At 47.3% G+C, this 144,179-nt stretch overlaps 2 protein-coding genes and 3 long non-coding RNA genes across 10 annotated transcripts in view; 4 read left to right on the plus strand and 1 right to left on the minus strand.

Moving 5' to 3' along the window:
* The first annotated feature begins 4,494 nt into the window (after positions 1-4,494).
* LOC141093946 (microtubule-associated serine/threonine-protein kinase 3-like) lies at positions 4,495-53,274 on the plus strand. The gene is made up of 6 exons (XM_073579625.1): positions 4,495-4,674; positions 42,974-43,125; positions 51,943-52,151; positions 52,548-52,686; positions 52,777-52,909; positions 53,101-53,274. Exons 1-6 carry the CDS (start codon positions 4,495-4,497, stop codon positions 53,272-53,274), a joined length of 987 nt encoding a protein of 328 aa, XP_073435726.1.
* Positions 53,275-54,985: 1,711 nt separating this feature from the next.
* Positions 54,986-56,807, plus strand: LOC141094399 (uncharacterized). Its single transcript, XR_012233063.1, has 5 exons — positions 54,986-55,087; positions 55,479-55,552; positions 55,706-55,805; positions 56,167-56,243; positions 56,727-56,807. It is a non-coding gene; the product is annotated as an uncharacterized lncRNA (long non-coding RNA).
* An 18,296-nt stretch (positions 56,808-75,103) lies between these two features.
* Positions 75,104-90,303, plus strand: LOC141094059 (uncharacterized). Its single transcript, XR_012233017.1, has 3 exons — positions 75,104-75,225; positions 84,043-84,127; positions 90,139-90,303. It is a non-coding gene; the product is annotated as an uncharacterized lncRNA (long non-coding RNA).
* Positions 90,304-120,058: 29,755 nt separating this feature from the next.
* The window catches only part of GAS7 (growth arrest specific 7), a 161,906-nt gene continuing 137,785 nt past the window's right edge, over positions 120,059-144,179 (minus strand). For all 6 annotated transcript variants that reach the window (XM_073579765.1, XM_073579764.1, XM_073579769.1 and 3 more), the window contains 8 exons: positions 136,473-136,588; positions 135,805-135,879; positions 130,822-130,900; positions 129,946-130,074; positions 129,013-129,136; positions 122,885-122,964; positions 122,603-122,701; positions 120,059-122,521 (listed from right to left, as the gene is read on the minus strand). In XM_073579765.1, the coding sequence (XP_073435866.1) occupies positions 122,408-122,521; positions 122,603-122,701; positions 122,885-122,964; positions 129,013-129,136; positions 129,946-130,074; positions 130,822-130,900; positions 135,805-135,879; positions 136,473-136,588 (816 nt within the window). In that variant the 3' untranslated portion in view covers positions 120,059-122,407. The remainder of the gene's footprint in view (positions 122,522-122,602; positions 122,702-122,884; positions 122,965-129,012; positions 129,137-129,945; positions 130,075-130,821; positions 130,901-135,804; positions 135,880-136,472; positions 136,589-144,179) is intronic.
* LOC141094060 (uncharacterized) overlaps positions 130,826-144,179 on the plus strand; it is a 21,833-nt gene continuing 8,479 nt past the window's right edge. The window contains exon 1 of the long non-coding RNA XR_012233018.1: positions 130,826-130,928. This is a non-coding gene — a long non-coding RNA (uncharacterized lncRNA). The remainder of the gene's footprint in view (positions 130,929-144,179) is intronic.

The raw sequence follows: 144,179 nt of genomic DNA on the forward strand, positions 1-144,179 counted from the left end.
TTGCACCAAATAAACTACAGCCTCACTACACCACATAGATGCAGCAGAGCTGAGTTTGCCCATGACGTCTCTGTGTGCTTGCAGCTCGATGAAAGCCTCAGCTACTTTCTGTTGTGCAGCATAACATTACCCCATCTCTGCTGTGTCGGCTTCCTCCTCTCCTCACTGTTCCGTATAAGCCCCCTGTGCTCCTCTCCCCTCTGTCCCCCCAGCAGTTTTATCACACTGGGTGCTATAATGTGCGGCCTCCACTCCGGTGTATTATACTCCTATTATCCCTCTTGGCTGTAATATCCGGCGTCTCCTGACTCCAGCACGCTGGGTGCTATAATGTGCGGCCTCCACTCTGGTGTATTATACTCCTATTATCCCTCCCGGCTGTAATATCCGGCGTCTCCTGACTCCAGCACGCTGGGTGCTATAATGTGCGGCCTCCACTCTGGTGTATTATACTCCTATTATCCCTCCTGGCTGTAATATCCAGCGTCTCCTGACTCCAGCACGCTGGGTGCTATAATGTGCGGCCTCCACTCTGGTGTATTATACTCCTATTATCCCTCCTGGCTGTAATATCCAGCGTCTCCTGACTCCAGCACGCTGGGTGCTATAATGTGCGGCCTCCACTCCGGTGTATTATACTCCTATTATCCCTCCTGGCTGTAATATCCGGCGTCTCCTGACTCCAGCACGCTGGGTGCTATAATGTGCGACCTCCACTCCGGTGTATTATACTCCTATTATCCCTCCTGGCTGTAATATCCAGCGTCTCCTGACTCCAGCACGCTGGGTGCTATAATGTGCGGCCTCCACTCTGGTGTATTATACTCCTATTATCCCTCCTGGCTGTAATATCCGGCTTCTCCTGACTCCAGCACTCTGGGTGCTATAATGTGCGGCCTCCACTCCGGTGTATTATACTCCTATTATCCCTCCTGGCTGTAATATCCGGCGTCTCCTGACTCCAGCACGCTGGGTGCTATAATGTGCGACCTCCACTCCGGTGTATTATACTCCTATTATCCCTCCTGGCTGTAATATCCAGCATCTCCTGACTCCAGCACGCTGGGTGCTATATTGTGCGGCCTCCACTCTGGTGTATTATACTCCTATTATCCCTCCTGGCTGTAATATCCGGCTTCTCCTGACTCCAGCACTCTGGGTGCTATAATGTGCGGCCTCCACTCCGGTGTATTATACTCCTATTATCCCTCCTGGCTGTAATATCCGGCGTCTCCTGACTCCAGCACGCTGGGTGCTATAATGTGCGACCTCCACTCCGGTGTATTATACTCCTATTATCCCTCCCGGCTGTAATATCCGGCGTCTCCTGACTCCAGCACTCTGGGTGCTATAATGTGCGGCCTCCACTCCGGTGTATTATACTCCTATTATCCCTCCTGGCTGTAATATCCGGCGTCTCCTGACTCCAGCACGCTGGGTGCTATAATGTGAGGCCTCCACTCCGGTGTATTATACTCCTATTATCCATCCCGGCTGTAATATCCGGCGTCTCCTGACTCCAGCTCGCTGGGTGCTATAATGTGCGGCCTCCACTCTGGTGTATTATACTCCTATTATCCCTCCTGGCTGTAATATCCAGCGTCTCCTGACTCCAGCACGCTGGGTGCTATAATGTGAGGCCTCCACTCTGGTGTATTATACTCCTATTATCCCTCCTGGCTGTAATATCCAGCATCTCCTGACTCCAGCACGCTGGGTGCTATAATGTGCGGCCTCCACTCTGGTGTATTATACTCCTATTATCCCTCCTGGCTGTAATATCCAGCGTCTCCTGACTCCAGCACGCTTGGTGCTATAATGTGCGGCCTCCACTCCGGTGTATTATACTCCTATTATCCCTCCTGGCTGTAATATCCAGCATCTCCTGACTCCAGCACGCTGGGTGCTATAATGTGCGGTCTCCACTCCGGGGTATTATACTCCTATTATCCCTCCTGGCTGTAATATCGGTGTCTCCTGACTCCAGCACGCTGGGTGCTATAATGTGCAACCTCCACTCCGGTGTATTATACTCCTATTATCCCTCCTGGCTGTAATATCCGGCGTCTCCTGACTCCTGCACGCTGGGTGCTATAATGTGCGGCCTCCTCTCCAGTGTATTATACTCCTATTATCCCTCCTGGCTGTAATATCCGGCGTCTCCTGACTCCAGCACGCTGGGTGCTATAATGTGCGGCCTCCACTCTGGTGTATTATACTCCTATTATCCCTCCCGGCTGTAATATCCGGCGTCTCCTGACTCCAGCTCGCTGGGTGCTATAATGTGCGGCCTCCACTCCGGTGTATTATACTCCTATTATCCCTCCTGGCTGTAATATCCAGCGTCTCCTGACTCCAGCACGCTGGGTGCTATAATGTGCGGCCTCCACTCTGGTGTATTATACTCCTATTATCCCTCCTGGCTGTAATATCCGGCTTCTCCTGACTCCTGCACGCTGGGTGCTATAATGTGCGGCCTCCTCTCCAGTGTATAATACTCCAATTATCCCTCCTGGCTGTAATATCCGGCGTCTCCTGACTCCAGCACGCTGGGTGCTATAATGTGAGGCCTCCACTCCGGTGTATTATACTCCTATTATCCCTCCCGGCTGTAATATCCGGCGTCTCCTGACTCCAGCTCGCTGGGTGCTATAATGTGCGGCCTCCACTCCGGTGTATTATACTCCTATTATCCCTCCTGGCTGTAATATCCAGCGTCTCCTGACTCCAGCACGCTGGGTGCTATAATGTGAGGCCTCCACTCTGGTGTATTATACTCCTATTATCCCTCCTGGCTGTAATATCCAGCGTCTCCTGACTCTAGCACGCTGGGTGCTATAATGTGCGACCTCCACTCTGGTGTATTATACTCCTATTATCCCTCCTGGCTGTAATATCCGGCGTCTCCTGACTCCAGCACGCTGGGTGCTATAATGTGCGGCCTCCACTTTGGTGTATTATACTCCTATTATCCCTCCTGGCTGTATTATCCGGCGTCTCCTGACTCCAGCACGCTGGGTGCTATAATGTGCGACCTCCACTCTGGTGTATTATACTCCTATTATCCCTCCTGGCTGTAATATCGGTGTCTCCTGACTCCAGCACGCTGGGTGCTATAATGTGCGGTTATAATGGTGCAGTCGTTCTCCAGTCTCCTCTGGACTTATTGTTTTTCCGCTTCTTTCAGTTTTGTGTTTTATTACAGGGAGCAGACTGGCACAATGGGCATCCTCTCCGACCCGGCAACCGCAGCTGGCACGTCTCATCACACGGCTCAACTCCCCACTCAGGTGAGTGCGCGAGCGAAACTCGGGAGGGGGGGGGGAGAGAGAACGAAACGCTGAGGGGGAGCGAGCGAAACGCTGGGAGAGAGGACGAGCAGAGCATTGTGCTTTTCCGCTCCTTCTATGATGGTCAGTCGGGCGTCTCCTTCTATGAAGGGTCCTCATTATATCAGGGGTCACTCATAATTCTGTGCTTCCCCCCATCATCATCAGCTCCCTGATCGGGGTCGGATGGTTCCTGGGTTTCCAGCCGTTCACGCTGCGCTCCTACATATCAGAGAACTCCATGGGCTCCACCATGGCGGACGAGAAGTTCGTGTACGGGGAGAAAGCACCGTAATAAGCCTGAGAATTCTCCGCACACGAGAAGTCAGCCGGGTGAGTGACCAGATCCTCTGCTGACAGCGCACAGGTCACCGCATCAGAGCTGCGCCCACAGCACACACCGACATCCTGCTGCGACTCGGGGATCAGAGTGTGGAACGGGGGGTGGGGGGATCAGTGTGTGGACTGGGGGTAGGGGGTGGACAGGGGGGAGAGGATCAGAGTGTGGAACGGGGGTGGGGGGATCAGTGTGTGGACTGGGGGTAGGGGGTGGACAGGGGGGAGAGGATCAGAGTGTGGAACGGGGGTGGGGGGATCAGTGTGTGGACTGGGGGTAGGGGGTGGACAGGGGGGAGAGGATCAGAGTGTAGGTGGGTGGGGGGGATTAGAGTGCGTGGGCCAGGGGTGGGATCAACTGACAGCACAGAGATCTTACCAGTGAGAGATGATGGCGCAGAACATTTATATGGGAGAAAGCTGCAGAACGTTTATCTCTTCTTATAAACCCGGAGCAGAGGCCGCCTCGCCCCGATCCCCGCTGATCCCGGGATGTGATGGGGGCGGGCGTCCCGATCCATTCCTATATTAGTTATTATGGACCCGCAGCAATCAGCCCATCATTCCCTGTGTATTGTTTCCTCTTATATCTGGCTGGCTGGGTCTGGTAGTGCTGCAGGTCCACATGTAAATGCTGAATTCCCCGTCATGTATGAGGAGCTGTCGTGTACCTGAGCCTCTCTCTAGAGCAGGGGCGCCTGTCTGACAGTGTGAATGCCCCTCTAGTGTGGGGTGGGCTCCCTGCAGTCTTCTGGCGTCTGCTGCCATCTAGTGGCTGTCCTGAGTATTGCACTGTGTTCTCTGCACCTTACAGACATAGCCATCGGTGATGATGGGACGAGCGGGAGCCATGCAGGCCGCCTTCTCCCTAGAGATCAGCAGCGACGTCAGCACCAGCTTTGATGTGGTCGTGGAAGGGCTGAACGGGCAGCTGCCCAGCCTGGATATGGTCAACCTGTTCCTAGCCTTCTGCCAGAAGAACCAGCTGCTGTGCACCACACAGGGCAAGGTGAGGCCCAGAGAGGCCGCTGCTGCCCCCGTCAGCGTTACAGTGTCAGATGTAGATGGAGCGCTACTTTCTAGGCATCACTAACACATACACCACAGCCCACCCCCTCCCGGCGTACGGGTAGAGTGCGGCCCACCCCCTCCCGGCGTACGGGTGGAGGGCGGCGCTCCTTACTTTTCCTCCTGCTGACACCGCTTCCGATGATCACCTGCAGCGCAGTGACTACAACGTCTTCGCCGGATACCCGCACACAATGCTGCTCATGGTCCTGAAGCTCCGGCCGACCTCAGGGAGACCACGGCCTCTTCCTCCGCTACCACTGCACATGGAGGGTCAGTAACATCTCTTGTGTGCAGTGCCAGAAGCGTGGTCAGTAACGTCACACATTTAGTACTGCACACGGGGGGTCAGTAACGTCACGCTTCTAGTACTGCACACGGGAGGGGTCAGTAACGTCACGCTTCTAGTACTGCACACGGGGCGGGTCACTAACGCCACGCTTCTAGTACTGCACACGGGGCGGGTCACTAACGTCACGCTTCTAGTACTGCACACGGGGGGGTCACTAACGTCACGCTTCTAGTACTGCACACGGGGTGGGTCACTAACATCATGCTTCTAGTACTGCACACGGGGCGGGTAAGTAACGTCACGCTTCTAGTACTGCACACGGGGGGGTCAGTAACGCCATGCTTCTAGTACTGCACACGGGGGGGTCAGTAACGCCACGCTTCTAGTACTGCACAGGGTGGGGTGGGGGGTCAGTAACGTCACGCTTCTAGTACTGCACAGGGTGGGGTGGGGGGTCGGTAACGTCACGCTTCTAGTACTGCACAGGGTGGGATGGGGGGTCAGTAACGTCACGCTTCTAGTACTGCACAGGGTGGGGGGGAGGGTCAGTAACGTTATGCTTCTAGTACAGCACAGGGTGGGGGGTCAGTAACGTGACGCTTCTAGTACTGCACACGGGGGGGTCAGTAACGCCACGCTTCTAGTACTGCACAGGGTGGGGTGGGGGGTCAGTAACGTCACGCTTCTAGTACTGCACATGGGGGGGTCAGTAACGCCACGCTTCTAGTACTGCACAGGGTGGGGTGGGGGGTCAGTAACGTCACGCTTCTTGTACTGCACACGGGGCGGTCACTAACGCCACGATTCTAGTACTGCACATGGGGCGGGTCACTAACGTCACGCTTCTAGTACTGCACACGGGGAGTCAGTAACGCCGCGCTTCTAGTACTGCACAGGATGGGGTGGGGGGGTCAGTAACGTCAAGCTTCTAGTACTGCACGGTGGGGTGGGGGGTCAGTAACGGGACGCTTCTAGTACTGCACACGAGGGGGTCAGTAACGCCACGCTTCTAGTACTGCACAGGGTGGGGTGGGGGGTCAGTAACGTCACGCTTCTAGTACTGCACACGGGGGGGGTTACTAATGCCACGATTCTAGTACTGCACACGGGGCGGGTCACTAACGTCACGCTTCTAGTACTGCACACGGGGAGTCAGTAACGCCGCGCTTCTAGTACTGCACAGGGTGGGGTGGGGGGTCAGTAACGTCACGCTTCTAGTACTGCACAGGGTGGGGTGGGGGGTCGGTAACGTCACGCTTCTAGTACTGCACAGGGTGGGATGGGGGGTCAGTAACGTCACGCTTCTAGTACTGCACAGGGTGGGGGGGAGGGTCAGTAACGTCATGCTTCTAGTACTGCACACGGGGGGTCAGTAACGCCACGCTTCTAGTACTGCACAGGGCGGGGTGGGGGGCCAGTAACGTCACGCTTTTAGTACTGCACACGGGGGGGTCACTAACGCCACGATTCTAGTACTGCACACGGGGCGGGTCACTAACGTCACGCTTCTAGTACTGCACATGGGGGGTCAGCAACGCCGCGCTTCTAGTACTGAACACGGTGGGGTGGGGGGTCAGTAACGCCGCTCTTCTAGTACTGCACAGGGTGGGGTGGGGGGTCAGTAACGCCACGCTTCTAGTACTGCACAGGGTGGGGTGGGGGGTCAGTAACGTCACGCTTCTAGTACTGCACACGGGGGGTCAGCAACGCCGCGCTTCTAGTACTGCACAGGGTGGGGTGGGGGGTCAGTAACGCCGCTCTTCTAGTACTGCACAGGGTGGGGTGGGGGTTCAGTAACGCCGCTCTTCTAGTACTGCACAGGGTGGGGTGGGGGGTCAGTAACGCCACGCTTCTAGTACTACACAGGGTGGGGTGGGGGGTCAGTAACGGGACGCTTCTAGTACTGCACACGGGGGGGTCAGTAACGCCACGCTTCTAGTACTGCACAGGGTGGGGTGGGGGGTCAGTAACGTCACGCTTCTAGTACTGCACACGGGGGGTCAGTAACGCCACGCTTCTAGTACTGCACAGGGCGGGGTGGGGGGCCAGTAACGTCACGCTTTTAGTACTGCACACGGGGGGGTCACTAACGCCACGATTCTAGTACTGCACACGGGGCTGGTCACTAACGTCACGCTTCTAGTACTGCACACGGGGAGTCAGTAACGCCGCGCTTCTAGTACTGCACAGGGTGGGGTGGGGGGTCAGTAACGTGACGCTTCTAGTACTGCACACGGGGGGGTCAGTAACGCCACGCTTCTAGTACTGCACAGGGTGGGGTGGGGGGTCAGTAACGTCACACTTCTAGTACTGCACATGGGGGGGGTCAGTAACGCCACGCTTCTAGTACTGCACAGGGTGGGGTGGGGGGTCGGTAACGTCACGCTTCTAGTACTGCACAGGGTGGGGTGGGGGGTCAGTAACGTCACGCTTCTAGTACTGCACAGGGTGGGGGAGAAGGTCAGTAACGTCACGCTTCTAGTACTGCACAGGGTGGGGTGGGGGGTCAGTAACGTGACGCTTCTAGTACTGCACACGGGGGGGTCAGTAACGCCACGCTTCTAGTACTGCACAGGGTGGGGTGGGGGGTCAGTAACGTCACGCTTCTAGTGCTGCACATGGGGGGGTCAGTAACGCCACGCTTCTAGTACTGCACAGGGTGGGGTGGGGGGTCAGTAACGTCACGCTTCTAGTACTGCACATGGGGGGGTCACTAATGCCACGCTTCTAGTACGGCACACGGGGCGGGTCACTAACGTCACGCTTCTAGTACTGCACAGGGTGGGGTGGGGGGTCAGTAACGCCGCTCTTCTAGTACTGCACAGGGTGGGGTGGGGGGTCAGTAACTCCACGCTTCTAGTACTGCACAGGGTGGGGTGGGGGGTCAGTAACGTGACGCTTCTAGTACTGCAGCAGTGACAGTGCACTCCATCAAGTGTCCACTAGGGGGAGCCGAACAATCGTGGACCTGAACTGTTTCCTTTTTATTCCCAGGACTATGGAAGGGATGTTCCGCAAACTGAACAACCTGTCGGAGCGGCTGCACCAGTCCCACTTCTACCTGCTTCCTTCCCTCTCCGGATCCTACATATGATGCATGAGACATTTTACTGACTACTGGACTTTTTTTTCCCCGTATGGGAATAAGTTTCAAACTTTCTACTTTCAGGAACATGGCTCCCAAGTGACGTGGTGCAATGATGACAACGCTGCGGATGGATAACAGTTCTTCAGGAGCAGCAGGTTTTACCACAAGAGTGAAACTCGGACAACTCCTAATAAATGTGACATCATAATAAAAAGATTAAAAAAACTCTTTACTTTTATTCAAGAGTTGTAATGTTATGTACAAAGACTGTTAACTACTCGCTTCACTAATCATACAAAACCTACAAAAGATAAAATGAAAAAAACCCTGCTGGAATTAAAGAAGTAAAAAGCAAAAGTGCGTGTAAATGCTGCAGAGTTCTTAGTAATACTGTATTTGATCTAACACGGCATAAAAGCCTAGTTCGCCCCAGTCCAAGAGGTGGGGATTTTCTATAACAGATGTCTAGAATTGAATCCAGAAGGATTTTTCCTCTGGACAGTATGGCCCCCAAAGGCCTAAACTATGAAATTGAACTTTATGCCTTTGACACTATTCTCTATTAGATATTTCTAATTAAGGTCAATTTTAATCTGGTGAAAATGGTAGAATTGGAGCAGGGAATGCATAGGGGTCCTCTATTTACCCTACTATTAGTCACTACCTAATAAAATCCCCATTTTTAAAGAGAGCTTCTCCAATATTGCCTTTTATTCAGTGTTGTATCTCCTAACAAACACCTATTTTATTGCTTACTAGGTGGTTCATTTTATACTTACATTTATACTCAATTTTTTAATTATTTCCCTTTGAACACAATTGTAATAAAGTATACATATAGTTTTAGATTAATTTTTATTTTCATATCCGCTCAGTCTTCCCAATATGTGGTATGCACACGATATTCAATCCTATTTTTCTCCATGACATTCATGTTGTAGCCTTGAGGTCCTGTAATTGCCTCCATAGAGTAGGCGTGTCATTACTTGAATGGTGTGGGCGGATCCAAACCGGGAGGCAGGGGGTTATAAGGACGGATTAGGGCCAATGCCTGTCACCTTGAAGAAGAGGGACCGCGTTGCTCGAAACGCGTCGTTCAGCACTGACCCGTGCCACTATCCATCCAGCATAGCAGCCAGCTACGTCACGCCCCCAGCTTCCTGCAGTTTGCTAGCGGCGGTGCTTCGGCCGGAGCCTGCCGCAAACTTCTGCTTTTCTACGCCCTTGCACCTTACTCCCCGCATACTAAACTGCCGTCAGCAATCACCGGTATGGGGGAGCGCACTCCTTGGTGTTATATGTTGGACCATTGTCCGGTAACTGAACGCGGTATCGTCCAACCCTCGACAAGGTGACTCTGTGCAAGCTGGGGTGTGGCCTCCCTCTCCTGAGCTGGAAATTGTATTTAAAGGCTTCCCCTGACTGGTGTCCACTGGTTGGCACCCGGTCCTTGTCTGCCCTTATTCACACAGACGTCAACTTTGACACATGATAAGGTTAATATTAGTCATTGTAGGACCGCCCTGACCACAGAGTCACCTTGTCGATGGTGGGACGGCTTTCATGCTGTGTTAGTGATGGTTGTTGGAAATGGGCCTCTATACATCTATGAAGATATTGTATTACATACCAGACATGTGCAGCTAGAATAGTCATTTACCACATTATCAATGTATAGAGAGTAGAGTTGAGCGAAACGGGTCGAAAAAATTCAAAAGTCGCCGACTTTTGGCAAAGTCGGGTTTCATGAAACGAAACCCGACCCTAGGATGAGGTCGGCCACGAGGTCGGCGACTTACGCGCCAAAGTCGCGTTTCAAAAGTTTGTTTTGCGCTCTTTTTCAGCCAATCAGGATCCACGGACACTGTGGGCAACGTGATGACATAGGCACGGGTCACCACCATCTTTCAGAAGGGCATGCAAGTGATTGGCTTGCTTTGGTGGGCGTCACAGGGGGTATAAAAGGGCGTGCACGCCGACCGCCATCTTACTTCTGCCGATCTTAGTATAGGGAGAGGTTGCTGCTGATTCTGTAGGGAGAGCGTTAGGCAGGGAAGAAGACAAAAAAACTGCTTCTGCTGCTAGCGATTGTGCCTGTACAACACACCAGTCACTGTGTGTGCAGTGCAAGGGGAGGCTATATTGTGGTGTATCAGTGGTGTTGGTTGTTGGGCTGCCTTTTAAGGCTTCCTGACACGCTGGCATTGCTGTTTACCCACTGCTCCGCAAACTGCTTTTTTAAAAGCAATTCAATCTCCCTTATCCTCTCGTCACTTTGGTCACAGGCAGCTGTGCCATCGAGCGTGTCACATAGTGCTCAGATATCAGTGGGCCGCACACAATCCACAAGTGTCCAAAAGTGTACGCAGAGATTCAAAATCTCCATTATCCTCTCGTCACTTTGGTCACAGGCAGCTGTGCCATCGAGCGTGTCACATAGCGCTCAGATATCAGTGGGCCGCACACAATCCACAAGTGTCCACTGTCCAAAAGTGTACGCAGAGATTCAAAATCTCCATTATCCTCTCATCACTTTGGTCACAGGCAGCTGTGCCATCGAGCGTGTCACATAGCGCTCAGATATCAGTGGGCCGCACACAATCCACAAGTGTCCAGTGTCCAAAAGTGTACGCAGAGATTCAAAATCTCCATTATCCTCTCGTCACTTTGGTCACAGGCAGCTGTGCCATCGAGCGTGTCACATAGCGCTCAGATATCAGTGGGCCACACACAATCCACAAGTGTCCAAAAGTGTACGCAGAGATTCAAAATCTCCATTATCCTCTCGTCACTTTGGTCACAGGCAGCTGTGCCATCGAGCGTGTCACATAGCGCTCAGATATCAGTGGGCCGCACACAATCCACAAGTGTCCACTGTCCAAAAGTGTACGCAGAGATTCAAAATCTCCATTATCCTCTCGTCACTTTGGTCACAGGCAGCTGTGCCATCGAGCGTGTCACATAGCGCTCAGATATCAGTGGGCCGCACACAATCCACAAGTGTCCAGTGTCCAAAAGTGTACGCAGAGATTCAAAATCTCCATTATCCTTTCGTCACTTTGGTCACAGGCAGCTGTGCTATCGAGCGTGTCACTTAGCGCTCAGATATCAGTGGGCCGCACACAATCCACAAGTGTCCAGTGTCCACAAGTGTACGCAGAGATTCAAAATCTCCATTATCCTCTCGTCACTTTGGCCACAGGCAGCTGTGCCATCGAGCGTGTCACATAGCGCTCAGATATCAGTGGGCCGCACACAATCCACAAGTGTCCACTGTCCAAAAGTGTACGCAGAGATTCAAAATCTCCATTATCCTCTCGTCACTTTGGTCACAGGCAGCTGTGCCATCGAGCGTGTCACATAGCGCTCAGATATCAGTGGGCCGCACACAATCCACAAGTGTCCAGTGTCCAAAAGTGTACGCAGAGATTCAAAATCTACATTATCCTCTCGTCACTTTGGTCACAGGCAGCTGTGCCATCAAGCGTGTCACATAGCGCTCAGATATCAGTGGGCAGCACACAATCCACAAGTGTCCACTGTCCAAAAGTGTACGCAGAGATTCAAAATCTCCATTATCCTCTCGTCACTTTGGTCACAGGCAGCTGTGCCATCGAGCGTGTCACATAGCGCTCAGATATCAGTGGGCCGCACACAATCCACAAGTGTCCACTGTCCAAAAGTGTACGCAGAGATTCAAAATCTCCATTATCCTCTCGTCACTTTGGTCACAGGCAGCTGTGCCATCGAGCGTGTCACATAGCGCTCAGATATCAGTGGGCCGCACACAATCCACAAGTGTCCACTGTCCAAAAGTGTACGCAGAGATTCAAAATCTCCATTATCCTCTCGTCACTTTGGTCACAGGCAGCTGTGCCATCGAGCGTGTCACATAGCGCTCAGATATCAGTGGGCCGCACCCAATCCACAAGTGTCCAGTGTCCAAAAGTGTACGCAGAGATTCAAAATCTCCATTATCCTCTCGTCACTTTGGTCACAGGCAGCTGTGCCATCGAGCGTGTCACATAGCGCTCAGATATCAGTGGGCCGCACACAATCCACAAGTGTCCAGTGTCCACAAGTGTACGCAGAGATTCAAAATCTCCATTATCCTCTCGTCACTTTGGCCACAGGCAGCTGTGCCATCGAGCGTGTCACATAGCGCTCAGATATCAGTGGGCCGCACACAATCCACAAGTGTCCACTGTCCAAAAGTGTACGCAGAGATTCAAAATCTCCATTATCCTCTCGTCACTTTGGTCACAGGCAGCTGTGCCATCGAGCGTGTCACATAGCGCTCAGATATCAGTGGGCTGCACACAATCCACAAGTGTCCAGTGTCCACAAATGTACGCAGAGATTCAAAATCTCCATTATCCTCTCGTCACTTTGGCCACAGGCAGCTGTGCCATCGAGCGTGTCACATAGCGCTCAGATATCAGTGGGCCGCACACAATCCACAAGTGTCCACTGTCCAAAAGTGTACGCAGAGATTCAAAATCTCCATTATCCTCTCGTCACTTTGGTCACAGGCAGCTGTGCCATCGAGCGTGTCACATAGCGCTCAGATATCAGTGGGCCTCACACAATCCACAAGTGTCCACTGTCCACAAGTGTACGCAGAGATTCAAAATCTCCATTATCCTCTCGTCAATTTGGTCACAGGCAGCTGTGCCATCGAGCGTGTCACATAGCGCTCAGATATCAGTGGGCCGCACACAATCCACAAGTGTCCACTGTCCACAAGTGTACGCAGAGATTCAAAATCTCCATTATCCTCTCGTCACTTTGGTCACAGGCAGCTGTGCCATCGAGCGTGTCACATAGCGCTCAGATATCAGTGGGCCGCACACAATCCACAAGTGTCCACTGTCCAAAAGTGTACGCAGAGATTCAAAATCTCCATTATCCTCTCGTCACTTTGGTCACAGGCAGCTGTGCCATCGAGCGTGTCACATAGCGCTCAGATATCAGTGGGCCGCACACAATCCACAAGTATCCACTGTCCAAAAGTGTACGCAGAGATTCAAAATCTCCATTATCCTCTCGTCACTTTGGTCACAGGCAGCTGTGCCATCGAGCGTGTCACATAGCGCTCAGATATCAGTGGGCCTCACACAATCCACAAGTGTCCACTGTCCACAAGTGTACGCAGAGATTCAAAATCTCTATTATCCTCTCGTCACTTTGGTCACAGGCAGCTGTGCCATCGAGCGTGTCACATAGCGCTCAGATATCAGTGGGCCGCACACAATCCACAAGTGTCCACTGTCCAAAAGTGTACGCAGAGATTCAAAATCTCCATTATCCTCTCGTCACTTTGGTCACAGGCAGCTGTGCCATCGAGCGTGTCACATAGCGGACAGATATCAGTGGGCCGCACACAATCCACAAGTGTCCAGTGTCCAAAAGTGTACGCAGAGATTCAAAATCTCCATTATCCTCTCGTCACTTTGGTCACAGGCAGCTGTGCCATTGAGCGTGTCACATAGCGCTCAGATATCAGTGGGCCGCACACAATCCACAAGTGTCCACTGTCCAAAAGTGTACGCAGAGATTCAAAATCTCCATTATCCTCTCGTCACTTTGGTCACAGGCAGCTGTGCCATCGAGCGTGTCACATAGCGCTCAGATATCAGTGGGCCGCACACAATCCACAAGTGTCCACTGTCCAAAAGTGTACGCAGAGATTCAAAATCTCCATTATCCTCTCGTCACTTTGGTCACAGGCAGCTGTGCCATCGAGCGTGTCACATAGCGCTCAGATATCAGTGGGCCGCACACAATCCACAAGTGTCCACTGTCCAAAAGTGTACGCAGAGATTCAAAATCTCCATTATCCTCTCGTCACTTTGGTCACAGGCAGCTGTGCCATCGAGCGTGTCACATAGCGCTCAGATATCAGTGGGCCGCACACAATCCACAAGTGTCCAGTGTCCACAAGTGTACGCAGAGATTCAAAATCTCCATTATCCTCTCGTCACTTTGGTCACAGGCAGCTGTGCCATCGAGCGTGTCACATAGTGCTCAGATATCAGTGGGCCGCACACAATCCACAAGTGTCCACTGTCCAAAAGTGTACGCAGAGATTCAAAATCTCCATTATCCTCTCGTCACTTTGGTCACAGGCAGCTGTGCCATTGAGCGTGTCATATAGCGCTCAGATATCAGTGGGCCCCACACAATCCACAAGTGTCCACTGTCCAAAAGTGTACGCAGAGATTCAAAATCTCCATTATCCTCTCGTCACTTTGGTCACAGGCAGCTGTGCCATCGAGCGTGTCACATAGCGCTCAGATATCAGTGGGCCTCACACAATCCATAAGTGTCCAGTGTCCACTAGTGTGTGCAGAAATTCTAAAACTCCCCTGTCCTATAGACACCTTGTACCTTGTTTTACATTACTATATATTTTGTTGGATTTTGTCTACATTTCTACCAAAAATGAGGAAGGCTGGTGGAAGAGGCCGTGGAATTGGGCGGGGGTTGGCAGCTGGTAATGATGGTGTTGGTGGTGGATCTGATGATAGTGGCAAGAGCAAAATAGGACCGAATGCAGGAGGTGCTGACCCTGCGTCATCGTCTGGCTACATAAGGCCTCGAACGCTTAGTTTTCTAGGAGTTGGCAAACCGCTTTTAAAGGCAGAGCATCAGGAAAAAGTTTTGTCTTACATTGCTGACTCAGCCTCCAGCTCTATCGCTTCCTCTTCTTCAGTTGTAAAAAGTAAAAGCACTGAGTCGTCATTGGAGGCTCATGTTCATGAACCACACCTTTCCTTGTGTCCTTCACCCCAACCAAGATTGAAGGATGACGCAGGCCATACTACTGATTACTCCATGGAGCTGTTTTCACATACCATGCCTGGATTATCAAGTGAAATGGTGAATTACCCAGGCCAAGATGAATCTGACATGGAGTGCACTGATGCACAGCCGCTGATGGATGATTCTGCTGGTACATTCACTCAGAGCACTACATTGTCCTCGCAGTGTACAGAGCCAGATTTTGACCCTGATGAGACTCAGGTGCCCCTTCCCGGACACTATACCACCATACACGGTGACACAGAGAAAGGTGCACATGACATAGAGGAGGAGGTGATGGATGACCCAGTTGTTGACCCAGATTGGCATCCATTGGGGGAAGAGGGTGCTGCTTCCAATAGCTCAGATGAGGAGCATCCACAGCAGACATCGACATCGCAACAGCTGTTATCTGGCAGGCCCGGAGCACTCCAAAGACAGGTTCCAAACATCAAAAGAGTTGCTGGACAGCTTGTCCAGAGGGTCAAAAGATCACAGCGTGCTAGGCCGCAAAATGTCTGCCAAAGTAGGAAGAGTGCAGTGTGGCAGTTTTTGGAACAAAATCCTCATGTTCAGGCCAAGGTTATCTGTAAGAAGTGCGCAAAGACCTTTAGCCGAGGGAAAAATCTGAAAAATTTGAATACCAGTTGCATGCTTAGACATTTAACCAGCATGCACTTGCAAGCGTGGACACAACACCAAACCTCAAGTGCCACATGTGCAACTGATCACAACGAAGGTAGTCAGCAACGCTACATTGTTTCCCCCACTGTAAGCCCACCGGTTAGCACAGCAGCAAATGTTGAGGTGTCGTTGCAAGACCACAGCAGTCAGGGAATCCCACTGTTATATCAACGAAAGACTGATTCTAGGCCATCAGAAAGAACACCAACTCCATCACCATCATCAACCCTCTCTCAGTCCGCCCTGTCCACCGCTACTTCCACCATATACAGCTCTCAAGTCCAGCTCACCCTCCCAGACACTATGAGTAGGTCAAGAAAGTACTCAGTCTCTCATCCGCGTACACTGGGTTTGAACGCCCACATTGCCTAACTAATCTCGTTTGAGATGATGCCCTTTCGGTTGGTGGAAAGCACAGCTTTCCGCGAACTCATGGCCTATGCAGTACCACGCTATGACCTACCCAGTCGCCACTTCTTCTCTCGCAAAGCCATCCCAGCCCTCCACCATCATGTGAAAGACCGCATTGTCCATGCACTCAAGCAGTCAGTGAGCGGAAAGGTGCACCTCACAACTGATGCATGGTCCAGTCGGCATGGCCAGGGCCGTTACGTGTCCATCACTGCGCACTGGGTTAATGTGGTGGATGCAGGGTCCACAGGGGACAGCGGTGGTGGGACATTGCTGCCTAGCCCACGGTATAGGAAACAGTTGGCTGTAGGCGTTCGACCCTCCTCCTCCTCCTCCTCCTCCAGAAGCGACAGCTCGTCCACAGAGCGCAGTTGTACGAGCACTCCATCTGCAGCTGCCACTGTTGCACACGATGTGTCCCCCTATCGAGCAGCTAGTGGAAAGCGTCAGCAGGCTGTGTTGCAGATGATGTGTTTGGGCGACAGACACACCGCCGAGGTGCTGGCCGAGTACTTGAAGCGACAAACTGAGTCATGGCTGGGCAGTGTACATCTTGAGGCAGGCAAGGTAGTTAGTGATAACGGCCGTAATTTTGTGGCAGCCATAGCCCTTTCAAAACTCAGCCACATACCTTGCTTGGCTCACACCTTGAACCTTGTGGTGCAGTGCTTCCTCAAAAATTATCCGGAGTTAACAGCCCTGCTCCAGAAGGTGCGAAGACTGTGCGCGCACATCCGCCGGTCGCCTGTACACTCCGTTCGTATGCAGAAGCTGCAGCGATTGCTCCACCTTCCCAACCACCGCCTCATTATCGACATTGCAACAAGGTGGAACTCCACCCTGCACATGGTGGAGCGGCTGTGCGAGCAGAGGCAGGCCATAATGCATTTGTGGGAGGATACACGGCCAGGCACTTTGAGAGCAGACATGGAGTTGACAGGCGTGCAGTGGTCGAAGCTGAAAGACCTTTGTAAAGTCCTTCAGTGTTTTGAGGAATGCACACGGCTGGTAAGCGCAGACGACGCCATCCTAAGCATGAGCATCCCACTTATGCGTCTGCTCATGCAAACTTTGACGCACCACCTTAAGGAGCAGGCGTCTGCAGCCAATGTTGATGAGGAGGAAGAGGAGGAGGGAATCCTTGATGACATTCAGCCATTGTCTGCTCAGGGACCTCTCCTGGACGAGGTGGAGGAAGAAGAGGAGGAGGAGGAGGATGATGGGGATGATTACTTAGGGGAGGAGGATGCATCTCGTGGGGCAAGTGAAAATGTTGGCGTGGCAAGGTCTGGTACAGGGTTTGTGCGTGACTGGAGGGATGTGGATTTGCCAGAAAGTGCTCCTCCACCCAGCACTCGCAGTGCATCATTGACACCGGGAACATTGGCCCACATGTCAGATTATGCCTTGCGGATCCTAAAAAGGGACCCCCGCATTGCCAAAATGATGAACGATGACGACTACTGGTTGGCCAGCATCCTGGATCCACGCTATAAAGGCAAATTACAAAACATCATGCCACAGGAGAACCTTGACCTAATATTGGCTAATAAACAAGCAACTCTGGTAAATCGGTTGCTTGAGGCATTCCCAGCACACAGCAGCGGTGATGGTTCTCACACGAGCCGTACGGGCCGGGGGCAGCTTGGCAGAGGTGTTCGTGGTGCACACAGCAGAAGTGGCGTTGGAGACAGGGGTTTCATGACAATGTTGTGGACTGATTTTTCAAATACCGCTCACACAACTGGTAATACTGCATCGATGGAAAGTGACAGGAGACAGCAGTTGTCAACTATGGTTACAAACTACTTTTCCTCCCATATCGATGTTCTCCCACACAGGCCATTCCCCTTTGACTATTGGGCCGCTAAACTGGACACCTGGCCTGAATTGGCCCAATATGCCTTACAGGAGCTCGCTTGCCCAGCTGCAAGTGTGCTATCGGAAAGAGTCTTCAGTGCAGCTGGATCAATCCTGACAGAAAAAAGGACCCGTCTGTCAACCCAAAATGTGGATGATCTAACCTTCATTAAAATGAACCACGCATGGGTTTCCAAGGATTTTGTCCCACCTTACCCTGATGACACATAGGGTGACAGAAAAATGGCTTGCTTTGGTCCACCTCTTCCTGGTACTTCACCTATTTCGCCTTTTGCATCAGCTGAATGTCCAACATCAACATATGCCACTTTCTAAAACTCCCTAACTGTGCTGCCTCCCCCCCCATGGCCGGGGTCACCACCTACCGCACGACACCGTGCGAGTGCCGTTGCCCTGGACAGGTGGGTAGGCCGACTCATGGGCGCGGGCACTGGCACAGGGTCCCTCATAGTGCAATCAAGTGTCTCTGACGGTGGTGGTGCACACCCGCCGTCAGACACACCGCTGTACTATGAGGGGCCCAGTGCCAGTACCGACGCCCACGAGTGGGCCCCCCTTGCTTGAGCAGGGCCCCAGCATTTGCAATCTTTACCTCTCCCTGCTCCTCCGCTGTGTAATCTGGGCCGTCAAATCCATACTGTGCCTGACACCGTCTGAGCCTGCCTCCTGAGACATATATTTTGAATGTGTACGCTATCCATACATGTTATCCGGGGATACGGTACCCTTTCTAACCTTTGTGCAATCACGTGCAATCCATACTGGGCCTAACACCGTCTGAGCCTGCCTCCTGAGACATATATTTTGAATGTGTACGCTATCCATACATGTTATCTGGGGATACGGTACCCTTTCTAACCTTTGTGCAATCACGTGCAATCCATACTGTGCCTGACACCGTCTGAGCCTGCCTCCTGAGACATATATTTTGAATGTGTACGCTATCCATACATGTTATCCAGGGATACGGTACCCTTTCTAACCTTTGTGCAATCACGTGCAATCCATACTGGGCCTAACACCGTCTGAGCCTGCCTCCTGAGACATATATTTTGAATGTGTACGCTATCCATACATGTTATCCGGGGATACGGTACCCTTTCTAACCTTTGTGCAATCACGTGCAATCCATACTGGGCCTAACACTGTCTGAGCCTGCCTCATGCTGTATAGACATATATTTTGAATGTGTACGCTATCCATACATGTTATCCGGGGATACGGTACCCTTTCTAACCTTTGTGCAATGACGTGCAATCCATACTGGGCCTAACACCGTCTGAGCCTGCCTTATGCTGTATAGACATATATTTTGAATGTGTACGCTATCCATACATGTTATCCGGGGATACGGTACCCCTTCTAACCTTTGTGCAATGACGTGCAATCCATACTGGGCCTAACACCGTCTGAGCCTGCCTCATGCTGTATAGACATATATTTTGAATGTGTACGCTATCCATACATGTTATCCGGGGATACGGTACCCCTTCTAACCTTTGTGCAATGACGTGCAATCCATACTGGGCCTAACACCGTCTGAGCCTGCCTCATGCTGTATAGACATATATTTTGAATGTGTACGCTATCCATACATGTTATCCGGGGATACGGTACCCCTTCTAACCTTTGTGCAATGACGTGCAATCCATACTGGGCCTAACACCGTCTGAGCCTGCCTCATGCTGTATAGACATATATTTTGAATGTGTACGCTATCCATACATGTTATTTGGGGATACGGTACCCCTTCTAACCTTTGTGCAATGATGTGCAATCCATACTGGGCCTAACACCGTCTGAGCCTGCCTCATGCTGTATAGACATATATTTTGAATGTGTACGCTATCCATACATGTTATCCGGGGATACGGTACCCCTTCTAACCTTTGTGCAATGACGTGCAATCCATACTGGGCCTAACACCGTCTGAGCCTGCCTCATGCTGTATAGACATATATTTTGAATGTGTACGCTATCCATACATGTTATCCGGGGATACGGTACCCCATTCTAACCTTTGTGCAATGACGTGCAATCCATACTGGGCCTAACACCGTCTGAGCCTGCCTCATGCTGTATAGACATATATATTGAATGTGTACGCTATCCATACATGTTATCCGGGGATACGGTACCCTTTCTAACCTTTGTGCAATGACGTGCAATCCATACTGGGCCTAACACCGTCTGAGCCTTCCTCATGCTGTATAGACATATATTTTGAATGTGTACGCTATCCATACATGTTATCCGGGGATACGGTACCCTTTCTAACCTTTGTGCAATGACGTGCAATCCATACTGGGCCTAACACCGTCTGAGCCTGCCTCATGCTGTATAGACATATATTTTGAATGTGTACGCTATCCATACATGTTATCCGGGGATACAGTACCCCTTCTAACCTTTGTGCAATGACGTGCAATCCATACTGGGCCTAACACCGTCTGAGCCTGCCTCATGCTGTATAGACATATATTTTGAATGTGTACGCTATCCATACATGTTATCCGGGGATACGGTACCCTTTCTAACCTTTGTGCAATGACGTGCAATCCATACTGGGCCTAACACCGTCTGAGCCTGCCTCATGCTGTATAGACATATATTTTGAATGTGTACGCTATCCATACATGTTATCCGGGGATACGGTACCCTTTCTAACCTTTGTGCAATGACGTGCAATCCATACTGGGCCTAACACCGTCTGAGCCTGCCTCATGCTGTATAGACATATATTTTGAATGTGTACGCTATCCATACATGTTATCCGGGGATACGGTACCCCTTCTAACCTTTGTGCAATGACGTGCAATCCATACTGGGCCTAACACCGTCTGAGCCTGCCTCATGCTGTATAGACATATATTTTGAATGTGTACGCTATCCATACATGTTATCCGGGGATACAGTACCCCTTCTAACCTTTGTGCAATGACGTGCAATCCATACTGAGCCTAACACCGTCTGAGCCTGCCTCATGCTGTATAGACATATATTTTGAATGTGTACGCTATCCATACATGTTATCCGGGGATACGGTACCCCTTCTAACCTTTGTGCAATGACGTGCAATCCATACTGGGCCTAACACCGTCTGAGCCTGCCTCATGCTGTATAGACATATATTTTGAATGTGTACGCTATCCATACATGTTATCCAGGGATACGGTACCCTTTCTAACCTTTGTGCAATGACGTGCAATCCATACTGGGCCTAACACCGTCTGAGCCTGCCTCATGCTGTATAGACATATATTTTGAATGTGTACGCTATCCATACATGTTATCCGGGGATACGGTACCCTTTCTAACCTTTGTGCAATCACGTGCAATCCATACTGGGCCTAACACCGTCTGAGCCTGCCTCATGCTGTATAGACATATATTTTGAATGTGTACGCTATCCATACATGTTATCCGGGGATACGGTACCCTTTCTAACCTTTGTGCAATCACGTGCAATCCATACTGGGCCTAACACCGTCTGAGCCTGCCTCATGCTGTATAGACATATATTTTGAATGTGTACGCTATCCATACATGTTATCCGGGGATACGGTACCCCTTCTAACCTTTGTGCAATGACGTGCAATCCATACTGGGCCTAACACCGTCTGAGCCTGCCTCATGCTATATAGACATATATTTTGAATGTGTACGCTATCCATACATGTTATCCGGGGATACGGTACCCTTTCTAACCTTTGTGCAATCACGTGCAATCCATACTGGGCCTAACACCGTCTGAGCCTGCCTCATGCTGTATAGACATATATTTTGAATGTGTACGCTATCCATACATGTTATCCGGGGATACGGTACCCCTTCTAACCTTTGTGCAATGACGTGCAATCCATACTGGGCCTAACACCGTCTGAGCCTGCCTCATGCTGTATAGACATATATTTTGAATGTGTACGCTATCCATGCATGTTATCCGGGGATTCGGTACCCTTTCTAACCTTTGTGCAATCACGTGCAATCCATACTGGGCCTAACACCGTCTGAGCCTGCCTCATGCTGTATAGACATATATTTTGAATGTGTACGCTATCCATACATGTTATCCGGGGATACGGTACCCTTTCTAACCTTTGTGCAATGACGTGCAATCCATACTGGGCCTAACACCGTCTGAGCCTGCCTCATGCTGTATAGACATATATTTTGAATGTGTACGCTATCCATACATGTTATCCGGGGATACGGTACCCCTTCTAACCTTTGTGCAATGACGTGCAATCCATACTGGGTCTAACACCATCTGAGCCTGCCTCATGCTGTATAGACATATATTTTGAATGTGTACGCTATCCATACATGTTATCCGGGGATACGGTACCCCTTCTAACCTTTGTGCAATGACGTGCAATCCATACTGGGCCTAACACCGTCTGAGCCTGCCTCATGCTGTATAGACATATATTTTGAATGTGTACGCTATCCATACATGTTATCCGGGGATACGGTACCCTTTCTAACCTTTGTGCAATGACGTGCAATCCATACTGAGCCTAACACCGTCTGAGCCTGCCTCATGCTGTATAGACATATATTTTGAATGTGTACGCTATCCATACATGTTATCCGGGGATACGGTACCCCTTCTAACCTTTGTGCAATGACGTGCAATCCATACTGGGCCTAACACCGTCTGAGCCTGCCTCATGCTGTATAGACATATATTTTGAATGTGTACGCTATCCATACATGTTATCCAGGGATACGGTACCCTTTCTAACCTTTGTGCAATCACGTGCAATCCATACTGGGCGTGAGAACGGCTGGCGAGCTGTTAAGCAAGCTACAGCACCTGTCCAGACAAGTACAGGGATTCCCTAGCGAGGAGACTTATTTGATTGTTTTCTATGTTGGGACAGCAATTTTTGGGGAGCACTATACTCTGGAGAATGATAGATGGGGCCCACCATACACTGGAACATTCCAAAGGTGGACATCAGACACTGGAGCAGCATTTACAGGGCCCATTATACACTAGAGCATTAGAAATGGGGCCCATTATGTTTGGAGCATTATTTGGGCCCATAAGACAGTGGAGCTTCATCCATGGGGACCAACATATACTGTAGCATTATGTGGAGCTCATCATATGCTGTTTCAAACATTATATGGGACCAATGATTTTGTATGGAGAAATAGATGGGCCTCGTCATGAGATGTAAAAAGTGAGGTATTTTTCATTGTACTATACCGCTATTTCTCTGCCGTATCGGAGCATGATGAGTTGTGGTATGTGTTAAAGGGGCGCTCTTTCTCCCAGGGCACATGAAAACCTGCAGCCAGCCCTCCCCCCCCCACAAATTTAGCCAAATAACCCCCATTTTTCAGTGCGTAACTTGTATTATGAAGTTAATTAAGGTTGACAAGCTTAAGTAAGAAGAATTGATGCTTTTGGCATTCAAATGGGCACTGTAGGTGTGTTTCCTGTCCTCCTCTCACTGCCGACTTTTATTCCCCATTGACTTACATTGGGTTTCGTGTTTCGGGACGACCCCGACTTTTCCCTATAATCGGACGATCTTGCTCGACCCGACTTTTGGAAAAGTCGGGTTTCACGAAACGAAACGCGACCCTAAAAAACCAAAAGTCGCTCAACTCTAATAGAGAGTATTGGAAAAAAATGTGCTTTTCTATCAAAAATAAGGAAACTTCTAAGTCATACTAAATTTTTACGGGGTAGTGTATATACACCGCACAGTACCACTCCTCCTGTATATATACACTGCACAGTACCACTCCTGTCCTGTATATATACACTGCACAGCACCACTCCTCCTGTCCTGTATGTATGCACTGCACAGTACCACTCCTCCTGTCCTGTATATCTACACTGCACAGTACCACTCCTCCTGTATATATACACTGCACAGTACCACTCCTGTCCTGTATATATGCACTGCACAGTACCACTCCTCCTGTCCTGCATATATGCACTGCACAGTACCACTCCTGTCCTGCATATATACGCTGCACAGTGCCACTCCTCCTGTCCTGTATATATACACTGCACAGTACCACTCCTCCTGCACATATACACTGCACAGTACCACTCCTCCTGTCCTGTATATACACTGCACAGTACCACTCCTCCTTTACACGCTGCACAGCGCCACTCCTGTATGTATACACTGCACAGTACCTCTCCTCCTGTCCCGTATATATGCACCGCACAGTACCACTCCTCCTGTATATATACACTGCACAGTACCACTCCTCCTGTCCTGTATATATACACTGCATAGTAACACTCCTCCTGTCCTGTATATATTCACTGCACAGTACCACTCCTGTATATGTATATACTGCACAGTACCACTCCTCCTGTCCTGCATATATACGCTGCACAGTACCACTCCTCCTGTCCTGTATATATACACTGCACAGTACCACTCCTCCTGCACATATACACTGCACAGTACCACTCCTCCTGTCCTGTATATATACACTGCACAGTACCACTCCTCCTGTCCTGTATATATACACTGCACAGTACCACTCCTCCTGTATATATATACACTGCACAGCACCACTCCTCCTGTATATATACACTGCACAGTACCTTTCCTCCTGTCCCGTATATATGCACCGCACAGTACCACTCCTCCTGTATATATACACTGCACAGTACCACTCCTCCTGTCCTGTATATATACACTGCATAGTAACACTCCTCCTGTCCTGTATATATTCACTGCACAGTACCACTCCTGTATATGTATATACTGCACAGTACCACTCCTGTCCTGCATATATACGCTGCACAGTACCACTCCTCCTGTCCTGTATATATACACTGCACAGTACCACTCCTCCTGCACATATACACTGCACAGTACCACTCCTCCTGTCCTGTATATACACTGCACAGTACCTCTCCTCCTTTACACGCTGCACAGCGCCACTCCTGTATGTATACACTGCACAGTACCTCTCCTCCTGTCCCGTATATATGCACCGCACAGTACCACTCCTCCTGTATATATACACTGCACAGTACCACTCCTGTCCTGTATATATACACTGCACAGTCCCACTCCTCCTGTATATATACACTGCACAGTACCATTCCTCCTGTATATATACACTGCACAGTACCACTCCTCCTTTCCTGTATATATACACTGCACAGTACCACTCCTGTATATATACACTGCACAGTACCACTCCTCCTGTCCTGTATATATACACTGCACAGTACCACTCCTCCTGTATATATACTGCACAGTACCACTCCTCCTGTCCTGTATATATTCACTGCACAGTACCACTCCTGTATATGTATATACTGCACAGTACCACTCCTGTATATATACACTGCACAGTACCACTCCTCCTGTATACTGTATATACACTGCACAGTACCACTCCTCCTGTCCTGTATATATTCACTGCACAGTACCACTCCTGTATATGTATATACTGCACAGTACCACTCCTGTCCTGCATATATACGCTGCACAGTACCACTCCTCCTGTCCTGTATATATACACTGCACAGTACCACTCCTCCTGCACATATACACTGCACAGTACCACTCCTTCTGTCCTGTATATACACTGCACAGTACCTCTCCTCCTTTACACGCTGCACAGCGCCACTCCTGTATGTATACACTGCACAGTACCTCTCCTCCTGTCCCGTATATATGCACCGCACAGTACCACTCCTCCTGTATATATACACTGCACAGTACCACTCCTGTCCTGTATATATACACTGCACAGTCCCACTCCTCCTGTATATATACACTGCACAGTACCATTCCTCCTGTATATATACACTGCACAGTACCACTCCTCCTTTCCTGTATATATACACTGCACAGTACCACTCCTGTATATATACACTGCACAGTACCACTCCTCCTGTCCTGTATATATACACTGCACAGTACCACTCCTCCTGTATATATACACTGCACAGTACCACTCCTCCTGTCCTGTATATATTCACTGCACAGTACCACTCCTGTATATGTATATACTGCACAGTACCACTCCTGTATATATACACTGCACAGTACCACTCCTCCTGTATACTGTATATACACTGCACAGTACCACTCCTCCTGTCCTGTATATATTCACTGCACAGTACCACTCCTGTATATGTATATACTGCACAGTACCACTCATCCTGTATATATATACACTGCACAGTACCACTCCTGTATATGTATATACTGCACAGTACCTCTCCTCCTGTATGACTGTGCTGACATAGGGCTAAACAACCCCTTGGCGCATTTCCTCAGCCCCACTTAACCATACAAATCAAAACTCAGAGACCAAGTGATGGGGGAAGGTCGGTCACAGCTTTATTAAATGTTTTCTTACCAACCATTTGAAAAGGCACTTAGCTTTCTTAAAAATGCGCTCGCCGCCTAATGCCCTACTCCATATTCGCAGGCAAGTCAGCCAGCAAGCCGTAACTTATGTGCCATTACTTCTCCACCGCCACGGAGGATCCTGGTTCTCAAACAGGACTCCGACCCCCACCCATCAGTAGCAATGCCTGCTCTATGCCATCTTGGAGACCGGATAAGATATTGAGCCCGATATCGATCAAGTGCACCCCGTCAGGTCTCAATAAAGCAGCATTATCCCCTTCCAGTTGTCTGTGTCTAACAACCAAACCTCTCACGCACCATCTTAGAAATACAGGCGTGTATGGTCCTCCTAGTGTGCTCAACGGCAATACCATCCCTAGCTCCTTGCCACACCGCCCTCGGGACAATCTCAGACCAGACTAGCACCAATTCCTGAAAAAAAAACCATGGAAACGTTCCATATCAGCCCGCATCATTGTGAGAAGCTCTGCCACCTTGTACGATCATAGATCATTCCCCCCCGCGTGCAGAATCCAAAATTATAGGACCCCTGGCTCCTCTTGCAATCGATACCACTTCCGGTAGAACTTGCGGCCATTGCAAGCCCCTGATGCCTCTCCACATGAAGGCCACGTCACGGAAACCTAGATGCCTCCCCCCAGGGCGGCACTCAGCTCGCTGTGCTGCCCAAAATATGTAGGAGTGTCCTAGTAACCAGACAGTCGGTCTAACGGCATCATAGGCTTGCCACGTAGACGAAGTCACCGACGAACGAACCAGCGACATCAACTGCTCGCGACCATCTCCTACAGATGCACCCGCTGTAACAGCTGCTGCTGATCTACCATCTCTAGCCAGACCCTGGCGCTAGTATTATGTTACGGCGGCGGAACACGCTTAAAAAAATATAAATAAACGTGTTCGCCGCCCGGGGTCCACCGTGCGGCAGGTGATCTAACCGCTGCTAGAGAGGCAGAGCACTATGGCGGTAATGTGCATGGGGTTAACTGCACCCTAAGTGCACAGAAGCGAGCTCTGTTATGCTCACAGAGCTGCAGGGAAAAGAATAAAGTAATACGCTACGTCTGTTCGGGGACACAGACTAACAGCGAAACTGTCACGGTAAAAATAGTCACAGAAGTAGCCTTAGGCCGCAAGACTACTCCCTCTAGACCTACCGTGAAATCAGACAGGAGGCGTCGCAACTGCAGACGTGGAAAAACTGCAATCGCAGCGCGGTGTAAACGGAGCCACAGAGAAGACACCGCAATCTCGCTGGCGCGATGCAAGACGCTAGCTGCTGAAAACGTATAGCTGGAGTGCGCTGACGCTAGCGCTGCTACTGGTGGCTGCCCAATCACTCACACAGTCGTAATATCAGAGGGAAGGGGTTTCATAATAAGTCAGTCACCAGACCAAGCATCCATCACCATACATACAGCAGCAGTATGAAAATACTAGCGCATGGCATAGCGGCCATGTGCACTTTTTATAGCATACGGGACCTGCCAGAGATCTCCAGAGCCCTGAGCTAAGCCAATGGAATCAGGAGCAGGACCTGAGCACCTGACTCCTGAACTCCAATGGGAGCTCATTCCAGGAGCATGCTCAGAAGCTGGCTGAAAGGACTTAGCCTCTGGAGACAAATGTGAGGATCTGGATCTCTGCATAAGTATGGCAGGACACAGATTCCTAACAAAGTCCCCCTCTCGACTTATATTCGAGTCATATACAACAGGGGGTCAGAGGGAAGGGGGGCGGGGGTGTCAGGTCATACTTGCCTGTCCTGGCACGGTCTCTGCTGCCCCCAGCTTCTCCGCGATCTCCCTTCCTTCCTTCAGCGGTCACGTGGTACCGCTCATTACACTCATGAATATGCGCATATTTATGAGTGAAATGAGCGGTACCATGTGACCGCTGAAGGCAGGAAGGGAGACCGCGGGAGAACGAGGCTACAGAGACCGCGCCAGGACGGGTAAGTATAGCAATATTCACCTGTCCCCGTTCCATCGCTGCTTGCTGCTGTCTGGCACGTCATGTCAGTGATGTTGAGACAGCAGAGGGCACGGTGAAGTGGTTAGTGCGCGCCGCGCCCCCTGCAGTCTGAGCGTCACTGACAGATGACGTGCCAAACAGCAGCAATCAGCGATGGACCCTGGACAGGTGAGTATCTCAGGTGCCAGCAGTGACACCAGCACCTGGCCCCCAGCGACAGAGAGGTGAGTATGTCATTTTTTTTATTTTTAAATGCAGCAGCGGCAGCACATGGGGGCATAATCTATGGAGCATCTTATGGGGGCAGCATATGGGGGTAAAATCTATGGCGCATCTTATGGGGGCAGCATATGGGGGTAAAATCTATAGAGCATCTGGTGAGGATCCAGCGGTCATGGTGCACATTGGCACAAATGACAAAGTTAGAGGTTGGTGGAAGGTCCTTAAAGATGATTTCAGGGAATTAGGCTGTAAGCTTAAAGCAAGGACCTCCAAGGTGGTATTTTCGGAAATTCTTCCTGTACCACGTGCCACGCCAGAGAGGCAACGGGAGATTTGGGAGGTTAATAAGTGGCTCAGGAGTTGGTGAAGGAAGGAGGGGTTTGGGTTCCAGCAGAACTGGGTACAGGTTCTACGCTAGGGACGGGCTGCACCTCAATGGGGAGGGTGCAGCTGTGCTGGGGGAGAAAATGGCTAGAAGGTTGGAGGAGTGTTTAAACTAGGGACGGGGTGAGGGTATTCCTTTTATAGGAGGGGAAGACAGTGCAGATAGAGACATGGGCACAAATAATGAAATTGGGGGTGGGGTTAGAACAGTTAATAATTTAAGAAAGAATAGAGGTACAGAGAGATGCATAAAGTGCATGTATACTAATGCCAGAAGCCTCGCCAACAAGATGGAGGAATTGGAGTTAGTGTTGTTGGAACATAATTATGACATGGTGGGGATATCTGAGACATGGCTGGACGAGAGCCATGACCGGGCGGTTAATTTACAGGGCTATAGTCTGTTCAGAAATGACCGTACAAATAAGCGAGGGGGAGGCGTGTGTTTATATGTAAAATCATCCTTAAAACCCATCCTTCGTGATAATATATATGAATCTAATGAAAATGTAGAGTCCCTGTGGGTGGAGATAAGGGGAGGGGGGAAAAATAATAAATTACTGATAGGGGTTTGTTATAAATCTCCAAAAATAATGGAAGCAACAGAGAAGGTAATAGGTTTCTGACAACTATGAGAGACAATTACCTTTCACCACTGGTTCAGGACCCAACAAGAGGGGGGGCACTGCTAGACCTAATATTAACCAACAGGCCAGACCGCAGATCAAATGTAAGGGTTGGGGGTCACTTGGGTAATAGTGATCACAAATTAATAAGTTTTCATGTATCCTTTAATAAGATGTGTAGTAGAGGGGTTACAAGGACACTAAACTTCAGGAAGGCAAATTTCCAATGGATGAGAGATGATCTTGGTGCAATTAACTGGGACGATATCCTGAGACATAAAAATACACAAAGAAAATGGGAGACGTTTATTAGCATCCTGAATAGGACCTGTGCACAATATATACCGTATGGGAATAAACATGCTAGAAATAGGAGGAGACCGCTATGGCTAAATAGAGCTGTAAGGGGCGCAATAATAGATAAAAATAAAGCATTTAGAAATTAAAGCAAGTAGGTAGTGATGAGGCATTAACTAAATATAGAAGATTAAATAAATTCTGTAAAAAAGCAAATCAAGACAGCAAAGATTGACACAGAGAGACTCATTGCCAGAGAAAGTAAAAATAATCCCAAAATATTCTTTAACTCCATAAATAGTAAGAAGCTAAAAAATGATAGTGTTGGCCCCCTTAAAAATAGTCTGGGTGAAATGGTGGATGAGGATGAGGAAAAGGCCAATATGCTAAATGACTTTTTTCCAACAGTATTTACACAAGAAAATCCCATGACGGATAACATGATCAGGGATAAAATTCTCCATTAAATGTCACCTGCTTAACCCAGCAGGAAGTACGGCGGCGTCTAAAAATCACTAAAATTGACAAATCCCCGGGCCCGGATGGGATACACCCCCAAGTACTGCAGGAATTAGGCACAGTCATAGATAGACCATTATTTTTAATCTTTAAAGATTCCATAATAACAGGGTCTGTACCACAGGACTGGCGTATAGCAAATGTGGTGCCAATATGTAAAAAGGGGACAAAAACTGAACTTGGAAATTATAGGCCAGTAAGTTTAACCTCAAATGTGGGTAAAATCCTGGAGGGTTTTCTAAGAGATACTATACTGGAGTATCTGGAGAAGAAGAACCTCATGACCCAATATCAACATGGGTTTACAATGGACCGTTCCTGTCAGACTAATCTGATAAGCTTTTATGAAGAGGTAAGTTCCGGACTGGACCAAGGGAATGCAGTGGACGTGGTGTACATGGACTTTTCAAAAGCTTTTGATACGCTGCCACACAAAAGGTTGATACATAAAATGAGAACAATGGGGATAGGGGAAAATATGTGTAAGTGGGTTAAGAGCTGGCTCAGGGATAGGAAACAAAGGGTGGTTATTAATGGAGCACACTCGGACTGGGTCACGGTTAGCAGTGGGGTACCACAGGGGTCAGTTTTGGGCCCGCTTCTTTTTAACATATTTATTAATAACCTTGTAGGGGGCATAGAGAGTAGAATTTCAATATTTGCAGATGGCACTAAACTCTGCAGGGTAATCAATACAGAGGAGGACAATTTTATATTACAGGCGTAAACTAGAAGCTTGGGCTGATAAATGGCAAATGAGCTTTAATGGGGATAAATCTAAGGTCGTGCACTTGGGTAAAACGAACAAGATGTATAATTATGTGCTTAATTGTAAAACACTGGGCAAAACTGTCACTGAGAAAGACCTGGGTGTATGGGTGGACGACAAACTCACATTTAGTGGCCAGTGTCAGGCAGCTGCTGCAAAGGCAAATAAAATAATGGGATGCATTAAAAGAGGCATAGATGCTCATGAGGAGAACATAATTTTACCTCTATATAAGTCACTAGTGCGACCACACTTAGAATACTGAGTACAGTTCTGGTCTCCAGTGTATAAGAAAGACATAGCTGAACTGGAGCGGGGGCAGAGAAGAGCGACCAAGGTTATTAGGGAACTAGGGGGTCTGCAATACCAAGGCAGGTTATTACACTTGGGGTTATTTAGTTTGGAGAATCGAAGGCTTAGTGGTGATCTTATTACAATGTATAAATATATGCGGGGACAGTACAAAGACCTTTCTAATGATCTTTTTACTCTTAGACCTGTGACGGGGACAAGGGGGCATCCTCTACGTCTGGAGGAAAGAAGGTTTAAGCATACTCACAGACGCGGATTCTTTAGTGTAAGAGCAGTGAGACTATGGAACTCTCTGCCATATGATGTTGTAATGAGTGATTCCCTACTAAAATTTAAGAAGGGACTGGATGCCTTTCTTGAAAAGTATAATATTACAGGGTATATACACTTGTTTCCTTGATATTGCGTTGATCCAGGGAGCTAGTCTGATTGCCGTATGTGGAGTCGGGAAGGAATTTTTTTCCCCAATGTGAAGCTTACTGTTTGCCACGTGGGTTTTTTTGCCTTCCTCTGGATCAACATGTTAGGGCAAGTTAGGACAGGATATGGGTTGAACTAGATGGACTTAAAGTCTCCCTTCAACCTTAATAACTATGTTACCAGTTCAGGGACATACTCAGGCCAGCGGGCCTTTCGGTCGCTTTCCAGGGTACGCAGCACTTGAATTAGTGTCCGATTAAATCGTTGGCAGGATCCGTTCCCCTGCGGGTGATATGGTGTAGTCCGAGACTTATCGATACCGTAGAGATGATGCAGTTCTTCCATGACTCTTCCTAGGAAGCACGTTCCCTGATCCCAATGTATTTGTTGCGGGCAGCCGTACACTTGGATGAAGTTTTTACAAATCGCATAGGCGGCCAACTCTGCAGTTTGGTCTCGGGAAAATAAGATAAAAATACTCTGGAGGTTTCAGTTAATTTTATCTCCACCTTCTCATCCAAAATAAAGAGATTAAGGATATCATTCATAAACATTGGTGGATCTTGCTAAATGACCCCATATGCAACAAATGTTTACCCCTGACCCCACTGGCGACATTCAAGAGAGCACCTTCCTTAAAAAGTATATTGGCCCCCAGTAGGCTTAGGAAAAAGAAATCGGCTATAAAGGGATTTAATACCTTCTCTAGGATAATGTCTGTGGGTTTGTATAGGGGCAATAAAAAAAACTGTTTGTAGATTAATCATAAAGCGTCCACCCTTTTTTCCCATAATGATAAAGGGACAATTTTTAACATCAAGTACAGGCTAGATTGCCAGTCAAGTTTTGTGATCTACCTTGTAGAGTGTATATGCGGTAAACAGTATATAGGTAGAACTATCTAACCCCTACACAAAAGGATTAATGACACAACATTAATATAAGTTTTTTAAAACATGGGTTATCGAGGCATGTTAGTGCTATGCATAGGGGTCATGTCAGATTGAAGGTTACCCCTATAGACCATATTCCCATTGATACTCCGAACAGGGTTCAAGCCTTGAATAAACGTGAAATTTTTGGGATTTATAAATTAGGCACGATAAATCCTGGAGGGTTAAATGAGATTTCTGACTTGTTTTAATAATTAATTTTTTGTTTTTTCTTAATTCAACTAAATTCTTTTCTACCTCCTTGGTCCCCCCTGGGTGGTCATCCTGGGAATAGGTCTTGGTGTGACCTTTGGCCCTTGAACCTTGGTGTCTGTTCTGGGGTTCTCCCGCCTGTGCCAACCCCTTTCCCTGTCACTTGCAGGTGTGTTTAGTTCGTCATCATCATGTTCTTTCAATTTCACATTTAATAGTTTTTTTGGTTCTCCTCCTTTTCTAGGTAGGTGCCCTCTTCTTCGAACTGATCCCTTCCGTTGTTATCTTTACCTTTTTCCCCTTTTCTTTATTCTTTTCGCCGTTGGTCCTTTTACTCCCTGCGCCGGTCCAACTGGTAATGAAATTTTTCTTCGTCATATGGGTGTTCTAATAGATATCACTTTTTTGGTGGTGTCAAATCAGAAGAAGTTCTGGTGGAGCCACAGGTTAGCGGTGTCATCAGTGTAGATTGGAGTGTGGGCTATCTTATATGAGTTCAACCCCACAATGTTCTTTAACCTAGATGATGTAATCATGGTGCTGAAGCTTTCAAGTAACCTTAGATGATGACTGCAGAAGCTAAAAGCAGCTAGAATTGGTAACTATGTTCATAATCCATTGTTTAGCCGCTGAACCATGGGTTCTAAGCTCCAATCATTCTTGCTGAATTCCACATCGATTTACATAATTTTATATTTTTTATATATGTTAAATATCAGTTTTAGCATTTTAGATTAGATAAATGTTTTTATCTACAGTTTTTTAATATTTTTTCAACAGGATGATAACTTTCAGGGTTTTCGGTTCAATGTGGGCGTTCCCACAGGAACTGACATCATTCAGATGTCATCTGTGTAATGTATAGAATGGTTTCTTGTTAACTGACTGTAACATTGCTGCCCTGATGAAGTGGACAGGAGGCCATGAAATGCGATGCCTTGAGTGTGAATAAAGGTTTGCTTGCATCTTCGGTTGGTTCCTGGTGGTCTAGCGCGGACGAACCCCGGCTTTTCTCTTCTCTACTGTTTTATCTGCATCCCGGGATCTGCAGCGGCCAAAACTTCCTTAGGTGGTTGTGACCCTTAACAACAACATCAGGTGAGTGGATTACCTTTGTTAAACACGCTGGTGTCCTTCATTTACCGCCTTAGTGCGCCCCCCCCTCTCTTTATTTTTTGTCAGGAAACGCGGAAGAGGTCACAGGGGTGGAGCAGGGAGAGGTAAGCATTGCAAGTGCTAGTGCCCAGAGCAAGCAGGGGGGCCCACTTGTGGGAGACGGCAGTGGGGCTCCCCACCATCAGAGACATTTGCGTATTGTGAAGGGCCCTGTTCCAGTGTCGTTGCCCATGAGTGGGCCCCCCCACCTGCTCAGTGCCCCGGCACTTGCCCGGGTGCGCCAGGTGCTCACGCCGGCCTTAGGGGGGGACAGCCCAGTTAGGGAGGTGGTAAAACTGCCTTATTTTGAGGTGTAGGCTGGACGTTGAGCATCTGCAAATGGAGGAATTGCAGAAGTCGGAGGAAGAGGAGGACAAAGCGAGCCATTTTGCTGGCAACCTATGTGTCATCAGGGGAAGGTGGTACAAAATGCTTTGAAACCCAGGCATGGTTCATTTTAATGAAGGTGAGATCACCAACACTTTGCGTCGACAGCCGGGTCCTTCTTTCTGTCAGGATTGATCCAGCAGCACTGGAGACTCTTTCTGATAGCACACTACCAGCAGGGCAAGCGAGCTCCTGTAAGGTCCAGTAGTCAAAGGGGAATGACCTGTGAGGGAGAACATCGATAGGGAAAGAGAGGTAATTTTGAACCATAGTTGACAACTGCTGTCTCCTGTCTGTTGCAATCGATTCAGTATTACCAGTCGTGTGAGCGGTCCTCGAGAAATCATTCCACAACATGGTCATGAAACCCCTGTCTCCAATGCCAGTTCGGCTGTGTGCACCACAAACACCTCTTCCATTTGGCCCAGTACGGCTCGTGGTAGAACCAGCACCGCCGCTGTGTGCTGGGAATGCCTCTAACAAACGATTTACCAGAGTTGCTTGTTTGTTCACCAATATTAGCTCTAGGTTCTCCTGTGGCATGATGTTCTGTAATTTGCCTTTATAGCGTGGATCGAGGATGCTGTCCAACCAGTAGTCGTCATCCTTCATAATTTTGTCAATGCGGGGGGTCACTTTTTAGGATCTGCAATACATAATCACACATGTGGGCCAATGTTCCAGGTGTCAATGATGCACTGCCAGTGGTGGGTGGAGGAGCACTTTCTGCCAAATCCACATCCCTCCAGTCACGCACAAACCCTGTACCTGACCTTGGCAAGTCAACATTTTCTCTTGCCCCCGAGAAGCATCCTCCTCCCCAAAATAATCCTTCCCCTAATCCTCTCCTCCTCCTCTTCCTCTTCATCCTCCACCTCATCCAGAACAGTTCCCTGGGCAGACAATGGCTGACTGTCATCAAGGCTTCCCTCCTCCTCCTCCTCTTTGTCCTCCGCTGCAGATGCCTGATCCTTAATGTGTGTCAAAGTTTGCATGAGTAGACGCATAAGTGGGATGCTCATGCTTATGATGGCGTCGTCTGCGCTTACCAGCCGTGTGCATTCCTCAAAACACTGAAGGACTTTACAGAGGTCTTTCAGCTTGCACACCTGACAACTCCATGTCTGCCCTCAAACTGCCTGCCCGTGTATCCTCCCACAAATGCATTACAGCCTGCCTCTGTTCGCACAGCCTCTCAACCATGTGCATGTCTATAACTCTCTCCCAGTATGTATTTGACCGTAATCCAAGCAGCAGATATATGGTACTGTATCAGAAATGTACAGCTGAATATGGTGTAGGGGAAAATGTAAATCTCTGTATATGTATTTCTGGAGTCACACACACATGCTGTCTTAGTATGGATTTGACCGTCATCCAAACAGCAGATATACGGTACTGTATCAGAAGCGGACAGCTCTATACGGTGTATGTAAGTAAAAGTGTAAATCTCCGTCTATTTTTCTCCAGAGTCACACACACATAGCATGTATTTATCCGTGATACCAGCCGGTACACAGTAGTGTGTGAGGAGCGTACACCTCTATACGGTGTGGGAAAAAATAAATGCTCGGTAACTGTGCAGAAAAAAAGAATAAAAGTAGGAGTGCTGTGTAAAAAGCAGTCTGCACAGCATTGTGCACACAGTAATGCAGCTATCAGGTAGGCTAATAAGGCAGCCTAATAACCAGCGCTGCTGCACACAAAAAAATCCTCCCCTGTCACTGCACACTAACTGTACAGCACAATTGCTATCAGCACAAGCACAGAATGTTTTTTCTTCCCTGCCTATCTGTTTTCTTTCTGGCCTAACACTCTCCCTATTGAGAAACAGCGGCAGCAACCTCTCCCTATGCTAAGATCGGCAGAAGTCTAATGGCGGTCGGCGGTCAGGACTTTTATAGCCACTGTGACGCCACACAAAGCAAGCCAATCACTGCAATGTCCTTCTCTAAGATGGTGGTGGCCGCTGCCCATGTCATCGCGTTGCCCACATTGTGCGTCCTTGCTCATTGGCAGAGAAAAGGCACCTGAAAGCATTATGGGTAACACGACTTTGACGGTCGGGTGGGCGACCGCATGGCCGACCTCACGCTATGGTTGGGTTTCGCTCGGTGAAACCCGACTTTGCCGAAAGTCGGTGACTTTTGAATTTGACCAACCCATTTCACTCAACTCTACTGGGGAGGTTTTTCTTCAGCAGGGGCAGGGAAACTGGTCAGACATGATGGTAAGATGGATGGAGCTAAATACAGGACAATCCTGGTGGAAAACCTGTCACAGGCTGCAGAAGACTTGAGACTGGGGCATAGATTCACCTTCCGACAGGACAATGACCCTAAACATCCTGTCAAAGCTACAATGGATGGTTTAGATCAAAGAATATTTCAGCATCATCGGCCCAGTCACCGTCCCGACCCAAATCCCAGTGAGCATCCATGACAAGATATGAAAACTGTTCTCAGGCATCTCCATGCAATCTCACTAAGCAAGTGTGCAAAGAAGAAAAGGCACAACTGTCACCTCTAGATGAGCAAAGCCATGTGTAGACCCCGACCCCAAAAGACCTGCAGCAGTACTTACAATGAAATGTGGCCCTAAAAAGTATTGACTCAGGGGCTGAACACAATTGCACGCTACAATTTATATATTTTATGATATTTAGAAAACCATGTATCATTTCCTTTTACATGTCACAAACTTGCTACTGTGTTGATTTATCACTGAAAATCCCATTAAAGAAACATTGATGTTTGTGGGTGTAATGTAAAAAAGTTTTGGGGGTATGAAAATTTTATCCAGGCATTGTTTATAACAAAGTGAACACTCCTTGATATTAAAATTGCCATTTTGGGTATCAAATTAGGCAGAAAACCGGAGTCAGGCTATAATTTAAATCCACCCTCCCTTGTTTTATCTTAACGCCGTCACCCCTGGACAATTTTCCGATTTTGTCTTTGTTCCACAACTTTTTTATTTTTCCATCAGTATGGCTTTTTTTCTTTTTTAAATTCGTTTATTGAACCAAAGGCAGGGTATACAGTATGCAAACTGACAGCAATGACAATATCATGTAACACACATACATATCACAGAGCATCAATGTCAGCGTGTGTACACCAACTGTGCATTGAATAAAACATACTGTCAATTGCCTTACATTAGTCTGTATTATTATTCAAATAATAAAGCCTGCCTACTTCTAAACATTACTACTACTACAAAACAACTATTTGCAGCCTATGTCTATATGTTTAGCTCTTTATCATGCGATATCTCTGTCCTACAACCTGAGGTGAGAGAAGTTCCACCTCTCCCATATCTTCTCAAATTTACCCGGGCACCCTCTGTTTTGGTAAAGCGTACGCTCATATGGGATAATCGAGTTCACCAATTCTTTCCAGGCCCTAAGGGAGGAATCCGAACCCCCCATCCACCGCAGTGCCAACACCTCCCGTGCCATGAACAATGTCTCCCGTAAGAAAATCCTGGTATAATGTCCCCATGTCTCATCATCCCGCACCCCAAACAGACAAACCAATGGCTCAAGGGGAACAGGAATCTGTGCCAGGGAGGTTAATAATGACGTTACCTCTTTCCAGTAGTGTACTATAATCGGACATTGCCAAATCATGAGCACAAAATCTGCATCGGATGCATGGCATCTCAGACACTCCGAAGATTAGAAACGGCCCATCTTAAAAAGTCGAGTCGGATTCAAACATGATTGGTTTATGATATAACGTTGTATCATTCTATTGTGAATTGACGGAGACACCTTAGTTGGTGACTCCAGAATTTCCTCCCACTCCTCTCCCTGAGTATCAGGGATGAGCCTTTCCCATTTCCCCCTAACCAAGCATACAGCACATTCCATCCCCACCGATAGCATGTGTGTGTACAGAGAGGAGATGAGACCCTGGGAACCCTGTGATTTAAGAATGCCTATCAAGGGTAGAGACGAAATAGCATTATTCATACCGACATGTCTCATGTGCGATTGAAAGGCTGATCTTAATTGCAAATATCGGAAGAATTGTGACCTCGGGACATTGCACTTAGCTTGTAATTGTTCAAAAGATAATAGTGTACCGCATTCATATAAGTATGGCTTTTTTTGGTGGGGACGAGTTATACTTTGGAATGACACCATTCCATGTGTGGTGAAATTCCAAAAATGTGCAATTCCACTTTTTTCTACTAATAGCAAAGAGACAACTGATGCCAATATGTATTTCTCAGACTAATAGAAAACACACAGTGTCTTATAGCTCAGTACTAGCACAGATATGACTTATAGAGTACACACAGCGTCTTATAGCACAGTACTAGCACAGATATGACTTATAGAGTACACACAGCGTCTTATAGCACAGTACTAGCACAGATATGACTTATAGAGTACACATAGCGTCTTATAGCACAGTACTAGCACCGATATGGCTTACAGAGTATACACAATGGCTTTTAGCACAGTACTAGCACAGATATGGCTTACAGAGTACACACAGCAGCTTTTAGCACAGTACTAGCACAGATATGACTTACAGAGTACACACAGCAACTTATAGCACAGTACAAGCACAGATATGGCTTACAGAGTACACACAGCAGCTTTTAGCACAGTACTAGCACAGATATGACTTACAGAGTACACACACCAACTTATAGCACAGTACTAGCACAGATATGGCTTACAGAGTACACACACCAACTTATAGCACAGTACTAGCACAGATATGGCTTACAGAGTACACAAAGCTTTGTGTTTGTAGAGTGCGCAGTTACAATCTGTCCCTCATTCCAGATGCGTCCTATCCCTACACTAACGAGAACATAATGCCGGTTATCGAAAACAGTGAGGACCCCTTGTCTTTTTTTCATATTGTGCTGTGATGGGGCTGGAAGTGCTCAGACAGTAAAAGCTTGTTGACTGGCTGCACTCCCAGACCCAAACAGTAACATGGACTTCCTTGAGAAGTCCTTGTTCGGGGTCCATGTCCACACTCTAGATGTCTGGTATGGATCCCGAACTTTAGCGTTCGGATTCGGCCATCTCTATGTACAACCCCTTCTATGCTGCTTTCTCTACCAATGAGAGAAAGGAGGCTGACAGCAGAGAAAGCCATCAGTGCTGAGTAGGATTTCTGACGGACTATAATTGTTGCAGATCAGTCAGCCTGATGAAGGGCTTACAGACAGAAGCAAAATGGTAGAATATTTCTAATGAAAATACAGTTTAAAAAGTTGCTTCACTTTGCATTTAGCAAGAAAATAATCAGTAAAACAACAGATCTTACAAAGATGTCTATAACCTTTAAGTTTTGCATCCACTAATTGTAAGATTTTTCAGCAAGAGTGATTAAACCCACCATAGAGCTTTCTGTCGAGTGTTCTTGGAAGGTTTGTTGTGCAACAATTGCATCTAACCTCTCACCAATCTGGTGATATTTATAATAATGACCCATGATGCTAAAATACCATTGATGTAGGCTCACAAAATAGCTTTACAGTTTTGAGTTTCTTATAATTGCCACATAAAGCACTAAGATTTCTACCCCTTCTAATACACACCGATGCTGCTGCCAGACCCCTTCTTAAAGGGAACCAGTCCTCTTACTCATGCTGCCCAGTCCACAGGCAGCATGGATCATAGAAAAATCAAAAAAGGCTATGTAAGAGCCAAGGAGAACACTAGGAATAATCTACTCTCATCCCACAAAAAGATATGTGGTGATAAGTAGATACGGTATATATCCATGTACAATCATCAATGGGATGCTAGGAGCAGGAGTTTTCAGAAACACTGGCCAGTGCTCAGGACTAAGCCCACATTATCCAAACATCTCTCTCAATCGCCATTAATGACAGCTAGAAGAAATAAAACCCTGAAAGATTTTCTAGTTAATATCCATTGTGTGCCGAAATCCCATGAACTTTTTAAGGCGGGGAGAAAAAAATGTGGAGGTAACCCTTGCGGTGACTGCGACGCCTGTAAGAACGTACTGCGCGCCTCATCCTTTACACCATCAGATGGCCTTAGAGAGTACAAAATATTAATATTATTATTATTTATATAGCACCATTGATTCCACAGTGCTGTACATGAGAAGGGGTTACAGATAAAAGATTATATCACATGTCACACAACGCACGTAGTATATCATGTAAGATGGTCTATATTGGATTCACATCTCGCGAACTGCGTGTCAGGACTCGAGAACATGTGAGGGACATCATGTCCACGCAAAACACCGTGCATACAGGTACTCTAAACAATCCACATGCACTTCAAATTGTACCATAAATGTCACCTCAAGGAATTGAAGGTCAAGGGTATTGACAGAGCTTATACCAGAATAAGGGGTGGAGATATCAGTCACCAGTTGGCGCAAAGGGAATGTAGGTGGATTACAGTCTTTCAAAGGAAATGTAGGGGGATTACAGTCCTTCAAAGGGAATGTAGGTGGATTACAGTCCTTCAAAGGGAATATAGGTGGATTACAGTCCTTCAAAGGGAATGTAGGTAGATTACAGTCCTTAAAAAGGATTGTGGAAGGATTACAGTCCTTCAAAGTCCTTCATAGGGAATGTAGGTGTATTTCAGTCCTTCAAAGATAATGTAGGTGGATTGCAGTCCTTCAAAGGGAATGTAGATGGATTACAGTCCTTCAAAGGAAATGTACTGTAGGTAGATTACAGTCCTTCCAAGGTAATGTACATGGATTACAGTCCTTTAAAGGGAATGTACTGCAGGTGGATTACAGTTCTTCCAACAGAACATAGGTGGAATACAGTCCTTCAAAGGGAACATAGGTGGATTACAGTCCTTCAGAGGGAATGTAGGTGGATTACAGTCCTTCACAGGGAATGTAGGTGGATTACAGTCCTTCAAAGGGAATGTAGGTGGATTACAGTCCTTCAGAGAGAATGTAGGTGGATTACAGTCCTTCCAAGGGAATGTAGGTGGAATACAGTCATTCAAAGGTAATGTAGGTGGACTACAGTCCTTCATAGGGTACGTAGGTAGATTACAGTCCTTCATATGGAATATAGGTGGATTACAGTCCTTCATAGGGAATGTAGGTGGATTACAGTCCTTCAAAGGGAATGTAGGTGGATTACAGTCCTTCATAGGGTAAGTAGGTTAATTACAGTCCTTCATATGGAGTATAGGTGGATTACAGTCCTTCATAGGGAATGTAGGTGGATTACAGTCCTTCATAGGGAATGTAGGTGGATTACAGTCCTTGATACCATGCAGAAAAGGATTTCCAGTTTGTCAAGGAGCGCTTCCAGCTGATTCATTAATTACTCCGAATATTTCAGGGAATATCCAGTTTATTGTTAGACATACAACGCGTTTCGGCTATACATAAATTTAGCCTTCATCAACCTCTCACCCTTGTCTCGTAGACTCCATTGTCTTCAAAGACGATATTGATTTAGTTCTTGATACCATGACACCACCAGGTTTAAATGAACATTTGAGGTTTGTTCCATATTTCTAAATATGTTGTCTCTTATTTAGATTTTAATTTGTGTGTTTATTTCCATTAAATGTTAGTTGTTTCTAACCCCTGATGATTCCTGATTCCCTTGGTGATATATTACATCATATATGGCATCATTATATCAATGATCGCATCAGAAAATGATCCTTTTGGTGGATAGGATCCTCCATCCACAACCTTGTGCTACCGAGATCACAATCTATAGTTGGTATTTGCAATACAATTTTCTTCTTGGACTTACTTTTCAAATGTGGGAATGAACTGTGAAGCATTTGCTTGTTGTGGGGTAGCATTCCCTTTACCCGCACATTATGATCTTATTAGTCACTATATTTGATCATAATAATAAAAAATGTTTTCCACTTGTACACTCAGTGCATTAGGATTGAAACGGAACTCTGTCACTACTGATTAGCACTTTTATGGGCATCTACTAATTCACATTTACTTATGATATCTAGACATTATCGGGTTTGTCTCTCATCTAGTTCCTTTTTCATGTTTTTATTGAATTGATAAACAGGTACACTGTCACTTTAACTTGCACATAGCACTTTATACAGGTTCCGCTTCAGAATTCATATTTAATCCTTCTTATTTATGCAATATAGGTCTTATTGGCTGCTATGTATAGCAGTATTTGGTGACTGTATTCCTGCCCTTTCATTAGCCCACAATAAACATGGTAACAGGTTAGTGCGCATGCCTGATGTGCGGTGAGACTAGAAACATTGCTGACGGCATCATTCATATGATACGGTGAGGTTATGTGACGTCACAGGGGATTTCCTCTTACATGTTTAAGCCTCAAAGATTCACCATGACAGCTCTCATCATGAAAGCCTATGAGCTTGATCAAGACAAATCCTGGGCTCCTCACATCTGTTGATCTTACAGGTTGGATGAGAGGTTCTCATAAGTCAATGCCAGGAACAGAAGGATCACGTGACTGTTACTTCTGTCTAACCAATGTCCCAGGTTTTCCTACAAAAGAACAAGAAGTCCATGGAATATCCCAATCTACCTTCAGCTATGAGACCAGTGCCACATGATGACCCTCGTCCAGTAGCAAAGCCTCTAGAGACAGGGAGCCTAGAGGAGGCATCCAATGAAGATGTTGCTGTCCATGGGTCAGCGATGGGGAACAATGCTGATTCAGACATTGGGCCATGTATGTCTGGTGAGCCTCATCTTATATCACAGCCAGAACTTAATGACTTGTTCCAGAACTTATGTTTGCCAAAACCAAATGCAGTTACTGGCTTCAAGACTTCAAGGATGGCATTTGCTGTCACCCGCTACAAAAGTTTCTGTCTTTCGAAGCCGCTAAGATGACATAACACAGTTTTTAGAACTGGTTGACCACCTGAGCTTTTGCACCGACATTGGTGGGTTGCTCGCAGCTTTGGATTGCTCGCATGAGTCGAGACAGTGGTGTCTCCTAATTGACTCATCAGTGTTAAGACTCCAGGCTGTCTTGTTACACAATGGTAATGTTCACCGTCCAATACCAATATTAATCAATAATTCAATATTCAAATGTTCCCAAGAATAACCGATGCTGAGATTAAGGAAGGCATTTTTGTTGGTCCACAAGCCTGACACATCATGAATGACAAGCAATTCGAAGAGCATCTGGCGGGGAATGAGAAAATTGCTTGGAAATCATTCAAGGATGATTCCCAGAACTATTTTCGCAACAACCCAACCCCAAATTACATCAAACTGTCATCAACCTTCTGGATGCTTACAAAGTGATGAAGTGCAACATGTCATTGAACATTCATTTTTTGCATTCACATTTGGAATTCTTCCCTGTAAATCTTGGTGCCATTAGTAATGACCATGGAGAATGGTTTCCCAAAGATATTGCTACTATGAAAAAGCATTATCAAGTGTCCTGGACTCCATCAATGCTGGCTGACTATTGCCGGACACTAATACGGGACGCACCAGACGGTGACTACAAATGACCTAATGCTTCATAATCCGTAAAACGTCATCTCATGTTTCACAACGTTTCTAAGTAACATAGTAACATAGTTTTGAAGGCTGAAGGAAGAACTTATGTCCATCTAGTTCAGCCTATTTTTAGTGCAGCTGTTCTGCATTGTTGATCCTGGGGAAGGCAAAAAACCGACAGAGGAGAAGCCAATTTTCTCCATAGGGAAAAAAATTCCTTCACCTAAGCTGGGTCAACCATCTACCTGTAATATTATGTTATTCGTAACATTCTATACTGTTACTCACAAGAAAAGCATCCATTCCTTCCTTACATTCATTCAGTGAGTTGGCCATCACCACTTCCTCAGGAAGAGAATTCCAGAGCCTCACTGCTCTTACCGTGAAGAACCCTCTTCTATGCTGGTGCAGAAATTGTCTTTCTTCCAAACGAAGAGAATGCCCCCTTGCTCTTGTCACAGTCCTTGGTACAAACAGTTCATGGGAGAGATCTCTGTATTGCCCTCTGATATACTTGTACATATATATTAGGTCTACCCTAAGTCTTCTCTTTTCTAGGGTAAATGGACCTAATTTTGATAACCTTTCTGGGTATTGTAGTGAACCAACTCCATTTATCATTTTAGTAGTCCGCCTTTGAATCCTTTCAAGATCAGTAAAGTGATGCAGATGATCTGAAATTATATTTCTGCTGGGTTCTATTGGGTTTATTATAATCACGTCACATTTTCAAGGAAGCAAAACTTTGGAAAAATGTGTTGCCCAGAGTAACATGGAGATTTGTCATTTCCTAATGATATCATTGCTTTACATATTTAGTCTTATGGACTAATATGTAGACTCGTTTTAGAGTACTGGCCTAGAGAACAAGGATTCTGAAATCTCAGCGTTTTTTTAAATCAGTGGTTTGTCAAGTGTTTCAGGAGTTTTGCAGCAAATTTTACTTATTCAAGTGAATTAAAAAATGCATGTAAAAGCACAGCAAATACTTGTATTCAGCACGAGAAAAAACCAGACAGAGCCAGAAAACAGTCACATGCCATACAGACCATCAGAGTGACAGAGCGATGCTAGCCCATTATGACATCACTGGTGATGCTAGCCCATTATGACATCACTGGCAATGCTAGCCCATTATGACATCACTGGCAATGCTAGCCCATTATGACATCACTGGCAATGCTAGCCCATTATGACATCACTGGCGATGCTAGCCCTTTATGACATCACTGGCGATGCTAGTCCATTGTGACATCACTGGCGATGCTAGTCCATTATGACATCACAGGTGATTCTCGGCCATTGTGACATCACAGTTCAGTCCCTACTTATAGAATGTTCACAGGGTCACCGGTGCCATTTATGGTTCTATAGTGACTGAGAGCGTTTGCAATTTTTCACTATGTCTGGATTATGTCTGAGCGATTTTCAGGTAGATGCTCTGTTGGAGACTCTTACCAACAATCTCCCTAACACTGAGCTTCTACCACCCGATGGCGTCCTCTGCTTCACTCACCGGCTGGTGGTGGAGCTAGTCAATGACTGCCTGACCAAAAACAATGAAGATAAACTAACATCAGAGTATCTGACGGATTTACGTCACAACATCAGAACATTACTACAGCAGGTAAGTGGCGGACACTCGGCACAAATCTTCTCTATAGTCATAGATAATAATGGTGGGAGAGAAGCTTCTTCTTTCCTTCCATATAAAACACGACGAGTCCCCAGATATGGAGTCGTTGTATCTGCAGAGAGGAGCAGAGGACACATACAATCGCTGCCTCCATTGTTTCCTTTCTCATCTCTGAATTTTTCTCTTTGTGTCTTTTCTTCTTTATAGGCTGAAAATAGATCTCAATATGGAGATTTGGCTTTTGTTAAAGAACTGGCCGAAGAAGTCCTGCGCGTATTAGAATGTCCGGCCTGCCCGCCGGAACGCCCGGTAAGGAGCCATCATCTTCTCTATCACACGTCCTTGTTTTCTGATCTTCTCCAGATCACCAATCAGATATCAGAAGATCTGGTGTCACATAATCCACATAAGTGAGAGACGTTTCTGAGAAAAGTTCTCATGATGGCGCGTGATTTGTAGAGTAAAGGGGGTTTTACACTAAGCAATATCGCTAGCAATATCGCTAAAACGTCACTGGTTTTGTGACGTTATAGCGACATTGCTAGTGATATCGCTATGTGTGATACTTACCAGCGACCGGCTCCCCCGCTGCTCATCGCTGATCGCGCGAGAATGTCCGGCTCCATTTCTCGTCGTCTGCTTCCTGCTGGGCTTCCTGCTGTGACGTCCAGCGACGCGTGGAGGCGGGCGGGAGGACGCAGGATCGCTGTGTGTGAATGGTAAGTATCGTGCGCTGCGTCGCTGCTGCATCGCTGTGAGATCTTTCTGTATGAAAGCTCACTAGCGATCATTTAGCGATGCACCAGCGATCCTGACCGGGTCGGATCGCTGGTTGGATCGCTGGTGCATCGCTAAATGTAAAAGGGCCTTTACAGTTGGTCCATCAGTAAATGTTGGTTTACTCCTTCCTGATTCATGTATTTGGTGATTTAGTGAAATCTTCCACATATTAATTATCTGTATTATATCTATCAGGAAACACCAGAAGGCGACGATGAAAATGGGGCGACTGTGACCCCAGAAACCCCTGACTCTAATAGGAGTCAGCCGGAGCTGAGCAGCGATCTGATCACAGGTGAGCCGATCACACAACCTCCTACAAGGAATCTAAAGATATTACACAGCAGGGAATAATGGCAGATCACTCTCTACTCCATGTAATGGACCTGTCAGCACATGTTACATATAGGAGTGGTGGGATGACGGTGTAGGATGTTCCCCCTATTATATCCAGATATTACACAGCAGGGAATAATGGCAGATCACTCTCTACTCCATCTAATGGACCTGTCAGCACATGTTACATATAGGAGTGGTGGGATGACGGTGTAGGACGTTCCCCCTATTATATCCAGATATTACACAGCAGGGAATAATGGCAGATCACTCTCTACTCCATCTAATGGACCTGGCAGCACATGTTACATATAGGAGTGGTGGGATGACGGTGTAGGATGTTCCCCTATTATATCCAGATACTACACAGCAGGGAATAATGGCAGATCACTCTCTACTCCATGTAATGGACCTGTCAGCACATGTTACATATAGGAGTGTGACGGTGTAGGACGTTCCCCCTATTATATCCAGATATTACACAGCAGGGAATAATGGCAGATCACTCTCTACTCCATGTAATGGACCTGTCAGCACATGTTACCTGTCAGCACAATCTCCTACCTAGATAACTCACCGCTTCCCCTCTCTGACCACAACATTCTCTCCTTTACACTCACAAATCCTCGCTCACCCCAGCACCCTCCTACCTACCATTCAGTCAGAAATCTACAAGCCATTAACCCTCATACACTTTCAGACTCACTACACTCATCATTGTCCCCAATCTCTTCTTTGTCCTGTCCTGATCTGGCTGTACATCACTTCAATGACACTCTTAGAAGCACCCTTGACCAAGTAGCTCCCCTCACCCTCAGAACCTCCAAACACAGGATGAAACAGCCCTGGCTCACATCGCAAACTCGATTTCTCCAGCGATGCTCTAGGTGTGCTGAACGCTTATGGAGGAAAACACGCACACCAGAAGACTTCATACACTTCAAATTTATGTTAAGGACATATAACTCTGCCCTTCACCTCGCCAAACAGACCTACTTCACCACCCTGATCTCCTCACTATCCAACAACCCCAAGAAACTTTTTGACACCTTTCACTCCCTCCTCAGGCCAAAAGCACAAGCCCCTATCACAGACATTTGCGCTGATGACCTTGCCTCCCACTTTATAGAGAAAATAGACAATATCCATCAGGAAATCCGCTCCCAATCACCAAATTCAGTGACTCCCATCCCTCCCTGCATTTCCCCTGGCTCACTCTCCACATTCGATCCCATCACAGAAGAAGAAGTCTCCAGGCTCCTCTCCTCTTCTCGTCCGACTACATGCACAACTGACCCCATTCCCTCACATCTCCTCCAGTCTCTCTCCCCAGTCGTCACAACTCACCTAACTACAATCTTTAATCTCTCCCTCTCCTCTGGCATTTTCCCCTCCTCCTTCAAACACTCTATCATTACTCCATTACTAAAGAAACCCACCCTTGACCCATCCTGCACAAACAACTACAGACCAGTCTCCAATCTCCCCTTCATCTCTAAACTCTTGGAGCGCCTGATATACTCACGCCTTACCCGTTACCTCTCCACTCACTCCCTCCTAGACCCTTCACAGTCCGGTTTCCGCCCCCTACATTCGACAGAAACTGCACTCATCAAAGTGACCAATGACCTTCTGACAGCAAAACGTAATGGTGACCACTCTCTGCTCATTCTTCTCGACCTTTCTGCAGCTTTCGACACTGTTGACCATCCTCTCCTACTCTCTAGGCTCCAGTCACTAGGCATTAAGGACACTGCTCTTTCCTGGTTCTCCTCCTATCTTTCCGACCGCTCCTTCAGTGTTCTGTTTTCTGGCTCCACTTCATCTCCTCTTCCTCTCACTGTTGGGGTACCTCAGGGCTCAGTCCTTGGCCCCCTTCTCTTCTCTCTCTATACAGCCCCAATTGGACAGACCATCAGCAGATTTGGCTTTCAGTACCATCTTTATGCTGATGACACACAACTGTACACATCATCCCCTGACCTTACCTCCGCTGTACTACAGAACGCCACTGACTGTCTGTCTGCAGTCTCCAACATCATGTCTGCTCTCTATCTGAAACTCAACCTCTCCAAAACTGAACTTCTTCTGCTCCCACCATCTACTAACCTCCCTAAATCTGACATTTCCCTCTCTGTGGGTGGCACCATAATAACACCCCGACAGCAGGTGCGCTGTCTGGGTGTTATGTTCGACTCCGATCTCTCCTTCACCTCCCATATACAATCTCTTGCCCGCTCATGCCGCTTACACCTAAAGAACATCTCTAGAATCCGCCCTTTTCTCACCATGGAAACAACAAAAACTCTCACTGTCGCCCTGATCCACTCCCGCCTAGACTACTGTAATGCTCTATTAATTGGCCTCCCTCTCACTCGACTCTCCCCTCTCCAGTCTATCCTTAATGCAGCAGCCAGGGTTGTCCATCTGGCTAATCGTTTCTCAGACGCGTCCGCTCTTCGCCAGTCGTTACACTGGCTGCCAATTCATTACAGGGTACAATTCAAAGTACTTGTTCTCACCCACAAAGCTCTCCACAGTGCGGCACCCCCTTACATCTCCTCCCTCATTTCTGTCTATCGGCCTAACCGACCGCTGCGCTCTGCAAATGACTTTCGACTAACCTCTGCCCTAATCCGTACCTCCCACTCCCGACTCCAAGACTTCTCCCGTGCTGCGCCAATCCTCTGGAATGCTCTACCCCAAAATATTAGGACCATCCACAATTTGCATAGTTTTAGGCGCTCGCTCAAAACACATTTGTTCAGAGCGGCCTATCACATTCAGTAATCAAAGTCATGTTTGTATGTGTAGCCCATTCACTATCTCCATCTAACCCCCACCCCCTGAAGATGGCTGGACCGTCATTGTAAATACATCATTGTAAATACAAACCTGTGCTTTGTATCCCCCCCACCTCATTGTAGATTGTAAGCTCCACGAGCAGGGTCGTCTTATTTCGCTTTAATTATTGTATTGTTAACGTTGTTACTTATGACTGTTGTGTTTGAAACTGTTCAACTGTAAAGCGCTGCGGAATATGTTGGCGCTATATAAATAAAGATTATTATTATTATTATTATTATGTTACATATAGGAGTGGTGGGATAACGGTGTAGGACGTTCCCCTATTACATACAGATACTACACAGCAGGGAATAATGGCAGATCACTCTCTACTCCATGTAATGGAACCTGTCAGCACATATTACATATAGGAGTGGTGGTGTGACGGTGTAGGACGTTCCCCCTATTATATCCAGATATTACACAGCAGGGAATAATGGCAGATCACTCTCTACTCCATGTAATGGACCTGTCAGCACATGTTACATATAGGAGTGGTGGGATAACGGTGTAGGACGTTCCCCTATTATATACAGATACTACACAGCAGGGAATAATGGCAGATCACTCTCTACTCCATGTAATGGACCTGTCAGCACATGTTACATATAGGAGTGGTGGGATGACGGTGTAGGACGTTCCCCTATTATATACAGATATTACACAGCAGGGAATAATGGCAGATCACTCTCTACTCCATGTAATGGACCTGTCAGCACATGTTACATATAGGAGTGGTGGGATGACGGTGTAGGACGTTCCCCTATTATACCCAGATATTACACAGCAGGGAATAATGGCAGATCACTCTCTACTCCATGTAATGGGACCTGTCAGCACATGTTACATATAGGAGTGTGCAGCGAGGTTGGGGGGTCCTCATTCATGTGATGATTGGGGGTCCGCCACCACTTACCTTACATTAATCTATGGATGCACCATACGTCCTCATATGTAGATTCCCCATATAACGAGTATTATTCCCATTTACAGACGTCTTGTTATTTCTCCCTTATGTTGCGGTATTATGTATGTAGGATTGATATCGACTAATATATTTTATTTCTTCATCACTTTATCACTATTTTAGTACCATCAGCGCTGGCGAATCCCAACAGTGGAATCTGTGAGATCCCGGAGATCCAAGAATCTGCCGGTGTAAGTATTATAGAGCCATAGGGGGTGTCTGTGCATCACCAGATCATGGGGTGTGAGTGACCCGTCCAGTATTATCCCCATATAACCATGGGACGGCTCTGTTCTAAGCGTAGATGACTCTATGGTGTTAGAGAACAGTATTTATAGTAAATGGAATCTGTCACCAGGTTTATGCTGCTGACAGATTCATCCTGAGATGTTTTCCTGCAGCTTCTAGATCTTAGTATTATTTCTTATTCTTTTTTAGGACTTGATGAAATCATTGATCCCGGCAGGAGAGCCGCGTATGAGCGACTATGAGACATCTAAACTGATCGGCAGAGGAGCTTTTGGGTGAGATTTCTGTTCCCATAATCCCCATTTCTCAGGGTTCCCTATGACAATGCTTCAGCCTCTGTGCTCTGCCAGTCAGTGTTGTCATAGGGAAACGATCGGAGTCCACATCTCCAGGTCACTATTCAGCTCAGTTATATACAGCTGAGCGAACTGATCTGTAACCAATCAGTCTGTAAGGAAAGGGATGATATAATAGACGACACTCCCCGGTCCTAGACCTCCTCTGCTCTTCTGCTGCCTCCTACACCACAGCTTCCCTGTCCTCCGCACCGATCTTAGGTTTTTCGGGGCCCCATTATGGAGCTGATAAGAGTGATTGGCTGCACACGGTCACATGACGGGTGACACGATACTGACGCTAATGACATCTGCACCCCCACCCTCCACCATGACCATGTGAGTCCGATCACCGGCCCCAGCAGCAGAAGGGAGAACAGCCAAAGACCGGCACAGAGGACGGAGCACTGCAGTGATGGATGAGCAGGGACGAGGACAAGTGGGTCTAATGTGTTTAATTAAATTTTAACCTCTTCCTGCCCCTCCATTTATTCTGCCTCGGGCTGTGGAGAAAGCCAAAAACCATCTTCTTACGACAATTGGAGCATTTTCAATTTTAGCCAATTTTTATTTTTACTGAATCCTATCTACTGGTGGGTTATAGGGAATCTGCCCAAGATGAATTTCAGTAGATTCTCTCATCTACAATGTGACCTGGTGAGGGCAGACGTGGCGTGGTGCAGACCTCCCATCATCGATGGAGTGTTATTTCATGGGTTCTAGATGTGGATTTCTAGCTGGTATTAAACATTAGTATAAAAGATCATGGAATGATTTGTGTATATAGACTGTTAATAAGGCTTTATTATAAACCATGGATTCTCCTTCTCTCCAGGGCCCTCTACCTAGTGCGCCACAAAGAATCACAACAGACCTTTGCCATGAAGAAAGTGACCAAGAGGAGCCTGAAAACTCCTATTAGAGTGGACATGGCCTTTCTGGAGCGGGACATCCTAACATTCGCAGATTGTCCCTTTGTGGCCTCCATGCTCTGCTCTTTCCCTACGAGATCTGACCTGTGTATGGTCATGGAGTATGTAGGAGGTAGGACCCGTACCTTGTGTTATATTCAGCCCATGTCTTCTGACATCTTATCACCTCTCACATCACTAAGACTTATCCCCATGGACGGTTACATCCCCACAGAGCATTTACTATAGGTTATCTATTACCATGGTGCCCGGAAAGTCATTGATGTGTGGGATCTCCCTGTCGGTCCGCACTGAGCACATCAGTATCTCCAGCTGTAGACGAGATGTGACATCACTTTATGTCTTAAGTTACTTGGACGACAATTTCATCATGACCTCAGACTAATATTCTGTACATTCTGTCCTTATATATTTTCTCCTGCCCCAATGTTTCTGCTCACTTCTCTTTATAGATCATGGTGTTCTGCTGTATAAACCCCTCACCGGTCATATTTCCTTTCTTCTATAGGTGGAGACTGTCGGACCCTTCTAAACATGATGGGTCATTTCCCTGTCCCGTTGGCCCGCTTGTACTTTGCAGAAGCGGTCCTTGGTGTGGAATACCTGCATAGTTACGGTGTGGTGCACAGAGACCTGAAGCCGGAGAAGTAAGTGCATACCTGTAGTATAACAAAGGGGGGAAGTTATCCCTTATCATCTCACGGTCTATAAAGCTAAAATCATCTTCTCTTTCACAGCCTCCTGATAACATCTGCTGGACATATTAAAATTAGTGACTTTGGACTTTCAAAAGTTGGTGTCATGATACCACACACCAACATCTACAAGCAATCAGCAGAGGACATCTCCAGAGAGTTCCAGGATGAGGAGGTCAGCATTACCCACAGGAACTTAGCTTGTTCTGTACAAATCTCATAACTCTATTTTCTCTTCCCCACATTCTTCATTTTTAGAGCGCTTTTCCACTGATATTTTATCTTCTCTAATTCTGTTTTTATGTCAAGAACTTGTCATAATATTCATTTCATCGATTCTCATCTCTATCTTCTGTTGGTTTCCAGGTGTGTGGCACCCCGTGGTACACAGCCCCTGAGGTCATCCTGAAGAAAGGCTACGGAAGACCTATTGACTGGTGGTCAATGGGCATCATATTATATGAATTTGTCCACGGCTATACACCATTTGATGGGGATTTCCAAACTGGGCTGAATGAAAATATTGTCGGGGGTAAGTAGAATAATCCCATCATTGCTTTGCCTGGTTACATGGCTTTAGTTATTTCCTTTGCTTTACCTTATAGTCCAATACATAGGATTTATTTTCTGTAACTTTCTATATAACAGGAGATATAATTTGGGATACTTATCAAGCTACTCTATCCGATGATCAGGACCCCATCACTCAGCTGCAGGACCTCATCACTCAGCTGCTCAGTATAAATCCTGTGGATAGCCTTCTGCAGGACCTCATCAGTCAGCTGCTCAGAGCAAATCCTGTGGATAGACTTGGGACAGGTAACAGATACAATAATATCAATATTCCCTTGTTACACCGATGACGTATCACTCATGCCCATGAGGATCATTACTTCCCTATCAGCTTCTTCCTTTATAGTTCTCCCTACTAAGATTTTCATTTTATTTCCTACATGTCTGCTCAGTTGTGTAATTAGTTCTAATTAAGATAAACTGTTCAGATATGAAGCTGTCTCTCACAATGTCCGAATCACTATTGTTTTCCTTTATCCAGGAGGAGCTTTTGAGATCAGGGGTCATCCATTTCTTGTTGACTTAGACTTTGATTCCCTTCTAAGTCAAAAGCTAGTGTACGTTCCTCAGCTTGTGGACACCAGCTTATTTACCAGTAAGTAGGAGGCATCTTCTAGACTAAGTGTTTGTTTGTCTCGTCTTCCTTATTTTGTGACAATTGGTTCCCATTAATAAATGGTGACTCTATTATACTGACAATCTCTAAGAACACTTCATTACCTATGTCTTGCAGACCTTTCGGATATGAAGAAACATCTGGTCTCAGAGGATGAGAAGGCCACAAGTGAGGACAATGAGAGCCTTGACTTCAAAAATTTTACAACATCTTCTGAAAGGCTTTTTAAAGTAAGTATGTGATTAATAAATCACAAATATGTATAAAAAGACCTATGAAGGTAGTCATACAATTATTTCATATCTTATTGCTTCCGCATGTAGCTCCTTACCACCGTTACCGGAATGAAGATTAATGAGAATCCCAAGTCTTCTCCAGATTGTACCCTAGAATCCAGCACAAATATCTCAGAAATGTGAGTAGATTATGGGGCTGTTAATGGGTTCTCTAGGCTGATATATGTGCACAACACCAAATATAGGACATAAATACCATAATATCACATGCAGCATCCACCATCCCATGGTTAGCAGTCAATGTGCTTTTGACCTTAGTAACTGCTGGTGATAACAGCCTATGATCGACGCCTGTCATGCATTTTTAGAACTACCCACACTGTAGGAGAGATGTATTATTATATGCCAGATATTCATGGTAGTTTTTTCCACTCCACTCGATAAAAGTTAGTTTTGAGCAGAAGACCTTCCCCACTATGGCAGTCATATGTCCTATTAGGCCTTATAGTCGGTGTTCTTATAGTGAGACAACCCCTTTTATAATGTGTTTACTTGTGATTTACGTGTTTTTCTTCTTCCAAACAGGCAAAAAGAATCTGTTCCCATATCTGAGAGCGACGACGCTATTTGTTTCTTGCCATTCTTGTTCCAACTGTCAGGTATGTCCATGTCTACAGCACCTACAATGGGAATGTTGACTTCAAGGCTCCAATATTTCCACATGGTGTTTCTGTAATAGATCTCTTAAGTTTTCCATGTTTCATGTATAAATGGTGACCATGTTATACTGACAACCTCTAATAACACTTCATTACCTATGTCTTGTAGATCATTCTGAGGTAAAGAAACATCTGGACTCAGAACATGAGGAGGATCCCAAGTCCCCTCCACAGTGTGCACCAAAATCTAGCACAAATGTCTCAGAAAAGTAAGTAGCTTATGGGGTCATTACTGGGAGCTCATCACCAAATATAGGACATAAATACCATAATATCACATGCAGCACCCACCATCCCTTGGTTAGCGGTCATTGTGCATTTGGCCTTAGTAACTTCTGGTGATAACAGCCCATAATTGTGGATGGTTATGCATTTTTAGTGCTGCCCCCAACACTGTAGGAGAGATGTCGTATAATATGCCAGATATTCTTGGTACTTGTTTTCTGCTCCACTCTATAATAGTTAGTTTTGAGCAGAAGACCTTCCCCACTATGGTAGCCATATCTCCTATTAGGCCTTATGGTCGGTGTTCTTATAGTGAGACAACCCCTTTTATAATGCGTTTACTTGTGATTTATGTGTTTTTCTTCTTCCATACAGGCAGAAAGAATCTGTTCCCATATCTGAGAGCGACGACACTATTTGTTTCTTGCCATTCTTGTTCCAACTGTCAGGTATGTCCATGTCTACAGCACCTACAATGGGAATGTTGACTTCAAGGCTCCAATATTTCCACATGGTTTTTATGTTTTCCATGTTTCATGTATAAATGGTGACTATGTTATACTGACAACCTCTAATAACACTTCATTACCTATGTCTTGTAGATCATTGTGAGATAAAGAAACATCTGGACTCAGAGGATGAGGAGGATCCCGAGTCCCCACCAGAGTGTGCACCAAAATCCAGCACAAACATTTCAGAAAAGTAAGTAGCTTATGGGGTCATTACTGGGAGCTCATCACCAAATATAGGCCATAAATACCAGAATATCACATGCAGCACCCACCATCCCATGGTTAGCGGTCATTGTACATTTGGCTTCAGAAACCATTGGTGATAACAGCCCATATCTGCCGCCAGTCGAGCATTTTTCATGCTGCCTACACTGTAGGAGAGATGTAGTATTACATGCCACACATTCTTAGTAAAAGGTAGAGTTGAGCAGAAGACCTTCCCTACTATGGCAGTCATATCTCCTATTAGGCCTTATAGTCAGTGTTCTTATAGACAACCCCTTTTATAATGCGTTTACTTGTGATTTACGAGTTTTTTTCCTTCCAAACAGGCAGAAAGGATCTGTCCCCGTATCTGATGGAGACGACGACGCTATTACCATCTTACCATCCTCGCCCCCACTATCAGGTATGTCCATGTCTACAGCAACAACAATGTGAATGTTGACTTCAAGGCTCCAATATCTCCACATGGTTTTTCTGTAATAGGTCTCCTTTGTTATTTATTTTGCCCATGGGCCCATCCTACATCTCTATTTCACTAATTTTGCACAGGAGCTTTTTTCATGGATTCTGTGAGATACGTTGTGGGATCCAATAACCTACATCATCATAAGGCGACATTGTCTCCTATAGTAGAATATCGCTCATCAGTGATGCACCACATGGCGGCACACAGGGCGCTTACTGCTCTATATCAGTGACACATCTAATGCCCCTCAGATGGGATTATGTACATTATATAGGACTTATTCTGCCCTATTATGATATAATACCAGATTATCAGGACTACAGGAGACAGGACTAGAACAATCCTACTATATACAGGAGACAAAGCAGATCCCATTAGGATATGGCGTTACTGAGGTTTTGTTTTTTACTTTCTGTTCAGAATTTCCAGCTCAGACGGAAAGAATATCTGCAACAAATCTGAGTAAAGAAGAAAAAACAGAAAATGGAAAAAAGGGGAAAAAGAGACGAGGTAAGTGTGAGAATCGGCTCCATGCTGTGTGATGTCAGTGAGAATCATTCATGTGGAGCAGATGTCATCTGTCAGTGATGGGATTATCACATGTATGATGGCTGACAATGACCCCTGACCTCTGTGTGATAATATTCCTCTGCCGTCCGGCCACAGTGTCCGCACAGTAGTATCATGTCCGATGGCGTCCCATCACTTACATTATATTCACTTCTCTTCTCATAGGTTCCATCTTCCGCCGGATCTTATCATCCTGCCGGCGCGGATTATCCAGGGCTGCTCGAGTATTTGCTTGTTGTCACTGTTGCCCTAGAACCATCTGAAAGACAGCAAAGCTAAGCATCCGGCGCCCTGAAGCCCAGCAGTTCCACCATCACTGCTGGACACAAAAGCGGGACTAACTCCTAGCCGCGGTTTACGGACCAAACATTGGGCATGGGCAGGGCCTTGGGGGCAGATCCCAAGTGCGCTCAACCATGTGAAATTGGAACCATGGAAAAGTTGACCAGCGATTTCTCATCTTTACAACAAAATTTACAAAACCATTTTTTTAGCGACCACCTGTCCCTCTGATTTCCCTTTGAGGGGTCTCTATGGCAGAAAATACCCAAAAGTGACACCATTCTAAAAACTGCACCCCTCAAGGTGCTCAAAACTACATTCAAGAAGATTATTAACCCTTCAGGTGCTTCACAGGAACTAAAGCAACGTGGAAAGAAAAATGGACACTTTAATTTTTCCAACAAAAATGTTCTTTTAGCATCAATTTTTTCATTTTCACATGGGCAACAGGATAAAATGGTTCGCAAAATTTGTTGAGCAATGTCTCCTGAGTAAACCGATACCTCATATGTGGTCATAAACCACTGTTTGGTCGCACGGCAGGGCTCGGAAGGGAAGGAGCGCCATTTGACTTTTTGAATGGAAAATATGCTGGAATATTTAGCGGTTGCCATGTCGCGTTTGGAGAGCCCCTGTGTACCTAAACATTGGAGCTCCCCCTCAAGTGACCCCATTTTGGAAACTAGACCCCCCAAGGAACTTATCTAGATGCATAGTGAGTAGAGTTGAGCGACTTTTGGTTTTTTAGGGTCGAGTTTCGTTTCGTGAAACCCGACTTTTCCAAAAGTCGGGTCGAGCAAGATCGGCCGATTATAGGGAAAAGTCGGGGTCGTCCCGAAACACGAAACCCAATGTGAGTCAATGGGGAATAAAAGTCGGCAGTGAGAGGAGGACAGGAAACACACCTACAGTGCCCATTTGAATGCCAAAAGCATCAATTCTTCTTACTTAAGCTTGTCAACCTTAATTAACTTCATAATACAAGTTACGCACTGAAAAATGGGGGTTATTTGGCTAAAGTTGTGGGGGGGTAGGGCTGGCTCCAGGTTTTCATGTGCCCTGGGTGAAAGAGCGCCCCTTTAACACATGCCACAACTCATCATGCTCCGATACGGCAGAGAAATAGCAGTATAGTACAATGAAAAATACTTCACTTTTTACATCTCATGACGAGGCCCATCTATTTCTCCATACAGAATCATTGGTCCCATATAATGTTTGAAACAGTATATGATGAGCTCCACATAATGCTACAGTATATGTTGGTCCCCATGGATGAAGCTCCACTGTCTTATGGGCCCAAATAATGCTCCAAACATAATGGGCCCCATTTCTAATGCTCTAGTGTATAATGGGCCCTGTAAATGCTGTTCCAGTGTCTGATGTCCACCTTTGGAATGTTCCAGTGTATGGTGGGCCCCATCTATCATTCTCCAGAGTATAGTGCTCCCCAAAAATTGCTGTCCCAACACTGAAAACAATCAAATAAGTCTCCTCGCTAGGGAATCCCTGTACTAGTCTGGACTCCTCGTCGTCCCCATCTTCCATCTCACTGCACAGTATTTCAACCTTGCAAGTGCTGTGATCCTGAGCAAGCAGGGGGGCCCACTCGTTGGCGACGGCACTGGCACAGGGCCCCTGATAGTACGGTGGTGTGTCTGATGGCGGGTGGGCCGAACCTGCACTTTCATCTGCAGCTTCCTCTTTGTCACCGTGTAAGATGGAACTGTATATGGGAAGGGTAACCTGAGTTTCATCAGGGTCAGATTCAGGCCGTGTAGCGTGCGAGGGGAATGTAGTGGTCTGGGTCAATGTACCAGCAGATTCATCGAGCAGTGGCTGGGCATCAGTGCACTTGTGTCGCCCCCAGGAGTACGGTCGCCACAGTGGCATTACCTTCCTCCTAGGGAGTGTGATGTCATGCTTGGGAGCCACGAAGGATCTCTCTAGCAGGTTAACTGATTGGGCGGCGTTATTCCCACGAGTCATGACCCTCCAAACAGCGTTCATGAAGGCAAAGTGTTTGTTTTACGTGGGCAGTATGGTTGCAAAGCTGAACCTTAAAGGAATGTCCAGAAGGGCACCACCAGGAGTGGAGCCTACGGTTAAATTCGACTCCACCTGGGAAACCTCAACCATGCCAGCTACAGAACAGATGCACACATTGCAAGCTTAATTCCGTTAACGAACGAGACTCCGTCATGCCCCGCGGTCCGAGTCCGGCTTACTAGAGGGACACGTGAGGCTCTGGCACATGAGATTGGCCAATAACTGGTGTGTCATGCCCTTACATGTCCGTGGCTGCATGTGCGCTACACTGAAAAGGCCAGCGTTTGTCGCTTACAGGTGCAGATAACCCGCTGAACACCGTTAGTGATGGGGATCACTGATTACAATTATTACCCGCGAACGATGATTTCCCAGTAAGTGCAGGACAACCGCAGTTCCTGAATTAGGCCTAACCGTCATTCCTGAAAAAATGAAAAACTTACGTGTGCAAACCACAGGTGCTGTAGCTTGCTTAACAGCTCGCCAGCCGTTCTCACGCCCAGTATGGATTACACGTGATTGCACAAAGGTGAGAAAGGGTACCGTATCCCCGGATAACATGTATGGATAGCGTACACATTCAAAAGATATGTCTATACATCAGGAGGCAGGCTAAGACGGTGTTAGGCCCAGTATGGATTGCACGTGATTGCACAAAGGTGAGAAAGGGTACCGTATCCCGGATAACATGTATGGATAGCGTACACATTCAAAATATATGTCTATACATCAGGAGGCAGGCTCAGACGGTGTTAGGCCCAGTATGGCTTGCACGTGATTGCACAAAGGTGAGAAAGGGTACCGTATCCCCGGATAACATGTATGGATAGCGTACACATTCAAAATATATGTCTATACATCAGGAGGCAGGCTCAGACGGTGTTAGGCCCAGTATGGCTTGCACGTGATTGCACAAAGGTGAGAAAGGGTACCGTATCCCCGGATAACATGTATGGATAGCGTACACATTCAAAATATATGTCTATACATCAGGAGGCAGGCTCAGACGGTGTTAGGCCCAGTATGGATTGCACGTGATTGCACAAAGGTTAGAAAGGGTCCCGTATCCCCAGATAACATGTATGGATAGCGTACACATTCAAAATATATGTCTATACATCAGGAGGCAGGCTCAAACGGTGTTAGGCCCAGTATGGATTGCACGTGATTGCACAAAGGTTAGAAAGGGTACCGTATCCCCGGATAACATGTATGGATAGCATTGTGTACACATTCAAAATATATGTCTATACATCAGGAGGCAGGCTCAGACGGTGTTAGGCCCAGTATGGATTGCACGTGATTGCACAAAGGTTAGAAAGGGTACCGTATCCCCGGATAACATGTATGGATAGCATAGTGTACACATTCAAAATATATGTCTATACATCAGGAGGCAGGCTCAGACGGTGTTAGTCCCAGTATGGATTGCACGTGATTGCACAAAGGTTAGAAAGGGTACCGTATCCCCAGATAACATGTATGGATAGCGTACACATTCAAAATATGTATATACATCAGGAGGCAGGCTCAGACGGTGTCAGGCACAGTATGGATTTGACGGCCCAGATTACACAGCGGAGGAGCAGGGAGAGGTAAAGATTGCAAATGCTGGGGCCCTGCCCAAGCAAGGGGGGCCCACTCGTGGGTGTCGGTACTGGCACTGGGCCCCTCATAGTACAGCGGTGTGTCTGACGGCGGGTGTGCACCACCACCGTCAGAGACACTTGATTGCACTATGAGGGACCCTGTGCCAGTGCCCGCGCCCAAGAGTCGGCCTACCCACCTGTCCAGGGCAACGGCACTCGCACGGTGTCGTGCGCTAGGTGGTGACCCCGGCCATGGGGGGGAGGCAGCACAGTTAGGGAGTTTTAGAAAGTGGCATATGTTGATGTTGGACATTCAGCTGATGCAAAAGGCGAAATAGGTGAAGTCCCAGGAAGAGGTGGACCAAAGCAAGCCATTTTTCTGTCACCCTATGTGTCATCAGGGGAAGGTGGGACAAAATCCTTGGAAACCCATGCATGGTTCATTTTAATGAAGGTTAGATCATCCACATTTTGGGTTGACAGACGGGTCCTTTTTTCTGTCAGGATTGATCCAGCTGCACTGAAGACTCTTTCCGATAGCACACTTGCAGCTGGGCAAGCGAGCTCCTGTAAGGCATATTGGGCCAATTCAGGCCAGGGGTCCAGTTAAGCGGCCCAATAGTCAAAGGGGAATGACCTGTGTGGGAGAACATCGATATGGGAGGAAAAGTAGTTTGTAACCATAGTTGACAACTGCTGTCTCCTGTCACTTTCCATCGATGCAGTATTACCAGTTGTGTGAGCGGTATTTGAAAAATCAGTCCACAACATTGTCATGAAACCCCTGTCTCCAACGCCACTTCTGCTGTGTGCACCACGAACACCTCTGCCAAGCTGCCCCCGGCCCGTACGGCTCGTGTGAGAACCATCACCGCTGCTGTGTGCTGGGAATGCCTCAAGCAACCGATTTACCAGAGTTGCTTGTTTATTAGCCAATATTAGGTCAAGGTTCTCCTGTGGCATGATGTTTTGTAATTTGCCTTTATAGCGTGGATCCAGCATGCTGGCCAACCAGTAGTCGTCATCGTTCATCATTTTGGCAATGCGGGGGTCCCTTTTTAGGATCTGCAAGGCATAATCTGACATGTGGGCCAATGTTCCCGGTGTCAATGATGCACTGCGAGTGCTGGTTGGAGGAGCACTTTCTGGCAAATCCACATCCCTCCAGTCACGCACAAACCCTGTACCAGACCTTGCCATGCCAACATTTTCACTTGCCCCACGAGATGCATCCTCCTCCCCTAAGTAATCATCCCCATCATCATCCTCCTCCTCCTCTTCTTCCTCCACCTCGTCCAGGAGAGGTCCCTGAGCAGACAATGGCTAAATGTCATCAAGGATTCCCTCCTCGTCAACATTGGCTGCAGACGCCTGCTCCTTAAGGTGCGTCAAAGTTTGCATGAGCAGACGCATAAGTGGGATGCTCATGCTTAGGATGGCGTCGTCTGCGCTTACCAGCCGTGTGCATTCCTCAAAACACTGAAGGACTTTACAGAGGTCTTTTAGCTTTGACCACTGCACACCTGTCAACTCCATGTCTGCTCTCAAAGTGCCTGGCCGTGTATCCTCCCACAAATGCATTATGGCCTGCCTCTGCTCGCACAGCCGTTCCACCATGTGCAGGGTGGAGTTCCACCTTGTTGCAATGTCGATAATGAGGCGGTGGTTGGGAAGGTGGAGCAATCGCTGCAGCTTCTGCATACGAACGGAGTGTACAGGCGACCGGTGGATGTGCGCGCACAGTCTTCGCACCTTCTGGAGCAGGGCTGTTAACTCCGGATAATTTTTGAGGAAGCACTGCACCACCAGGTTCAAGGTGTGAGCCAAGCAAGGTATGTGGCTGAGTTTTGAAAGGGCTATGGCTGCCACAAAATTACGGCCGTTATCACTAACTACCTTGCCTGCCTCAAGATGTACACTGCCCAGCCATGACTCAGTTTGTCGCTTCAAGTACTCGGCCAGCACCTCGGCGGTGTGTCTGTCGCCCAAACACATCATCTGCAACACAGCCTGCTGACGCTTTCCACTAGCTGCTCAATAGGGGGACACCTCATGTGCAACAGTGGCAGCTGCAGATGGAGTGCTCGTACGACTGCGCTCTGTGGACGAGCTTTCGCTTCTGGAGGAGGAGGAGGGTCGAACGCCTACAGCCAACTGTTTCCTATACCGTGGGCAAGGCAGCACTGTCCCACCACTGCTGTCCCCTGTGGACCCTGCATCCACCACATTAACCCAGTGCGCAGTGATGGACACGTAACGGCCCTGGCCATGCCGACTGGACCATGCATCAGTTGTGAGGTGCACCTTTCCACTCACTGACTGCTTGAGTGCATGGACAATGCGGTCTTTTACATGATGGTGGAGGGCTGGGATGGCTTTGTGAGAGAAGAAGTGGCGACTGGGTAGGTCATAGCGTGGTACTGCATAGGCCATGAGTTCGCGGAAAGCTGCGCTTTCCACCAACCGATAGGGCATCTTCTCAAACGAGATTAGTTTGGCAATGTGGGCGTTCAAACCCAGTGTACGCGGATGAGAGACTGAGTACTTTCTTGACCTACTCATAGTGTCTGGGAGGGTGAGCTGGACTTGAGAGCTGCATATGGTGGAAGTAGCGGTGGACAGGGCGGACTGAGAGAGGGTTGATGATGGTGATGGAGTTGGTGTTCTTTCTGATGGCCTAGATTCAGTATTTCGTTGATATAACAGTGGGATTCCCTGACTGCTGTGGCCTTGCAACGACACCTCAACATTTGCTGCTGTGCTAACCGGTGGGCTTACAGTGGGGGAAACAATGTAGCGTTGCTGACTACCTTCTTTGTGATCAGTTGCACATGTGGCACTTGAGGTTTGGTGTTGTGTCCACGCTTGCAAGTGCATGGTGGTTAAATGTCTAAGCATGCAACTGGTATTCAAATTTTTCAGATTTTTCCCTCGGCTAAAGGTCTTTGCGCACTTCTTACAGATAACCTTGGCCTGATCATGAGGATTTTGTTCAAAAAAGTGCCACACTGCACTCTTCCTACTTTGGCAGACATTTTGCGGCCTAGCACGCTGTGATCTTTTGACCCTCTGGACAAGCTGTCCAGCAACTCTTTTGATTTTTGGAACCTGTCTTTGGAGTGCTCCGGGCCTGCCAGATAACAGCTGTTGCGATGTCGATGTCTGCTGTGGATGCTCCTCATCTGAGCTATTGGAAGCAGCACCCTCTTCCCCCAATGGATGCCAATCTGGGTCAACAACTGGGTCATCCATCACCTCCTCTTCAATGTCACGTGCACCTTCCTCTGTGTCACCGTGTATGGTGGTATAGTGTGCGGGAAAGGGCACCTGAGTCTCATCAGGGTCAGAATCTGGCTCTGTACACTGCGAGGACAATGTAGTGCTCTGAGTGAATGTACCAGCAGTATCATCTATCAGCGGCTGTGCATCAGTGCACTCCATGTCAGATTCATCTTGGCCTGGGTAATTCACCATTTCACTTGATAATCCAGGCATGGTATGTGAAAACAGCTCCATGGAGTAATCAGTACTATGGCCTGCGTCATCCTTCAATCTTGGTTGGGGTGAAGGACACAAGGAAAGGTGTGGTTCATGAACATGAGCCTCCAATGACGACTCAGTGCTTTTACTTTTTACAACTTCAGAAGAGGAGGCGATAGAGCTGGAGGCTGAGTCAGCAATGTAAGACAAAACTTTTTCCTGATGCTCTGGCTTTAAAAGCGGTTTGCCAACTCCTAGAAAACTAAGCCTTCGAAGCCTTATGGAGCCAGACGATGACGCAGGCTCAACACCTCCTGCATTCGGTCCTATTTTGCTCTTGCCACTACCATCAGATCCACCACCAACACCATCATTACCAGCTGCCAACCCCCGCCCAATTCCACGGCCTCTTCCACCAGCCTTCCTCATTTTTTGTAGAAATGTAGACAAAATCCAACAAACTATATAGTAATGTAAAACAAGGTACAAGGTGTCTATAGGACAGGGGATATTTTGAATTTCTGCACACACTTGTGGACACTGGACACTTATGGATTGTGTGAGGCCCACTGAATATCAGAGCGCTATGTCACAGGCTCGATGGCACAGGTGTGAAAAAAGTGACTACAGGATAAGGGAGATTTTGAATTTCTGCACACACTAGTGGACACTGGACACTTTTGGATTGTGTGAGGCCCACTGAATATCACAGCGCTATGTCACAGGCTCGATGGCACAGGTGTGAAAAAAGTGACTACAGGATCACAGAGATTTTGAATTTCTGCACACACTTGTGGACACTATACACTTATGGATTGTGTGAGGCCCATTGAATATCACAGCGCTATGTCACAGGCTCGATGGCACAGGTGTGAAAAAAGTGACTACAGGATCACAGAGATTTTGAATTTCTGCACACACTTGTGGACACTGGACACTTATGGATTGTGTGAGGCCCACTGAATATCAGAGTGCTATGTCACAGGCTCGATGGCACAGGTGTGAAAAAAGTGACTACAGGATCACAGAGATTTTGAATTTCTGCACACACTTGTGGACACTGGACTCTTATGGATTGTGTGAGGCCCACTGAATATCATAGCGCTATGTCACAGGCTCGATGGCACAGGTGTGAAAAAAGTGACTACAGGATAAGGGAGATTTTGAATTTCTGCACACACTAGTGGACACTGGACACTTTTGGATTGTGTGAGGCCCACTGAATATCAGAGCGCTATGTCACAGGCAGAAATTGGCTAGTATATCACAAACTACAAGGTGTATGTAGAATTGGGCAGAATAGGAATCTCCCTAGAGTGTAGGTCTGTAAGAACGGAACAAGTCCTCCACTTATCCTTCCACAGTGACACACAGATAGCTTCACTGTGGCCGTGATAACAGCCGTTACACGGTACTGAGAGGAGCGTGCACGTACACGGCTGTCCGGTGTACGTAAAATTGTCAAGCTCCGTGTTTTTTAAGTATACGGACTGACACACGCTGTCTCTCTATAGTTTTGAATGTGATCAAACAGCAAATATATTTAACTGTTTGAAAGCTAGACAAAACTAGTAGGTGCAGGTCTGTAAGAACGGAACATGTCCTCGACTTATTCTCACAGAGTGACACACAGATAGCTTCACTGTGGCTGTGATAACAGCCGTTACACGGTACGGTGTGAGGAGCGTACACCGCTGTATGGTGTGAAAAAATGCACGCTCAGTACCTCGGCAGGACAAAAAAAAAATTGGGATTGCTTTTAAAAAAGCAGTTTGCAGAGCAGTGGGTAAACAGCAATGCAGCTGTCAGGAAGCCTTAGAAGGCAGCCTAACAACCAACACCGCTGATCCATCACAATATAGCCTCCCCTTGCACTGCACACACAGTGACTGGTGTGTTGTACAGGCAAAATCGCTAGCAGCAGAAGCAGTTTTTTTTTCTTCTTCCCTGCCTAACGCTCTCCCTACAGAATCAGCAGCAGCAACCTCTCCCTATGCTAAGATCGGCAGAAGTAAGATGGCGGTCGGCGTGCACGCCCTTTTATAACCCCTGTGACGCTCACCAAAGCAAGCCAATCACTTGCATGCCCTTCTGAAAGATGGTGGTGACCCCTGCCTATGTCATCACGTTGCCCACAGTGTCCGTGGATCCTGATTGGCTGAAAGAGCGCAAAACAAACTTTTGAAACGCGACTTTGGTGCGTAAGTCGCCAACCTCGTGGCCGACCTCATCCTAGGGTCGGGTTTCGTTTCATGAAACCCGACTTTGCCAAAAGTCGTCGACTTTTGAAATTTTTCGACCCGTTTCGCTCAACTCTAATAGTGAGCACTTTGAACCCCCAGGTGCTTCACAAATTGATCCATAAAAATGAAAAAGTACTTTTTTTTCACAAAAATTTTCTTTTAGCATCAATTTTTTCATTTCCACATGGGTAACAGGATAAATTGTATCCTAAAATTTGTTGGGCAATTTCTCCTGAGTACACCGATACCTCATAGCGGACACAATATCATGTTTGCAGAGCCCTTGATGTGCCTAAACAGTGGAAACCCCCCACAAGTGACACCATTTTGGAAACTAGACCCTCCAAGGAACTTATCTAGATGTGTGGTGAGAAATTTGAACCCTTAAGTGCTTCACAGAAGTTTATAAAGTAGAGTCATTGTTACAGAACCCCCCCGCACACCGAATAGGAGATGTATGCCCTTAATGCAGCAACCGACCTGCTGCAACCCCCTAGGCAGAAGTAAGCAAGATATCCCACTTCTGACCTCCCCCCACCTTTGCAAATCCCATGGCTATTGTAATGTATGTCTGGTGTCTTAATTGGAGCCTGTTATCTACTGGCCTGACACACATTGATTGTCCTGCCCTCTGTATGTATATATATTCTGAGACCGATGAGTAAAATGTGTCACACTGGAAATACATGGAGTAGCAGTGAACTTTTATATGTTCCCATGTTACAAAGCCTTTCGAACCAGCGTCCTTCATTCGGCAGTGAGGAAAGCCAGAGTGGACCTCCAGAGAAACGGGGTGGTAATGTAAGAGGTATTACAGCACAGAAGACCCCGTTACACTGGTGGCAGCAGTGGAATATGATATCCCGTCTATAGGAGTAAAGGACTGAATGGAAAACAAATACCAGAAGTTAAAGAGGAATACATTAAAAGACCTGGTGGAAGCTCGAGGGTTAATCGCCTGCAACAAAACAAAAGTGGAATTGATAGCAGCCATCATGGAACACGACAGTGCAGCGCCCCCCAATGTGAACATGGAAGTGAATGAATTCCAGAGGGAGGTAAAGAACAGACTGGCGTTCTATGGCCCAAACCCTGCAGTAGAGATCGTACGAGAGGTGATGGCTGATGTGCGTACTGATCTGAAGGAAAAGATGGCAGAGCGGACCAGGATAGAGCTAGCCAAGATGGAGATGGCAGAGCGGACCAAAGTAGAGCTAGCTAAGACAGAGCTAGCCAAGATGGAGATGGCAGAGCAGAGAGAGGAGAGTCAGTGAGCAGGGGGAGCTCTGGCCTCCGCCCAGGTACCGTCAGCAGTAAGCCACAAAAAAATCCAGTATAATGCCTTCCGACAGTTGGGGGAGGCAGAGGAAGACATTGATGGCTTTCTGCAGGACTTTGAGTGGCAGTGTGCCCTTCATCAAGTGAAGCCGGAGGATTGGGTTCAGGTTCTGGCTAGCAAGCTGACAGGCCAGGCAGCGGACGCCTATCGCACGGTACCTGATGAGAACTGTATGGACTATGAAAGGGTCAAAGAAGTGATCTTGGCCCGGTATGCGCTGACAACAGAGGCATACCGCCAAAAGTTCCGCGGACTTATAAAACAGGTAACAGATACCCACGCTGAATGGGCCTGTAAACTACTGCGGTCACTGCTACAGTGGGTACAAGGGAGCCAAGCAACCACTAAGGAGGTCGTCTTCCAGCTCTTCTTGTTCGAGTGATTCTTTACTGGACTGAACTCAGAGACACAAGAATCGCCTCGGGACAGACGGCCAATGACTCTTGAGGAGGCCGCTCATCTGGCCGATGAACATCATGATGCCAGGAGGTCTCAGTTGTCAGGATCAAAGACTGTCACTAGGGGCCCTCCCATGAGTCTGGAGGCCCCTAAACCACAGAAGATCGTCGGGGACCAGCTAAAACCCCGGCTTACCAGAGTCCCCCTGGGGTGCGATGCCACACCTGCCATCAACTGGACCACCTGCAAAGACAATGTGCCAATCGGACTCAGCGTACCAAGTGTCCAAAGGCGGGAACGGCTACCGTCAACCGGGCCACTGTACACAACTACCAGGGCAAAGCTAACCCGGCATTGGGGGCTATGACTAATCCGGGGATGGAAGAGTTGGAGGAAGTGCTGCATGAAGTAGACCCCGTGCAGGCAGCCCAGGCAGATAATCGACAACAGCATCGACAGACGGTGTGGGTTAATGGGTAATGTATGCAGGGACCAAGAGATTCCGGAGCAACTTTGACCCTTGTGAAGCCTCATTTCTTCCGGGACCAAGAGAAGACAAACCGGACAGTGGCCGTCCGTGTAGCAGGGGGAGCCATACATCAACTGCCCACTGCCAGGATTCACCTGAACTGGGGAGTCGGGGATGGCCTTGTTGAGGTCGGCCTGATGAAGGATTTGCCTGCAGTCGTCTTACTGGGAAATGACTTCAGGCCCATGTTGTCTGCATTCTCGGTCGTCCCTCTGGCTGAGACCTATCCTGTGACCATCCAGAGACAAGCTCGAGCTGCGGAGGCGGAATCACACTCAGAGGAGGCCCAGGTAAGACACCCCAGCCCTACACGTATCCCCATAGCCAGACACATTTCTTGGGCCACGCCAGCTGAGTTTAAAAAGGAGGTACTTGAGGATCCCTCATTACAGGGGTATCGTGGGAAGGCACAGGAGGGGAGAGGAGTACTGGAAGTGGAACAGTTTATATGGCATCAGGGACTCCTCTACCGGGTTACAGAGCAGTGCCACACAGGGACGAGCCCCACTATAAAACGACAGCTGGTAGTTCCCAAGAAGTATAGGCAGGAGCTACTGCGAATCTCTCATGACATACCCTTGGCCGGGAACCTCGGCGTTAGTCACACCAGGCATCGTCTGACACAAAACTTCTTTTGGCCGTGGGTAACCTATGATGTTCGTCAGTACTGCCAGACCTGTGACAGTTGCCAGCGCATTGGCAAGAGGGGAGATCACTGCAAGGCCAAACTACACCCCCTCCCCATTGTGGAGGAGCCATTTTTGCTGAGTAGCGGTCGATCTGATAGGGCCGATAGCCAAACCCAGTCCGTCAGGGAAAAAGTATATATTGACAGTGGTAGATTATACCACACGGTATCCAGAGGCGGTTGCATTACCTAACATACTGGCAGAGACAGTGGCGGCTGCCCTGCTCCAGGTTTTCTCACGGGTTGGATTTCCCCGGGAGGTTATCTCGGACCAGGGTACCCAGTTTACAGCAGAGGTGACCAACCAGCTGTGGAAGCTGTGCGGCGTAAAGTCCATTAGAAGCGCCCCGTATCACCCGCAAACCAATGGGTTGTGTGAACGTTTTAACGGAAGATTAAAACAACTCATTGGGACTTTTACCAGGACCTACAGGGACTGGGAGAAATTCTTGCCACACCTCCTGTTTGCCTATCGGGAGGTGCCCCAAGAATCTACGGGGTTCTCCCCGTACGAACTGTTATACGGGAGGCATGTAAGGGGACCCCCTAGACTTAGTGCGAGAACACTGGGAAGGGGAGGGAACCATAGAAGGGATACCTATCGTGCCCTACGTGCTGGAATTCTGGGAACGTCTACAGGAGCTGACTCAGGCTGTACGTGGGAACATGTAGGCGGCCCAACAGCGCCAGCGTGTATGGTACGATCGGAGAGCCAGAGAACGCACCTTTGAGATAGGACAGAAGGTCCTGGTGTTAGAACCAACAAGGCAGAACAAGTTCAAAGCTGCATGGCAGGGGCCCTACTAGGTAGTGGGGAAAATAGCCAACATCACCTACAATGTCGCCGATTGTGACGACCCCAGGGTTATTCGCATATTCCACGTGAATATGCTGAAGTCCTACCGGGAGCGCCCTGAAGAGGTAGTGGCCATCTCTGCATCCGAAGCAGAGGATTTAGCAGGACTCCCCTTGCCTGATGTCTTAGGGGAGAAGACTCAGTCTAAAACATGGGACCAGGTACACTTGGGAGAAAACCTAGGGCCCCGGGAGAGACAGCAGGCAGAGGCGTTGTTGAGGCAGCGACAGAGGATGTTTTCAGAGAGACCGGGGTACACCCGCCTGGCACAACACAAGGTTGAGACCTAGGATCAGACCCCCCTGAGACAACCCCCCTTCAGCGTCCCTGAGTCTGTACGAGAAGGGATGCGACAAGAGATACAAGAGATGTTGCGTTTAGGGGTCATTGAAGAGTCAGATAGTCCCTGGGCATCCCCCGTAGTGTTAGTGCCCAAGAAGGATGGGACTACCCGGTTTTGTGTAGACTATCGCAAGCTATATGAGAAAACGGTGACGGATGCGTATCCCATGCCGCGTGTGGATGAGTTGTTAGACCGGCTGGCGGGGGCAAAGTATTTGACCACCATCGATCTATGCAAAGGCTATTGGCAGATCCCCCTAAGTCCTGACACTATTCCCAAGTCTGCATTTGTCACCCCGTTCGGCTTATTCCAGTTTCGATTTATGCCATTCGGGATGAAGAATGCCCCTGCGACCTTCCAGAGGCTGGCTGACCGGCTTCTGGATGGTCTCCAGGACTGTGCTTGTGCCTACCTGGATGACATCGCCATCTACAGCGCGACATGGGATGAGCATCTAAATCACCTAGAGAGAGTATTGGACAGGATCCACAAGGCCGGAATCACCTTGAACCCCAACAAGTGTCACGTGGGCAAAGCAGAGGTTCAGTATTTAGGACATTGGGTGGGAAATGGGAAACAGCGACCAGAACCAGCCAAGATTGAGGCCATAGCCAAATGGCCCACCCCACACACTAAAACCCAGGTCATGGCATTTCTAGGGACAGCTGGGTATTATAGGAAATTTGTCCCCAATTACAGCAGCTTAGCCAATCCCCTCACTGATCTGACCCGTAAGAACTTCCCCCGCCAGGTAACCTGGACACCCGAGTGTGAGGAAGCCTTCCGCCAACTAAAGGACGCCCTCACAAATACCCCAGTATTGGCCGCACCCGATCCAACTAAATGTTTCCTGGTTCACACAGACGCTTCTATGTTTGGATTGGGGGCAGTGCTGAGCCAAGTTGGGCCGCACGGTCATGACCACCCGGTCGCTTACCTGAGTCGGAAACTATTGTCCCGCGAAGTAAGCTATGCGGCCATCGAGAAGGAGTGCCTGGCAGTAGTATGGGCACTCAAGAAGTTACAACCATATTTGTATGGACGGCAGTTTTCCCTCCTAACGGACCATAATCCCCTAGTGTGGCTTAATCGGGTCTCTGGAGACAACGCCAGATTATTGCGGTGGAGTTTAGCCCTACAACCTCTACATTAGACTTCACCATCCACTACAGACCCGGCAAGCAAAATGGTAATGCCGATGGATTATGTCAACAAACGGAACTTGTACCAACCCCAAAGACTTTGGTCATTCCCAAATGTGGGGAGAACCACTGTTTGGGCACACGTCGGAGCTCGAAAGGGAAGTAGTGCCGGTTTGGAATGCAGACTTTGATGGAATCGTCTGCAGGCGTCATGTTGCGCTTTCAGAGCCCCTGATGTGCCTAAACAGTAGAAACCCCCCACAAGTGACCCTATTTTGGAAACTAGACTCCCCAAGGAACTTATTTAGATGTGTGGTGAGCACTTTGAACCCCTAAGTGCTTCACAGAAGTTTATAACGCAGAGCACCACCTCCTCCTATGGCCCACAGCCTGCACCCACCGGCACCACCTCCTCCTGTGGCTCACAGCCTGCACCCACCAGCACCACCTCCTCCTGTGGCTCACTGCCTGCACCCACCGGCACCACCTCCTCCTGTGGCTCACAGCCTGCACCCACCAGCACCACCTCCTCCTGTGGCCCACAGCCTGCACCCACCGGCACCACCTCCTCCTGTGACTCACAGCCTGCACCCACCAGCACCACCTCCTCCTGTGGCTCACAGCCTGCACCCACCAGCACCACCTCCTCCTGTGGCGCACAGCCTGCACCCACCAGCACCAGTTCCTCCTGTGGCTCACAGCCTGCACCCACCAGCACCACCTCCTCCTGTGGCTCACTGCCTGCACCCACCGGCACCACCTCCTCCTGTGGCTCACAGCCTGCACCCGCCAGCACCACCTCCTCCTGTGGCCCACAGCTTGCACCCACCGGCACCACCTCCTCCTGTGGCTCACAGCCTGCACCCACCAGCACCAGCTCCTCCTGTGGCCCACAGCCTGCACCCACCGGCACCACCTCCTCCTGTGGCCCACAGCCTGCACCCACCGGCACCACCTCCTCCTGTGGCTCACAGCCTGCACCCACCAGCACCACCTCCTCCTGTGGCCACAGCCAAACACACATTGTCCTGCCCAACATTGAGGGCAAACAAAAACACCGTCCCACCAAGTAGCCAACCAATCTTTTATTTTCCAGGATGGAATGTGGGACCAAACAATCAAGACAGGTGTGCTTTTCTCAATAAGGCTTTTGGTTTGGAGATGTCCGCACAACAACCTCATACCCCAGAATCGCACCATCAGGCCGGTGTTTTAGGTTCTGAAATACATTTTCAACCAGAGACTTTAGACCATGGGATTTTCCATCCTTTATTTAATCCCTTTCAGTCAGTTACCCCTATGTGTCACCTCGAGTTTCTGCGCCCTCACCTTTTTCAACACCCAGTCCAGGCCCTGTTCCCCACTTCACATTATAGTTTTTTTTTCCTTTGTTTGTTGCTATAAATCATCATTAGGTTTTGGTGTAGCAAAATAATATGCCTATTTTTTTGTTCTTGGCATTCAAATCTATAATATGATTTGTGTTTAAAAAAGGCCTCATCTCATTTGGTTTATTTGTGTTTCTAATCAGTAAATCAGACACAGCACTAAAAAGCATCAGCGGGAAAGTGTACAACCGTGGGCTGAAGATTCTGTGAAATGTGTAATACACGTGGAGCCTCACAGACTATTAATACCACAGAGTTGTATCTTTACTCTTTACTAATTATTAAAATGGGGGACCCCGGGGAAAAAACAAATTCTGCATCATTTCTGTAATTTTTGGCTGCAAAAACGCGTGAATTTGCTTTGTTTTTGCCTGATTTGAGTGAATGATGAAAACGTGGGGCAAACCCGCAGAGAATTGACATGCAGATTATTTTCTGCACCAGAACTGCAAAAAATACTCAACATGTGCACGACACGTCAGGATTCTCATTCACTTTGCTGGCGTCAGGTTTTGTCACAAATGCGGGCCGAAAAACGCACCAAATCTGCAACGTGTGCACACAGCCCTATAGGTACGAGCGATATCCGCAAAAAGTACGGATACACTGGTACGAGAAAAAGCATCGTGTGATCGAGGCCTAAGGTGTAAGTAGTAATGCCGTATAATACAGATATAGAGTAAATGTGCAGGACGTATACACGGACGGCTGGTGCACTATTTGCTGCAGGTTTCTGGAGGATTTGCCTTGTGACATAAGGGCGCTTCACAGCTACTTATATTATTTCTGTATAATCTCTTCCCTTCTTATATTCTGTAATGTTTTTAGTTCTTAGCTTCTTGGAGAAGGCAAAGTGCGCATCAGAATACATCTAGCCTTCTTTCTGTGTTGTATAATGTGAGTTTTCTCCTCCTGTTCCTGTCGTCAGTGTTGCGCTGTTTTCCTTACTTTATGTTTTGTATTACGGCGCTATAAGATCATTTTCTGCCTCGTCTGTTCCTTCATTCCATCTTATTTAGACTGAATGTGATTTTCAGACACTTTATGGAGCTCGGCATTTTCTCTCGCATCCCCGTTATTTCTGCCATTTATAAACTTATGATTCAGGTTTAGTATTTTTCGTGCTTTATTTCAGTATTTTGATGAAATTTACCCATAAATTGCTGGTTTTTGCCTCTATTCTGTCTTTTGCGCTGTTATTTCCTCTCGTCGCCTCCTTCGCTCCTGGAGGATCTCTGTAATTACTCATTATTTCAGTGTGGTCACTCCGGTGCCATCATTTGATGCTGATATTTATCATTTACGATCACTTTTTCTCCTCTGCGGCATTTTCCCCACATCTCCGCGGTTTCCTGATTTATAACAGCGCATTTCTTCATACTTTTTACAGGAAATCTTAGAAAATTGAGATTCTGTGCTTTTCTGCTATTGTGGAGCCCTAAACTAGCACTACAGATCTCCTGACACGATTACTGTCCGTATACAGCGCTCAGACACCGCTCTGACTGACTTTCTTCACAGGAACCATCTTTTGTGAGGTAATTTCACCTCATGGCATCACTAAAACCCTACACCATATTCCCACTAACGCCATTCACAGCAAGGAGTGCTGTCTGCTATCTCGGCTTTGCTGTGTAATGGCGTCACAGACAAGTTTCCCGCCCTCACACAGCTCAGCTACCCTCCTCTGCATCCTCACTACATCGCAGCTGTGATCAGAAATGGCGCCGTCCCCTTCACATCGCTCATTTTATACCAACAGTGGACAGCGACACCTAGGGGCAGGAGAACGAACTGGAAGCTATTACACGGTGTACTACAGGAGCTTCCGTGACGTCATGCCCATGTGACCAGGCTGTTATGTGGCTGCTGCAGGAGGTGAGGGGGCGACGGGGGCGGGGTCTGTGACCGGGGGGCGGGGTCTGTGACCGGGGGCGAGGTCTGTGTGATATTCCGACCCCTACAGTCACCGGGAGGCGGTGTCAGCACCCGGGCAAGTCACCTGTCCGGCGGCTGCGGGAGGTGAGACCGAGACCTGCATCGGGAGAGGATGTGGCGGCTGTGTGCGGAGCAAGCTGCGAGATGGAGCTGAGCTGGATGTGTGCGTGACCCGGGGGCTGCAATGTGTCCGTGTGACGGCGCCAGAGATGTGTGTGTCTATGGAATGTGTGTCCGCCTCTGCCGTCTCCTTGTGCCTCCGTATCCGCCTCTCCGCCCGTCTGCCTCCGTATGACATGTCACCACCACTATGTCTTGCACCAAATAAACTGCAGCCTCACTACACCACATAGATGCAGCAGAGCTGAGTTTGCCCATGACGTCTCTGTGTGCCTGCAGCTCGATGAAAGCCTCAGCTACTTTCTGTTGTGCAGCATAACATTACCCCATCTCTGCTGTGTCGGCTTCCTCCTCTCCTCACTGTTCCGTATAAGCCCCCTGTGCTCCTCTCCCCTCCGTCCCCCCAGCAGTTTTATCACACTGGGTGCTATAATGTGCGGCCTCCACTCCGGTGTATTATACTCCTATTATCCCTCCTGGCTGTAATATCCGGCGTCTCCTGACTCCAGCACGCTGGGTGCTATAATGTGCGGCCTCCACTCCGGTGTATTATACTCCTATTATCCCTCCTGGCTGTAATATCCGGCGTCTCCTGACTCCAGCACTCTGGGTGCTATAATGTGCGGCCTCCACTCCGGTGTATTATACTCCTATTATCCCTCCCGGCTGTAATATCCGGCGTCTCCTGACTCCAGCACGCTGGGTGCTATAATGTGCGGCCTCCACTCCGGTGTATTATACTCCTATTATCCCTCCTGGCTGTAATATCCGGCGTCTCCTGACTCCAGCACGCTGGGTGCTATAATGTGCGGCCTCCACTCCGGTGTATTATACTCCTATTATCCCTCCCGGCTGTAATATCCGGCGTCTCCTGACTCCAGCACGCTGGGTGCTATAATGTGCGGCCTCCACTCCGGTGTATTATACTCCTATTATCCCTCTTGGCTGTAATATCCGGCGTCTCCTGACTCCAGCACGCTGGGTGCTATAATGTGCGGCCTCCACTCCGGTGTATTATACTCCTATTATCCCTCCCGGCTGTAATATCCGGCGTCTCCTGACTCCAGCACGCTGGGTGCTATAATGTGCGGCCTCCACTCTGGTGTATTATACTCCTATTATCCCTCCCGGCTGTAATATCCGGCGTCTCCTGACTCCAGCACGCTGGGTGCTATAATGTGCGGCCTCCACTCTGGTGTATTATACTCCTATTATCCCTCCTGGCTGTAATATCCGGCGTCTCCTGACTCCAGCACTCTGGGTGCTATAATGTGCGGCCTCCACTCTGGTGTATTATACTCCTATTATCCCTCCTGGCTGTAATATCCGGCGTCTCCTGACTCCAGCACTCTGGGTGCTATAATGTGCGGCCTCCACTCCGGTGTATTATACTCCTATTATCCCTCCTGGCTGTAATATCCGGCGTCTCCTGACTCCAGCACGCTGGGTGCTATAATGTGCGGCCTCCACTCTGGTGTATTATACTCCTATTATCCCTCCTGGCTGTAATATCCAGCATCTCCTGACTCTAGCACGCTGGGTGCTATAATGTGCGGCCTCCACTCTGGTGTATTATACTCCTATTATCCCTCCCGGCTGTAATATCCGGCGTCTCCTGACTCCAGCACGCTGGGTGCTATAATGTGCGGCCTCCACTCTGGTGTATTATACTCCTATTATCCCTCCTGGCTGTAATATCCGGCGTCTCCTGACTCCAGCACTCTGGGTGCTATAATGTGCGGCCTCCACTCCGGTGTATTATACTCCTATTATCCCTCCTGGCTGTAATATCCGGCGTCTCCTGACTCCAGCACGCTGGGTGCTATAATGTGCGGCCTCCACTCTGGTGTATTATACTCCTATTATCCCTCCTGGCTGTAATATCCAGCATCTCCTGACTCTAGCACGCTGGGTGCTATAATGTGCGACCTCCACTCCGGTGTATTATACTCCTATTATCCCTCCTGGCTGTAATATCCGGCGTCTCCTGACTCCAGCACTCTGGGTGCTATAATGTGCGGCCTCCACTCTGGTGTATTATACTCCTATTATCCCTCCTGGCTGTAATATCCGGCGTCTCCTGACTCCAGCACTCTGGGTGCTATAATGTGCGGCCTCCACTCCGGTGTATTATACTCCTATTATCCCTCCTGGCTGTAATATCCGGCGTCTCCTGACTCCAGCACGCTGGGTGCTATAATGTGCGGCCTCCACTCCGGTGTATTATACTCCTATTATCCCTCCTGGCTGTAATATCCGGCGTCTCCTGACTCCAGCACGCTGGGTGCTATAATGTGCGGCCTCCACTCCGGTGTATTATACTTCTATTATCCCTCCCGGCTGTAATATCCGGCGTCTCCTGACTCCAGCACTCTGGGTGCTATAATGTGCGGCCTCCACTCCGGTGTATTATACTCCTATTATCCCTCCTGGCTGTAATATCCGGCGTCTCCTGACTCCAGCACGCTGGGTGCTATAATGTGCGGCCTCCACTCCGGTGTATTATACTCCTATTATCCCTCCTGGCTGTAATATCCGGCGTCTCCTGACTCCAGCACGCTGGGCGCTATAATGTGAGGCCTCCACTCTGGTGTATTATACTCCTATTATCCCTCCTGGCTGTAATATCCGGCGTCTCCTGACTCCAGCACGCTGGGTGCTATAATGTGCGGCCTCCACTCCGGTGTATTATACTCCTATTATCCCTCCCGGCTGTAATATCCGGCGTCTCCTGACTCCAGCACGCTGGGTGCTATAATGTGCGGCCTCCACTCCGGTGTATTATACTCCTATTATCCCTCCCGGCTGTAATATCCGGCGTCTCCTGACTCCAGCACGCTGGGTGCTATAATGTGCGGCCTCCACTCCGGTGTATTATACTTCTATTATCCCTCCCGGCTGTAATATCCTGCGTCTCCTGACTCCATCACACTGGGTGCTATAATGTGCAGCCTCCACTCCAGTGTATTATACTCCTATTATCCCTCCCGGCTGTAATATCCTGCGTCTCCTGACTCCAGCACGCTGGGTGCTATAATGTGCGACCTCCACTCTGGTGTATTATACTCCTATTATCCCTCCCGGCTGTAATATCCTGCGTCTCCTGACTCCAGCACTCTGGGTGCTATAATGTGCAGCCTCCACTCCGGTGTATTATACTCCTATTATCCCTCCCGGCTGTAATATCCTGCGTCTCCTGACTCCAGCACTCTGGGTGCTATAATGTGCGGCCTCCACTCCGGTGTATTATACTCCTATTATCCCTCCCGGCTGTAATATCCGGCGTCTCCTGACTCCAGCACTCTGGGTGCTATAATGTGCAACCTCCACTCCGGTGTATTAGGCTGGAGTCACACGAACCTGCGCAAAATACGGTCCGTAGTTTACTTGCGTAATACGGATGAATGACCACTAAACAGTGCTCCGTAGGCAATCCGTAAGCAGGGTGAGGTCGCGTATTTTGCGCATGTGTGTATCCGTATGTAATCCGTGTGGCATCCGTATGGTGAGATTTTCTCGCAGCCTTGCAAAATGGACATTTAACGGTTTTGAGGCCTGCAAACAATTTAAATCATTAGCCTGCACCCTATTTAGACACTCAGAAACAGGTGGCTGCCTCCATTCTGTCCATTTGTCACCTTGCTTTCATGAGGTGTGTTGGTGTTCTTTGTGCAGCATGGCAGAGGGTCTGCGATTCAACACAACTGAGCAGGTTCTCTTTACCTGGCTTTTGTCACGGCGCGTTGGGCAACCATATCCTGTGATAGTGGATCCGCGGAGGAGGAGACGCATGTGGGTCCATCCAGTTTTGAGGCAACGACTCACAAGAGGTCATTTTCACCGCCTCTATTCTTCTCTGCGGCAGCATCCGGATAAATTTTACCAGTACTGTCGCATGAGCCTTGCCACATTTGATCGCCTCTTGGAGACAGTGCGCCCTGGGATCACCTTTCAGGACACAAGGATGCGCAAAGCCATATCTGCAGAGGAGCGACTTGTACTCACAATACGGTATGTACTACACAACCACAATCTCTATGTTCATAATGTGTGTGTTAATGTATGTTTTTTGGCCTTCTTGGACAAAGTTTAATACCCTCATCTTACTCCAAATATGAAGCACCTGACACAGCAGAATGTTACATCTAATATGTCCTGCATATCACTTAGTCATTGTGCCACCAAATATGTGTGTGTTCTTCTCTATCATTTCCTAACAAGTTTGGTCGGCATGTAACTGATTTTTTTTTACTTTAGCCATTCTAACCTGGACTATTTCTGTTGTTCTACAGCTTCCTGTCCACTGGCCTGTCTTATGCCGCCCTCCACCATGAGTTTCTCAATGGAAAATCCATCATTTCAGGCATAGTGAGGTCTACATGTGCACAAATCTGGACAAGACTCCATCAAGTGGTCCTACCCGAGCCCAGGATGGAAGACTGGTTAAGGATTTCAAGGGAGGACTGAGGAGGACTGCCAGTTTCCAAATTGTATTGGGACCCTGGATGGCAAACATATCAGGGTGCGTAAGCCGCTGAACTCTGACTCCCAATTCTTCAATTATAAACAATACTTTTCTGTTGTATTGTTGGCTCTGGTAGACCCTCAATACAAGCTTATAATTGTTGACATTGGGGCCTATGGAAGGACGGGAGACTCTAGAGTCTTCAATACTTCCATAATGGCTCGGCGGCTACGCACCAACCAGTTGGATCTACCACCACCACGCCAGCTACCAGGCTCCACTCAAGAATCAGTCCCTTATGTCCTTGTGGCAGATGAGGCCTTTCAGTTATCACGTAATGTTATGAGGCCATATCCCCGGCGCAACCTTGACCACAGGCGCAGAATTTTTAACTTGCGCCTATCACGTGCTAGGCGACTGGTGGAGTGTTCCTTTGCGATTCTTTCTGCCAAATGGCGGGTACTCCAGTCTGCCATTCAGTTGAGTGAGCAAAATGTGAATGAAGTTGTGAAAGCCTGTGTTGTTCTGCATAACTTCACCAGGATACATGATTGTTCCTCCTCTGCTGGTGTTGTGCGTAGGCCGGACAATGTGCGCAGGGTGAGACCACCTATCAACCCTCAGCGTAGACCGCTCTCTGGCCTCAAAGTGCGTGATATATTCACGAATTACTTTATCTCACCTGAGGGGGCAACTTCTTGGCGAGAGCATGCTGTGTCTGTTATAATTTGTTTCTTTAAGTGTGTCTAAATATATATTACTCAAGCCTTAATGATTCTATGACTGTTTCATTGCATTGGTTGGTGTCTGTTAGTATGTTGTGAGGGATTGTGAAAAATCACACAGAGACGTTAACTAGAGTAGACAAATATTTAGTTTTGCCTTTTTTTTTTTTTTTTTTTGTTTTGCTTAAAGGCAAACATAATTTTGCCATAACACAAATTTGGCAATGGCCAAAATGACCCTTTGTGCCTTCTTTAACTTGTTGTAAAATTAACATAACAGAACAGCAACAAACATTATGCAATAACAACATTGCTACAGATTAACCATGATTGGGCAACAAAAGGTGAGCTCCATCACCAAAATAAAGGCTACAAGATAACACTCACATTTCCACATAATGTTAGCCAAACATAGAAAGATTCCACCATGACAGGCAAGGCTACCTCACAGCTTTCACACAGATATTACCTGTCTGTAGAACAGACAATATTTAAGCATGCTATACCGGAAAGGATGAAAATACAAAACTCACTTGTTAAGACATAGAGAGAGCGTGATATTCTGAATGATGGTCGCCTAGACTTTTTTTTACTAGAGATTGCTAACAAAAAAGGTGACTACTTAACTAAGGCGAGCACGCCTTTCCTATGCGCTAGCAAGTGAGTAGTGTATTTTCATCCTTTCATTTTACAGTATAGCGCATTTAAATATTCTCTTTTCTACACACATGTAATATCTGTGTGAAAGGCGTGAGGTAGCGTTGCCTGTCATGATGGATTGTTTAATATGTTTGGAAAACATTGTTTAAAAATGTGAGTGTTAAATTATGTTCTAAATGTTGGTGAAGGAGAACACCTGTTTTTTGTTTTAGATTATGAGCACCAGTTACATCTCACTGGACATCTCCAAACATTTTAGAATCATAAATCCTCATATGTAGGGGAAGGGGAACGTGGATGACCAGCCTGTGGGTGCTGCTGGACATTGTGGCCAACATCGCCCTGTGTGGGGCCATACTGTTGCCCATGATGCTGTAATTGTCCAGCCTCCTGGGCCTGTTGGGGATACTGGCCAGAGTACTGATGATGGTGAGGGGCTTCTTGTTGGCTATGGTAGGCCCGTGGCTCATACCCACCAAGATAGCCAGATCGTCCCCAACCAGGTTGGGACCAGCCTTCAACACTGGGTGGGTACAAGTGGCCATATTGGTGGGGTTGACTTGAGGAAGACATTTGGGGCTGCGGAATAGAAGGATGGGTAGGGGGAGGAAGGGCTTGAGGTGTTGGCCCACGTATTGGGGGCTGTTCAGACCCTGCTTGAGCAAGCATCTGTGTGGATGGTCGCATGCGCATTAAATTTCATGGTGAGAGCTGCCACCTCTCCAGAAATTCAAAAACCTCATATGGGGTATTGGGGGGGGTGCTTGTATCTAGCAGGATCTGAATACATCCCCTAATACGGAGCCTGACCTCACGGGTAAGGGCACGGAGATAAAGGGTGAGGCTACGAGCATAGGCCTCCTCACCATCATCTGTAGTGACTCTGGACAAATAATTCAGCACCCCTGTGTCCACATTGGTCCTGCTCTCTTGAATGGTGACCTGACGCCTTCTTCTTGTTCGCCGTGATGCTAGAGCAGCCTGTGGGGAGGACCTGATCTGGGCAGTTGGGCTGCTGCTCAAGTTGCCCGGCTCTTCCAGGATGGGTGAGGTGGCAGCAGCAGACCGTCCTGTTGGTGTGGTGTGTAGGCCAGCCATTGTGTGGTCTTGTGATGCCTCATCTTCAGCCATCCTTCTTGTAGGGGGAGAAGATGGGCCAGCCACCTCATCCCCTACAGGATCTATAATGGGCTCTGCCTCTGAGGCCGTTCCTCGATCCGTAAGGTTGGATTGAGTTCTGTTATGAAATAAAACAGAGGCAAAAATACATCAATATTTTTGTCCCTGTAAAGTATTTGTGTAATGTATTTGTGTAATGTGGTGTGAGGTATGTACTTACGGTCTCAGATCCAGAATTGGGGCGAGGAAGGACAGCCAGTCATAGTATATGTACTTCCTTTTTACATATCCAGCATCCCCACTCCTGGACCGCTGCTGGCGTTCCTGGCGGAACTGGTCCCGGATGCTTCTCCACCGTTTCATCACATCTTCCACTGCAATGTGACAGGAAAGATTGTCAAAATCACATATTTGAGAGGTCACATTTTCTACCAGTAGTCTAGGCATGGGGCCTTCTGGGGTGTGCTTTCTACCCATGGTGGCATATGTAATTGGGCCGATACACAGGGTCTCATTAGCTCCACTGAAACTAATTTTATTGGCTAGGAGGATGAGGAGCTTGTGGCCTAACCCCTAATTATGGCTGTGTGAAGCCACGTGTCACATCCAAATGTAACGGCCTCATGAGGCTAATAACAGTACATGCACAGGAAGGGGGGTGCTGATTGTAGATTCACATTTTTTAGCGCGCACTAAGGTTAATGATATTTTTATGGTTGCACTTACAAATTTTATGCTGCTCATCACGTGGTCTGTCCCCAAAGTCATGGTACATCTGGCGACAGATGCGCCTCCATGACGCCTCCTTTCTTGTCCGGTTCTCATAATTAGCATCGCGTGGGTCCCATATTTCTGGACGCTCCTGCACCAGGACAATGAGGAGCTCTACACTAATGTATGTGGACGCCATGCTGCTGCTGTACTCCGTGGAGGCGTACTTCCTGGATGTCTGGAGCGGTTTTTGAGCTCATTTGCATGTCTAGGCTTCCTGATGATGGATTGGCCCATTTCCTGTTCACCAGCCAAAAGACCTGCGTATTTCTCGCAGGTCACACGTGTGTTCCGTGTGTAACCCGTACTTTTTGCGCACCCATAGACTTGCATTGGCGTACTACGGGCGTGGTACGCTGACAGTCCCAGCATGCTGCGATTGGCACGGAGCGTAGGATACGGAAGAGAAAAAACCGCCTGGTGCGTGGGACCCCATAGAGAATCATTTGTCCGTGTCTAATGCGTGCTTTTTGCGCCTCTCAATCTCCCGTATTCCTCGCCAGTGTGACTCTGGCCTTATACTCGTATCCCTCCTGGCTGTAATATCAAGCGTCTCCTGACTCCAGCACTCTGGGTGCTATAATGTGCGGCTTCCACTCCGGTGTATTATACTCATATTATCCCTCCTGACTGTAATATCCGGCGTCTCCTGACTCCAGCACGCTGGGTGCTATAATGTGCGGCTTCCACTCCGGTGTATTATACTCATATTATCCCTCCTGACTGTAATATCCGGCGTCTCCTGACTCCAGCACGCTGGGTGCTATAATGTGCGGCTTCCACTCCGGTGTATTATACTCGTATTATCCCTCCCGGCTGTAATATCAGGCGTCTCCTGACTCCAGCATGCTGGGTGCTATAATGTGCGGCCTCCACTCTGGTGTATTATACTACTATTATCCCTCCTGGCTGTAATATCCGGCGTCTCCTGACTCCTGCACGCTGGGTGCTATAACGTCCAGTTATAATGGTGCAGTCATTCTCCAGCCTTCCCTGGACTTATCATTTCTCCGCTTCTTTCAGTTTTGTGTTTTATTACAGGGAGCAGACTGGCACAATGGGCATCCTCTCCGACCCGGCAACAGCGGCTGGCACGTCTCATCACACGGCTTAACTCCCCGCTCTGGTGAGTACGTGAGTGAAACTCAGGAGGGGGGGAGGGAGATAGAGAGCGAAACGCTGGGGGGAGAGAGAGAGGACGAGCAGAGCATTGTGCTTTATTCGGTCGTCCATGACAGCACTACCTGAGAGAGGGGATCCGCCCTTCAGGAACAGGAAACCTACAGATACAAAAGGGCGGCACCTCTCCCACGCATCAGTTGGTTTCCTGTTCCTAGAGGACAGAACTTCCTACAGATTGTCCGTTATGGAGTCGTCGAGGATATTTCCAGGCCGGCTGACTGACCCAGGTAGCAGGGGGATCTCCTACCTCGGTCCGCGCGGGGTCCCTGGAAGCGCCACGGTGGGGCCGGGTAGGTCGCCATGGCAGTGGTCGGAGCAGGTGGAGCATAGGGTCCGGTGGACAACCACCTCCATAGTGCCAGCATCAGGAGGTATGTATGCCCCGGTCTCCTGGTGCGTTCCCCCCCGGGGTCCGGTCCTCTCCTCATCCGGGTCGGCGTTGGGGCCTGGTCGGCGGGTACGTGGTGGCGCACGTGGGGGCTGGAGGCTCTCCGGGCCGGGGGCGCCGTGCCGGCTCCTTCTCGCACGCTCCCGCGGTCTCAGATGAGCGGCGGGGGTGACGTGGTGGAAGGGGCGGGGCCGGGAATGCCGAAACCAGAAGTCGGGTGCCGGCCGGCTTCCGGTGTGCGCTGCGGGTGCTCGCATGTCCTGGGTCTCGGGAGGGTCCCGGGTAGGAGTTGCCACGGCCAGAACCAGGAGGCCATATACGGCAGGCAGGGGACGCTGCTGGGGTGCTTCCGAAGGCAATGGATACGACGGAAGCCTCCATAGACCAGCAGGACGAGGCGCAGGAGCGCCCACAGAAACAGGCCACAACGAAACCCCATACGAGTGGCCAGCCGAAGAAACAGAGACGAACGAGCGGACAGAGTTCCTCCAGACTAAAGAATCCCCCTGCCTCCCTCCGTGATCCGGTACCTGCCTCATCTGCATGGGTAAGAGATCTCCGTGAATGTACCCTGATGCAGTGTTCCCTTATGTTTTTTCGCAGGGGAGGAAAGCTACAGGAAACAGAAGCACAGGGTATGTGCCCTCTGTAGTTGCCCTTTACCAGATGGACATCCTAAAAAGTTATGTCAGCCATGCGTGCGACAGACGGTAGGGCTTGATAGGGAACGAGAGTCCATGGGTAGATTGTCAGGCCCTTACACTCTCCCCCCGTTTATGCAGGTAGCGGAAGGGACACCTGACTTCACTACAAGCCTGAGGGAGATGATCAGGACAGAGATGAAGGCCCTATCTCAAGGGGCTCATCTTCTAGAAGAAGAGAGGCTAGTTTTTAGGCTCGGAGTCCTCGGTCGCCCCTAGGAAAGACGATAACTCCTCAGACTCCCCGGCCTCCTCTTCGTCTTCCTCGGATGAAGACTCTAGCCGGTTCTGCTTCCCCTTAGACCAAATGGATAGACTAGTTAAAGTAATAAAGTCCACTATGGGGGTAGCAGACAAAACCGGAACTCTGCACAGGACATGATGTTCAGGGGTCTAGACCCCAGAAAACGCAGGGCTTTTCCGTTAAATGATAAATTCCAGAGCCTCAATACGTTTAGACTACAGGAAAAAAAGAGCGTAATAGGGTCTTATCCGGGTAGAAATTGGAAGAAAATAAAAGGAATTTACTCACCCTTTCCAGGAGAGATTAAGGCATATCAGATCAGTTGTCAGCCTGCTGCACGTCCAAAGGTCCACTCCGTGACCGCCAGCATGAATCTTTTATGGAATAAAATTCTTGGACTTATGTGCGCTGCCAGACAAAGTGTCACATCCAGGTTATGTAGAAAGATTAACAATTTATTTCCCAACGCGTTTCGAAGTACATCACACTTCTTCCTCAGGGGATGACATGTATCCCCTGAGGAAGTGTGATGTACTTCGAAACGCGTTGGGAAATAAATTGTTAATCTTTCTACATAACCTGGATGTGACACTTTGTCTGGCAGCGCACATAAGTCCAAGAATTTTATTCCATAAAAGTCCAGAGCCTGATAGATAGAGAATGGAAGAGGCCTGAAAAAAGGGGCACCATGCCACCAGCTTTCAAGTGGAGGTACCCCTTTGATGACCCAGTAGTAAGCAGATGGGATAAGGCCCCTAAGTTGGATGCGGCAGTAGCCAAAGCGTCCAAAAAATCCTCCATACCCTTTGACGATATGGCCTCCTTGCAAGATCCGCTGGATAAAAAAGCAGATTCTTTTCTAAAGGGAACATGGGAGATGTCAGCAGGCGCGCTAAGACCAGCGATAGCTGCCACATGTACAGCCAGATCCATGATGGTCTGGCTAGATCAACTGGATTCCCAGCTAAAAGACGGAACCTCAAGAGCTTCCATTCGAAAAAATCTGCCGATCATCCAGAATTCCGCTGCGTTTTTAGCCGATGCTTCAGCAGACTCTGCAAGGATGGCGGCTAGAACCTCGGACTGTCTAATGCAGCGCGAAGGGCGCTCTGGTTAAAGTGCTGGCCGGGAAATATCCAGGCCAGGTCCCGACTCTGCTCCATTCCTTGTGAGGGGGAATATCTATTCGGCCCCGTCCTGGACGAACTGTTAGAAAAGGCTGGGGATGATAAAAAGAAATTCCCCAGTTTGCCGAACCCTTCTTATAGATGTCCCTTTACCAGGAAAGGATATTTCCGTAGAAGGCCGTCCAGAGATCAGGGCAGATGGAATGAGAAAAGAAGGAAAGGTACAGGATTTATGTTTAGAGGAGGGGGGCGCCAGGAAGGTCCAGCTCGCGACACTAAAAAGCCGCCCCAATAACTAGTTGCCCCGGTAGGAGGGAGACTAGCTGCCTTCTACCCAGCCTGGTTGCTGATCTCTAATAGCAACTGGATACTGGGGGTGATAGCTGCGGGACTGCGACTAGAATTTTCCTGGGTTCCCCAAGATCGATTTAAAGTCACCCCTCTCAGATCTTCCACATCAGAACAAGCTACCCTGGAGGCCGAGGTTCATGATCTGTGCGGCAAGAAGGTCCTAACAGAAGTTCCAGAGGGAGAATGGGGGAAGGGTTTCTACTCCCCTCTGTTCCTGGTCCGCAAGCCAGACAGCTCCTTTAGGACTATAATAAACCTTAAGGCCCTCAACGAGTTTCTGGTCATACGTCCGTTCAAAATGGAAATAATTAAATCCACAATAAAATTGCTGTTTCAAAACTGCTTTATGGTGGTGTTAGATTTAAAGGACGCCTACTACCATATACCCATTCATGCAGCTCATCAGCGTTTCCTCAGAGTAGCGTTCAGTTAGATGGGTCAGTTCGACATTTCCAATATGCGGCCCTCCCCTTTGGGGTGGCAGTCGCTCCCTGAGTATTTACTAAAGTGGTAGCGGAGGTCATGGCCCATCTGCGTGAATCAGACATTCTAGTGGTCCCCTACCTGGATGAGTTTCTTATTGTAGGCAAAACAGCAGATCATTGTTTGGAACAGCTACAAAGGGCAATGTCTGCCCTAGAGCGGTTAGGATGGTTGCTAAACATCAAAAAATCTCGGTTACAACCGATGAGAGTCCAACAATTCTTAGGCCTAATCCTAGATTCTGGGAAACAGGAATGCCGTCTGCCTCCGGAGAAGCTTGTTCACCTACACTATCAAGTCCTGAATGCTTCCAATAACCACACCATGTCCCTCAGGAAAGCCATGTCCCTTCTGGGTTCTCGCTCGTCCTGTATCCCCGCGGTCCAGTGGGTACAGTTTCATGCAAGGAAACTACAGGGCGAGGTTTTATTACATCAAAAAGTCCTTGGGGGTTAATTGGAGGGCCAGCTAACCTTGTCCCGAAACACAAGGGAGTCCCTACAGTGGTGGCTAGACAAGGATAATTTATCCAGAGGGGTACCCTGGGAGTATAACAAAACCCACATAGTCACCATGGATGCTAGCCCTTCCAGTTGGGGGGCCCATATGGGTGAGATTCTAGTCCAGGGCCTATGGGAGCATCATCAGATAGAAATATCATCTAACCTGAAAGAATTGACAGCAGTGGAGCAGGCAGTTAAAAAGCTCCTTGTGCATCTACAGGGCCATCACGTACGAGTGTTCTCCGACAATCAGGTCACCGTGGCTTATATCAACCACCAAGGCGGGACTCGTTCCAAACCCCTGATGATTGTAGCAGAGCGGTTGTTCCAACTAGCAGAGCAACATTTTCTATCTTTAACAGCTCTACATATAAAAGGGAAAGAAAACATCACGGCAGACTTCTTAAGCCGCAATCTGCTAAAGCAAGGAGAATGGTCCCTAAACACCTCCATCTTCAACCTGATTGTACAAAGCGGGGACATCCAGAGGTAGATCTCTTCGCCACCAAGGAAAACAGGAAATTAAGACATTTCTGCTCCCTAAATCCCAGAGAGAATCCTCTGGCGGTAGATGCCTTTTCTTTCTTTCTTTCTGATAAAGTGGGACTTCAGGCTAGCCTACGCCTTCCCTCCCCTATCTCTACTACCCCTGGTGATGAGGAAAATCAGAAAGGACAGAGCAAGGGTGATAGTTATTGCTCCATTTTGGCCTAGGAGGGCATGGTTCTCATGCCTCAAGACCATGTCAGCGTCCGATCCGTGGGTTCTTCCGGACATCTCCTATCCCAGGGCCCAGTCTTCCATCCTCAAGTGGCTGGCTTACATCGGACGGCGTGGAGTTTTAACGGTCACTGCTAATAGATAAAGGTTTTCCCCAGACCTGATTAACACCCTACTTAAAAGTAGAAAAATCATTACTACAAAAATTTATGTCAGAATTTGGAAGAAATTCCTTCAGAACTCAGGAGTAGTCGCTGGGGATTCTGCGCCTATAATTCAGATCCTAGAGTTTCTACAGAAAGGTCTGGACATGGGGCTTTCTACTAGTACCCTTAAAGTACAAGTATCAGCCTTGGGGGCCCTCTTTAGCTGCAACATCGCGGGTAATTACTGGGTCAGTAGGTTCATTAAGGCGGCAGGTAGATCCAGGCCAATAGTGAAGGACAGATTCATGCCATGGGACTTGAACCTAGTCCTCACGGCTATAACGGAAGCTCCATTTGAACCTATCTCACCAGCTTCCATAAAAAACCTGTCCCTCAAAATAGCCTTCCTGGTAGCCCTGACGTCAGCTCGCAGAGTAAGCGACATCCAGGCATTATCTAGGCGTCCTCCTTATTTACAGTTTAAAGACGATAGGGTAATACTCAGACCTGATCCAGTGTACTTACCTAAGGTAGTTTCTAGCTTTCATAGGACACAGGAGATAGTCCTTCCATCCTTCCTCCCTAATCCAACTAATGAGAAGGAAGAGAAACTACACTCCCTGGATGTTAGGAAATGCCTCATAGAATATCTGGCAGTTACCGATCCCTGGAAAAAAGATAATGCCCTGTTTGTCTCCCATCAAGGCCCTAGGAAAGGTTGTAGAGTGTCAAAAAATACACTAGCTAGGTGGATTAGAGAGGCGATTTCAATAGCATACACCTCAAAAGGCAGGTCGCCACCCGGGAAGCTGAGGGCGCATTCCACCAAAGCCATGGCGACCTCGTGGGCTGAGAGATCGGAAGTCTCCATTGACCAGATATGTAAGGCGGCTACTTGGTCCTCTCCAAGCACCTTTTATAGTCATTATAGGCTAGACCTGGGTGCTTCCGCAGACCTCTCTTTTGGTATAAGGGTACTGCAGGCTGTAGTCCCTCCCTAAAGTAGTTATTACTCTCTGTAATTCTCTCAGGTGGTGCTGTCATGGACGACCAAATAAAGTCTTAGTTACTCACCGGTTAACGGTATTTTTCGGAGTCCATGACAGCACCCATATATTCCCTTCCCTTAGTTAAATCGGGTGTGCACGTCTACCTCTTGTATATACCCACTGGGGATAAATATTTAGATAATAATAATACTGTACATAAATCATGCATTAACCTTGGAGGTCCTCTTGTGCTCTGTAATCCAACTGATGCGTGGGAGAGGTGCCGCCCTTTTGTATCTGTAGGTTTCCTGTTCCTGAAGGGCGGATCCCCTCTCTCAGGTGGTGCTGTTATGGACTCCGAAAAATACCGTTAACTGGTGAGTAACTAAGACTTTTCCGCTCTTTCTATGATGGTCAGTCGGGGGCCTCCTTCTATGAAGGGTCCTCGTTATATCAGGGGTCACTCATAATTCTGTGCTTCCCCCCAGCATCATCAGCTCCCTGATCGGGGTCGGCTGGTTCCTGGGTTTCCAGCTGTGCACGCTGCGCTCCTACATATCAGAGAACTCCATGGGCTCCACCATGGCGGACGAGAAGTTCGTGTACGGGGAGAAAGCGCCGTAATAAGCCTGAGAATTCTCCGCACACAAGAAGTCAGCCGGGTGAGTGACCAGATCCTCTGCTGACAGCGCACAGGTCACCGCATCAGAGCTGCGCCCACAGCACACACCGACACCCTGCTGCGACTCGGGGATCGGAGTGTGGACCGGGGGTGGACAAGGGGGAGAGGATCAGTGTGGACCGGGGGTGGGGGGGATCAGTGTGTGGACTGGGGGTGGCGGGTGGATCAGTGTGGACTGGGGGGGGTGGACAAGGGGGAGAGGATCAGAGTGTAGGTGGGTGGGGGGGATTAGAGTGCGTGGGCCAGGGGTGGGATCAACTGACAGCACAGAGATCTTACCAGTGAGAGATGATGGCGCAGAACATTTATATGGGAGAAAGCTGCAGAACGTTTATCTCTTCTTATAAACCCGGAGCAGAGGCCGCCTCGCCCCGATCCCCGCTGATCCCGGGATGTGATGGGGGCGGGCGTCCCGATCCATTCCTATATTAGTTATTATGGACCCGCAGCAATCAGCCCATCATTCCCTGTGTATTGTTTCCTCTTATATCTGGCTGGCTGGTTCTTGTAATGCTGCAGGTCCACATGTAAATGCTGAATTCCCCGTCATGTATGAGGAGCTGTCGTGTACCTGAGCCTCTCTCTAGAGCAGGGGCGCCCGTCTGACAGTGTGAATGCCCCTCTAGTGTGGGGTGGGCTCCCTGCAGTCTTCTGGCGTCTGCTGCCATCTAGTGGCTGTCCTGAGTATCGCACTGTGTTCTCTGCACCACATACTCATCGGTGATGATGGGACGAGCGGGAGCCATGCAGGCCGCCTTCTCCCTAGAGATCAGCAGCGACGTCAGCACCAGCTTTGATGTGGTCGTGGAAGGGCTGAACCGGCAGCTGCCCAGCCTGGATATGGTCAACCTGTTTCTAGCGTTCTGCCAGAAGAACCAGCTGCTGTGCACCACACAGGGCAAGGTGAGACCCAGAGAGGCCGCTGCTGCCCCCGTCAGCGTTAGTGTCAGATGTAGCTCTACTTTCTAGGCATCACTAACACATACACCATGACCCACCCCCTCCCAGCGTACGGGTAGAGTGCGGCCCACCCCCTCCCGGCGTACGGGTAGAGTGCGGCCCACCCCCTCCCGGTGTAGTGCGGCGCTTCTTACTTTTCCTCCTGCTGACACCACTTCCTTCTCTCGTTGATCAGTGACTAAGACCCCTTCCCCAGATACCTGCACATCCTGCACACAATGCTGCTCATGGTCCTGAAGCTCCGGCCGACCTCAGGGAGACCACAGCCTCTTCCTCCGCTACCACATCAAAGCCATCACCCTGCACGGCATCAACAGCTTCCACCAGTACAAATACGAGATGGTCACCATCAGAGAGTAAATGATGGACAGTGTGGGCCTGTGAGGTCCTGGACTGCACACGGGGGGGGGGGTCTGTAACGTCACGCTTCTAGTACTGCACACGGGGGGAGGGTCAGTAACGTCACGCTTCTAGTACTGCACACGGGGGGGCGGGTCAGTAACGTCACGCTTCTAGTACTGCATAGGGTGGGGGGTCAGTAACGTCACGCTTCTAGTACTGCACACGGGGGAGTCAGTAATGTCACGCTTCTAGTACTGCACACGGGGGGGCGGGTGTTATGAGCTCATTTTCTCCTTCACCTTTGATGTCCGATGAACTCCCTCTGCTGGTGAAAGGAGGTAGTGAAATTGATTTGGATGGGAAAACCTGTCATCTGAACAGGTGAAGTGTGATTGGACATCCGGAATCTCTGAGTGGATATAAGGCTGCCGACGCCCTGCTGAGTTGCTGGTGATCCTCTCTGCTCTGAGCTCTGGCCTCCAGTTTAGTCCTGTCTACTAAAGCTAGGTTTTTGCTCTGCTATTGTTCCATGAGATTTTGTCTGGTTTACTTAGTGTTGGTGTTCAGCCAGCCCTGGTTGGGACTGGCTGAACTCCGTTTTTGTCTCTAATCAGTTGATCTCTTTGCTCTGTTTTTAGAATATACCTGAGTACTGATATAGTGATTTTTAAGTCTAATAACTTCAGGGCTTTTTCTATCAGACGTGTTGGACATTATTTTTGGCAGGGTTTTTGCGTGATTGCAGACAGTTGCTTTTCTTTCCTGTCCTATCTAGTTAGTGAGGGCCCCATCGTTTGCTCAGCCTGTCTTTCTGTCTGTGTTTGTGTTTTCATCTGTTTTCACCGTCAATACATGTTGGGGGCTGTCTATTGCTTTGGGGTCTGCTCTGGGGCAGTTTAGATTTCCCCTTTCTTTCTTTAGGTTTATTTAGTTCTCCGGCTGTGAACGAGGTGTCTAGGACCACTGTAGGAACACCCCACGGCTACTGTTAGTTGTTGTGAATAAGATCAGGGGTCTGCAATCCGCTAGCTACCAACCTCTCCGGTTTTCTGGACTTAGCTTGTATTTTTGTTTTTTCCTCCTCCGGTGACTCATTCATAACAGAATCACCAGCCATACCGTAGATTCTAGGGTACTCAATAGCAGGAAAGAATTGTAAAAAAAAAAAGTGTCAGAATTTTTTTTTATGTATATTTTTTCCTCTTTTTCTCTGGGGCCATAGGAGGAATTTTCTTAATGGAGATTAAGCAATTGTCTAATCGTGTGGAGCAGCTGGCTGCTGAAGTGCGGGGAATTTCCGCCTATCTTGCTCATTCACATGCTGCTGAACCAAAGATTCCTACTCCTGATGTGTTTTTTGGGGATCGGTCTAAATTTTTGAATTTTAAGAATAATTGTAAGTTATTTCTTGCCTTGAAGCCTAACTCATCGGGGAGCTCAAATAGTCATCTCTTTGCTGTGAGGCAATCCCCAGGATTGGGTGTTTTCTTTGACACCTGATGATCCTATTCTAACTAATGTGGACGCAGTGTTTCAAGCCTTGGGGTTGTTGTATGATGAACCTAATGCTATTGATCAAGCTGAGAAAGCCCTGTTGGCATTGAGCCAGGGTCAGGATTCTGCAGAGTTATACTGTCAAAAATTCCGAAAGTGGGCGGTCCTTACTACCTGGAATGATGGTGCCTTGGCAGCTCTCTTTCGGAAGGGTTTGTCAGAAACCGTAAAAGATACTATGGTGGGATTTCCTGTTCCCTCTGGTCTTGACGATTCTGTCATTAGCCATTCAGGTTGATCGGCGTTTACGTGAATGTAAAAGTACACGAGAAATGTTGCCACCTGTTGAACAAATGTCTGAACCTATGCAATGTGATAGAGTTTTGTCTAGGGCGCAACGTCAGGAGTTCAGAAGGCGTAATAAGCTGTGTTTTTTCTGTGGAGATGCCTCTCATATGATTTCTGTCTGCCCTAAACGAGAGAAACGTTTTGCACACACATTTTCTGTGGGTGGTGTTCAACCTAAGTTTCTTCTGGCAATTACTCTGATTTGCTCCCTGTCCACATTTTCCGCTAAGGCTTTTGTGGATTCGGGAGCGGCTCTGAACCTGATGGACTTGGATTTTGCTAAACGTTGTGGGTTTCCTATGACACCTCTGCGGACGCCTATCCCTTTGAGGGGTATTGATGCTACTCCTTTGGCGAAGAATAAACCTCAGTTTTGGACCCAGGTGGTAATGCGGGTCGCCCCAGACCATCAAGAAAATTGCAGTTTTTTGGTGTTGCATAATTTGCATGATACCATTGTTCTGGGATTTCCCTGGTTGCAAATCCATAATCCAGTTTTGGATTGGAAATCTGTGTCTGTGGTGAGTTGGGGTTGTCGGAGTGCTCTTGGTGACGCTCCTGTTTTCTCCACCTCTCCCCAGTCGCATGATGTTCCTGACTATTTGGCTGATTTTTATGATGTATTTAGTGAGAATAAGTCTGCGTCTTTGCCTCCTCATAGGAGTTATGACAGTGCAATTGAGTTGAGCCCTGGGTGTAAATTTCCCAAGAGTCGACTTTTCAATTTATCTGTACCCGAGCACGTGCGCGCCAAAATCCGAAAAGTTTGATTTTGGCGCGCACGGCGCACCGTCAAAAGTGCGCAGCGCAGGTCAAAGCGCAACTAGCGCACGGCCTGCGCACGATCTGCGCACCCTATGCTAAAGATAGGGTGCGCCGATCGCAGGCGCCTCTGTCCGCTAGTAGGCGGCGCTACAAGCAAGGGGCGGGCACGCCGGGCAGAGAGCCGGCTCGGGGGCGGAGCTACCCCCGGCCATGCGTGCGCTGAAAAAGCGCTAATGTGAAACCGGCCTTACTGACCACAAGAATTTGATTTACCTTGAGTCGGCCAAACGCTTGAGTCCTAGACAGGCTAGGTGGGCCTTGTTTTTCACATGTTTTGATTTTGTGGTCTCTTTTCTTCCGGGCACTAAGAATGTCAAGGCAGACGCCCTCTCTAGGAGTTTCTTCGCTGATTCTCCTATTGTGACCAAGCCTGCTACCATCTTAGGTGAGGGGGTAGTTCTTTCTGCCACCTCGCCTGATTTGAGACGTGCTCTGGAAGAGTTTCAGGAGGACAAACCTGAGCGTTGTCCCATTGGAAAATTGTATGTTCCTGAACCGTGGAGGAAGAGAGTAATGTCTGAAGTTCATTGCTCCGCATTGGCTGGTCATCCAGGTATTTTTGGTACTAGAGATTTGGTGAGTCGGTCTTTTTGGTGGCCCGCCTTGTCTCGTGATGTCAGGAATTTTGTGCAGTCCTGTGGGACTTGCTCCCGGTCTAAACCTTGTTCTCACTCTAGTGGGTTGTTGATGCCTTTTGCCGGTGCCCAGGAGGCCATGGACCCATATTTCAATGGATTTTATTTCTGATATGCCTGTCTCTCAGAGAATATCTGTTATTTGGGTGATTTGTGATAGATTCTCTAAGATGGTCCATCTTGTACCACTCCCTAAGTTGCCATCTTCCTCAGAGTTGGTGCCCTTGTTTTTGCAACAGGTGGTTCGCTTGCATGGGATTCCTGAGAACATTGTGTCTGACAGAGGAGATCAGTTTGTTTCTAGATTTTGGAGGACTTTTTGTTCCAAGCTGGGAATTCAGTTGTCCTTCTCCTCTGCATTTCACCCTCAGACCAATGGGCAGACGGAGAGAACAAACCAGACTTTGGAGTCTTATTTGAGATGTTTTATTTCTGCTGATCAGGATAAGGAGAGGGTGTTCTGGGAACGAGGAAGGTTGTACCGGGAGTGTCATGGGGTGCAGTTGTCACGGGGTCCTTCTCTGGTATCAACAGAGCAAGCGAAGAGTGAACAATTCCAAGACCTTTATTCAGGCAAAAATACGAAAAGGTCCATATTCAGTCCACCACACAAAGGATAAGATAGTCCAGAATAAGAATGCAGTCCAGTATCAGGATAAAATGTCCAGGGAAACGAGATTCCAAAACTCTAGCACCAGAGGATAAAATGGGTCCTTCTCGCTCTGTGGTTCATTGTCCAGAAGCCTCCTCCATTGCGGCCGGATAGTAAGGGCTTCATCGGCCAGGGCTGCAGCTCTATCCACGGTACATGGCGTGCGCTCCCGGACCCATTCCCGTACCTCTGCAGGTCACTTGGCAAGAAATTGTTCTATAAGGAACGCCTGTATAACATCTTCCACAGTAAAGGCATTTTCTGCTTCCAGCCATCTCCGACATGCCTCCGACATCTTATGTGCATACATCCTAAATGATCCCCCCCGTGGTGCATGGGAGGTCTCGGAACTTGGCCCTATATGAGTCAGTCCCTGGTAGTTCAGGCCCATGTCTCTGGCTCTCTCCTGTAAACTGCATACAGTCCAATTTCTGTACTCACTCTGGGGTGATAGCATGGTAATCCAGGATAGTCCGCTTTACAATGTTATAATCCCGATTCCGCAGTGCATCAATGGTTCGGTAAGCCTCCGCCATGCTTCCGTTCAGGAGCCCCACTAACAAACACATCCAGCTAGAGTGGGGCACCTCCATCACAGCACACTACTGCTTAAAGTCTTTGAAGAACCCCTCCACATCTCCAGAAGCCTCATCAAATGGCTTAAACTCTGTCCGGGTGATCCGTACAGGCTCCTGGATTGTTGAGGTTACACTCCACATTGCCTTACTCCCTTTTTCTCAAGCTCCATTGCTTCCTGTCTCCGCTGTGCCCAGCGGGCAGCCTCCTCCTTGTACTCCTGAGAGACGCCGGGGCCCAGAACCGCCATCTCTTCTTCATACCACACCAACCACTGGCTTTTCTGGATGGGAATCCCTGTCTCCAGTGCTCGTTCTTCAGACATCTGGGAGGAGGTGGCCGGGCAAGCGCCCACCAGTAGATCGATTAAGGCCTCTTTAGTCAGTCCCTGGTAGTTCAGGCCCAGGTCTCTGGCTCTCTCCTGTAAACTGCATACAGTCCAATTTCTGTACTCACTCTGTGGGTGGTTCTCCATTGGGTGACGCTCTGTTGATTCCACTGCTGCCACCAGTTGTCACGGGGTCCTTCTCTGGTATCACACAATCAACAGAGCAAGCGAAGAGTGAACAATTCCAAGACCTTTATTCAGGCAAAAATACGAAAAGGTCCATATTCAGTCCACCACACAAAGGATAAGATAGTCCAGAATAAGAATGCAGTCCAGTATCAGGATAAAATGTCCAGGGAAACGAGATTCCAAAACTCTAGCACCAGAGGATAAAATGAGTCCTTCTCTCTCTGAAGTGCTGTCTGTGCACGATCCTGTCCACACCGGAACTGACTTGTCCAGCTGCTGTTCTTCCCCCCACCCCCTTCCTTGTCCAGGGGTAGTCAAACAAGTTGGGGCGGTTTCCAGGCCTCCCAGAGGAGAACAAAAGGGCCTTAGGGATTAATGCACTACAGGGGGTCATCAAGAGACAGATACAGTGAGGCTGTAGACTTACAATGTAATAAGAAAAACACTATGAAAATAACTGGAATTGTTAAAAATAAGAATATGCAAAAAATGATATCCACATAACCTATCACACCATCACAGGGAGACAGTACCCGGAGATTCCCAAAAGGAGTGGTTGAGGGAAAGACAGCTGGTCGTCCCCTATTGGTTCAGAACTGAGTTGTTGCGGATTGCCCATGAGATTCCACTCGCTGGACACTTGGGGATCAGCAAAACTAAGGCATGGCTGTCTCAACACTTCTATTGGCCCAAGATGGGGACAGATGTAACACAATACTGCCGCTCCTGTGACACCTGTCAAAAAGTGGGTAAGGCGGGGCCTGCTCTTAAGGCTCCTCTTATCCCATTGCCAGTGATAGAGGAGCCTTTCCAGAGAATTGTGGTGGACATTGTAGACCCGCTGGCCGTCCCCAGCAGCTCCGGAAAGCAATACATTCTCACCGTGGTAGACTACGCTACCCGGTACCCAGAGGCAGTAGCTCTGTCATCAACCAGGGCAGATAAGGTGGCTGACGCACTGGTGACCATCTTTTCAAGGGTAGGATTTCCCAAGGAGATGCTTACCGATCAAGGGCCCCAATTCATGTCTCGCCTAATGGAGGCTCTCTGTAAGAAAATGCAGGTGAAGCACACTGCACAGTACCACTCCTCCTGTATATATATATACACTGCACAGTACCACTCCTGTATATATACACTGCACAGTACCACTCCTCTTGTCCTGTATATATACACTGCACAGTACCACTCCTCCTGTCCTGTATATATACACTGCACAGTAACACTCCTCCTGTATATACACTGCACAGCACCACTCCTCCTGTATATATACACTGCACAGTACCACTCCTGTCCTGTAAATATACACTGCACAGCACCACTCCTCCTGTATATATACACTGCACAGTACCACTCCTGTAGTGTATATATACACTGCACAGCACCACTCCTCCTGTATATATACACTGCACAGTACCACTCCTGTCCTGTATATATACACTGCACAGTACCACTCCTGTCCTGTATATATACACTGCACAGTACCACTCCTGTCCTGTATATATACACTGCACAGTACCACTCCTGTCCTGTATATATACACTGCACAGCACCACTCCTCCTGTATATACACTGCACAGTGTGACGAACAGCCCACCGCCGTTCGTCTACTTACGGGCGACACTAACGGGGGTCCCGCTGCCACCAAAACGCGACGGACAGCGGACCCTGTGTCACCACTATGTCACAATCCCACCACTGACACGGGTGTATCAGCGGACGGAGGGGCGTGACACAATGCCGGCACACGGCTATCACAGGCGCAGTGGGGCTTATCTTAGTTATCCCAACACTGGCACCATGTGACCAAAAATATGCAGCAAGCTAATCTCGCTCTACAATTTGCCGCAGGGGGAGTTTAATTTGGATGCCCCACCACTGCTATCAATCTTTCAAGTACTGCGGGGATTTATGTATATCCCACTTTCTCAGTTCCACTTTGGAACTTGCAGCTCTCCGGCGCCCCCCTTACCCTCAGGTCAGTCAGGGAACTGCACCTAGGATAATTGGTCGCCGGACGGGCTGCCTGTTGTGAACCGGCAATTAGGCTTCTGCATTAAGGGAATTATGAATGCTGGTGCCGCAGACCCTCATTCAGCTATATAAGACCCTTCTAGACTGCCAGCAAGCCGCAATAGCCGTACACAAATCGCGCTGCCACCAGTCACGGTTACTTAATTCACAGTGTTAAATTAAGAGGGTCCGTGGCAAACCCCTTGAATTAGTAGCGATTATCTATCAAAGGCGTATAGTTCGAGTCTTAGAGCATAGAGACAGATCTAAATAATTATTTCATTTATTTTCCGAAAGAGGACAGTGATTACAGATAAAAGTTGCTATAAAATTGAGACATAAAATGTGTACAGTACAGGTATAAAATAAAAGTGGAGAAAACAAAGAGAGTACACTCACAGTTCCATATTGTTCCTTAGGCAGACCATGCGGCTAAGGTGGGTGGAGGCGGAGCTGCACTTCTCCGCTCATCTGGGTCTTTCTAGCACGACGACTTGAGCTGTTTTGCTCTGGTTTTGTCCAGGAAATGCTTTATAGACTTGCTATGTGACATCACGGAGAGATGCATGCTGGGTTAATCCCACCTCTCCCTTTTGGATTTAGAATTACACTAGAAAACTTATACTAATCATAACTCCGTGGGGGCAGCCCGCACAGACATATATAGGGCATCATTGATTGTGATTTGTTGAGTACAATAATTCAAGACCAAATATGCAGTAGTTCTGATACACCGTTTAGCTGGAACACATATCTCAGGTTCTGAAAGGATTAGGCTTCGCAAGAACCACGGCAGCGACGCTGTGACCGCCCGGATTACAAAAATGTGATTTTCATATCTCTAGGGTATTTGGTTCTTATGGTATAGTCTCTCATAGTTTTATTTGTTTCAAACAAAGAAGTTTTTCCCGCTCTGAAGAGGAGAGAAGGAAACAAATGGTTGTAACAGCAGGGGGGTCTCCTATTACTAGTGCGAACACAGGCTGTAGAGGAGGGGGGGTGGCACTGCTCTGTGTGTGTGTGAAGGGAGGAGGGATGAAACTGCAGAGCTAGCAGCCTGGATTGTCATATCTGCCGAATCTTTCTGGAAAGTTACAACAGAAAACATCATATTTTGTGGACAAAACCCCATACCTCACAGACATTGTACATCACACACAGCACCACTCCTCCTGTATATACACTGCACTGCACCACTCCTCCTGTATATATACACTGCACAGTACCACTCCTCCTGTTATATATATATATATATATATATATATACACACACATAAACACACACTGCACAGTACCACTCCTGTATATATACACTGCACAGTACCACTCCTCCTGTCCTGTATATTGTAGGGATTCGACTCGCTTAGGTGCAGCGGGAGACAAACATGAGGCACGTTCCTTTAAAATTTCACCAGGTTTATTACTCCATAAACCATAGACAGCATAACACTGAAATGTAACCTTCACTTCAGGCAAAGGAACAGAAATGTCCGTGGCTTCAGACTCGGACTGAGAGTCTCAGCACATGCTGGGAGCTGTAGTCCTCCCCATATACACTCTCTGTAGTGTCCCACCTGGACACATGGAAGTCTGTCCACACTCAGACAGACTCCCTCCACACTGTCTCACATGTGCCAAACACCTCAATTACATAGCCCTGTAACCACACCCACAGGTGATCACATGGCTATGACATCACTAAAGGTTGTATAGACACACACAGGCTTCCCTGACACAGTGTAACAGAAAGATCAGCAGTACCTCTGCTGATCAATACACCCTGGAGCCTGCATCCCAAGGCCACCCACCTTGAGACCCATAATGGTCATTTAGGACCCTGCTCCTGTTACCACACTGAATGTGCCTGTACACCCGTCCTGGGACACCCACACAGCGCCCCCTAGCTGACATAGTGGTAACTACACCACATACCTCCCCCCTCTGTTCAAACTTGTGGGGTTGAACACATGACATCACCCAGGGATCTTGAGACCTGGCACCCATGTCACCTTGCCCTACCAGTCGGGAGGACCATCTCCGTCTGTTTCGGTAGTCATACTGCATATTTACGTTAGGCCTCCCCTGCCCCCAGCGGTCAGTATCTCGACCTTGGGCTTTGGCCTTCCCGTCAACGTCCGTCAGTGTGACCAGACACTCTTTAGTCTCCACCTGTCTGCAGTGTGCTTCATCACGCGACCTTTCTCTCACTGGCTGGCTCTCCCAGTTCGCACGGTCATGAGTCCCACGTCCAGCTGGGCCAACTGGCTGGTCTGAGTCTGACCCTCTGTCGCTATGTCCACCACCGAGTCTCGTGCCTATGTTACTAAGATTAGAACGGCCACTTGCGGACTCTCGACGTTCTTGCCTTCGACTACCTGTCCTTTCATTCCTTGGAGGATCCCTTCGGGTCCTTACACCTTGGGTTGGAGGGGGACGCCACCTGACGTTCTCTATCTGCTCATTCATCTGCAGTCGATCCTGTCTTAGCTGCTCAATCTCCTTCAGGTACGCTACCCGATATTCCAGGAGCATGCGAAGCTTCCCAATGCTTTCCACCGAACCAACCACAATGACAGAAACCATGTCATCTTCAATAACGACTTGGATTTCACCAGCAGGTGGGATCCTCACTCTCTTCACACAGGATCGATTCACCATCTCCTGCATCACCTTTCCAAGTCTGCCAACGACTTTCCCCACCAGATTTCTGGGCACCGGAATTATGTCTTCCACAAAGCCCAGCCGACTTTGTGCTTCCCTTGCAAGCTCCAGACGTCGAGCGGCTTTCCTATTACGCTCCACGAGCATCTGTTTCGTGCAGAGACATTGTAAGTGCATCTCCTTCAGGACAGCCACCCTTCTCTCTGTGTCTTCCGTTTCTGCCAGTATCACCAACTGGTCTGTTTCTGGTGCCCAGCTCACACTATAGGCCTTTACTGCCTTTTTAAAGGTCTCATGCACACCTTCGCTGGCACACGCTTCTCGCACGTCTTCGGGTACCTCCATCACACACTTGAAGGTCATGGACTTGCTCTCATCCTGGACAGATGGCTCTGGGTTCCCCACGGACACTTCCCTCAAGGTATCTGCCAAGACCGGGTGACTGTCTTGTGCAGCTCTTGGCTCACCATCTTCCTGAGATTTACAGTCTTCAGGACCCTTTTCCAAGATGGGCTTTGGCAGTTCTGCCTTGCTATCAGTCGGGCAAGGCCGCTGTACGTCTTCGCCCATCCACTTCTCCTGTAGAAGACCTTTTACTACTCCACTGAGTTCTTGCAGAACTTTATCTCGCTCCTCTGCCAGGTAGCGACGCTGATCCTCTCTCCTGAGAATCTCCTGTTGATGCTTCTCTTGGGCCTCTCTGAGCACCTCCATATCTTCCAACAGGGTCTTGTTCATGGTTTTACATGCTGACAGGTGACCTCTGAGCTCAGAGACTTCCTTCTCCAGCTCATCCACTCTGTGCTCAGCTGCTTGCCTTAGGACTCTTTCCCGTTCGACATGTTCTGTTACAGTCTCCTTTATCAGCTGTATCTCATGATCTTGTTCTCTTTTGGCCAGCACGTGTCTCACCACTACCTCTTTAATTATATCATCAAAGGGTACCACTGGGTCAGTCACATCAGTCGAGTGAACCCTCCAGTTACCGTCCAGCACCAATGTGTCTAGTCCAGTAGTCTCATCTCCCAGCCCACCATCTGTCTTATCACGAGACGTCAGGTCCGTCAGTTGGGCAGATGTACTTCTTCCTCTGGTCAGTTCTACCTCTGACCTGTCCATGTCAGGAGCCGTCACTGTCTCAGTGTCTGCTTGCCCCACAGTCGAAGCCTCTCCATCGTCAGACCAAACGTCATCAAACAAAAGAAAGTCCCGGCCCCTCTCCCAGGCATAGACTAAGTCCCGTGGTATCCCACTACCTTGGCACTCACCACCTTTGGTCCCCTCAAACACTACTGTGTCTACTGCGTAGTTCACCGTGACCCCGTGTTTACAGCGAACCCTGACGTTTTTCTTGGCCAGAGAGAAAACGAGAGGCGTTCCTGTCAGAGTCACCTGACTCTCTGAGTCCAGCCGACCAAAGGCTCCTTCCCGGTGCAGCATCACTGTACACATCTGTGGCCCGTCATTACTACCCGGAAAGGATATTCCACATTCTGAAAAAGACCTGCACATACACTGCGGTACTCCAGACATATCTACTGAGTCACCCAGTGTTGTCACTTCTTCACACTTGGCCCCTTTCTGGACCACCACCCCACTTTGGGTTGCCACCCCAATTTGGGTCACCGCCCCCTTTTGGGACTCCACCCCTTTTTGGGTTACCACTCCAATTTGGGTCACCTCCCCCTTTTGGGTCACTGCCCCCTTTTGGGATTTCCCCATGTCCGTCCTGCAGAACCTCTTAGGCCACAGTTCACACAGTACAGTTTGTCTTTTAACGATACCACACAAGTCTTTGCTGGCACCACCACAGCTCCTGCTGTCACTGATCACTGGCACCTCCGGCTGCTGTTCACACACATACACAGCGGCTGGTGTCACTGCAGCTCCTGCTGCGCCATCTTCGTGGACCCGCCGATCCACCGGAAGCCGCTTGTCACCTTCGTAACCCCGCCGGGTTACTGGAAGCCGCTTGTCACCCTCAAAGATAAAAAAGCCACAAAAGTGCACCCATAGGGCCTTACCAGTGCAGGTATAATGGGTTATGAAGCAATGATACAGGGTACTCACCCTTAATAGTTGTGTAAAGCCACAACTACTGTATCCGCTTAGTCACATGCCATAAAGCTGCAGCAGGATGGCGTAGACAGACAGCGTCTGCTACCAATGCTCCCAGGGCAGATCCCTTAAAGAAAACACCAGGTCCCTGTGCTGCGAGACCTTCGTGACCCCACTGAGCCACAGCAAGCACCTTCAGGTTTTGCAGAGGAAAAGAAAAAAAAAAACACATGCACAGTCTCTCACATGTCCTGTTCGTGTGCCACTCAGGACGTACCGTCTCCACCGGAGACCGTCCAACACACAGGGCACACCGGGTGCTATTCAGGGAGCCGACCCTCCTCCCAGGGTCTCCCAACACACCAGCCTCACCAGGTCCAGGGGCTCAGCGGGTGCTCTTCAGGACATCCGTCTCCGCCTGAGACTGCCCAACACACGCCTCACCAGGTCCAAGGTCATATCACGTGTTCCAGGGATCCGATTCCTCTCCCAGAACCTCCCAACACTGACCCTCCAGGAACACAGTCTCTCACTGACCCTGGTCAGTGCAACACAGACTCCTGTCTGTTATCTGTGTCGGCCACACAGGTTCCTGGACGCCTCTTCTCCTCCAGAGGTATCCCACAAATATTAATAGTCACTTTCTCTGACCTCGGTCAGTATTACTCACGGTTGTCAGACCGTCTGCTCTCCTGGCTCAGAATCGCCAGCGCTGCCACACGTGCTTCTGGGAGTCGCTGCCCGCAGTCTGTCACCAATTGTAGGGATGTGACTCGCTTAGGTGCAGCGGGAGACAATCATGAGGCACGTTCCTTTAAAATTTCACCAGGTTTATTACTCCATAAACCATAGACAGCATAACACTGAAATGTAACCTTCACTTCAGGCAAAGGAACAGAAATGTCCGTGGCTTCAGACTCGGACTGAGAGTCTCAGCACATGCTGGGAGCTGTAGTCCTCCCCATATACAACCTCTGTAGTGTCCCGCCTGGACACATGGAAGTCTGTCCACACTCAGACAGACTCCCTCCACACTGTCTCACATGTGCCAAACACCTCAATTACATAGCCCTGTAACCACACCCACAGGTGATCACATGGCTATGACATCACTAAAGGTTGTATAGACACACACAGGCTTCCCTGACACAGTGTAACAGAAAGATCAGCAGTACCTCTGCTGATCAATACACCCTGGAGCCTGCATCCCAAGGCCACCCACCTTGAGACCCAAAATGGTCATTTAGGACCCTGCTCCTGTTACCACACTGAATGTGCCTGTACACCCGTCCTGGGACACCCACACAGAGCCCCCTAGCTGACATAGTGGTAACTACACCACAATATATACACTGCACAGCACCACTCCTCCTGTATATACACTGCACAGCACCACTCCTGTATATATACACTGCACAGTACCACTCCTCCTGTATATACACTGCACAGTACCACTCCTCCTGTATATACACTGCACAGTACCACTCCTGTATATATACACTGCACAGTCCCACTCCTGTACATATACACTGCACAGTCCCACTCCTCCTGTACATATACACTGCACAGTCCCACCTCTCCTGTACATACACTGCACAGTATCACCTCTCCTGTATATACACTGCACAGTCCCACCCCTCCTGTACATACACTGCACAGTCCCACCCCTCCTGTACATACACTGCACAGTCCCACCCCTCCTGTACATACACTGCACAGTCCCACCCCTCCTGTACATACACTGCACAGTCCCACCTCTCCTGTACATACACTGCACAGTCCCACCCCTCCTGTACATACACTGCACAGTCCCACCCCTCCTGTACATACACTGCACAGTCCCACCTCTCCTGTATATACACTGCACAGTGCCACTCCTCCTGTACATACACTGCACAGTCCCACCTCTCCTGTATATATACACTGCACAGTCCCACCTCTCCTGTATATACACCGCACAGTCCCACCTCTCCTGTATATATACACTGCACAGTCCCACTCCTCCTGTATACACTGCACAGTGCCACTCCTCCTGTATATATATATACACTGCACAGTGCCACTCCTCCTGTATATATACACTGCACAGTGCCACCTCTCCTGTATATATACACTGCACAGTCCCACCTCTCCTGTACATACACTGCACAGTATCACCTCTCCTGTACATACACTGCACAGTATCACCTCTCCTGTATATACACTGCACAGTCCCACCCCTCCTGTACATATACTGCACAGTCCCACCCCTCCTGTACATACACTGCACAGTCCCACCCCTCCTGTACATACACTGCACAGTCCCACCTCTCCTGTACATACACTGCACAGTCCCACCCCTCCTGTACATACACTGCACAGTCCCACCCCTCCTGTACATACACTGCAGTCCCACCCCTCCTGTATATATACACTGCACAGTCCCACCCCTCCTGTATATATACACTGCACAGTCCCACCCCTCCTGTACATACACTGCACAGTCCCACCCCTCCTGTACATACACTGCACAGTCCCACCTCTCCTGTACATACACTGCACAGTCCCACCCCTCCTGTACATACACTGCACAGTCCCACCTCTCCTGTACATACACTGCACAGTCCCACCTCTCCTGTACATACACTGCACAGTCCCACCTCTCCTGTACATACACTGCACAGTCCCACCTCTCCTGTACATACACTGCACAGTCCCACCTCTCCTGTACATACACTGCACAGTCCCACCTCTCCTGTATATATCTAATATATAAAGCTCAAGTGTGTGTATGTTTGTATGTCCGGGATAGGCATCCGCACCGTCGCAGCTACAGCCACAAAATTTGGCACAGTCACACGTCTGGACCCCGAGAGCGTCCTAAGCTATGTTGTGAGGTGAAATTTTAACCCTGCGCGTTCCAATTCACCAAACAATTTTGCCCCTATCTACATAATGGGGAAAAAGTGTATGCGTGTAATAAAGCCCCGCCCCTCATTATGATGTCATAATGGTTGCCATGGCGACACTGATGTCATCATAGGTTGCAAGCCCCTCCGCTCATCATGATGTCATAATGGTTGACTATGGGATGGAGGATGTGTGATGGGTATATGGGCACAGGACTATGGGATGGAGGATATGTATGATGGGTATATGGGCATGGGACTATAGGATGGAGGATATGTATGATGGGTATATGGGCACGGGACTATGGGATGGAGGATATGTATGATGGGTATATGGGCACGGGACTATGGGATGGAGGATATGTATGATGGGTATATGGGCACGGGACTATGGGATGGAGGATATGTATGACGGGTATATGGGCACGGGCCTATGGGATGGAGGATGTGTGATGGGTATATGGGCATGGGACTACGGGATGGAGGATATGTATGATGGGTATATGGGCACGGGACTATGGGATGGAGGATAATCATAACTTGTTATATCTAACCACAGTTAGTTACTATGCCCGGGCAGCGCCGGGCTCTTCAGCTAGTATATAATATATACACTGCACAGTCCCACCTCTCCTGTACAAACACTGCACAATCTCATCTCTCATGTATATATACACTGCACAGTCCCACCTCTCCTGTATATACACTACACAGTCCCACCTCTCCTGTATATACACTGCACAGTACCACTCCTCCTCTATATACACTGCACAGTACCACTCCTCCTCTATATACACTGCACAGTACCACTCCTCCTCTATATACACTGCACAGTACCACTCCTCCTGTCCTGTATATACACTGCACAGTACCACTCCTGTCCTGTATATATGCACTGCACAGTACCTCTCCTCCTGTATATATACACTGCACAGTCCCACCTCTCCTGTATATATATACTGCACAGTCCCACCTCTCCTGTATATACACACTGCACAGTCCCACCTCTCCTCTACATACACCGCACAGTCCCACCTCTACATACACTGCACAGTCCCACCTCTCCTGTACATACACTGCACAGTTCCACCTCTCCTGTACATACACTGCACAGTCCCACCTCTCCTGTACATACACTGCACAGTCCCACCTCTCCTGTACATACACTGCACAGTCCCACCTCTCCTGTACATACACTGCACAGTCCCACCTCTCCTGTACATACACTGCACAGTCCCACCTCTCCTGTACATACACTGCACAGTCCCACCTCTCCTGTACATACACTGCACAGTCCCACCTCTCCTGTACATACACTGCACAGTCCCACCTCTCCTGTACATACACCGCACAGTCCCACCTCTCCTGTATATATCTAATATATAAAGCTCAAGTGTGTGTATGTTTGTATGTCCGGGATAGGCATCCGCACCGTCGCAGCTACAGCCACAAAATTTGGCACAGTCACACGTCTGGACCCCGAGAGCGTCCTAAGCTATGTTGTGAGGTGAAATTTTAACCCTGCGCGTTCCAATTCACCAAACAATTTTGCCCCTATCTACATAATGGGGAAAAAGTGTATGCGTGTAATAAAGCCCCGCCCCTCATTATGATGTCATAATGGTTGCCATGGCGACACTGATGTCATCATAGGTTGCAAGCCCCTCCGCTCATCATGATGTCATAATGGTTGACTATGGGATGGAGGATGTGTGATGGGTATATGGGCACTGGACTATGGGATGGAGGATATGTATGATGGGTATATGGGCATGGGACTATAGGATGGAGGATATGTATGATGGGTATATGGGCACTGGACTATGGGATGGAGGATATGTATGATGGGTATATGGGCATGGGACTATAGGATGGAGGAGGATATGTATGACGGGTATATGGGCACGGGACTATGGGATGGAGGATATGTATGACAGGTATATGGGCACGGGACTATGGGATGGAGGATATGTATGACAGGTATATGGGCACGGGACTATGGGATGGAGGATATGTATGATGGGTATATGGGCACGGGACTATGGGATGGAGGATATGTATGATGGGTATATGGGCATCGGACTATGGGATGGAGAATATGTATGATGGGTATATGGGCATGGGACTATGGGATGGAGGATGTGTGATGGGTATATGGGCATGGGACTATGGGATGGAGGATATGTATGATGGGTATATGGGCACGGGACTATGGGATGGAGGATATGCATGATGGGTATATGGGCACGGGACTATGGGATGGAGGATATGTATGATGGGTATATGGGCACGGGACTATGGGATGGAGGATATGTATGATGGGTATATGGGCACGGGACTATGGGATGGAGGATATGTATGACGGGTATATGGGCACGGGACTATGGGATGGAGGATATGTATGACAGGTATATGGGCACGGGACTATGGGATGGAGGATATGTATGATGGGTATATGGGCACGGGACTATGGGATGGAGGATATGTATGATGGGTATATGGGCATCGGACTATGGGATGGAGAATATGTATGATGGGTATATGGGCATGGGACTATGGGATGGAGGATGTGTGATGGGTATATGGGCATGGGACTATGGGATGGAGGATATGTATGATGGGTATATGGGCACGGGACTATGGGATGGAGGATATGCATGATGGGTATATGGGCACGGGACTATGGGATGGAGGATATGTATGATGGGTATATGGGCACGGGACTATGGGATGGAGGATATGTATGATGGGTATATGGGCACGGGACTATGGGATGGAGGATATGTATGACGGGTATATGGGCACGGGCCTATGGGATGGAGGATGTGTGATGGGTATATGGGCACTCGACTATGGGATGGAGGATATGTATGACGGGTATATGGGCACGGGACTATGGGATGGAGGATAATCATAACTTGTTATATCTAACCACAGTTAGTTACTATGCCCGGGCAGCGCCGGGCTCTTCAGCTAGTATATAATATATACACTGCACAGTCCCACCTCTCCTGTATACACACTGCACCAGTCCCACCTCTCCTGTATATACACTGCACAGTCCCACCTCTCCTGTATATACACTGCACAGTTCCACTTCTCCTGTATATATACACTCCACAGTCCCACCTCTCCTGTACATACACTGCACAGCCCCATCTCTCCTGTATAAACTGCACAGTCCCACCTCTCCTGTACATACATTCCACAGTCCCACCTCTCCTGTATATATACAATGCACAGTCCCACCTCTCCTGTACATACACTGCACAGTCCCACCTCTCCTGTATATATACACTGCACAGTCCCACCTCTCCTGTACATACACTGCACAGTCCCATCTCTCCTGTATATATACACTGCACAGCCCCACCTCTCCTGTATATATACACTGCACAGTCCCACCTCTCCTGTACATACACTGCACAGTCCCACCTCTCCTGTACATACACTGCACAGCCCCACCTCTCCTGTCTATATACACTGCACAGTCCCACCTCTCCTGTACAAACACTGCACAGTCCCACCTCTCCTGTACAAACACTGCACAGTCCCATCTCTCCTGTATATATACACTGCACAGCCCCACCTCTCCTGTACATACACTGCACAGTCCCACCTCTCCTCTACATACACTGCACAGTCCCACCTCTCCTCTACATACACTGCACAGTCCCACCTCTCCTGTACAAACACTGCACAGTCCCATCTCTCCTGTATATATACTCTGCACAGTCCCATCTCTCCTGTATATACACTGCACAGTACCACTCCTCCTGTATATATACACTGCACAGTACCACTCCTCCTGTCCTGTATATATACACTGCACAGTCCCATCTCTCCTGTATATATACACTGCACAGTCCCATCTTTCCTGTATATATACACTGCACAGTCCCACCTCTCCTGTATATACACTGCACAGTCCCACCTCTCCTGTATATACACTGCACAGTCCCACCTCTCCTGTATATATACACTGCACAGTCCCACCTCTCCTGTATATATACACTGAACAGTCCTACCTCTCCTCTACATACACTGCACAGTCCCACCTCTCCTGTACAAACACTGCACAATCTCATCTCTCATGTATATATACACTGCACAGTCCCACCTCTCCTGTATATACACTACACAGTCCCACCTCTCCTGTATATACACTGCACAGTCCCACCTCTCCTGTATATACACTGCACAGTACCACTCCTCCTCTATATACACTGCACAGTCCCACTCCTCCTGTATATATACACTGCACAGTACCACTCCTCCTGTCCTGTATATACACTGCACAGTACCACTCCTGTCCTGTATATATGCACTGCACAGTACCTCTCCTCCTGTATATATACACTGCACAGTCCCACCTCTCCTGTATATATATACTGCACAGTCCCACCTCTCCTGTATACACACACTGCACAGTCCCACCTCTCCTCTACATACACCGCACAGTCCCACCTCTACATACACTGCACAGTCCCACCTTTCCTGTACATACACCGCACAGTCCCACCTCTCCTGTATATACACTGCAGTCCCACCTCTCCTCTACATACACCGCACAGTCCCACCTCTCCTCTACATACACTGCACAGTCCCACCTCTCCTCTACATACACTGCACAGTCCCACCTCTCCTGTATATATACACTGCACAGTCCCATCTCTCCTGTATATATACACTGAACAGTCCTACCTCTCCTCTACATACACTGCACAGTCCCACCTCTCCTGTACAAACACTGCACAATCTCATCTCTCCTTTATATATACACTGCACAGTACCACCTCTCCTGTATATACACTGCACAGTCCCACCTCTCCAGTATATACACTGCACAGTACCACTTCTCCTGTCTATATACACTGCACAGTCCCACTCCTGTATATATACACTGCACAGTACCACTCCTCCTGTCCTGTATATATACACTGCACAGTACCACTCCTGTCCTGTATATATGCACTGCACAGTACCTCTCCTCCTGTATATATGCACTGCACAGTACCTCTCCTCCTGTATATATACACTGCACAGTCCCACCTCTCCTCCTGTATATATACACTGCACAGTCCCACCTCTCCTGTATATACACACTGCACAGTCCCACCTCTCCTCTACATACACCGCTTAGTCCCACCTCTACATACACTGCACAGTCCCACCTCTCCTGTACATACACTGCACAGTCCCACCTCTCCTGTATATATAGTGCAGTCCCACCTCTCCTCTACATACACCGCACAGTCCCACCTCTCCTCTACATTCACTGCACAGTCCCACCTCTCCTGTATATATACACTGCACAGTCCCACCTCTCCTGTATATACACTGCACAGTCCCACCTCTCCTCTACATACACCGCTTAGTCCCACCTCTACATACACTGCACAGTCCCACCTCTCCTGTACATACACCGCACAGTCCCACCTCTCCTGTATATATAGTGCAGTCCCACCTCTCCTCTACATACACCGCACCGTCCCACCTCTCCTGTATATATACACTGCACAGTCCCACCTCTCCTGTATATACACTGCACAGTCCCACTTCTCCTGTCTATATACACTGCAGTCCCACCTCTCCTGTACATACACTGCACAGTCCTACCTCTCCTCTACATACACTGCACAATCTCATCTCTCCTGTATATATACACTGCACAGTACCACCTCTCCTGTATATACACTGCACAGTACCACTTCTCCTGTCTATATACACTGCACAGTCCCACTCCTGTATTTACACTGCACAGTCCCACTCCTCCTGTATATATACACTGCACAGTACCACTCCTCCTGTCCTGTATATATACATTGCACAGTACCACTCCTGTCCTGTATATATGCACTGCACAGTACCTCTCCTCCTGTATATATACACTGCAGTCCCACCTCTCCTGTATATATTATTATTATTATTATTATTTATTGTTATAGCGCCATTTATTCCATGGCGCTTTACATGTGAGGGGGGTATACATAAAAACAAGTACAATAGTCTTAAACAATACAAGTCATAACTGGTACAGGAGGAGAGAGGACCCTGCCCGCGAGGGCTCACAATCTTCAAGGGATGGGTGATAATACAGTAGGCGAGGGTAGAGCTGGTCGTGCAGCGGTTTGGTCGATCGGTGGTTACTGCAGGTTATAGGCTTGTCGGAAGAGGTGGGTCTTCAGGCTCTTTTTGAAGGTTTCGATGGTAGGTGAGAGTCTGATATGTTGTGGTAGAGAGTTCCAGAGTAGGGGAGATGCGCGAGAGAAATCTTGTATGCGATTGTGGGAAGAGGAGATAAGAGGGGAGTAGAGAAGGAGATCTTGTGAGGATCGGAGGTTGCGTGCAGGAAAGTACCGGGAGACGAGGTCACAGATGTATGGAGGAGACAAGTTGTGGATGGCTTTGTATGTCATGGTTAGGGTTTTGTAATGGAGTCTCTGGGCAATTGGGAGCCAGTGAAGGGATTGACAGAGGGGAGAAGCTGGGGAATAGCGGGGGGACAGGTGGATTAGTCGGGCAGCAGAGTTTAGAATAGATTGGAGGGGTGCGAGAGTGTTTGAGGGGAGGCCGCAGAGCATGAGGTTGCAGTAGTCAAGGCGAGAGATGATGAGGGCATGGACTAGGGTTTTTGCAGATTCTTGGGTGAGGAATGAACGGATGCGTGAAATATTTTTGAGTTGAAGTCGGCAGGAAGTGGAAAGGGTTTGGATATGTGGTTTGAAGGAGAGATCAGCATCAAGGATTACTCCGAGGCAGCGAGCTTGTGGGACTGGGGAGAGTGGGCAGTCATTTACTGTAATTGATAGGTTCGTAGGGGGGGTCACGTGAGATGGGGGAAAGATGATGAATTCTGTTTTGTCCATGTTGAGTTTCAGATATCTAGTGGAGAAGAAGGATGAAATAGTGGACAGACATTGAGGGATTCTGGTTAGTAGGGAGGTGATATCTGGTCCAGAGATGTAGATCTGTGTGTCATCAGCATAAAGATGATACTGAAAGCCATGAGATTCTATGAGCTGTCCCAGGCCAAAGGTGTAAATAGAGAACAGCAGGGGCCCTAGAACTGAACCTTGTGGGACTCCGACAGATAGGGGGCGAGGTGAGGAGGTGGTGTGTGAGTGGGAGACGCTGAATGTCCGGTCTGTTAGGTATGATGAGATCCAGGAGAGGGCCAAGTCTGTGATGCCGAGGGATGAGAGGGTCTGTAATAATAGGGAATGGTCCACTGTGTCAAAGGCAGCCGACAGGTCCAGGAGGAGGAGGACAGAGTAGTGTCGCTTGCTCTTGGCAGTTAAGAGGTCATTGGTGACCTTAGTAAGGGCAGTTTCAGTGGAGTGGTGTGACCGGAAGCCAGATTGTAAGCGGTCGAAGAGGGAGCAAGAAGAGAGATGGGAGGACAGTTCAAGGTAGACATGTTGTTCCAGTAGCTTGGAGGCGTATGGGAGAAGTGATATAGGGCGATAGCTAGATACAGAGGATGGGTCAAGAGAGGGCTTTTTGAGGATAGGTGTGATGGAGGCATGTTTAAAGCTTGAGGGGAAAACACCAGTTGTTAGTGATAGGTTGAAGAGATGGGTTAGGGTTGGGATGAAGACTGTGGTGAGGTTTGGGATGAAGTGGGATGGGATCGGGTCGAGTGCACAGGTGGTGAGATGTGATCTTGAGAGTAGAGTGGAGAGTCGATCTTCTGTAATGGTGGAGAAGTTGGTTTTGAAGGTGGAGGGCTGGGAAGTCGGGAGGAAGGGCTCTGGGGGTTGTTGACCAAAACTGTCCCTGATGTTATCAATTTTCTGCTTGAAAAATGAGGCAAAGTCTTCAGCTGAGATGAGTGGGGAGGGAGGAGGTGCTGGGGGGCGGAGGAGAGAATTGAAGGTGTTGAATAACTGTTTAGGGTTGTGAGACAGGGAGGATATGAGAGATGAGAAGTAGGTTTGTTTAGCTGTGGCGAGTGTGGTCTTGAAAGTAGTGAGGGACTGTTTGAATGCGATGAAATGCTCGTTGGAGTGGGATCTTTTCCATCTGCGCTCAGCAGCCCTGGAAGCTCGCCTCAGCTCTTTGGTCAGGCTGGTGTGCCAGGGCTGTCTGTTGATTTTGCGAGTTTTGGTATGTGTAAGTGGGGCAGCGGATTCCAAAGCTACAGCTATTGTGGTGTTATATAGAGCGGCAGCGTCATCCGCATTGTGTAAGGAACTTATATCTGTAAGAGGGAGGAGGGATTCGGAGAATGAGTGTAGGTCAAGGTGTTTAAGATTCCTGCGAGGGTGTGAAAGTTTGTGGGGTGGGGATTGTAGACATGGAGTGAAGAGGGAAGAGAATGTGAGCAGGTTGTGGTCAGAGAGAGGAAGAGGTGAGTTAGAGAGGTTAGATAGGGAGCAGAGGCGGGTGAAGATGAGGTCCAGTGTGTGGCCATCTTTGTGGGTGGCTGTAGAAGACCATTGAGTGAGGCCGAAGGAGGAAGTGAGAGATAGAAGTTTAGTGGCAGCTGAGAGGGAAGTGTCAATGGGGATGTTGAAGTCGCCCATGATGATAGTAGGGATGTCCGCGGAAAGGAAATGAAGTAACCAGGTGGTGAAGTGGTCAAAGAAGGTGGTGGCTGGCCCTGGGGGGCGGTAGATGACAGCCAGTTGGAGGTTGGAGGGGGAGTAGATGCGCACAGAGTGCACCTCAAAGGAAGGGAGGGTAACAGAGGGTGGCAGTGGGATTGGGGTGAAGGAGCAGGTATCTGACAGGAGAAAACCAACTCCTCCACCATGTTTGCTGCTGGGGCGGGGGGTGTGAGAAAGGTGGAAGCCGCCATACGAAAGTGCAGCAGGAGAGGCTGTGTCAGAAGGGGTGAGCCAGGTTTCGGTGATGGCGAGGAAGGAGAGTTTGGTAGTAACGAAAAGATCATGGATGTAGGAAAGCTTGTTGCAGACAGAGCGAGCGTTCCACAGAGCTCCTGTTAGTGGGACTGGGGAAGCGGGGGCTGGGTGAATGGGTATAAGGTTGGAGAGGTTACGGAAGGTTGTGATAGAGCGTGGATGGGAGGTAGAAATGACTGTGGGAATGTGGTGAGGAGGACCAGGATTTGGAGCGATATCACCAGCAGTGAGAAGGAGCAGAGAAAGTGTTAGCAGGTGGGAGCAGGAGAGGGCATGAGGGGGCTGTCTGTGTTTGGAGACAGAGGATTGTATGTTAAGGAACAGTTTTGAGGCGGAGGTGAGGTGGATGGGGAGGATTGAAGAAGAGATGAACAGTTCCTTACTAGGAGTAGGGATTAGGGGAATTAGCAGAAAGTGAAGGATTATTGGGGTGAAAGTGAAAACAAACAGAAACATTGTTTACAGTGACTGTGTCCAGTTACCTTCTGGTCCAATTCTGGTTTTAATTCTTAAATTAATCTTCACACTTCTAGCACACACTTATAGCAATCACAATGCAGACTGAAGTCTATGCAGACTTGTACTCTGCAATATATGTACAACTAAGTGCAGTCAGGTGTGAAGCAGAGAGGAGTGGTCTCTGCTCATCTTGGCCAGACAATTAAGAGTGGACCAGATGTATATGATCAAGCCAGAGTAAACAAGGTCATAAATAACACTGGGGTAAGCTGGGGTTAGCTGAAAGGCATACCATGTGAATGCTAGGTGCAGAGGCAAGTCTATGTGCAAAGCTGGGTGATGCACTGTGTGTCCTTCATAGACAGACAGCAGGAGAGCAGGAGAGCTGGGTGGATGGACATACCATGTGAATGCTAGGTGCAGAGGCAAGTCTATGTGCAAAGCTGGGTGACGCACTGTGTGTCCTTCATAGACAGACAGCAGGAGAGCAGGAGAGCTGGGTGGATGGACATACCATGTGAATGCTAGGTGCAGAGGCAAGTCTATGTGCAAAGCTGGGTGACGCACTGTGTGTCCTTCATAGACAGACAGCAGGAGAGCAGGAGAGCTGGGTGGATGGACATACCATGTGAATGCTAGGTGCAGAGGCAAGTCTATGTGCAAAGCTGGGTGACGCACTGTGTGTCCTTCATAGACAGACAGCAGGAGAGCAGGAGAGCTGGGTGGATGGACATACCATGTGAATGCTAGGTGCAGAGGCAAGTCTATGTGCAAAGCTGGGTGACGCACTGTGTGTCCTTCATAGACAGACAGCAGGAGAGCAGGAGAGCTGGGTGGATGGACATACCTGTCGGAAGAATAGAGATGCTTGTTAGAGTGCGATGGTGGCAGGTAGCAGGGCACAGTCTGTATACATCCTTCTGGTTTTAATTCTTAAATTAATCTTCACACTTCTAGCACACACTTATAGCAATCACAATGCATATACACTGCACAGTCCCACCTCTCCTGTATATACACACTGCACAGTCCCACCTCTCCTCTACATACACCACACAGTCCCACCTCTACATACACTGCACAGTCCCACCTCTCCTGTACATACACCGCACAGTCCCACCTCTCCTCTACATACACTGCACAGTTCCACCTCTCCTGTACATACACTGCACAGTCCCACTCCTCCTGTATATACACTGCACAGTCCCACCTCTCCTGTACATACACTGCACAGTCCCACCCCTCCTGTATATACACCGCACAGTCCCACCTCTCCTGTATATACACCGCACAGTCCCACTCCTCCTGTATATGTACACTGCACAGTCCCACCTCTCCTGTACATACACCGCAGTCCCACCTCTCCTGTACATACACCGCACAGTCCCACCTCTCCTGTATATACAGTGCAGTCCCACCTCTCCTCTACATACACCGCACAGTCCCACCTCTCCTCTACATACACTGCACAGTTCCACCTCTCCTGTACATACACTGCACAGTCCCACCTCTCCTGTACATACACTGCACAGTCCCACCCCTCCTGTATATACACCGCACAGTCCCACCTCTCCTGTATATACACTGCAGTCCCACTCCTCCTGTATATACACTGCACAGTCCCACTCCTCCTGTATATATACACTGCACAGTCCCACCTCTCCTGTATATACACTGCACAGTCCCACTCCTCCTGTATATATACACTGCACAGTCCCACTCCTCCTGTATATATACACTGCACAGTCCCAATTCTCCTGTATATACACTGCACAGTCCCACCTCTCCTGTATATACACTGCACAGTCCCACCTCTCCTGTATATACACTGCACAGTCCCACCTCTCCTGTATATACACTGCACAGTCCCACTCCTCCTGTATATACACTGCACAGTCCCACTCCTCCTGTATATATACACTGCACAGTACCACTCCTGTATATATACACTGCACAGTCCCACCTCTCCTGTATATACACTGCACAGTACCACTCCTGTCCTGTATATATACACTGCACAGTACCACTCCTCCTGTATATATACACTGCACAGTCCCACCTCTCCTGTATATATACACTGCACAGTCCCACTCCTACTGTATATATATACACTGCACATTACCACTCCTCCTGTATATACATATATATGTACAGGAGAGGTGGGACTGTGCAGTGTATATATACAGGAGGAGTGGGACTGTGCAGTGTACATACACTGCACAGTCCCACTCCTCCTGTATATATACACTGCACAGTCCCACCTCTCCTGTACATACACTGCACAGTCCCACTCCTACTGTATATATACACTGCACAGTCCCACTCCTACTGTATATATACACCGCACAGTCCCACCTTTCCTGTATATACACTGCACAGTCCCACTCCTACTGTATATATACACTGCACAGTACCACTCCTCCTGTATATATACACTGCACAGTACTGTGATGTACAATGTCTGTGAGGTATGGGGTTTTGTCCACAAAATATGATGTTTTCTGTTGTAACTTTCCAGAAAGATCCGGCAGATATGACAATCCAGGCTGCTAGCTCTGCAGCTTCATCCCTCATCTACAACCTGTGTTCGCACTAGTAATAGGAGACCTCCCTGCTGTTACAACCATTTGTTTCCTTCTCTCCTCTTCAGAGCGGGGAAAAACTTCTTTGTTTGAAACGAATAAAACTATGAGAGACTATACCATAAGAACCAAATACCCTAGAGATATGAAAATCACATTTTTGTAATCCGGGCGGTCACAGCGTCGTTGCCGTGGTTCTGGCGAAGCGTAATCCTTTCAGAACCTGAGATATGTGTTCCAGCTAAACGGTGTATCAGAACTACTGCATATTTGGTCTTGAATTATTGTACTCAACAAATCACAACCAATGATGCCCTATATATGTCTGTGCGGGCTGCCCCCACGGAGTTATGATTAGTATAAGTTTTCTAGTGTAATTCTAAATCCAAAAGGGAGAGGTGGGATTAACCCAGCATGCATCTCTCCGTGATGTCACATAGCAAGTCTATAAAGCATTTCCTGGACAAAACCAGGGCAGAACAGCTCAAGTCGTCGTGCTAGAAAGACCCAGATGAGCGGAGAAGTGCAGCTCCGCCTCCACCCACCTTAGCCGCATGGTCTGCCTAAGGAACAATATGGAACTGTGAGTGTACTCTCTTTGTTTTCTCCACTTTTATTTTATACCTGTACTGTACATATTTTATGTCTCAATTTTATAGCAACTTTTATCTGTAATCACTGTCCTCTTTCGGAAAATAAATGAAATAATTATTTAGATCTGTCTCTATGCTCCAAGACTCGAACTATACGCCTTTGATAGATAATCGCTACTAATTCAAGGGGTTTGCCACGGACCCTCTTAATTTAACACTGTGAATTAAGTAACCGTGACTGGTGGCAGCGCGTTGTGTACGGCTATTGCGGCTTGCTGGCAGTCTAGAAGGGTCTGCGGCACCAGCATTCATAATTCCCTTACTGCAGAAGCCTAATTGCCGGTTCACAACAGGCAGCCCGTCCGGCGACCAATTATCCTAGGTGCAGTTCCCTGACTGACCTGAGGGTAAGGGGGGCGCCGGAGAGCTGCAAGTTCCAAAGTGGAACTGAGAAAGTGGGATATACATAAATCCCCGCAGTACTTGGAAGATTGATAGCAGTGGTGGGGCATCCAAATTAAACTCCCCCTGCGGCAAATTGTAGAGCGAGATTAGCTTGCTGGATATTTTTGGTCACATGGTGCCAGTGTTGGGATAACTAAGATAAGCCCCACTGCGCCTGTGATAGCCGTGTGCCGGCATTGTGTCTCGTCCCTCCGTCCGCTGATACACCCGTGTCAGTGGTGGGACTGTGACATAGTGGTGACACAGGGTCCGCTGTCCGTCACGTTTTGGTGCCAGCGGGACCCCCCGTTAGTCGCACCTGTAAGTGGACGAACGGCCGTGGGCTGTTCGTCACAAGTAGCACTCCTCCTGTATATATACACTGCACAGTCCCACTCCTACTGTATATATACACCGCACAGTCCCACTCCTACTGTATGTATACACTGCACAGTACCACTCCTCCTGTATATATACACTGCACAGTCCCACTCCTACTGTATATATACACCGCACAGTCCCACCTTTCCTGTATATACACTGCACAGTCCCACTCCTACTGTATATATACACAGCACAGTCCCACCTCTCCATTGGCGCGATGATAAATAATACCGCTGAGCAGGGTCTGGGTATATAGATGATTTATTAGAGCTCTGGATACACAGCGGGAATCTCCTGTTCATTTTTCCGGATGTTTCGTTTTTTCCCATAAATTTTCAGTCTCGTTACAATGAAGTCACAACTTTACACAAACGTGAAACATCGGACACAATTCTCCGCTTCATCTCTTTAAATTAGTTTTATAGACTCTGTAAAGTTTTCTTGTCGTTTATAATATATCTGTACAAAAAGGTGGCAGGGGAGGGGGGAGCTGGCGTTAGGCTGGCGCTGAGGAGCGGGTGTCAGCTGCTATAATACGGGGAGGAAGATGGGTGAGAATTTACACAGGAGCCGACCATGTACACGAGGACGAAAAATCACATCAACCAGAAGTATCGACAGGAAATCGGGGAGAATCTGGTCTTTTCAGATTTAGTTTGGAAAATAGTGGAAAAATGTACAAAATGTAACCGTTTTCATCACTAGGTGGCGCTGCTTCTCATAGGGGAACAGTCAAACAGCAGGACAGACGCTCGGCGGAACCGGATTGGGAATATGGAAGACGCCTGATCATAGTCCATCCCGTCTCTACAGAAACTGACGTTGCCTCATATTTCGGGAATTCTATCAAACATTTCTAAAAATGTAAAAAATTGTAAATAACCTCCACAAAAATACCACAAATTCTAGTGACTACTGTTGTTCGGGTTCTATGGTTGTCCCTTTGGAGACTCCTTTCAGATGCGAGGCTCATGTATCTCAACTACCTTAAAACAGAGCCAACAGTCACTTGCTTATGGTGGACTTTGCTTTACGTAGATGTGATGACACTTGGTGGTGGCACGAGTAGAAGCTTAAAATGTTACCAACATTTTGTATTACAAAGTTTTTGAGTGTTTACCAAAGGAGGTGTCTAAAGTTTGATTTGTAAATGCTCTTCCAGGACAGGATTTGGTAACCATGTTGCCTTGCTGTTGAGCACCAAATTTGGACTTCTCCAGGCCTTCTGCTCGTAGAACAAAGTCAGGGGTTAAAAAATGGGATGCCATGAATGATATGAAAACAATCGGCCAGCAGTTTCCCATGTGGGCTTCCAGACACCACAAGATACAATATGAACACATGGAAGGACATCATTGATGGTCGTCTTCATGTTTGAGTTGGGTCCACTCAAAAATTCAGAGATAAACTAGCTTGCGCCAAGAGTCATATGGAAATATGGGGGTGTTGAGGTTCTAGCCAAATTAGAATTGCCTCCAAAAAATGAATCAATGAGAGAGGTAGCGAATTCTCCTTCAATGGAAGTCTTCAAACAGAGGCTGGGCAGACATCTGTCTGAGATGGTTTAGTGAATCCTGCAATGAGCAGGGGGTTGGACACGATCACCCTGGAGGTCCCTTCTAACTAACATTCTATGATTCAATGGCCCCTTAGATGAGGAGAACATGACATGGGTGCTATTGCCTTCTTATGACAACGATAAGATTTCCTAAAGGGTGAACCTCTCCATAATTTTGGAAATTTTTTTACATTAACATTTTTCAGTATCTGCCAAATGGCCTAAAGGGTTTAGAGTTTTTATGAGTTTTAACAGTTGGCCTTGAACCACCAGAATTTAGGGCCGTGTCGTCTTTGGCACCACATTCGGACCTCTCTATGTTGAGTAGATCTGCTCATAGAACAAGGTCAAGGGTTTATAAATGGAGCCCAGGAATGATATAGGAACAATGATTCCAATTATCAGGGCTTAAAGGTCCATCAAGATTGAAAATTAACATGAGAAACATGACATTTCTGAACAAGGGAAGATCACTGGTGGTCGTTTTCTTGGGTGAGTTGGATCTACTCTATAACACCGAAATAAACTATAACATGCCTAGTTGATTCCTATCCAAGTAGGAACCCTTCCAAAGCAGTTGATCAAGGTCCGCGCCTGGGTGAGGGGATCATGATATGGATGCCATTGCTAGTTTAGGGCAACCATAAGATGTCCTAAATGGGTGGAATGTTCACAATGTTCTTGACTTTGACATTAGTATGATACCTGTCCAAATTTTTTTTTTTTATAACTTTATGCTGTTTTTACGTGGCATTTATTCAGCATCATCCAGTGTGGCACAAGCTTTAAGAAGTCCCTTGCCGGGTACCGTACGAGAAGCTAAGCTGGTTGATGCCATGCGAGACACAGCACGTGATGCCAGTCAATGCACGGACCCAGAAACAGACTGATCCCAATGTCCCCTATTCCAAAAATATTGATTTGGTAAGTCGGCAAGGAATGACCTTGTATATTTTACAGCAATGTACAATATCCCGGCAGCAGACGTATCAAGAGCGGTCCGAACCAAGGATCCAAAATATGTCAAAAATAGTCTATATGTCCATGTTGATGGGCCGGATGTCGCCCGTCTTGTGCTCCTTCACCCACAATTCCCTGTCTTTGGCAGGGTCGACTTTGTGGAGCAGCTGGTCCACAGGTTCCACCGTCTGTAGAGAAGGAGCAAACATGGAGGTTACCCAGTGTTTCCGGGATGGTATAAGGTGCGGTGAGAAGAACCCGATACTTACGCTTTGGTTGAACATGTCCGTTTCGTGTCGTAGCTGTGTGTACTGACAGAGATGTTGACGGATCATCTCCACCCGCTCAACCTCCAGTCTCTCCAGTTCCTAAAGAGCAGAAAACCATATGATATACGACCCAACCTGTAATATCCGCCATTACTCAGATCCAAGGACCATAGGAATATGGAATGTGAGCTTCCTCCAGAGGAACCATTCATGGGACGTTCAGGGTAAAGTAAGAGGGACCTGAGGCCTTGGATAGATCTCCGACAGTGGCCGGCCACTTACCAAGGTGGTGGTCACCATCTCTTCAAACCACTTGGATTGTGCTTGGTTGTAGAGGTCGACGCATCTCATGAGGTCATCACCTGCAGGTAGACGATACAGGGGGAGACGTGATATAGATATTCCTCAAAAACATATGTGGGCACTACGAATGGTACAATTACATAAGAATTGTCTAAGGCCAAATTACTGGCACCTCTATGTAAGTGCTGTAATATGTAAGGTGTGGTGAAAGGCACTATTACATTATGGCCTAAGACGCAGAAGTGGTCACTATTATATAGACACCATGGTCCAATCATGTAAGCAATATGAAGGGCAATATTATAGGAGTAAAGGATGTGCACTATTATATGTGGGCTGTAATATAAAAGGCACGGGATGGGCACTACTATATGAGCAGTGTAATATATAAGGCACAGGATGGGCACTATTATATGAGCAGTGTAATGTATAAGGCACAGGATGGGCACTATTATATGAAGGCTGTAATATATAAGGCACAGGATGGGTACTATTATATGAGGGCTGTAATATATAAGGCACGGGATGGGCACTACTATATGAGCAGTGTAATATATAAGGCACAGGATGGGCACTAATATATGAGCAGTGTAATGTATAAGGCACAGGATGGGCACTATTATATGAAGGCTGTAATATATAAGGCACAGGATGGGCACTATTATATGTGGGCTGTAATATAAAAGGCACGGGATGGGCACTACTATATGAGCAGTGTAATATATAAGGCACAGGATGGGCACTAATATATGAGCAGTGTAATGTATAAGGCACAGGATGGGCACTATTATATGAGGGATGTAATATATAAGGCACAGGATGGGTACTATTATATGAGGGCTGTAATATATAAGGCACAGGATGGGTACTATTATATGAGGGATGTAATATATAAGGCACAGGATGGGTACTATTATATGAGGGCTGTAATATATAAGGCACAGGATGGGTACTATTATATGAGGGCTGTAATATATAAGGCACAGGATGGGTACTATTATATGGGGGCTGTAATATATAAGGCACAGGATGGGCACTATTATATGAGCAGTGTAATATATAAGGCACAGGATGGGCACTAATATATGAGCAGTGTAATGTATAAGGCACAGGATGGGCACTATTATATGAAGGCTGTAATATATAAGGCACAGGATGGGCACTATTATATGAGGGCTGTAATATATAAGGCACAGGATGGGCACTATTATATGTGGGCTGTAATATAAAAGGCACGGGATGGGCACTACTATATGAGCAGTGTAATATATAAGGCACAGGATGGGCACTAATATATGAGCAGTGTAATGTATAAGGCACAGGATGGGCACAATTATATGAGGGCTATAATATATAAGGCACAGGATGGGTACTATTATATGAGGGCTGTAATATATAAGGCACAGGATGGGCACTATTATATGAGGGCTGTAATATATAAGGCACGGGATGGGTACTATTATATGTGGGCTGTAATATATAAGGCACAGGATGGGCACTATTATATAAGGGCTGTAATATATAAGGCACGGGATGGGTACTATTATATGTGGGCTGTAATATATAAGGCACAGGATGGGCACTATTATATGAGGGCTGTAATATATAAGGCACATGTTGGGCACTATTATATGAGGGCTGTAATATATAAGGCACGGGATGGGTACTATTATATGTGGGCTGTAATATATAAGGCACAGGATGGGCACTGTTATATGTGGGCTGTAATATATAAGGCACAGGATGGGCACTATTATATGAGGGCTGTAATATATAAGGCACATGTTGGGCACTATTATATGAGGGCTGTAATATATAAGGCACAGGATGGGTGCTATTATATGGGGGCTGTAATATATAAGGCACAGGATGGGCACTATTATATGTGGGCTGTAATATATAAGGCACAGGATGGGCACTATTATATGAGTGCTGTAATATATAAGGCACAGGATGGGTGCTATTATATGGGGGCTGTAATATATAAGGCACAGGATGGGCACTATTATATGAGGGCTGTAATATATAAGGCACAGGATGGGTGCTATTATATGAACAGTGTAATATATAAGGCACAGGATGGGCACTATTATATGTGTGCTGTAATATATAAGGCACAGGATGGGCACTATTATATGAGGGCTGTAATATATAAGGTACAGGATGGGCACTATTATATGAGCAGTGTAATATATAAGGCACAGGATGGGCACTATTATATGAGGGCTGTAATATATAAGGCACAGGATGGGCACTATTATATGAGCAGTGTAATATATAAGGCACAGGATGGGCACTATTATATGAGGGCTGTAATACATAAGGCTCAGGATGGGCACTATTATATGAGGGCTGTAATATATAAGGCACAGGATGGGCACTATTATATGAGGGCTGTAATATATAAGGCACAGGATGGGCACTATTATATGTGTGCTGTAATATATAAGGCACAGGATGGGTGCTATTATATGTGTGCTGTAATATATAAGGCACAGGATGGGTGCTATTATATGGGGGCTGTAATATATATGGCACAGGATGGGCACTGTTATATGATGGCTGTAATATATAAGGCACAGGATGGACACTATTATATGAGCAGTGTACTACATAAGGCACAGGATGGGCACTATTATATGAGGGCTGTAATATATAAGGCACAGGATGGGCACTATTATATGGGGCTATAATATATAAGGCACAGGATGGGCACTATTATATGAGGGCTGTAATATATAAGGCACAGGATGGGTACTATTATATGGGGGCTGTAATATATATGGCACAGGATGGGCACTGTTATATGATGGCTGTAATATATAAGGCACAGGATGGGCACTATTATATGAGCAGTGTACTACATAAGGCACAGGATGGGCACTATTATATGAGGGCTGTAATATATAAGGCACAGGATGGGCACTATTATATGGGGCTATAATATATAAGGCACAGGATGGGCACTATTATATGAGGGCTGTAATATACAAGGCACAGGATGGGTACTATTATATGGGGGCTGTAATATAAAAGGCACAGGATGGGCACTATTATATGAGGGCTGTAATATATAAGGCACAGGATGGGCACTATTATATGAGCAGTGTACTACATAAGGCACATGTTGGGCACTATTATATGAGGGCTGTAATATATAAGGCACAGGATGGGCACTATTATATGGGGCTATAATATATAAGGCACAGGATGGGCACTATTATATGAGGGCTGTAATATACAAGGCACAGGATGGGTACTATTATATGGGGGCTGTAATATAAAAGGCACAGGATGGGCACTATTATATGAGGGCTGTAATATATAAGGCACAGGATGGGTGCTATTATATGAGCAGTGATATATATAAGGCACATGATGGGCATTATTATATGAGGGCTGTAATATATAAGGCACAGGATGGGTGCTATTATATGGGGGATGTAATATATAAGGCACAGGATGGGTGCTATTATATGGGGGCTGTAATATATAAGGCACAGGATGGGTGCTATTATATGGGGGCTGTAATATATAAGGCACAGGATGGGCGCTATTATATGAGCACTTTATGGACCTCTACACAATTTCTTTGCTGTCCCCATGGACTAGGTGATGTGCTGATCCCTCCTGTCACCACTAGAGGGCGACAATCTCTAAGATTTCAGGACTCAGCGATCTTGTATGATCACTGTTATAGGGGCGACCACTCCGCGGCTCCCGCAGTTATCATCATCCTCATAGGTCGTTCATCGTTACTGATCATCACTCATCATCATGGATCATGATCGTCCAGTACTGCCAATCATCCATCACTAACCAATCAACGTCCATTGTCTCCTGCACCAATCATAATCAATACACCTGCATCATCCCTAAGGATCATTAAAGGGGCAGACTCTACTTTGACGACACCTTATTAAATCGCCGTGAGGATGGACATGGGTGAGCTTGGAGGAGATGCCAGTCCATGAGGTGAGGTTTTTTTTTGTTATTTATCTCCCGCCCCCTGGGGCCACTGATAAGGTGTCAGCCCATAGTGGCCCATCCCGGTATTTGTCATACTCGGTGATGGAGGATGATGATAATGTGTATGATTGGTTACATGTGATTGATGATGACGGATTATCCATGGCGGACTTGGGAGAGGTTCTGGGAGTGAGGACACATTTCATTCAGTGAGCCGCCGCCACGCAGCGCTGGAGATCAGAGATCAGGTCCGATCCCCGCCAGCTGCGGAATCACAGAATTACAGATCGCTCCGCACTGGAAAACAGAGATCAGATCCGGTCCCCGCCAGCTGCAGAATCATAGAATTACAGATCACTCTGCACTGGAGACCAGAGAACAGATCCGGTCCCCGCCAGCTGCGGAATCACAGAATTACAGATCGCTCCACACTGGAGATCAGATCCGATCCCCGCCAGCTGTGGAATCACAGAATTACAGATCGCTCCACACTGGAGATCAGGTCCGATCCCCACCAGCTGCGGAATTACAGATCGCTCCACACTGGAGATCAGGTCCGATCCCCACCAGCTGCGGAATCACAGAATTACAGATCTCTCCGCGCTGGAGATCAGATCCGATCCCCTCCAGCTGCGGAATCACAGAATTACAGATCGCTCCACACTGGAGATCAGATCCGATCCCCGCCAGCTGCGGAATCACAGAATTACAGATCGCTCCACACTGGAGATCAGGTCCGATCCCCACCAGCTGCGGAATTACAGATCGCTCCACACTGGAGATCAGATCCGATCCCCGCCAGCTGCGGAATCACAGAATTACAGATCGCTCCACACTGGAGATCAGGTCCGATCCCCACCAGCTGCGGAATCACAGAATTACAGATTGCTCCACGCTGGAGATCAGAGATCACATCCGATCCCCGCCAGCTGCGGAATCACAGAATTACAGATCGCTCCGCGCTGGAGATCAGAGATCAGGTCCGATCCCCGCCAGCTGCGGAATCACAGATCGCTCCACGCTGGAGATCAGATCCGATCCCCGCCAGCTGCGGAATCACAGAATTACAGATCGCTCCGCGCTGGACATCAGAGATCAGGTCCGATCCCCGCCAGCTGCGGAATCACAGATCGCTCCGCGCTGAACATCAGAGATCAGATCCGATCCCCGCCAGCTGCGGAATCACAGAATTACAGATCGCTCTGCGCTGGAGATCAGAGATCAGGTCCGATCCCCGCCAGCTGCGGAATCACAGATCGCTCCGCGCTGAACATCAGAGATCAGGTTCGATCCCCCCAGCTACGGAATCACAGAATTACAGATCGTTCCACACTGGAGATGAGAGATCAGGTCCGAGCCCCGCCATCTGCGGAATTACAGAATTGCATATCGACTTAATGTCAGGAGAGAAAGCGAGAAAAGACGGTGAGGAGACATATAAACTGTAGATTAGAGGTGGAGGGTGACATAGAGAAGAGAAGAGGCGCCGGTTGTGAGGAACGGATAGAAGAGGTGCCATCCAAGGGGAGGGAAGGGGTGCCGGCCATGAGGACACGAGGGAAGGGGTGCCGGCCGCGAGGGAAGGGGTGCTGGCCGTAAGGACGAGAGGGAAAGGGTGCCGGCCGGGAGGACGAGAGAGAAGGGGTGCCCGCCGGGAGGATGAGAAAGAAGGGGTGCCATCCAAGGGGAGGTGAGGGAAGAAGTGCCCGGCTGTGAGGAAGGGATGGAAGAGGTGCCATCGAAAGGGAGGGAAGAGATTCCAGCCTAGAAAAGGGAAGGGGTGCCGGCTGAGATGTCTGGAACGCCCGCTCAGAGGAGGGAAGGGGTGCCCCGGCCAAGGGGAAAGGTCGATAGTGGAGAGGGGAGCGCCAGCCATGAGTACAGGAGGGAAAGGGTGCCGGCCAGGAGGGAAGGGGTGTGCCAGCCGGGAGGGAAGGGGGTGGCGGCAAAAGGCACAGCTTCATAATCAATACGGTACACAATGAAGGCACGGATGTCATTATCATCATATCCACCAGTCATAGCCTGGACCCCCCGGACAGTAAGAGGGAGCGGGGGGCTCGGTGGCCACCAAAGCATCACTGGCCCACAGACCCGCCCATCCCCCTCCTGGCCAGCCGGTAACAGAGGCCACTCACCCGCCTGTGTCGACTTCCTCCGCGCTTTCTTTATGTCTTCTTCAGTCTTGTTGCTCAGTTTGATTTCCAGTTGTTGCGTCTTCACTTCCAGATCTTTCTGTCTTTCGGCCAAAGCTTTCCGGGCCTAAAGGGAAACACGGGAAGGGGCAAGAATTAAAGGGGAAGTCCGGCCGAAGTATGGAGAATCCTCCATCATCCTGTATACCCTGCGTGAGAGGTTGTCCGCCTCCAGTCAGTATCCTGCGTGAGAGGTTGTCCGCCTCCAGTCAGTATCCTGCGTGAGAGGTTGTCCGCCTCCAGTCAGTATCCTGCGTGAGAGGTTGTCCGCCTCCAGTCAGTATCCTGCGTGAGAGGTTGTCCGCCTCCAGTCAGTATCCTGCGTGAGAGGTTGTCCGCCTCCAGTCAGTATCCTGCGTGAGAGGTTGTCCGCCTCCAGTCAGTGTCCTGCGTGAGAGGTTGTCCGCCTCCAGTCAGTGTCCTGCGTGAGAGGTTGTCCGCCTCCAGTCAGTGTCCTGCGTGAGAGGTTGTCCGCCTCCAGTCAGTGTCCTGCGTGAGAGGTTGTCCGCCTCCAGTCAGTGTCCTGCGTGAGAGGTTGTCCGCCTCCAGTCAGTGTCCTGCGTGAGAGGTTGTCGGCCTCCAGTCAGTGTCCTGCGTGAGAGGTTGTCCGCCTCCAGTCAGTGTCCTGCGTGAGAGGTTGTCGGCCTCCAGTCAGTGTCCTGCGTGAGAGGTTGTCGGCCTCCAATCAGTATCCTGCGTGAGAGGTTGTCGGCCTCCAGTCAGTATCCTGCGTGAGAGGTTGTCGGCCTCCAGTCAGTATCCTGCGTGAGAGGTTGTCGGCCTCGCCCCTGGTGATCACATCCCCTATATACTATGTCTGGGCGGCGTTCTACACTCGGCACAGTGTGGCCATATTCCACGGCAGCGAGGTCTCACCTTCTCCACGGAGGCGTAGCGGCTGGCCAGCTGCTTCCGGAGGTCCGCCATGTGGTGGTCGTACTTTTTCATGTCCTTCTTGAAGTTCTCTCTGAAGTTCAGCAGCGGCTTCTCCACTTCACTCTGTAACTGCGGAAGCAACGAGGAGATGATGGGAGTTGTGGCCGCAGGAACGTTCCCAGACGTGGAAAGATGTGGCGCTCACCATAAACTGTCCGCCTCACCCCAACCACCCGCCTCAGACCCACCGCACGCCTCACCCCAACTACCCGCCTCACACCCACCGCACGCCTCGCACCCACAGCACGTCTCACCCCAACCACCCGCCTCGCACGTCTCACCCCAACCACCTGCCTCAGACCCACCGCACGCCTCACACCCACCGCACATCTCACCCCAACCACCAGCCTCAGACCTACCGCACACCTCGGACCCACTGCACGCCTCACACACACCGCACATCTCACCCCAAACACTCGCCTCAGACCCACCGCACGTCTCACCCCAACCACCCGCCTCAGACCCACCGCACTCTTCGGACCCATTGCACGCCTCGCACCCACCGCATGTCTCACCCCAACCACCTGCCTCAGACTCACCCCAACCACCCGCCTCAGACCCACCGCACGCCTCACACCACGGCACACTTAGGACCCACCGCACACCCCGGACCCCCCGGACCCACCGCACACCCCGGACCCACCGCACACCCCGGACCCACCGCACACCCCGGACCCACTGCACGCCTCACATTTACCGCACGCCTCGGACCCACCGCACGTCTCACCCAAACCACCCGCCTCAGACCCACTGCATGCCTTGCACCCACCACCCACCTCGGACCCACTATATAGACATTTTACAATAAATTTTTACCTTTCCAGAAAACTTGAGATGAACCTCCGCCTCATCAGCAAGACTCTTCTTGACTTGGGCCCAAGCTTCCCCCAGGGTCCTGCCAACCAAAGAGACCACTGTGATAAGTGAGTGTACGCCTCCAGGTAACATAGTAACATAACATAGTTTTGAAGGCTGAAGGAAGACCTTATGTCCATCTAGTTCAGCCTATTTTTAGTGCAGCTGTTCTGCATTGTTGATCCTGGGGAAGGCAACAAAAACCCACATAGTAGAAGCCAATTTTCTCCATAGGGAAAAAAATTCCTTCCCCTAAGCTGGGTCAACCATCTACCTATAATATTATGTTATTCATAACCTTCTATACTGTTACTCACAAGAAAAGCCTCCATTCCTTTCTTACATTCATTCAGTGAGTTGGCCATCACCACTTCCTCAGGAAGAGAATTCCAGAGCCTCACTGCTCTTACCGTGAAGAACCCTCTTCTATGCTGGTGCAGAAATTGTCTTTCCTCCAAACGAAGAGAATGCCCCATTGTTCTTGTCACAGTCCTTGGTACAAACAGTTCATTGGAGAGATCTCTGTATTGCCCTCTGATATACTTGTACATATATATTAAGTCTCCCCTAAGTCTTCTCTTTTCTAGGGTAAATAGACTAGGGTAGTAGACCTCTAGACACTAGTGATAATAGTAGCCCACTAGACACCAGGGATACTAGTAGCCCACTAGACACCAGGGATACTAGTAGCCCACTAGACAATACGAATACTAGTAGACCACTAGACACCAGGGATACTAGTAGACCACTAGACACCAGGGATACTAGTAGACCACTAGACACCAGGGATACTAGTAGACCACTAGACACCAGGGATACTAGTAGACCACTAGACACCAGGGATACTAGTAGACCACTAGACACCAGGGATACTAGTAGACCACTAGACACCAGGGATACTAGTAGACCACTAGACACCAGGGATACTAGTAGACCACTAGACACCAGGGATACTAGTAGACCACTAGACAATACGAATACTAGTAGACCACTAGACACCAGGGATACTACTAGACCACTAGACACCAGGGATACTAGTAGACCACTAGACACCAGGGATACTAGTAGACCACTAGACAATACGAATACTAGTAGACCACTAGACACCAGGGATACTAGTAGACCACTAGACAATATGAATACTAGTAGGACACCAGGGATACTACTAGACCTCTAGACACTAGGGATACTAGTAGACCACTAGACACCAGGGATACTAGTAGACCACTAGACACCAGGGATACTAGTAGACCACTAGACAATACGAATACTAGTAGACCACTAGACACCAGGGATACTAGTAGACCACTAGACAATATGAATACTAGTAGACCACTAGACACCAGGGATACTACTAGACCTCTAGACACTAGGGATACTAGTAGACCACTAGACACCAGGGATACTAGTAGACCCCTAGACACCAGGGATACTAGTAGCCCACTAGACAATACGAATACTAGAGACCACTAGACACCAGGGATACTAGTAGACCACTAGACACCAGAGATACTACTAGCCCACTAGACACTAGGGATACTAGTAGCCCACTAGACACCAGGGATACTAGTAGACCCCTAGACACCAGGGATACTAGTAGCCCACTAGACAATACGAATACTAGAGACCACTAGACACCAGGGATACTAGTAGACCACTAGACACCAGAGATACTACTAGCCCACTAGACACTAGGGATACTAGTAGCCCACTAGACAATACGAATACTAGTAGACCACTAGACACCAGGGATACCACTAGACACCAGGGATACTAGTAGACCACTAGACACCAGGGATACTAGTAGACCACTAGACACCAGGGATACTAGTAGACCACTAGACACCAGGGATACTAGTAGACCACTAGACACCAGGGATACTAGTAGACCACTAGACACCAGGGATACTAGTAGATCACTAGACACCAGGGATACTAGTAGATCACTAGACACCAGGGATACTAGTAGACCACTAGACACCAGGGATACTAGTAGACCACTAGACAATACGAATACTAGTAGACCACTAGACACCAGGGATACTACTAGACCACTAGACACCAGGGATACTAGTAGACCACTAGACACCAGGGATACTAGTAGACCACTAGACAATACGAATACTAGTAGACCACTAGACACCAGGGATACTAGTAGACCACTAGACAATATGAATACTAGTAGACCACTAGACACCAGGGATACTACTAGACCTCTAGACACTAGGGATACTAGTAGACCACTAGACACCAGGGATACTAGTAGACCACTAGACACCAGGGATACTAGTAGACCACTAGACACCAGGGATACTAGTAGACCACTAGACAATACGAATACTAGTAGACCACTAGACACCAGGGATACTAGTAGACCACTAGACAATATGAATACTAGTAGACCACTAGACACCAGGGATACTACTAGACCTCTAGACACTAGGGATACTAGTAGACCACTAGACACCAGGGATACTAGTAGACCCCTAGACACCAGGGATACTAGTAGCCCACTAGACAATACGAATACTAGAGACCACTAGACACCAGGGATACTAGTAGACCACTAGACACCAGAGATACTACTAGCCCACTAGACACTAGGGATACTAGTAGCCCACTAGACAATACGAATACTAGTAGACCACTAGACACCAGGGATACTACTAGACACCAGGGATACTAGTAGACCACTAGACACCAGGGATACTAGTAGACCACTAGACACCAGGGATACTAGTAGACCACTAGACACCAGGGATACTAGTAGACCACTAGACACCAGGGATACTACTAGACCACTAGACACCAGGGATACTAGTAGCCCACTAGACACTAGGGATACTAGTAGCCCACTAGACACCAGGGATACTAGTAGCCCACTAGACACCAGGGATACTAGTAGCCCACTAGACAATACGAATACTAGTAGACCACTAGACACCAGGGATACTAGTAGACCACTAGACACCAGGGATACTAGTAGACCACTAGACACCAGGGATACTAGTAGACCACTAGACACCAGGGATACTAGTAGACCACTAGACAATACGAATACTAGTAGACCACTAGACACCAGGGATACTACTAGACCACTAGACACCAGGGATACTACTAGACCACTAGACACCAGGGATACTAGTAGACCACTAGGCACCAGGGATACTAGTAGACCACTAGACACCAGGGATACTAGTAGACCACTAGACACCAGAGATACTACTAGCCCACTAGACACTAGGGATACTAGTAGCCCACTAGACAATACGAATACTAGTAGACCACTAGACACCAGGGATACTACTAGACACCAGGGATACTAGTAGACCACTAGACACCAGGGATACTAGTAGACCACTAGACAATACGAATACTAGTAGACCACTAGACACCAGGGATACTACTAGACCACTAGACACCAGGGATACTAGTAGCCCACTAGACACCAGGGATACTAGTATCCCACTAGACAATACGAATACTAGTAGACCACTAGACACCAGGGATACTAGTAGACCACTAGACACCAGGGATACTAGTAGACCACTAGACACCAGGGATACTAGTAGACCACTAGACACCAGGGATACTAGTAGACCACTAGACAATACGAATACTAGTAGACCACTAGACACCAGGGATACTACTAGACCACTAGACACCAGGGATACTAGTAGACCACTAGGCACCAGGGATACTAGTAGACCACTAGACACCAGGGATACTAGTAGTCCACTAGACACCAGGGATACTAGTAGACCACTAGACACCAGGGATACTACTAGACCACTAGACACCAGGGATACTACTAGACCACTAGATACCAGGGATACTAGTAGACCACTAGATACCAGGGATACTAGTAGACCACTAGATACCAGGGATACTAGTAGACCACTAGATACCAGGGATACTAGTAGACCACTAGATACCAGGGATACTAGTAGACCACTAGACACCAGGGATACTAGTAGACCACTAGACACCAGGGATACTAGTAGACCACTAGACACCAGGGATACTAGTAGACCACTAGACACCAGGGATACTAGTAGACCACTAGACAATACGAATACTAGTAGACCACTAGACACCAGGGATACAACTAGACCACTAGACACCAGGGATACTAGTAGACCACTAGACACCAGGGATACTAGTAGACCACTAGATACCAGGAATACTAGTAGACCACTAGATACCAGGAATACTAGTAGACCACTAGATACCAGGGATACTAGTAGACCACTAGATACCAGGGATACTAGTAGACCACTAGATACCAGGGATACTATTAGACCACTAGATACCAGGGATACTATTAGACCATTAGACAAAAGTGATACTATTAGACCACTAGATGCCAGAGATACTAGTAGACCACTAAACATTATAGGGATATTACGGAACCACTAGAAACCAGGAATATTACAGGACCAACGGACACCAAGGATATGAATAGACCACACTACCATGCCGATATAGTTGAGCCCATGAATGGACAGTGATGACACTAAGTGGAGGGATTTCTTTTGCAGGTGTATTTTATTGTAATTCCCCTTTATATTTGTACGCCATCTCGTAATTGAAAAACAATGGAATAAATAACTGCATAGATCCGTAACGTCATCCTACCGGGCCACAATGAGTTAATGGCTCCCCCAGCTTCACATTAGCGGGGTGTTAGGGGGAAAATTCCTGGGTCACATTATCTCCTCTGATCCCCCGATATGCTGAATTATTCACACCAGAAGCTGTAATCACACAAGGTGGTCACTAGAGGGCAGCACAGGTCTACAGATACGGGTTTATGGTAAGGATCCACACCACTCACACTACAGCACCAGCTCCTCATCCATCACTGCTGACAACCCGCCTGTATACATGTGTGACAGGTTGTCAGCCCCGCCCATCTTTTAAATTACGGTAATGTGACCTCACCCTTCCTCTTGGAACGCCAAAGAATTCTGGGACAGTTTTGCCAGGTTTTTTGCATATTCTTCTTCGATCTTCATCCTGAAAACCAAAAGAAAAAGGGATGAAGGAAAATATCCAAGACGGAAAGGATTGATATGAACCTGGAGGTAGGGGGCGCTATTGGGCAGTGGGTAGGTCTGTGAGGTCCAAACAGACCGGGGATGTTGTGTCTATGGATTTGTGACAGTTCTGCAATGTAACCGACAGTCAAGACAGGTTCTATTGGAGAAAGAAGAAATACAAGCTCCATCCCTGCTTAACTCTGACACCTCCCCTGCTTAACTCTGACTCCTCCCCTTTATCATAAAGCAGTAAATATCACTCACAATACTCAGGAGGTGGAAAAAATATAGAATTGTGATGTAATATCTGATATATGAAGAGGAAAATAAATTTAAAATTAGAATAAAGAGGGAAAAAGCCCCCAAGAATGAAGATCCTACTGCCCTTAACATCCAACATGGAAGAAAAATTAAATCCGAAAGACAAAAGAAACTTCATTCTCATTAATAATCAGCAATATTTACTGGGTGAGTCTGGAGAATTCTCCATTAGGATCACATTGTAAGAGAAGTAGGTTACAGCCCAGGGGAGCGGGGGGCCACGATTATTGGGGGAAGCAGCAGCATTACCGTTCACGGATGAATTCTGCCATCTCCTTCTGCATTTGTTTGCCTTTGAGCTGTTTCTGAAGGAGTTCTTCAAATCCGGTCACCGAGCTGTTACCCTGAGGATCCTTCTTATCTGCCTGTAATACAAGGAGAAATCTGTGAAGAATATACCGCAATGTGCAATAATATAACTGTTATAATACAGCCCCCCTATGTACAAGAATATAACTACTATAATACTGCCCCTATGTACAAGAATATAACTACTATAATACTGCCCCTATGTACAAGAATATAACTACTATAATACTGCCCCCTATGTACAAGAATATAACTACTATAATACTGCCCCCTATGTACAAGAATATAACTACTATAATACTGCCCCTATGTACAAGAATATAACTACTATAATACTGCCCCTATGTACAAGAATATAACTACTATAATACTGCCCCTATGTACAAGAATATAACTACTATAATACTGCCCCCTATGTACAAGAATATAACTACTATAATACTGCCCCTATGTACAAGAATATAACTACTATAATACTGCACCTATGTACAAGAATATAACTACTATAATACTGCTCTTATGTGCAAGAATATAACTACTATAATACTGCTCCTATGTACAAGAATATAACTACTATAATACTGCCCCCTATGTACAAGAATATAACTACTATAATACTACCCCCTATGTACAAGAATATAACTACTATAATACAGCCCCTATGTACAAGAATATAACTACTATAATACTGCTCCTATGTACAAGAATATAACTACTATAATACTGCCCCCTATGTACAAGAATATAACTACTATAATACTACCCCTATGTACAAGAATATAACTACTATAATACTACCCCTATGTACAAGAATATAACTACTATAATACTGCCCCCTATGTACAAGAATATAACTATTATAATACTGCTCCCTATATACAGGAATATAACTACTATAATACTGACCCTATATACAAGAAAACAACTACTATAATACTGCTCCTATGTACAAGAATATAACTACTATAATACCACCCCTATGTACAAGAATATAACTACTATAATACTGCTCCTATGTACAAGAATATAACTACTATAATACCACCCCTATGTACAAGAATATAACTACTATAATACTGCTCCTATGTACAAGAATATAACTACTATAATACTGCCCCTATGTACAAGAATATAACTATTATAATACTGCTCCTATGTACAGGAATATAACTACTATTATACTGCTCCCTATGTACAAGAATATAACTATAATACTGCTCCCTATGTACAAGAATATAACCATTATATTCCTGTACATAGGTGCAGTATAATAGTAGTGATATTCCTGTACATAGGAGCAGTATTATAACTACTATTATACTGCTCCTATGCACAAGAATATAAATACTATAATACTGCCCCTATATACAGGAATATAACTACTATAATACTGCCCCCTATGTACAAGAATATAACTACTATAATACTGCTCCTATATACAGGAATATAACTACTATTATACTGCTCCTATGTACAAGAATATAACTACTATAATACTGCTCCTATGTACAGGAATATAACTACTATTATACTGCCCCTATATTCAAGAATATAACTACTATAATACTGCCCCCTATGTACAAGAATATAACTACTATAATACTGCTCCTATGTACAGGAATATAACTACTATTATACTGCTCCTATGTACAAGAATATAACTACTATAACACTGCCCCCTATGTACAAGAATATAACTACTATAATACTGCCCCCTATGTACAAGAATATAACTACTACAATACTGCTCCTATATACAAGAATATAACTACTATAATACTGCCCCCTATGTACAAGAATATAACTACTATAATACTGCGCCTATATACAGGAATATTACTATAATACTGCTCTTATGTACAAGAATATAACTACTATAATACTGCTCCTTTGTGAAAGAATATAACTACTATAATACTGCCCCCTATGTACAAGAATATAACTACTATAATACTGCTCCCTATGTACAAGAATATAACTACTATAATACTGCCCCCTATGTACAAGAATATAGCTACTATAATATATACTGCTCCTATGTGCAAGAATATAACTACTATAATACTGCCCCTATATACCTACCTTCGTATATGTACCTACCTACTGTCAATGTAATACCGTTATGCATCTGTATCTGTACTTGTTCCTGCCTTGCTGCTGTAATGCTCTGAATTTCCCCATGGTGGAACGATTAAAGGATTATCTTATCTTATATACAGGAATATAACTGCTATAATACTGCTCTTATGTACAAGAATATAACTACTATAATACTGCCCCCTATGTACAGAAATATAACTACTATAATACTGCCCCCTATGTACAGAAATATAACTACTATAATACTGCTCCCTATATACAAGAATATAACTACTATAATACTGCCCCTATGTACAAGAAAATAACCAATATAATACTGCCCCTATGAACAAGAATATAACTACAATAATACTGCTCCTATGTACAAGAATAAACCACTACTATAATACTACCCCTATGTAAAAGAATATAACTGTTATAATACTGCTCCTATGTACAGGAATATAACTACTATTATACTGCCCCTATATACAAGAATATAACTACTATAATACTGCCCCCCATTGTACAAGAATTTAACTACTATAATACTGCCCCTATGTACAAGCATATAACTACTATAATACTGCCCCTATGTACAGGAATATAACTACTATAATACTGCTCCCTATATACAGGAATATAACTACTATAATACTGCCCCTATATACAAGCATATAACTACTATAATACTGCCCCTATATACAAGAATATAACTATTATAATACTGCTCCCTATATACAGGAATATAACTACTATAATACTGACCATATATACAAGAAAACAACTACTATAATACTGCTCCTATGTACAAGAATATAACTACTATAATACCACCCCTATGTACAAGAATATAACTATAATACTGCTCCCTATGTACAAGAATATAACCATTATATTCCTGTACATAGGTGCAGTATAATAGTAGTGATATTCCTGTACATAGGAGCAGTATTATAACTACTATTATACTGCTCCTATGCACAAGAATATAAATACTATAATACTGCCCCTATATACAGGAATATAACTACTATAATACTGCTTCTATGTACAGGAATATAACTACTATTATACTGCTCCTATGTACAGGAATATAACTACTATAATACTGCCCCCTATGTACAGAAATATAACTACTATAATACTGCCCCCATATACAGGATTATAACTACTATAATACTGCCCCCTATATACAAGAATATAACTACTATAATACTGCCCCTATGTACAAGAATATAACTACAATAATACTGCTCCTATGTACAAGAATAAACCACTACTATAATACTACCCCTATGTAAAAGAATATAACTGTTATAATACTGCTCCTATGTACAGGAATATAACTACTATTATACTGCCCCTATATACAAAAATATAACTACTATAATACTGCTCTTATGTACAAGAATATAACTACTATAATACTGCCCCCCTATGTACAAGAATATAACTACTATAATACTGCCCCTATGTACAAGCATATAACTACTAAAATACTGCCCCTATGTACAAGCATATAACTACTATAATACTGCCCCTATGTACAGGAATATAACTACTAAAATACTGCCCCTATATACAAGAATATAACTACTATAATACTGCTCCTATGTACAAGAATATAACTACTATAATACTGCCCCTATATACAAGAATATAACTACTATAACACTGCCCCCTATGTACAAGAATATAACTACTATAATACTGCTCCCTATGTACAAGAATATAACTACTATAATACTGCTCCCTATATACAGGAATATAACTACTATAATACTGCCCCTATATACAAGCATATAACTACTATAATACTGCCCCTATATACAAGAATATAACTACTATAATACTGCTCCCTATGTACAAGAATATAACTACTATAATACTGCCCCTATATACAAGCATATAACTACTATAATACTGCCCCTATATACAAGAATATAACTACTATAATACTGCTCCCTATGTACAAGAATATAACTACTATAATACTGCCCCTATATACAAGCATATAACTACTATAATACTGCCCCTATATACAAGAATATAACTACTATAATACTGCCCCTATATACAAGAATATAACTACTATAATACTGACCCTATATACAAGAAAACAACTACTATAATACTGCTCCTATGTACAAGAATATAACTACTATAATACCACCCCTATGTACAAGAATATAACTATTATAATACTGCTCCTATGTACAGGAATATAACTACTATAATACTGCTCCCTATGTACAAGAATATAACTATAATACTGCTCCCTATGTACAAGAATATAACCATTATATTCCTGTACATAGGTGCAGTATAATAGTAGTGATATTCCTGTACATAGGAGCAGTATTATAACTACTATTATACTGCTCCTATGCACAAGAATATAACTACTATAACACTGCGCCTATATACAGGAATATTACTATAATACTGCTCTTATGTACAAGAATATAACTACTAAAATACTGCTCCTTTGTGAAAGAATATAACTACTATAATACTGCTCCCTATGTACAAGAATATAACTACTATAATACTGCCCCCTATGTACAAGAATATAACTACTATAATATATACTGCTCTTATGTGCAAGAATATAACTACTATAATACTGCCCCTATATACCTACCTTCGTATATGTACCTACCTACTGTCAATGTAATGCCTTTATGCATCTTTATCTGTACTTGTTCCTGCCTTGCTGCTGTAATGCTCTGAATTTCCCCATGGTGGAACGATTAAAGGATTATCTTACATACAGGAATATAACTGCTATAATACTGCTCCTATGTACAAGAATATAGCTACTATAATACTGCCCCCTATGTACAAGAATATAACTACTATAATACTACTCTTATGTACAAGAATATAGCTACTATAATACTGCCCCCTATGTACAAGAATATAACTACTATAATACTACTCTTATGTACAAGAATATAACTACTATAATACTGCTCCTATGTACAAGAAAATAACTAGTATAATACTGCTCCTATATACAAGAATATAACTACTATAATACTGCCCCCTATATACAAGAATATAACTACTATAATACTGCCCCTATGTACAAGAAAATAACCAATATAATACTGCCCCTATGTACAAGAATATAACTACAATAATACTGCTCCTATGTACAAGAATAAACCACTACTATAATACTACCCCTATGTAAAAGAATATAACTGTTATAATACTGCTCCTATGTACAGGAATATAACTACTATTATACTGCCCCCTATACACAGGACTATAACTACTATTATACTGCTCTTATGTACAAGAATATAACTACTATAATACTGCCCCCTATGTACAAGAATATAACTACTATAATACTGCCCCCCTATGTACGAGATATAACTACTATAATACTGCCCCTATATACAAGCATATAACTACTATAATACTGCCCCTATGTACCAGAATATAACTATTATAATACTGCACCCTATATACAGGAATATAACTACTATAATACTGACCCTATATACAAGAAAACAACTACTATAATACTGCTCCTATGTACAAGAATATAACTACTATAATACCACCCCTATGCACAAGAATAAAACTATTATAATACTGCTCCTATGTACAGGAATATAACTACTATTATACTGCTCCCCATGTACAAGAATATAACTATAATACTGCTCCCTATGTACAAGAATATAACCATTATATTCCTGTACATAGGTGCAGTATAATAGTAGTGATATTCCTGTACATAGGAGCAGTATTATAACTACTATTATACTGCTCCTATGCACAAGAATATAAATACTATAATACTGCCCCTATATACAGGAATATAACTACTATAATACTGCCCCCTATGTACAAGAATATAACTACTATAATACTGCTCCTATGTACAAGAATATAACTACTATAATACTGCTCCTATGTACAGGAATATAACTACTATAATACTGCCCCCTATGTACAAGAATATAACTACTATAATACTGCTCCTATGTACAAGAATATAACTACTATAATACTGCTCCCTATGTACAAGAATATAACTACTATAATACTGCTCCTATGTACAGGAATATAACTACTATAATACTGCCCCCTATGTACAAGAATATAACTACTATAATACTGCGCCTATATACAGGAATATTACTATAATACTGCTCTTATGTACAAGAATATAACTACTATAATACTGCTCCTTTGTGAAAGAATATAACTACTATAATACTGCCCCCTATGTACAGGAATATAACTACTATAATACAGCTCCTACTGTATGTACAAGAATATAACTACTATAATACTGCTCCTATGTACAAGAAAATAACTAGTATAATACTGCTCCTATATACAAGAATATAACTACTATAATACTGCCCCCTATATACAAGAATATAACTACTAAAATACTGCCCCTATGTACAAGAATATAACTACAATAATACTGCTCCTATGTACAAGAATAAACCACTACTATAATACTACCCCTATGTAAAAGAATATAACTGTTATAATACTGCTCCTATGTACAGGAATATAACTACTATTATACTGCCCCTATATACAAGAATATAACTACTATAATACTGCCCCCTATATACAGGAATATAACTACTATTATACTGCTCTTATGTACAAGAATATAACTACTATAATACTGCCCCCCATTGTACAAGAATATAACTACTATAATACTGCCCCTATGTACAAGCATATAACTACTATAATACTGCCCCTATGTACAGGAATATAACTACTATAATACTGCTCCCTATATACAGGAATATAACTACTATAATACTGACCCTATATACAAGAAAACAACTACTATAATACTGCTCCTATGTACAAGAATATAACTACTATAATACTGCCCCCTATGTACAAGAATATAACTATTATAATACTGCTCCTATGTACAGGAATATAACTACTATTATACTGATCCCCATGTACAAGAATATAAGTATAATACTGCTCCCTATGTACAAGAATATAACCATTATATTCCTGTACATAGGTGCAGTATAATAGTAGTGATATTCCTGTACATAGGAGCAGTATTATAACTACTATTATACTGCTCCTATGCACAAGAATATAAATATTATAATACTGCCCCTATATACAGGAATATAACTACTATTATACTGCTCCTATGTACAGGAATATAACTACTATTATACTGCTCCTATGTACAGGAATATAACTACTATAATACTGCCCCCTATGTACAAGAATATAACTACTATAATACTGCCCCTATATACAAGAATATAACTACTATAATACTGCTCCTATGTACAGGAATATAACTACTATTATACTGCTCCTATGTACAGGAATATAACTACTATAATACTGCCCCCTATGTACAAGAATATAACTACTATAATACTGCTCCTATGTACAGGAATATAACTACTATTATACTGCTCCTATGTACAAGAATATAACTACTATAATACTGCCCCCTATGTACAAGAATATAACTACTATAATACTGCTCCTATGTACAGGAATATAACTACTATAATACTGCTCCCCATGTAC

This window comes from Dendrobates tinctorius, unplaced genomic scaffold (genome assembly GCF_039654945.1).
Source record: "Dendrobates tinctorius isolate UK_male_01 unplaced genomic scaffold, ASM3965494v1 ptg000063l, whole genome shotgun sequence".
Classification (NCBI taxonomy): Eukaryota; Metazoa; Chordata; class Amphibia; order Anura; family Dendrobatidae; genus Dendrobates; species Dendrobates tinctorius.

What these genes read in the sequence shown, in the direction of transcription:
- LOC141093946 (XM_073579625.1), top strand. Translation starts at nt 4,495, where the DNA reads ATGATGGGACGAGCGGGAGCCATGCAGGCCGCCTTCTCCCTAGAGATC. An exon ending in GAAGATGTTGCTGTCCATGG is followed by an intron (nt 43,126 to 51,942) that starts GTCAGCGATGGG and finishes CCTTCTCTCCAG; the next exon opens with GGCCCTCTACCTAGTGCGCC. An exon ending in GAGAGTTCCAGGATGAGGAG is followed by an intron (nt 52,910 to 53,100) that starts GTCAGCATTACC and finishes GTTGGTTTCCAG; the next exon opens with GTGTGTGGCACCCCGTGGTA.